The sequence below is a fragment of the Gymnodraco acuticeps genome, unplaced genomic scaffold (assembly GCF_902827175.1).
Source record: "Gymnodraco acuticeps unplaced genomic scaffold, fGymAcu1.1, whole genome shotgun sequence".
In the NCBI taxonomy this organism is placed as follows: Eukaryota; Metazoa; Chordata; class Actinopteri; order Perciformes; family Bathydraconidae; genus Gymnodraco; species Gymnodraco acuticeps.
In genome coordinates, this window is record NW_022989799.1 from 843,368 (window position 1) to 967,174 (window position 123,807).

Genomic DNA, 123,807 nt, shown 5'->3' on the forward strand with positions numbered 1-123,807 from the left:
TCAGTATAACAGGCCTACTCTCTTTATTTGCTTTAGTTTAGTAGATATCTACAAACAAAGAGTCGATATTTTTCTAAGACCATTGCTTCACATAATAAAATACACAACGGCTTATGCTTTAGGAGCTGTAGGTGTGTGTGGTACAGTGTGTAGGTGTGTGTTGTACAGTGCGTAAATGCGGCGGACAGACGTGTCTCAGTTGGTTTGGTGTCCTCTGCTTACTTTTAATAGGCCTACTTGTAAATACAACTTTTGGCCCGTAATTTCAATTCCCCATTTCAGCGACCAGAGAGAGGGGGGGATATATCCAGTCTCTGATTGTGTTACGTTATTATGAGAGTGCTCTCATACTTTAAATTGTATATATTTATATAAATATATTTGTGTGTGTGTGTCCGCATCTGGAGCCTGTTATTGTCTCATTATACCGCACTCTCAATGAATTCAAAGTAAATATGTGGGGGAACAATGTTCAGCTGATCTAACAGAGATACAGCGCTATGACAAAACACTCGACAGCTGATGCAGCTGTTGCCACGTAATAATGAACGGACGTCTCTTTAAAATGACCGCTCAGAGGAGAGGAGTTCTCATTTCTTTAAACGTCTGCTGCTTCCCCTCCTCTCTCCTCGGTCCTCCGCTCGCATCTCCTGTGGGCGGGTCTAAGTCTCGAGGAGGGGAACCGAGGAGGGGAGTCGAGGAGGGGAAATTTGAGTATTGAGAAGCCTCTAAGGGCTTTTTCATTTCCGACATTGTGCCTGAGGGTGTCATAGTGAACATTCCCCCTTTCCTAAATAAGGGCAAGTTCACAGAGAGTGAGGTGAAAGCAACCAGGGAAATTGCAAAGAACAGGATCCATGTGGAGAGGGCAAATGCCAGAATAAAGGAGTTCAGGATTCTGGACCTGATTCCTTCCCACCTCAGGAACACGGCAAATATGCTGGTACAGCTTTGCTGTGCCTTGGTCAACCTGCAAAATCCCCTGATAAAAGAAATAGCCAGCACCCTCACTGTTGACTAAGCCAGTGTCGAGTGGTGTGTGTGCGTGTGTGTGTGCTGTGCAGGAGTCCAGCGAGGCCTACCTGGTCGAGGACAGCAACCTGTGCGCCATCCACGCCAAGAGGGTCACTATCATGCCCAAGGACATCCAGCTGGCCCGCCGCATCCGCGGAGAGAGGGCTTAGACTAACCTGAGACCAGCACACCCAAACACAACGGCTCTTTTAAGAGCCACCTACATTTTCAAAGAGTTGCAATCCTACGTTATTATAATGATTAAACTGGTTCATGTATCACTTAGTTTACTGAACCGTGATGAATGAAAGAAATTAGTGAGGTAGTGGTTTACTGAAGTTACAAAGACATTAATATATGAGTAACAGGTCAGTGTAAACACAAGCTTCTGTCAATTATGGATCATTCAAACTATTTATATAAAAATATGTAATAAAGTTTAAAAAAAAGTATTCGGTATATTCCTTGATAGCTTTTGGAGAAGGTTGTTTTTAAGTTTACTAAAATCTATCGTTTCAACTGTTTCACTTTATAAAACGGGAACAGGCGAGTAGAGCATCATTGAGTTTCTTATTCTGTCAGTAAATTATCCAAATGAAATGTTTTTCATTATTTTAGTCAACCCTAAACAAATTGATTGTACCTTTTAATAATGACCTTACATGGTCAGCAAAGTTAAATTAACTTCAGAAAATCAAATCTGTTCTGAGAAAAAACTAATAAATGTTTAAAGATAGGAACTTGCCATCCCACTGAAAAACAGTCCGTAGAGATTTAAAGGCGTAGTTGTAGTTCAGCCCAACGTTTCATTTGGATTCATTTGACAACAGTCAACTATTTTCATAAAGAATATATATATTTTTCAAATTAAAAGTCAACTTTATTGTAAATCTTACTCAGTTTGTGTTTATGGACAGAGAGATCAAAAAGACGTTTCCAACAATCCCAAATACGAAAAATAAAATTATACAATTTACAGATACATTTTTGAAAAGATTTGCATAACACCCCATCACACATACGAAATACAACGCAGAATCCGAGGGTGTTAAGAGTATGTTTATTTAAATGTCCTCCTCTCTACTGGCCAACACAGGGAGCATATGCTGGGTGTAGAATTTTTCCAGGAGGAGATTGCCATGCAGGGTCTTTGGGGATGGGGATGATGATCGCCTCCTTCGTGGTCCACACAACAAAGTAGCAGAGACTCCGATCTGTGATGTGCAGCTGCCCTTGGACCTGGTGCCAGTATGGGTGATTCTCCTTGAGAACATAAGACCCACCCTCCTCACGAAGACAGAAGGATGGTAACTGGACTGCCTCCGCGATGGTCATGTTCCTCTGGCTGTGTGGACACTTCACCTCCAGCAGGGCAGATGGCTGCACAAGTCCATCGGGTGATGCTCCCAAAACACCCGACTCACTCACAAAGAGACCAGACTCGAACACTGTCACCCGATAGGCCTGCACAAAAGCCTTCACCCCTTCGGCCTCGTTTACAACCCCCCAGTTGACAGCCATGACTCCGTCCAAGTTGTACCCCCCAAGCACCCTCTTCATGAGGGACGCGCATGGAGTGGATGAAAGTCCCGACCGCAGCACAGCACCAAAATTGCTGGCTGTCAACCTGCCCTGTCTGTGTAACTGCCACTGAGGATTTGTCAGCTGTCCTACGGTGGCTGTCTGGATGGCAGCTTGCTGGTCTCTGCTCAGTCGCATTGAGGCAAGAATTGCCTCAAGCCCCCGACCCCCATGCTCCTTCACCAGCTCCAGCACAGTGACAATGGCCTGATGCTGCGGCTCTGGCTCAGGTGACAAAAGCCATGCCATGCCACACTGTGTGCCCCTCAGTGCAGACCTGAACCAGTCTACATCCTCAGTGGCGATGTCTCTGGCCAGTGGGTTGTATGTCTCCTCTCGCTGTTGGTACAGTTGAGACACCGGCTGGACTACTTTTGAAGTGCCAGGCTTCCTCCACTGGCACTCAACATCTGTGGAGCTGATCTGCCACATGGCAAATATTGCCAATGCTGCAGCGTGGCTGCATTTGTACATCCCCCGTGCACAATCACAGACAGCGCTCTGCATCGCGCCATCGTCTCCCATGCAGATCTGTAAAAATAAGTACCATTTGTTAGCATGCTATAATAGATTGAATGAGCAATAATACACGGATGGTCCGGATCTGGGGGTGGGAGGGTTTATTTTTCCATAGTTTTGTCCTCTTGTCTGATTGTTGTTATTGTTTGTTTTTTCTGTATTTTTTGTAATTTGTGCTGTATTGGTTGTGATTGTACATTGTATTTTTCTAAATGTGTATGAATACATTTTTGAAAAACATTTGATCAACAAAAAAAAAGGATTTGGTAACAAGATAACCAAAATCCTTGAATCTACACACAGAAAATAAACTCAAATGACACGAGATGTAAAAGGAGATCACACATACAGTATAGTCGATATAAAACTGGCCGCTTCAATCTGAAGAGCAACTAAAACAAAACACGGGAGTGTATCTTGTTCTTGTGAACACTAATGTTATCCACAGCATACACAGAGACCACGAAGTTCTTAAGGAGAAAACTAGTTGCTAAAACAAAACACGTTAGTGTACCTTGTTAGCTAATGTTAGCTAGCTGACATTAACGTTAAACATTGCACTCATATTACTCACCGAAACCTTGTAAAGCCGGTCCCGCGTGCTGGCTCTTACAGAACCGACTAACTCCCCTTTCGTGTATGTACAGCTCTCAACATGCCCAGACTTGTAGTGATTTTCACCTCGTTTTATACTTTTCGCCTCATTCTGAAAGAAACAGGTGAAATTTGCTAACGTGACGGACATTTTTGTGATGGTGACGCGTATTGTGCGAGACCAGAGACCTGTAGTTCACTGAGCGGTTTCACACAAAAAATGTGTAACTTCACAGTTTTACGACACATTTTTATTTTTTTGACTTGCAAAATGTTCTTTTAAATTGACAAACGTCATTCGTGGCACAATTCAAACGGGATCGAAAGATGACTTTTCTCTCTCCATTGACTTCAATATATAATTTTCCGCTTCCGGGGTCCCATGAGATCCCTCGGAAGGGGAGGGACTTCGCCTCTCTATCTGCAGTTTCCCTTTCCTCTTTTGTGTTTTTACAATGAAGAATCAGTCTACATGTGTAACTGTTTCTGGTTACAGTGTGCAGACTTTCCGGTTGTTAGTTCAACTATTCTGAAAGGGCCCATGTAATGGCCATTTCTACTGATCATAATTCCATTGTTGAGGTCTAGAATAGATTTATACTGTGCAATTTTCCAAATTCACATTGGTTTCTCATACAGCATCTCTGTATAGTATGTGTATTCACCGATATTCACTCTGTCCTAAACGGCTTGTTGGAGCTCCTGCCCCCCCAGACTGTTGCAAAAACTAAGAAGCTTATAAAAATCAGGTTTAAAACTAAAAGACCTTTACAAAAAAGCAACACAATTAAAAGGTGTTAAGAGTTTTATTTTAGTTCTTAATTTTTATTTTTTTCCCAAGAGATGCTGATTTGAAACCGTTGTTACATACAGTTACAGCATTTCCTGTTTCTGCCGGAGAGAGGGGAGGCCGTCCCAAAGCTTGCCGCTGTATTTACTCCCTCCATCTGACAGGAGGGAGCCTGGGGCTCCTGACTTGTTGGAGAAATACTGAGGCCCCAAAAAGGTGTTTATGCCATAGCCATAGAATATGTCTGTACCATAGGTCTGTACATGTCCAGTCTTGCACATCAGAGGCCATGCCCTTTTTCCACAAATATGGGCATGAAGGTGTGTCTTTGGTTTTCTGTCCCTGTGTGGATCATAAAAGCACTAGCTGAGAGGGAGCAAACTCGAGAGTGGGGGGTTTTTCCCCTGGTAAGCTCTCTCCCGGTAAGGGCTCTCAAACTTGGTAAGATCTCTCAAATTGATTTGTTGAATGCTGAGTGAATTGTTTGATGAATGTTCAAATTAGTTTTATAACCCTGCCACCTATGAGGAACTTCCCCCTGAATTCATGCTGGATAGCGGTGTATGTGAATTGATTTGTTGAATATTAGCACCCAGCCACCTATGAGGATGGTCCTCTGAATTCATGCTGGATATAGGTGTGTATGAGAATTGGTTTGTTGAATGAAAGTGTGAATGTGCTTTTTATTATCACCGGCCATTTATGAGGAGATGCCTCTGAATTCTGTCGGACGATTTTAAATGTCACAACTGAATTGGGCAGTTGAAGTTACAATTTAGGGTAATAAATGTAAAACTGTGAATTGAAGTTTCATATTACAAAATGATCACAGCATGATATGTTTTGTAGGATTGTCATATTGTAACGAGAGAAGGTAAAAACCCTGTACAAGTGTGGACCATTTTTCTTCAAATAAACTGATCCCACCTTTTGGATTGGGACAACTTAAAAGGAAATCTGCGCTCTCCTCTCCTGCTTAAGGTAAGATTGCACAACTGCCACACTCACACGTTGGTGGATCTGAGCCAAGCAGTAAACTTACAGGGACTCAATAACTTCTGTTAGGTCAATTAGCAGGTCTGAGTAATTTGCCGGAATAAGTTAACAGGCATCCCGGCTCCGACACATTCTAAAAAAAAAGAGAGGCTAAAGCGTGTTTTTACTGGGAGTAAACAAAGTTACAGTATAATTTCCGTCACAAAAAAGATGCAAGTAATGCAACCCAGTTCAGCCAACTGCATTACATTTACAATGGATGAGATCAGTACAATTATCAGATATTATCAGAATCAGACAGTTACAATCTGTTTTGAAATAAACACATTGAAACATTTTATATAATATCAAATGTCATTGAATAATAATACAAGTGTTACAATGCAATATTTACTTATGGAAGATAGTTAGGGAATGAAGGAAATCAGATGGAAGCTAAATCTCAGTCTCTGAACAAATGAAGAAAATATGATCCAGTGATGGTGCTATTCTTCTATTAAGGGTGGAGGAGAGAGTTTGAGTTGGAAACTCTCTGTCCCGGGTTGGGTCGGCATCAGTAGCCCTGTTTTTTCGTTGCTTTGGCATTGTGAGAGTTCTGCAAGGATCGACAACTGGAAGAAAGAGAGAGAAAAATATTTTAGAACATACTCATACACTGAAAAAATTACCTGTATAAGTGTTAAAGGTCACCTAATATGCAAAATGCACTTTTTGATGTCTTTTATACATACATATGTGTCCCTAGTGTGTAAGGAGACTCACAAAGTGTCAGAAAATAAAACCCTCTCTCTTTTCCTCCTTACCCACATCCCCAAAAAACGCGGGTACAACGGAGCTGATCCAGAGTTGCTGCCGATAAGACGACATTACTAAAATGTGGGCTGGCTTAACGTTGAACTCCTGGCAATGTCCCGCCCAACCTATTGTCCCCATATATAGTTGCTAGCTGAATCCCCTCCCCAGCTGTGTGTCTGTATATTCATCTACGGGAGGGACTTAGAGTAAAGTTGTTTTATGGCCTTTTATTGTGGCCAGCCTAAGGCACACCTGTGCAATAATCATGCTGTCTAATCAGCATCTTGATATGCCACACCTGTGAGGTGGGATGGATTATCTCGGCAAAGGAGAAGTGCTCACTATCACAGATTTTTTCAGATTTGTGAACAATATTTCAGAGAAATGGTTATTTTGTGTATATAGGAAATGTTTTAGATCTTTGAGTTCATCTCATGAAAAATGGGAGCAAAAACAAAAGTGTTGCATTTATATTTTTGTTCAGTGTATATTGTTCAAATATAGCATAATAGGTGACCTTTAAATAGTAATCGCAAGGTAGATATTACGTTTTTAAAAATTGCATTAATAAAAGATTCGATGGTTTTGGAGTTTCCAGTCCTGGTCATGGTTATAAAACTACCATTTATGTCTTCTATGATCCATTAGCACTAACACTAGCATTGGCTATTCTTCCTGGGTTCCACACACGAGAAAAGAGGAAAAAAAGGTAACACTTTATATTAAGGTACACAAATTCACCATTAACTAGTTGTTAATTAACATGCATATTAGCAGTATATTGGCTCTTTATTAGTTATTATAAAACACGTATTATTGCCTTATTCTACATGACCATATTCTAGAAGTAATAGGCCATTAGTTGAGAGTTTTTCCTCAATAACCCTCTAATTAGTGCTTATTTATTGCAAGTAAGGAAGTTGTTGTACATGAGTTTTGGTCTTAATATGCGCTGCTCAATATGGGCGTAATAAGGCAGTAGTACCACAAGAATAGTAATTATCCCTTAATAACACTTAACAAATATGATCTATTCTTCTGTAACAAGACATGAAACTATAAGTGTTAATTGTGTCTAAAATAACTATTGCTGGTGAAGCTGTATCACTGTATCACTGTACTTATATATGTACATTTCTTTTCAGTTTGCTTCAAGAAGTGGCTTCAACAGACAGAAATGTAGGCCAGATTGGGAAATAAACAAGAAAAGAAAAAAACATTTAAGAAAAAAATATTGTAATTTCTTTGTTGCATTTCTTATCATACATTTTCATATGTTACTGTTTTTGTTCCCATTTAAATATTAAACACTATTTATTATTTTTAATCAAATGCACCCGTTTTAGATAATATTTATTTTGATGTAGGTTAATTTGTAGGTTGGTTGTTTTTTGTATAATTATTGTATTGTTACTGTGTATTTTATTATATTAACTAGCTATTTATTACATTAAAATACTGTTATGAACACTAAACAATGTATTTATTGTGATAGTTACCAGAATACATGACACAATGAATCTTTGTATGTTTGTATGTTCTCTGGTTTAAGGGAGGCTGTGGCTCAGCAGTGGGAAAATGCACTGAACTTAGTGCGCTGAACTTTGAATCAGAGCAAGTTCGAGTCCCACTGCAGTCAGCATGTCGTTGTGTCCCTGAGACACTTCACCCCAAATTGCTCCTGTGGGGATTGTCCACAGTACTGAATGTATGTAAGTCGCTTTGGATAAAAGCGTCTAACATGTCACTTGTTAGACGCTTGCAGTGAGTATTTCAACGTGTGCCTACTTTGTTCATGTACTGTTGAGGTTAATTTCAGTAGTTGTGTGCTATAATGTATTTACAAAGTGTGAAGAGGAGGCAACTTCAGAATAGGGAACCTGTTCAGGTCAATTAGAGTCCAACTAATAGCTTATTGGTTATGAACAAGACTTCACTTTAAAATGGGGAACATATTCTTAGATAGAAATACAATTACAACACAATTAACACTTATAGTTTCATGTCTTGTTACAGAAGAATAGATCATATTTGTTAAGTGTTATTATGGGAGAATTACTATTCTTGTGGTACTACGCCTTATTAGGCCCATATTGAGCAGCGCATAAGTGTTTTATAATGACTAATAAAGAGCCAATATACTGCTAATATGCATGTTAATTAACAACTAGTTGATGGTGAATTTGTGTACCTTAATATAAAGTTACCGAAAAGAAAAAAAATATATTTAAAAAATAGTAAAAAACCATAAAACTCTGAAGAAGGAGGCTCTCTGGCATTTTTCTAAACCAATATCAATGTCCTATTAACAAGGTTGGCATAATGCATGCACAACACTACGCTGTATTATAGCAGATTACTGTATGTAATGCTGCTGTTAATCATGTTGTTCATATCTCTGTGTCAAATCTATTATATTATCACAATTCAACCTTTCTGTTTGTTGAAAATCATAAAAGAATACTTCAAAAGGTTCATGTGTTAACAGGGAGGTTCTTCCTGAGCTCACCCTGGACGGTCCTCTGTACAGACAGCGCAGCTGATCCCAGGACTGCTCCTGCTGAGAGTCCAGCGTTGCTTCAACAAACACCTGGCCCACGACGAAGAACAGAAGAAGGTTGTCAAAGAATAAGCAGAAGGACACTCTGAACTAAAACCAAGACTGAGAGGAGTTGCGCACCCCAGTCCTTAATCAGCATAGTAAAGCCAACCATGAAGAACAAAGTCATCCCAAATCCTATACTTCCAGCGGCGAGAGTCCGCAGGAACATCGCAGCGGATGGTGAACTGGGATGACTGGAAGTGACGATGGAGGGCTCGTCTGAGGACGACCTAGAGAGAGAGACCCCCTGATCCGAACAACTACGCACAACCCACTGCGTCACACGCCTCCCTACATACCTGACAGTAGACACATTAGAATGCTGCAATAAAGCTTTATGTACTGTGTTTATAGCACTGCTACAAATGATGTACATTATGTAAAAAAATAAGTCGCAGGACACGAGGCCCAGGTTGTTATAAGCAGGAATTGCCTTTTTAAATTGAACGACTGAAATTCAATCTGACTGTAAAACATAACAAGAGCCGAAGATGGCGGCCCACCAGCAGTAAATTATTTCTATATCCTGTCTGTGAGCTGTACCTTCTTCCCGTTAGCCTCTGCTCCTCCGTCATGATGCACCGACGTAACACGAGTCTGGGAGACGGAGAGAAGAACAGGCAGTCAGGATTGTGAGCTATTGGAAGAAAATTCACAACAGTGTATCTATTCAAATATTCTACAGAATCATCAAATCATTTTGTACAATGGTTGGTCTGAGATAATTTGTCAACACATTAGTTCAGCACCAGTAAATTACTGATGCTAAAGATACATTCTACTAAAGAAAAGTGCATAAAATCTGCTTGCACCCAAGTGCTTCTTTGCGTCTGCAGGAAAATAGAGCCCTATGCTTGTAAGCTTATATTTATACATGAATATGTTTAGTAGGAACCAAGGGGCCATAGACATGGTCCTGTCTAGACGATAACCGTCGATTTGCGACACCCTGAACAAAAGGTTTACAAATAAAAGGTTAGCATGTGAAAACATCTGAAACAATCTTTGTTAGGATCTTCTAAAGCCCACACACACCCCCCACACACACACCCCCACACACACACCCCCACACACACACCCCCACACACACACCCCCACACACACACACACACACACACACACACACACACACACACACACACACACACACACACACACACACACACACACACACACACACACACACACACACACACACACACACACACACACACACACACACACACACCTGTGCCAGGGACGTGATGCGGCCTCTCTTCAGTTCGGTGGTAGTCCCCCCCCTCCCCCCCTGGCTGGAGGAACACTTGTAGCAGCTCCAGCGCTGGTTGAGCTCTGAAGTGACGCCCCCCCCGCAGGCCTTCTGCTGCAGACACTGGTAGTGGTACAGGTGGCCGCAGCTGACAACACACACACACACAAAGCTTAGGGCAGGTACATATGTGATGCTTTCGTTTGACATAAACATGAGGAGACTTTGCAGAAGGCTTCCTTAGAGCACTCAATTGAAGAAACACACACTAATTTGAAGAAGAAGAAGATATACTTTATTAATCCCTTACAGGGAAATGTCTTTCCCCACTCTGTTGTGTTTACACACATTACACACACAGGGAGGATATACACTGAACAAAAATATAAACGCAACACTTTTATTTTTGCTCCCATTTTTCATGAGATGAACTCAAAGATCTAAAACATTTTCTATATACACAAAATAACCATTTCTCTCAAATATTGTTCACAAATCTGAAAAAATCTGTGATAGTGAGCACTTATCCTTTGCCGAGATAATCCATCCCACCTCACAGGTGTGGCATATCAAGATGCTGATTAGACAGCATGATTATTGCACAGGTGTGCCTTAGGCTGGCCACAATAAAAGGCCACTCTGAAACGTGCAGTTTTCCTTTATTTGGGGGGTCTGGGGGGGTCCGAAAACCAGTCAGTATCTGGTGTGAGGGGTAGGATTAGGGTTAGGGGTAGGGTTAGGGTTAGGGTAATGTTGTGAATTGAGTGATCTGTGTTCGTCATCCATAACATACGCCTGCCACCACCACCATGGGCCACTCAATTCACAACATTACCCTAACCCTAATCCTACCCCTCACACCAGATACTAGGCTGATAGAGCACACTCAGACACGCTTACCTCGTGAAGAGTGTGCATGGAAAAAAGTGAGGAAGGCTCCAGCCCTGTATGGGGCTCACTGCGCACCATGTTTCCCGGGTCCCTAAGGAGCATGGGAAACCATAAGTGCATTATGTCCAGGGGGGGGGGGGGGGGGTCAAGCACAGACGATGAGAAGGAGCCAGACATGTCCAAGGGATAAAACCTTATGAAGTGGCCTGGCGTGGACCAAGACACCGCCGTGCATATGTCCTCCACACTCACGCCGCTAAATAAGGCTGTTGACACAGCCATAGCTCGTTTAGAGTATGCACGGACCCCCGTGGGGAAGGCTCTCCCCGCCTGACCGTAGGCATGTGTAATGCACTCGCAGAGCCATTCTGCCAGGCGTTTCTTGGACAGAGCTTTACCGGCCACACCCCCCCTGAAGCACACAAACAGCTGTTCATTGCGCCTAATGACAGCCGTGCGCTCCACATAACATGCCAGCGCACGTACCGGGCAGAGGAGGTGCAGTTTAGCCTCCCTGTCCCCAATATGGGGTGGAAGACTAAAGCCGCCCAGCTGTATAGCACTTGACCTGAACGAACTCCTTAAGTTCTTGGGAACAAAGGAGGGGTTCGGCCTGAGTGTCGCCCTGCTACGGTCCCCCCCGATCCACAGGCAACTCGGGTGCACCGACAGAGCGGTCAGCTCGGACACTCTCTTGGCCGAAGTCAGGGCCAGCAGCAACGCTGTTTTTAATGACAGCGCCTTCAGGGAGGAGAGCTCCAGAGGCTCAAATGGTTCTGTGACCAGAGCCTCGAGCACCAACGGCAGATCCCATTGCGGGTCGGAGGCATACACCACTGGGCGCTGCCTCCTGACCCCCTGCAAAAACCGCGACATAAGCGGCTGACTGAAGGCTGACCTGCCGCCAAATCCCTCATGACAGGATGAAATGGCTGCTGCATACAGTTTAACAGCGGCATAAGCCAGTCCTCTGTCCACCAGTAACTGTAAGTAGGACAGAAGAGAGCCCAGTGTACAAGATAAGGGCTCTAGACCTCCCTCTTCACACCATCGCTGGAATGCCAACCACTTTGGCCTGTAACAGGCTGTGGTGGATCCTGCTCTTGCTGCCTGGATAGATAACTAGATAACTGGAGAGGTTGGCCCAGAGAGGGTAACGCCCCTATCGCACCAGTCTCCTGAGACATCGCCCCCCAGACCTGAGGAACTGCCCAGGGCTGGCCCACCATCATCTATTGGCGCGTTCCCACTGCAGCGGGTAGCTCGCTTTAAGCGTGCCGAGCCGTGCGGGGCCCGTTTTTGGTTGCGTTTCCACTTGGCCTAGTTTTGGCCCGGGGCTACTTTTTCACCTTTTTTCTGGCCCGACTAAATCGTGGTTCTAGGGCCAGGAACAACCAGGCTGAGTCGGGCTGAGTATGCTAAACTAGAGAGAGAATCGCTGGCAAGGGGGCTACAACTACAACAAGATGAACATATTTGACCGTGATTTAATTGTAATACACGTTTCAAAATGATGCCGAAGTAACAACATACTGATACCGGTTAGTAAAAACCATGAATTAATGCTTTGACAAGTCTGCAGACAGACGGCAGGCGAAAAACCCTTTTAAAATGCGTGTTTTCTAAATGTAGCTTAGCTAAGCTAACGTTATATATGCTCCGACCGTCCACACTCACAACAACGGCCTATACAGACATAAATAAAGCAGTGACTGTATTCGCCATGACACAGGCAGTCTGTGGTTTGTACTTGTTTAACTTTTGTCTAGTTTCTGAAAAAATATGAGGAGCTGTGAGCTCTGAGTGCTAAGAGCTAACGGCTGTGTTGTTTTTCTGGGGCTCTCATTGAAGATGACGTCACGGCTCCGCCTACACTGCGTTACTATAGTAACTGTCCCAGTTCCTAAACTGTCCTTCTGGAAGCGCAGCATTAAAGTGAGCCGGGCCTAATAAGGCCTAACCAAACCGAGCGAGGCCGAGCGAGGCCTGCAGTGGAAACGCGCCATGAGTCACCTCCGCGAACCACGGCGCCACGCGGCGGTCTGGGGCCACTAGTATGACTGACAGATGCAACCCCAGCGGCACCTCGGAGTGAGTGGCCGCCATGAGACCCAGAGTCTGCATGATGGTCAACGCCGTCACTGTTGCCCCCTGTCGCAGTCTGCGAACTGCCCACAGCAGGGACGCCTGTCTGCTTTCTGACAGAGTGGCGCGTAGCCTGCATTGAGCACCATCCCCAGATACTGCACCTGCTGGTGAGGTATGGGATTGCTCTTCTTCCAATTGACCGCAAAACCAAACTTGGTTAGGTGTAGGATCAATTGGGCTGTGTGAAACATTGTCCATTCCATGGACCTGGCCATGACTATGAGGTCGTCCAGATAAAAGAAGACCCAGCTCATGCCGTGGTCGCGAAGCGGCTGAAGTGCCATGGCCACACATTTGCTGAACGTGCGTGGGGATAGGGAGCCGAAACCTGCCGGGGTCGACCAGTCTGTACCCGCAATTGCCGGTTCTGAGCCGGGTCCGCGGGACGGGCCGCGGAGGTGGAGGGGGCAACGGGAGCCGAGGGGGCTCTATACCGTCGCCTCTCTCTGCTCCTCAAACTCCGTCCCTCTCTCACCCGCCCTGCAGCTGAGCGACTCATTCACGCCTTCATCTCCTCCCGCCTTGACTACTGCAACTCACTCCTTTACGGCATCAGCTCCACATCCCTCAGTAGACTCCAACGTGTCCAGACTCCTCACCCACACCAAATCATGGCATCACATCACCCCGGTCCTCAAATAACTCCACTGGCTCCCCGTTTCACACCGCATCCATTACAAACTCCTGGTCCTCACTTACAAAGCCCTCCACCATCTGCCCCCCCCCTACCTCACTGACCTCCTCATCCTCTACCAACCACCCCGGTCCCTCAGATCCACCTCAGCCGGTTTGCTTTCCATCCCCAAGGTCAAACTCCGGAGCTTCGGGGACAGAGCCTTCTCTGTGGCAGCCCCGAAGCTCTGGAACTCCCTCCCCCAATACCTCCGTGAGTCTGAGTCCCTCACCCTGTTCCAGTCCCGCCTCAAAACCCACCTCTTCAACTCTGTATCCATAAGCCCCCCCTCCTCTCAATCAACTTCCTCCTGACTGCTTTTCTGTTTTGTTTTGTTTCTTTTTGGCATTGTCTTTGTTTTGTTTGTCTACCCTCCCTCCCAAATGTAAAGCGTCTTTGGGTTCAAGAAAAGCGCTATAGAAATAAAATATATTATTATTATTATTATTGTAGTGCTGCGCTCTCTCCCCTGCGGAGGAGCTCGAGGAAGAGCCAGCGGCAGCATACGGCTGAGCTGCAACCTCTTTTCCTCCAGACAGCGGAAGCGCTGGGTGACCGAGGTGATCGACCCAAAGAGCCCCTCCGTGGATATGGGGGCCCCAAGGAGATCCTTGCGGTCCTTCCTGGACAGCGCAGTGAGTCCCAGCCACACGTGACGCCACCGTGGCCAGGGATATTCACACGGCCAGCTGCGGCAGCTACACCGTGGACCAGATTGTTCATCTGGCCAATACAGCGGTCCGAATAATCACTCCCGTCCTGAGGCGGGGGGTCAGGGGCGGCCTGCTGAGGGGAAATCAGAGACACGCCCAACACACCGAGATTATTGGCCACTGCTGCCATCTGCGTACCGAGCCGGAATATTCTGTCCAAATAATCCAGCATTTCTCGGTCACGCGGCAGCGGGGGCAGAGGCTTTTTCCCCTCCGCCCATCCAGCTGCCTGCGGAAGCAGATGGGCCGCCAGGCTCTCATCAAGGGGGGGCACGCCGGGACACACCGTGTCCAAGCGTCCCTGCACCCTCAAGATACCTGTCATACCTGCCACTGGAGCCCTCGTTCTCAGTGGCTGTCGCCACGTTGCCTCCACACACTGCCAGATGTCTGGCAACGGGGGCGAAACGAAGGCTGGCTGCGCCGGGGAAGCCGGGCCTTAAAACCCCTGACGGAGGCGGCTCACCGGCTTTGGCGGTAGTGGCGGGGGGAGCGGTAACCCTACACGCTCCGCCGCGATGGCCATCACCGCTGGGAAGTCCTGACGTGCGGACCTGTGAGGCGGCCCGTCCTGGGCGCCGGAACCGGCAGCACCCGACATCGAGGAACCCTCGTCGTCTTCCTCGTCGACGAATGGCGCCGGCTGGCCCGCCGGGATGGCGAAAACAAATGGCACTGCCTCCTGCTCCTCCATCTCTACGTGGTCGTTTGCTTCTTCCGGCGACGCATAGTAGGCCTGAAAGTGCTCCATGCGGTGGTAGCATCCGGCAGGCATTACAGGAGGGAGACTGCAAGCCGTCCCCTGCGTTTTCAGGCCCCAGACACTCGAAACACAGGCGGTGGGGATCGGCACCTGCGATTAGACCGTTGCACGTAGGGCAAGGTCGGTGCTCAAGGACTGGTGAGTTTTCCATTCTTCTCAATTTTCTTCTCTCTCCTTAGCTCTCTCAGTTGTTTATCCTGCTCGCTGAAGAGAATAGGATGACGGGCGGGAGGCGAGGCCGCCTTATATACTGTGGGCCTGCGCGCGCACTCAGGTAGGCCCGCCCCCGGGGGCCGGATACGTTTATAGATTTCTCAGTAGGTGAACGCTCGCATAGTGAGGTCGAGGGCAGTACCCATAGAGTCCAGTAGAGGGCGGAGCCTGTGAGATTTAACAGAAGCCACAGGTCATGTGACTTTGAGTCTGCTGCAGTGGTACCTGAACACAATGATCTCCTCCGCAGAGTCATGCCTCCTCTTGTACTGCTGCAGGCAGATGTTACAGTGGTCCTGTCGGGGGTGCAGCCCCCTGGTGACGGCGGCACGAAGGTGAGCGAGGGACCAGTGGAGGTCATGGTTCAACAGACTGGTGGTGGTTTCAAGAAGAGTCTAAAACAGAACAGACAGCATTATTATTCTCTTGTAGAAGTCGTGAGGAAATAGAGATTTTCATCATTACAGATAATTATGTTATATTATCTATTATCTATATATTATCATTGATTTCAATTAGTTATGTTCAATTACTTATACCTAACATTGTTAACATGATTGTTTATTGTTTTAACTGTGTATTTATTATCGTCATGCCAATAAAGCTAATTTGAATTAAATTGAATCATTTAATATTTCATGTCAATTACAGATATATTCACATATACAGTGGGGCAAAAAAAGTCAGCCACCAAATGTGCAAGTTCTCCCACTTAAAAAGATGAGAGAGGCCTGTAATTTTCATCCGAGGTACACTTCAACTATGAGAGACAGAATGGGGGGAAAGAATCCAGGAAATCACATTGTAGGATTTTTAATGAATTAATTGGTAAATTCCTCGGTAAAATAAGTATTTGGTCACCTACAAACAAACAAGATTTCTGGCTCTCACAGACCTGTAACTTCTTCTTTAAGAGCCTCCTCTGTCCTCCACTCGTTAACTGTATTAATGGCACCTGTTTGAACTCGTTATCAGTATAAAAGACACCTGTCCACAACCTCAAACAGTCACACTCCAAACTCCACTATGGCCAAGACCAAAGAGCTGTCAAAGGACACCAGAAACAAAATTGTAGACCTGCACCAGGCTGGGAAGACTGAATCTGCAATAGGTAAGCAGCTTGGTGTGAAGAAATCAACTGTGGGAGCAATTATTAGAAAATGGAAGACATACAAGACCACTGATAATCTCCCTCGATCTGGGGCTCCACGCAAGATCTCACCCCGTGGGGTCAAAATGATCACAAGAACGGTGAGCAAAAATCTCAGAACCCCACGGGGGGACCTAGTCAATGACCTGCAGAGAGCTGGGACCAAAGTAACAAAGGCTACCATCAGTAACACACTACGCCGCCAGGGACTCAAATCCTGCAGTGCCAGACGTGTCCCCCTGCTTAAGCCAGTACATGTCCAGGCTCGTCTGAAGTTTGCTAGAGCATTTAGATGATCCAGAAGAGGATTGGGAGAATGTCATATGGTCAGATGAAACCAAAATAGAACGTTTTGGTAAAAACTCAACTAGACGTGTTTGGAGGAGAAAGAATGCTGAGTTGCATCCAAAGAACACCATACCTACTGTGAAACATGGGGGTGGAAACATCATGCTTTGGGGCTGTTTTTCTGCAAAGGGACCAGGACGACTGATCCGTGTAAAGGAAAGAATGAATGGGGTCATGTATCGTGAGATTTTGAGTGACAACCTCCTTCCATCAGCAAGGGCATTGAATATGAAACGTGGCTGGGTCTTTCAGCATGACAATGATCCCAAACACACCGCCCGGGCAACGAAGGAGTGGCTTCGTAAGAAGCATTTCAAGGTCCTGGAGTGGCCTAGCCAGTCTCCAGATCTCAACCCCATAGAAAATCTTTGGAGGGAGTTGAAAGTCCGTGTTGCCCAGCGACAGCCCCAAAACATCACTGCTCTAGAGGAGATCTGCATGGAGGAATGGGCCAAAATACCAGCAACAGTGTGTGAAAACCTTGTGAAGACTTACAGAAAACGTTTGACCTCTGTCATTGCCAACAAAGGGTATATAACAAAGTATTGAGATGAACTTTTGTTATTGACCAACATTTTCCACCATAATTTGCAAATAAATTCTTTAAAAATCAGATTTTCTGGATTTTTTTTTCTCATTCTGTCTCTCATAGTTGAGGTATACCTAGGATGAAAATCACAGGCCTCTCTCATCTTTTTAAGTGGGAGAACTTCCACAATTGGTGGCTGACTTTTTTTGCCCCACTGTATATGTGAATATATCTGTAATTGACATGAAATATTAAATGATTCAATTTAATTCAAATTAGCTTTATTGGCATGACGATAATAAATACACAGTTAAAACAATAAACAATCATGTTAACAATGTTAGGTATAAGTAATTGAACATAACTAATTGAAATCAATGATAATATATAGATAATAGATAATATAACATAATTATCTGTAATGATGAAAATCTCAAAAAATACTTTTTTGCCCCACTGTATAATAGAAGTTTGAAATCTAAACAAGCAAAAGTTTTTCTTCACACAACCAGAGTAAAACATTTAGGTCTGTTTTATTTATTTGTTTACAGGCAGCATAGATGATCAGCTCTGATATGTGTTGTGTTCAGGTGCTGTGCTGCTGTTTACTTATGATACAAAGTGTTTACCTGTTCATAGTTAAAGGTATCCAGCATACCCAGGATGAGGCCTTGGATCTCTGCCAGCTTTCCTCTCCCGTAGACCGGGTCCTGACACACAAAGGCGTCACGTCATACACAGAAAACATCACCAAGGGACATATCTCGCTTTTATAAAATCACAAGTTACATCCCTTCAGCAACATCTGCTCTACAACAAGTCCCCTTGGATCATAAATATCTTGCATCATGGATTATTGCAAATTTGAATAATCTGTCAAATGTAACCCAGAGGAGTGCATTTCAACAGTTCTTATGCGCATGCTCTTGGGGCATGTACAGTATTAACCAACATTCTGAAATGCTGTATTGATTGGTGCATGTGGGCGTGGTCAATCACATTTTGGCTCAAACTGATCCTGATTTAACTCAGAGGACACTTCCTGCACTCCGGATTTATCTTTAATTGTATTTATCAAAAACATTGCTGTTATTTATATTAACATCATGCTGGACTAATCATAGTTTTGAGTGTTTCAAAACAGATCATTGACAATGTAGGTGTCTTCTTGAAAGTTGCAGTTGTGAAATAAGATTTTTACAAAAGTGCATCTATAAAAAACACTATTTTTAATAGCAGTAAACACACACCTGCAGTATCCGCTGGATGATAGTAGGCAGAGGAATAAAGCTGCTCATACAGTTGAGAACCTTCATGGTCAGCTCCTTCAGCACTGACACACACACACACACACACACACACACACACACACACACACACACACACACACACACACACACACACACACACACACACACACACCACGCACACACACACACACACACACACACACACACACACACACACACACACACACACACACACACACACACACACACACACACACACACACACACACCCACACACACACACACACACACACACACACACACACACCTCATTAATATCAAAATGATTATACACAAACGTCAGCAGCATTGTCTGAATAATCTTCACCATCATTATCACTGGCCAACTGTTTGAGCTGATGAATAATAAAAAATGGCTACATAAAACACAATCATACCAAATATAATCATAAAGATATGTTTCTATTCTTGATGTAATACTTGATTGAATATAATCTAATCTTAAATATCTGGATGAATTGTTTTGTTCCACATTAAAATAATGTGTGTGTGTGTGTGTGTGTGTGTGTGTGTGTGTGTGTGTGTGTGTGTGTGTGTGTGTGTGTGTGTGTGTGTGTGCGTGTTTACCCTCAAATGTGTGTTCGTCATTAAGCCCCTTCACTAGTTTTTGAGAGGCCATCATGGTCTCTAGAAGTGGAAACCACAAGACCTGTGAGACAAGAAAAGATGAATGTCGCAATTGTATGTAGAGACGTCAAGGAGAGAGGAGTGAGGAGGGAGGAGTGAGGAGGGAGGAGAGGGGAGTGAGGAAACACAAGTGCAGGCTATGAGAAAGTGTTATAACAACTCGCGTATCAATCATGGATGTATAAGAGAGCGGTTTCAATTATAAACAATGAATGTGCTTACTTTTTAGTAAGTAGTCGTTTGTGGTGCATGAGTGGATAAAGGACACTGTCAAACTGTTAAATGGTAAAGGAAATATTTAAATTCGGTAAATATGCCTTATAAATCTTCTAGTCACATTCTGTGGATAGATTCAATTACAACATCCAATACAGAAGTGCATAAAAACAAAACGAAGCTCTAATAACAAAATTACGGATTAATCCTCTAATTATTCATATTATATATTTTGTTGATATAAATGTAATACCGTTAAACACAAATGCAGGACTGAAAATAATACCTTGAATCCCATGCATGGAAGCAGCAGTACCTCTCTTTGTTGCTGGTCCAGGCTATCAGAGCTTCGGTGGCACAGCTCTATGATGTCATTCAGCGACTCCTTCACTCTGCTCAGTGTGTGATCCCTGTCTCTCTCCTCCCCCCCTGCATCTGCTCTCTCACTCTCAGCAGTGAGGACACTCAGTTTCTCCTTCAGAGTCTTCAAAGCAAACACATTTCAAATTGGTAAATGGTGACATTTTCGTTCATTAATACATCCAAGAAATGATTTATCTGTGCTAGTTTGTAGCTACCTCTAACAGGACAGCAAAAGCTCCATGAACATCTCCCTTCATCTCCAGCAAGTAGGCTGTGGCCTCGCTGTGGTGGTACTTCTGAGTTGTCTACAGAGGTGGAAAGAAAGACGCAGAAGAACAGTTTTTGTAGGAAGAATCTCAGACCTTGGTTACACAATACATTGAAAGTAAAATCATTTCTGAACTTTTATTTTATGTGCCTGTGTCTACAAGTTCAAAATGGAGAGAGACAGAACATCATTGGTTAAATGTGTGAAACAAAGAGACCTGAAATATTGATATTTTCTCTATTATCCTTCTAAAAGTCTTGCATTCATGAACGATTTAAGCCAGTTACCATTGAGAACATGCAGCCCAATCACTTGTAAAACCATCTACTGTTGCGAAATTGGAGGGTACTGAACTATAAAACCAAACAGGCATGCTAGCATCTCTGTGAGATAAATGCTAACAACAACATGATAACATGCTCACAATAACAATGCTAACATGCTAATGTTAAGCAGGTGAAATTAAGTATGTACCTATTTCTTTAACTTTAATCTCTGTGTTTTATACAGTAATTTAATAATGTTTTCCTTTGATGTTCGTCATAATGTTTTTTTCCACCACTTTGAATTACCCCGTGTTTAAAAGGTGCTATATTTAAAAACGTGCCTTGCTGTGGACTTGGAGTAAGTTTAACCCCTGTTCAAAAACACATGCAATGTGTATTAACAACAACAACAACAACAACAACAACAACAACAACAACAGTATAGTGGAAGGTACCTGTATGGCCTCCTCCAGTCTGTAGTGCTGGGAGGTCTGCAGGAAGCCCAGGAGCTGCCGGGGGCCGAAGCGGCACAGTAAGTCCAGCAGGAGCTCATGGAGGTCCCTCTGCAGAGGCAGCATGATCCCTGAGAGATGGCCCTCCCTGTGACACAGCACATCAATAAATGTGGAGGAAGAGAAGGAGGAGATGAGGAGGGAGGAGATGAGGAGGGAGGAGAGAGGAGAGGAGGAGATAATGTATATAAGGAGATAGGCAGCAGAGTTATCACTAGGACAGGAAGCCCCCCCTACCGTGGCTCCAGGAGGCAGCTGAGGAACCTGAAGAGTAACTGGTCATCCTGAAGGGACAGAGAGAGAGAGAGAGAGAGAGAGAGAGAGAGAGAGAGAGAGAGAGAGAGAGAGAGAGAGAGAGAGAGAGAGAGAGAGAGAGAGAGTTAGAGAGGGATACATTTGTACAGCAGGTGTGTATATATTGTGTTGCACAGATAAATATATTTTTATAAACCCATCATTTTCTTTATTATTTCCGCATTGAAAGACAAAGAAAACGGCAACAACGGCAACAATAACTACATCCACATTTTCCATAAAGGCTTCCTGTTTTCATGGATTGTTTCAATGGGGTCCAGGAAGACGTCTTCCTGGACCCCATTGGCCCCGCATTTGTATAAAATGAGTTGTTTTTTTGCAGAGATATTTACAAAAAACAGCTTGCCAATTGATTATCACCTATATGTCCTCTTATCACATAATGGATTAGCTGTGCAAATTTGATTGAGTTTTTTTAATAGATCCAAAAAACGAACAGGACGTCGTCAGGGTCACAGTAAACACAAAGATGTAACGTAAACTATGTTACATATTATTACTAAAACCTCTTATGATTATATATTTTTTAATTCAATTTTATTCAATATTTTATTTATTTCATCGTAAAATGGAGCAAGTGTTACAAAACCCAATTCCCCCAAGATAAATAAAGTATTCAGATTAATGGCAGGGAAGCTGTAAAGCTAGTTCATACACACTCACACAGGGCCGTATCCAGGATTTCCTAAATACCGAGGTCCAAACATGCTAGGGCGGTTCGGGGGATACCCCCTGAGATTTTTGGGATTTTCATGATCTAGTTAGGTGCTTTTTAAGTCCTGTGGGGGGTCACAAATTGGATAATATATTGATTTCAACCCATGTCAGTGGGCTGACAATGTCAGCATCAATTATTTTTAAAGTGTAATACATAAGAATCAGTTGTTACTATTAATGATCTGGACATGCAGAAGAGGCTAAAATGATCACAACACATTGTCAACATTCATTTTCCATGTCTCTCTCCTTTCCATAACCTGCAGTGCACCCTCTCTTCCATCGTCTTTAGTCTCTCTGTCTTCTTCCTGTTCATTACTCTCTCTGTCCTCTACTCTTTCTTTTTGTTCAATCTCTCCCTCGTTGTTCACTTTTTGCTCCTCCTCACTTGTCGCTCCTGCCAGTGAATTAAAAGCAATTCAGCTATTTAGTTCATTTCACTTGTTTGTTGGCATTCTTTTTTTTATTTAAATTTGTTTGATTCTCAAAAGAGAACAAAGATGTAAGCAAATTGTGTTTTATACAATTGTATGTTATTATGACATGATAACTGTAATATCTATTACAGTTATGTATGTTTTAAAATTATGCCTATTGTAAATGAAGACTATTGTTATAGATACATAGATAGATAAATACAGTGGCGACTGGTCATTAGGGGCAGGTGGGGCACAGCCCCACCTAGTGTCAGCAGAAAGTATTAAAATAATGATTACAACAAAATGCAAAATGCAAAAAAATATATATATATTTTAAGATCATATTTAATCATCTGATTCGTCTGTACATTGCTGTTTTAGTATGTGTTCTTCTAATTAGTGTGTGCCTATTGAGCTGTTTAGAGCCATGTGGGACAAAACCCGATCCTGCCCCTCCCTGTCACTGTCTAAGTGAACGGTGACTGTAAAAACGACACTGCGCATGCTCAGAGTATTTTCCTATTTAATGTGTGTGGCCAAAAATAATGACCATAGAGCTGCCATCCCCACCATACGTCATCTCACATAATTCAGAGCTGATTGGCTGTAAGTACGTGTGCCGCGAAAAGTGTGGTGTGTGAAGAGGAGGAGAGAGACGCGTCCTAAAACCAGGAAGTAAGCTGCGCATGGTTTCCCTCCACAAAAAAGCAATGAGATTTCTCCATAGGATTTTAGAAAATAGCTCAAAATAAGATCTGTGGGAAACGTAGCTGTTAGATAAATGTACGTTTTGTTCAGCCGGATAATATCCACATGTCTACCCAACTTTTATCATTTTCGAATCATAAATCCATCATTTAGAGTTATGATAGACTTTTGAAACTACAAGAAGATAAGGAGGACTTTTACAAAAAAGTAATAGAGATTTTTGTCCACAAGGATAGGCAAATGGACTTCATCTTCAAGTCAAGGTAAGACCACCATTTTATTGAAAATGGGATCTTACTAAGAGAGAACAATTCAATATTGAAATGATAAAATTACATTTTTTGGGTATCCTTCTGTTGAACTGTCTGTTTAAAATTAATTGAAGCATCAGACTAAAAAAGCTTTTGAAAATAATATTATATTTTGATTTAGGTCAAAATATAATATTTGTAAACCTGAAGAGTCCGTGCCAGTGCCTCACCAGCCATGAACCTCACTTATATATAGACATCTGAGTTTTTTGTGCCCCACCACTTTTGTACATATAGAAACGCCACTGGATAAATAGATAGATACATAGATGGGTTATTAAGCCTACATTATGTTGTGTGACTCCAGTTCCTCCCTGACTTCCATCACTTTCTCTCTCTCTCTTTCTCTCTGCCTGTCCTGTCTCTTCCTTACCAAAGCTGAGCTTCGACTGACGTAGTCTTTTCATTATATCTGAGTCAGTGTAAAAAGAAAACAATACAATGTTTGTTATATCTTCAATGTTTTACTCAAATTGAAATGAAAGAAAAGCATTACAATGTTTGTTAAAAGGTAATCCTTCTGACATTGGATGAACGTAATTAACTTTAGCTCTCAAGCTAGTTTATTCACGCAATGTAAACCAAAGTATAGCCTATAGCTGCAATATAAGTTAGTGTGCATGTTGTCGGACGTCCACTGACTAACGTACAGCGTTCACACAGGATCTGCTGGTCATATGATGTCCTGATGAACAGAAACACAAGCAGCCTCAGATCTCTAGATACTTCATCACTCCTTCGCTGCTCCGATACAAGTCCGACTCCGGGCTGCGGTGGTTTGTTGATACATGTTGTCTTCTTCTGTTTGCTTTAATCGAGGCTACGTAGTTATGCAGCGCCCCCATGGTCAGTAAATGGAAGTACTACAAAGAACCCCATTTAGTGCAATTATTTCACAAGTTTTGTTATACACAGCTCGGAAAATATTACCGAGGTCCGGACCTCGGTGACCTCAATGGTAGATACGGCCATGACTTACACACTGATGGAAATGCTTTTTGGAGCAATTTGGGGACCATCTGAGTGGTGGGCTGCTCTTCTCTTTATATAGCTGCTGACAGTAAATATACACTGAATGGATATTATAAGTAAAATGCCTCCATATACTTCTTTGGAGCAGGTGGCTAGGCTACAGTACATATTGCACCTTAAATACATATTTGCCAATCTCGATATGAGTTCCAGTGAAGTAAAACATTTTTTCATCAGTTTCAGTGCAGAAATGTATAGGTATCTAGACTGTGAGAAATATAATTAGCAGATAAAGAAGATATAATAACATCACTGTTTATTTTGACCTTACCTGAAGCTCAGAGATGATTTGCTGCACCTCTTCAGCGAAGTGAAACAGCACCATGTCAGCTGACTTGCTGGGGTCAAGGGTCACCAGCTCCTGTGAACAGATGTCAGAGGGTTTGTATGTTAATGCAAACACCATCACTTACAGACATAATGTAGGCCAGAGAGTCATCCGTCATTTCTGTTCTTTTAAATGTTCTTAAGATCTCTGCAGTGAGAGGAAAAAAAGACTAATATAGGCACATGAGTTTGTTCACTCAACTCGTGACCAACAAGCGTGCCCTTTTCTACTGCAACTACCTTAACCTTGAGAAACTGAGACCTTAAGTTGTGCTACGCTGCTATGAATAAAATACTATAATTCTCATTAAATGCAAAAAGAGTAAGCACAAAATCTTATATCATTCATGTCCCTCGTATCTCCATGTCTGCTGGGATGATCGATTTTGCTCTGTGGTTCATGCAAACGATAACAACAACAACAACAACAACAAAAAAAATATATATAGCTTCAAATATTAGTGTAGCGTTGGTGGTGTGAAGTAACATTAAGGCAGAACGGTAATTATCTGTCTGAATATGTTCTGACCTGTATGTGTTGCAGCACTTTGTCCTTCACTGTTTGTTTCTCCTCAGCGCTGTAGCCGGGCATGGACAGCAGATTGTGGATGTAGCTGAATATCTCCCCCTGATACACACACACACAAACATCTTAAAAGCTTTATTTCAACCTGTACAAGTTGAGAAAACACAGCTTGCACCATGCAATCATAACCAGCAAATGAAGGTCCCACACACCCACATGAATGAACAAACATGCAAATTCACACATTTTACACATATCAATCTCACACACCTTCCTGAGGGGGTCTCTCAGGTAGCAGTCGATGATCCGGTCGAACAGATGTTTCTTCTCATAGAGAAATTCACAGATTTGGTAGCTGAAGCGAGAGGAGACAGTGTGATACAAAATGACATTGAGGACCATGACATGTGATATTCACAAATGTTAATTCAATTCTAATAAGTTATTGTTGACCCTGGGTTTTTTTCACAGTTATTTGAGCGAACTTCTTGATGACATGAGGTTCCACAGAAAGCAGTATAGTAAGACTGAGCTCTTTTAGATAGTGTAGTGAATGTATAGGGTGGGTCTGTGAAATATCATAATTAAAAGTCAAAACTGCACTGTATTTTTTTTAAATACGGATTAAAGGAATACGTGTATTTCCAAAGGTGTCTCTCAGAGTGGCAGACCTGCAGGAAATCATCACCAACTCTGCACTTTAAGCTTTCACTCTATGGAGCTTTTCTTCCCTTTTAAAGATTTGGTTTGGTGAAATAGAAAAACATATCCAAATGTGCTGTTTAGTTCAGTCTCAGTGCCCCATCATCTTCCCTGATAGACCTGTTCATGTGCAAAAATGCTATAATTACTTTCTAATTCCACTTTACAATTATTCAATGTGAATGTCTTTGTTTACAGTGTTTGGTCAGCTACTCACAAATTGGCTTTCTCTGCCAAAGTCAGCAGCCTTTCTTCATTAAACTGGACCACCCCTCCGACCTGCAGCAGTTCCAGCAGAACCTGCAAACCACCATACACCCAGAGACATGAGATCACAGACTGCACACATGAGAGTAGAAGTACAACATACTGTATATACAGTATATATCCACTGAGATTTCACCTTTTTTATGCTTCCCATAATTGCAGGATCTCACACATCTTTCTTGTACTAAATATAAAAGTAGCAGGACAATCTGGTAGAATTGTGTTTGACCTGCGCTCCGCAGGTCAAACACAATTCTACCAGATTATGAGAGATGAGAGAGAGAAACTTCTTTGTGTTTCTTTCACCAACCTGCTGCCTCTCAGTGTGTCGAGAGTCATCGTCTGGGCAACACAGGAACTCCAGCACCTGCAGACACAGAGTCAAGATGAGGAGGAATAATACAACAGTGGAGGAGTCTGGTGAAACTTGTGAGGGAGGGCATGCATTGAATTAGGGGGTCCTTGATACTAAAAGTCCTTTATGCAAGCCTCAAAATCATAAGGTGGATTAAAAGCCCCTCCTGTAGATGGAGTTGTCAAGGTGGGGGTAGTAACATTAAAAGAACATGCAAGCAGTAAGGGGAAGCTTTTGCCTCCACTATCTAAACATTACTGCATTGTTTCTAAATTCATTTTAAAAGTAAACTGCCTCTCTGAGTGAAACCATTAGGGTCATATGATCAATGATCAAAGACTCAGGCTCTGATTGGTTACCTGATCAAAGAGCTTCCTGTTCACAAACAGTGTGTTGTCTGGCTTGGCCAACTGACGAGCCAAAAAGGTGAAGAGCCCGCCCACCTGGGAGGGAGTGAAGTCTGGGTTGTCCACCATCACCTGGGTAACCGGAGAGACAGAGACGATGATCAAACCAAAGAGAAAGATAGAGAGAAAAGACAGGGACAATAAAAACACGAATATGATATTAATAAAAGCCCTCTTAAACCCAACTAAATGCTGTCCTAGTGTGTTGTTGGATATGTTATATAAATAAAAATGTAATAATCTAGCTACATAAAATGACCCAGCTAGCGGGGAACGTTCTCACAACTTTGGCTAACGTTACCTATTGGTTCTAATAAGGTTTTAAAGAAACGTTTTAATCTGATGTTCAAAGAACCTTTTTAGGATGTTTATTTTTTCAAATAATGTTCCTATAAGGTTTAAGGTTAACTAAGACATAACGTTTTAACTGCAACATTCAGAGGATGTTTTCAGGATGTTATTGAGGCCTGAGGTGACAGAAAGTTTATTTATAAAACGTTCCTTTAATGTAATATGTTAACAAAGGTGGAACGTTTTCCTTGCAACATTCTAAGGATGTGTTTTGGACGTTGTTGGGTAACACATTAAAGATGTTCTTTATAAAACGTTCCCTCAATGTTACATGATAACAAATGAAGGACATTTTCAATGCAACATTCTGAAAATGTTTTCAGGATGTTATTGAGGCCTGAGATGACAGAAGGGTTTTATAAAATGTTCCTTTAATGTTACATGATAACAAATGAAGAACATTCTCCGAGCAACATTCTGCAAATGTTTTCAGGATGTTATTGAGGCCTGAGATGACAGAAAGTGTTTTATAAAATGTTCCTTTAATGTGATATGTTAACAAAGGTGGAACGTTTTGCCTGCAACATTCTAAGGATGTGTTTTGGACGTTGTTGGGTAACACATTAAAGATGTTCTTTATAAAACGTTCCCTCAATGTTACATGATAACCAATGAAGAACATTTTAAAAGCAACATTTGGATAATGTTTTCAGGAGGTTATTCTTTTTTTTATAAAATGTTCCTGTGATGCGAAATATTAACAGGGTCATGGTCAACGTCAGATTTATTTGTAGTGCGCTTTAAAAAACAAACTTGTTGCATTTGTTTGAAAAGGATGTTTAAAAGAAATCTGATGTCACCATATTTTCGTTTTGAGAAAAGAACAAGCACGTAATTCATGATATTGCATGTTTGCGTTCCCAGCTAGACATTGTTGGTTCTAAAAACATTCTGAGAATGTTACCATTCATTGTTCTAGGAATGGTTTCATCGAGAAGTTTTACTTTGGTTCCTAGAATGTTCTTCTGAAAGGTAGGATAACGTTCTCTAAAAACATTCTTAAAATGTTTGGTGATAACATTGTTCGAACATTATACCCCAAGTGTTTTTGTTGTTTATGCACATATCTCTATGGTCATATGGATCGAATAACACTTAGAAAACCAAAGACAGACATTTAGAAGAATGGACCGACTATCACTGCCTGTCCCTGAAACCCCTGTTAGTGGGGTTAGTGCCCCCCCCCCCCACCTGCCTGCTGGTCTGCTCTACACGGCTGGGAGCAATCTCCAATCAACCACACCTGCAACCTGCTCATCAGCCACACTATGAAAGCCTGCAGCCTGCACTCATTCCCTGCCGGATTGTTGCCGTGAACTGTTTGTTGCGTACCGCTCTACCTTTTTACCAGCATATTCTTTGACAACTTTGCCTGCTTTTGCCTCACACTCATTTTTGTGTCTCTCCCAGGAGGAACCCAAGGCCTGGCTGCCACACAATCAAGACCAGCCAGGTCTCTCCATCCTGGAACAACTGTTTCCCACTGCTGCCATAACCAACCTCCACTCCCAGCTCCCCTTTTCTAATAAACAAATGTTACTTTCACCAGCTGATTCCGAGTCATCCTTTTACATGTGTTAATAGTCAAATTCCAATAGTTAAGTAAACTATCATAATCATCCTAATGACCACAGTGGTCAGTCCACTTACCCAGGAATTTTGAGTTGAACAATTACAGGAATATTATGTCTTTATGTTCTAATAATGTAAAGATATTTTAGTAAATTGTTACCACAGAACATTTGCATAATGTTTTAAACATAAACCATGTTATCCTTCTCTAAAATAATAACATTCTGGCAACATAAACAAATCTAACTTGCAGCTGAAAATGTTTTAAGAACAGTAGGGCAAAATGTTCTAACAATGTCAGCAAAAACATTTTAAGAATGTTTTTAGAGAACGTTATCCTACCTTTCAGAAGAACGTTCTGGGAACCAAACAAAAACTTCCCGCTGAAAACCTTCCTAGAACAATGAACATTCTCAGAATGTTTTTAGAACCAAACATTTCTAGATGGGGACCATGTCACTGTGATTTATGTTCAGCCCTGGTCAATTGTGGAATTTCTGTGACAGAGAGTAACAACCAAGAGAAGGTCAGTGAATGCGGATGGATCTGTCAGATTACTGACAGATCCTCTCTTTACTATCAACAATCAGATCAAAGATACACACAGAACATGAATTATCTTTATATATTTTACCTGGAGTAGGATGTCCACTATCCTCTGCTGGTACTCGAGGGCTTGCTTATCATTCTTAAAGTCTTCAAATGTCTAGAATGAAGCAGGAAAACAAAGTTAAATAATTAAAAGAGCAAATATTAATTGTTTTTAATGTAACAGTTCAATTTTCTAAGAAAAAAAACAAACATCTGGACTGATTGCAGTTTCCTTTTTATTCAAACAATTCAAGATATAGGAAAATGATAGTTGGATACCAGAGATACTGTGTGTGGCAGTGAATCACACACTAACCATGGTGGACCCCCCCTCCCCTCTTGGAGCTCCCCAATCACTCAAGGCTGATCTAATGAAAACCGTAGTGGATTATTCTCTGGATAATGTGACGGTTAACAAAAAACAGTTCTAACATAGTCAATTACTTTTTGTTAATTAAAATCATTACTAATCTATTCCAAAAATGTATATTTATTGCAAGAATTATTTTTAACAAAGTGTAATGAAGTTTGCATTCCACTTATATATTGTTTAAACACCTGAAAGATAAACCTTTGAAACTTTAATTAAAAAAATTTGAGAGAGTTATTTATATCATTTGGGATTATATTCTACAATTGTTATCAAACATAAAAGTACTGATTTTATATGACATCGTCGTGTCAAATTAATTTAAAAAAAAAAAACAACAACCCTCAAGTCAGTTATGATATGTGTTGGGGAAATATTTTCCAAGGCCCATAACTTTGACCCAGTGTATCAGTTCAAACTGTCCTGACTGAGCACAGGCACCTGTAACCTTGGCTGCTGTGCTCTCAGTGTTTTGTCTCCCTGTTCCTGCCTGTTGGTGTCAGCTGATAGAGGTGTTATGATTCTATCTTGTTATGCACAATGTTAATTATTCTCTCTGAACTAGCTAAATACATGGGTCTGGGGTAGAGTTCTTCAGAATTGACGTGGCAACTCTACCGTGAAGTCAGAACCTCTGACTCTTTGACTTGTTTTGTGAATTCTTCTCCGGCCGAAGCTCCAAATAAACCCATCCAGTGTTTGCCATCAAAGCTCCAGCTCTCCCTGTGTCTCATTTGAGTCGGTGACTCCTCCTGCATTGCTACACAGAAGTTTCCCCCACAATATGTCTCTTCTCTTGTACCAGGTCATGGTCATTTTCAAATTTGGTTCAATCAATTGGAAAGTCACTCCAGCAGAGTACAAAGTATGATTTCTATGAGACAAAGGACTAATGCAAACACAAAATACTTATGACTGGAATATTATAGTAGCAAATGTTCAGGCCAATGCATCCAGATGGAGGAATTACAAATCTATTTATCTGACTTTTAAAGAGAAATAAAAAGGCAAGTTAACTGACCTTTCTACTTAATGTGAGGGGTAATTATGATTCATTGAGCACTATAAGTTATCAAGGATACAGTTCCCAATCAACATGCTAAACATACATTTATCAGCATGACAAGGGTTAATACGATGTGAAGGAACCTCACCATGGCGAGGACATTGAGGAACTCCCGGGTATCAAAGTGGAGGAGAGTACGTATAATAGGAAAGAGCTCCTCCTTTTCTAACGAGTCGCCTGAATGTCGACGGATAAGAAACTCAAACACCTGACACAGAAAACACACAAACACACAAAACATCATTAGCACACAAGAATATAAAAAAGGTGTGTTTGTGTTGACAATAGTAACCTGCAGAGGTGGGGACTCGAGTCACATGACTTGACTCGAGTCAGACTCGAGTCGCATATTTTTTGACTTGAGACTTGCTTGACTAACATTGATAAAAGACTTGACTTGACTTTGACTTGGTATTCATGACTTGAGACTTGACTTAAGCTCGAGATAGATGACTTGAAAGGACTTGACTGTTTAAAATTAAATATTTGCATTTGTTTTTGTAGTGAGATATTACGTTTAGTTTTTTCGAAAAACGTGATTATAGCGCTGTGCGCGAAAACCTGGCAACCCACTAGAACTCAGGAGCTAGCTTTACTCCACAAATAGTGAAGTTTGGATTCAAGGATTATTTTGTCGATGACGGTAATAAGAAGAGAACAGCGATATGCAGGGTCTGCAGCATAAAGATCAGTGACACGACCACCACAACATCCAACTTCATTCGTCACTACAAAAAACCCCACAGTGAAAGGTGCGTGCATGTGTGTGTTAGCTAGAAAGCTAACGTTAAGTTAAAGCTACGTTAGACTTGGTTTCAAATCGATTAAGCAAAGAGAAGACAAAACGGTAAATGAACACTAGAACCGCCAAGAGAGAGAGAGAGAGAGAGAGAGAAAAAGAGATGCCTCATTTATTTCCCCTGTGTTATTATCAGAAGTTACTGTAAACTTTTGAATAATGTAGTTCATCTACTTTTAGTAGTTTGTTTAAATGTTTTAATTGTGTTGTTTTTGTTTGTAGAAGTGCATCATTCCTTGATTTATTGTAAAATGAATCTGAACTTTTTGATCTGCAATGATGATAAACTGAAGCAATTTCTAAATTAACCCAATTAAGTGAGTTTTAAATCGTCCTACTTAGTTTATAAGGTAATTATTAAGAGGAACAAATTAAATGATTTGAAAATGATATCTATGTAGGCGCTGACGCTGTTGGCGGTTCTAGTGTTAACAGAAATTTAAATTAAATATGTGTAATGGAAAATGCAAATTAGTCGCTTTTCGGCGCCTCCCGCTTTTTTAACGCTGCTTTGGGTGACTCGTGTAATTCGTGGAGAACCGAAGAGTTTTCGTTTGGGGGGGGGCGGGGGGGTCCGTCAGTCCGACTGACGGACGGACAACTTCTCACTTCAAAAAAGAAGAAGAAATCTAGACCGCAAAATAATTAAACAAGCGAGTGCCTGTTTTTCCTGGCCAATGACAGGTTCATTGAACACAACACGAGCGTAACGTCTCTTCACGTTAAGTTCCCCACCCCTGCTGTAAATAATAATAAAAACCCTTGATTTATAACTTAACGTCTCTGTCTCCTATTGATCTGAGTATATTATAAAGAATAGCTAGTTAATTGAAGCATTATAGCACAGGCCTTTGTCAGATGGTATATTTGACACTGTTTTTTTTCTGCTTCGAATAGTTCTCTCTTTTTTCACCATACCTGTGTTTGCATCCCTGTGTATGATTTTCTTACCTGGAGTTCTGCCTTTTTGAACAGACTTTTTGAGTCCTAGCTATATTGTCTGCAGTTCTAGGGTTAATATTTATCTAATATGATTGTCATCGGTCTAAATTAGATTTCAAATGATTAACTGTGTATGTAATGAAGATCAGAGTGTGGGTTGAATCAATTTTCATAACCACTGTTTTTTAACTGATTTAAATGCGGAAACTGGGCTTATTCATCAGAATTTTGTATGACTTGACTTGACTTGCTTGATCTGAGCAATGACTTGACTTGCTTGACTCTCACCACAGTGACTTGGGACTTGCTTGATACTTGTAGGTCAAGACTTGAGACTTGCTCATGACTTGCACATGTAGGACTTACTCCCACCTCTGGTAACCTGATCAGCAGTCTATAAACACCAGGATAGCTCATCGACTTAACAACAGAGACACATGGAGCCAATTAATGAATAAAAAGTACATTTAAATGTGCCTTTCTAAACGTGACGAGCCATCTAAAAGTATGTGGAAATCAAGTAAAATCATACACACACAAACAACATACCTGGTTCTTGACTTGAACCACCAGGTCTTCAGGGATGTCTCCTAGTGGATACGCCCTGCCTGCAAGACAGCAGCTACAAACACACACACTTTTATATACAGTGTGTATTAACAGTGTTTAGGATTTTAACACAGTGCATGCTTCATGAGATATGTGTGCAGTACATACATTGTATTGTGTTTATAAAGGTGTAGAACCCCTGTATACTGTACACTCTTCCCCTTTTATGTCTTTCATGATCACCCTATAATTAGAGCATTAACCTCCGGTTCACAAGCCAAATCCCTACAGTATTGCCCATAATATGCATTAAATGTGTGACTCCTCTTGACAGTGACCATGTGGTAGCAGCTGTAGGCAAATCTTGGCTATAATGTATAGCAGAATCTGATAAACGGAGGCATTAACATACCTGATATACACCAACAGTTTGTTTCCCATCACCACTTCCTCATCTGTGCAAAAAGAAAAAATGCAAAGAAGTATAATCAAAACTATGGAGATTCTTCAAATAATTGGTGCTATGAACTCTGGGATGTGTGGTTTACAGCCTTACCTGTGAGGCCCCTCCCCTCTGTAAGTGGTGGGCCAATCACTGCAAAAAGTCTCTGAAACACAAACAAGAAGTCGACAACATAGAGGGGTATTTGAAGATATAATATTTAATCAGTAATTGCTCAAGACCTGATTTAAAGTTACAATAAAAAGATTCATTTGCTGACAAAAAAAATGGAAGTAGGAATACAGATGACCATAAACTGATTTCTTCTTTACAAATAAACTGAATATTTAAATACTCTTTTCCACCAATCAAACAGAAACAGAGGAGCTGTGATTGTGTACCTATTGTTTTCAAAGACACACTCACGGGGTATATTTATCTGTATTGACCTCTATATATTTTGTATCAACAGCAGCCCATCTAACCCTGACCTCTATATTTCAAACATTCAACTAGTTTTGAAATGTCTTGATATGACCAATACTTTACAAATCTAATATTGGAGCCTGGACTAAGGGCCCCAAACAGCTTACCTCAGCAAGAATAGGTCGAGAAGAGAAACTAGATTATACTTTGTTTACAAATTGCCATTTAAGTCCAACTGAAATCAGACTCATCCTATGGATTCAGAGACATCCTTTGAAAACATTTGCATTAACTGTGACCTCAGGCTTCTGGTGGAGCACTTACCTCCATAGGGGTGATGTAGTCATTCATTCCGCTGTTGAAGACGTAGAGCATTGCATCATAGAGCTGGTTCTCCCAACACACTTGAACCACCTACAAACACACACAAACACAAACCCAGAAGACGTATTGAAAATAATACGAGTGGAAATAAAATAATAAACCAGCAGTTTTTTAATTTAAGGTTTAGGTTTAATTGCAGCTGCTGATGGCTGTGTAGGGCATTTGTTATTCCCCATTATGTCCTTACTGAATATATATACACAAACACACACCTGCTGTATGTCCAGGCTGGTCACATCCAGATGGACAATGCATCTCTCCAGGCTGTCCATCATACCGTTGCCATGGTAATGGGCCAGGAGGTCCCTCATGATGGGTGTGGTGAGGTGACCCAGGCGGTCGGCAACGATGTACGACTCGAGGGCCTCCAGGAAGACTCCCTTAGCAACAGAGTTTTCCAGCAGCCGGTCGTACAGCTGGTTGAACATCAGGTCTCTGCACACGGGAAACACTTTTACTTCTGCTCTGTTTTAAATCACACCGGCATGTTGTATGCACTCACTAAGAGCTCAGGGATCCAGTTATATTTAATAGTCCAGTTACTTGATTTGATTCAATTTGATTGAAGAGCTTCATAAATGTGTTCACAGCTTAAGGTGCCACTGCTTTAAAGGGGACCTCTTCTGCTCATCTTCAGGGTCATATCAGTATTTAGTGTCTCTACTGGGACATGTCTCCATGCTTTAAATGTTCAAAAAGCTCTTTATTTTTCTCATAATGTAATGCAGCACCTCTTTTCACCCTCTGTTTGACACCGTCGACCATGACATTCTACTCCATCGTCTTCGCTCTACAATTGGACTCTCTGACTCTGCCCTAAACTGGTTTGCCTCCTATCTCACCGGGAGGACTGAGCACGTCACCTTGGGAGCGGCAAAATCACAAACACACTCTGTGACCTGTGGTGTCCCCCAAGGATCAGTCCTCGGCCCCACCCTTTTCACCATATACATGTACCCCCTTGGTCGTGTCATGAGCCGGCATGGAATATCGTTCCATTGCTATGCTGATGACACAAAGCTCTACATCAGAGCAAACCCAACCCCCTCTGCACCTCTGCCATCATCCACAATAACAACATGCCTGGAGGAGATAAAGGTGCCGATGAAGCACAACTTCCTTCAGTTAAACAGCTCCAAGACTGAAGCCATTCTAGTTGGCACTCCACATCAGGTCCGTTCATCCTCCATCACCAGCATCACCTTCTCTGGTCAGAACATTCCACTCTCATCAACTGTTACCAATCTGGGTGTTAAAATGGACCCTCACCTGACCTTTGAGGCCCACATCAAACAAACATGCAAGACCTCCTTCTACCACCTCAGAAATATTGCTAAACTCCGCCACACACTCAAGTCTCCCAGATGCTGAAAAGCTTGTCCACGCCTTTGTCTCCTCCAGGCTGGACTACTGTAACGCACTTCTCATTGGGATTCCTAGCAAGAACCTCAAGAAGCTGCAATACATCCAGAACAGCGCTGCTAGGATCCTGATGAGAGTACAGAAGTATGAGCACATCACACCCATCCTCAAATCACTGCACCGGCTCCCGGTCTCACTCAGGATTGACTACAAAATCACCCTCTTCACTTATCAGTGTATACATGGAAATGCTCCCTCCTACATGAAAGAATTGCTCACCCAGGGCCGTCCCTCCCTACACACAGATCACGCAGACTGTGTGGGGACTCACCTCGTGGAGGGGGCCTCATCTTGCGGAGGGAGCCTCATCTTGCGGAGGGAGCCTCAACTGAGCCTCAAATGCGGCGCACCTATACGCTTATGCGGCGCAATTAGTGTGGCGCGGCACGGTTTCGCCGCTGCGAGGCTCCATTAGCACCCCGTCGATGCTCGCGAAACAGAGGGCCTCATCATCTAACTTTGCGTAGGGCCTCAAGTTAGCCAGGGCCCTGTGCTCACCCCACAAACATCCACAAGGCACCTACGATCTGAAAAGGCAAACCTCCTCCTTCCCCCCAGGACCAAACTAAAGTCAAGACCATGGGAGACCGAGCCTTCTGCTCCGCTGCTCCGAGACTGTGGAATACCCTCCCAAACCAGCTGAGGACACCACAGACTGTGGATGCTTTTAAGAAAGGCCTCAAAACGCATCTTTTTAGAATAGCCTTTTACTAGATTTTTAAAACCCCCACATAAATGTCACTGCTTTTATTCTGTTGTTTTAATTGTTTTAAATTGTTTTGTTTCACCCTTTTTACTCTGTAGCACTTAGAGTTTCGTTTACGCGAATGAAAAGTGCGCTTACAAATCAAATTGATTATAATTATCAAAACCAGTCTGAAACCAGAGCCCAGTCTGCTCTGATGGCCAGCTCTGTTGTGATTGGTCAACAACTTAGAAATACGGTGGAAATAATGTGGTTGAGCTCCCAACCACCATTATTCCTAAAATTAGGTTGAGTTATAGTCTTTAATAATAATGCTTGTTATCAGGTGTTGATTGGTGAGCTCTTTGTGACACCAGGGAAGATAAATAACCAGATCAGGTTCAATAAAGTGCTGCATGACTTCATATCAGTAGACATGATTGGATTGTACCATTTGGCCCTGACAATACAGGGTAAAATCATCACAACTGCCAAATGAATGAGTAACCACAAAGCCTGTTTACTCCTCTTGGTTCATTTATAGTCAGTTTGACCTTGAAATGGAGTGCAGATAAAATAAACAAAGGTGTGGGGTTTATTAACCAAACTAAAATACAGATTCAAATGTTAGCTTACACTCTTACAGGCTGAACATCTTCAATTTTGAATAAATTACAATGTATACCAGATCCTGCCATTCACTGGGAAACTCTTTTAGAAGCCCAGGGATATATAAAATAAAAGGCTATTATATCAACCATGAACCATTTAGGCTAAGACGTAAACAGCAAATCAGTTTTATTCTGGAATATATTCCATTGCATCTGTCATCAGCGCTACAATATGTAATTCCCATGAGTCTATGATTTCATTTGTGTTTATAAACCTGAATAGAATGAGTACTCACGCCCTCTTCAGCAGCAGGCAGTAATCCACCAGGACTGGAACCACATCCTACACACACACACACACACACACACACACACACACACACACACACACACACACACACACACACACACACACACACACACACACACACACACACACACACCACACACACACACACACACACACACACACACACACACACACACACACACACACACACATCACACACACACACACACACACCACACACACACACACACACACACACACACACACACACACACACACACAACACACACAATGTTGGGAGCAGAAATACACTTTCTATCAGAATACCAAACTACAGAAATAATAGTGAGGAATTATTGTAACTTGTTGTCACAATAAAAGAAACATTTTTGTATCTCCATTGTTTGCAAGGGGATATATCTGAAATATCTTTCTCTGCTCTGTAAGCACTGACCCTGAATTCTATTTTACAGCCTTCATGACTTCACTTTTATCTCTAGTATCCCAGCTAGCAAGGAACGTTCTCACAACTTTGGCTAACGTTACCTACAGGTTCTAATAATGTTTAACATTTTAATCTGATGTTCAAAGAACCTTTTGAGGATGTTTATTATTTTAAATAATGGTCCTATAAGGTTTAAGGTTAACTAAGACATAACGTTTTCACTGCAACATTCAGAGGATGTTTTGAGGATGTTATTAAGGCCTGATATGACAGAACGTTTTTTATAAAACGTTCCTTTAATGTGATATGTTAACAAAGGTGGAACGTTTTGCCTGCAACATTCTGAAGATGTTTTTTGGACGTTGTTGGGGTAACACATTACAGATGTTCTTTTATAAAACATTCCCTCAATGTTATATGATAACAAAAGAAGAACATTTTCAAAGTAACATTCAGAAAATGTTTTAAGAATCTTATTGAGGCCTGAGATGACGGAAAGTTTTTTATAAAACGTCCCTTTAATGTGATATGTTAACAAAGGTGGAACGTTTTGTCAGCAACATTCTGAGGATGTTTTTTGGACGTTGTTGGGGTAACATATTATAAATGTTCTTTTATTTCCAGCACCAATGACAGTTCCCATTGCGGGGTGGAGACATGCACCACTGGTTGGCTAAAGACTGGTCCCTGGACCTGGCCATGACTATGAGGTCGTTGAGATAAAATAAAACCCTCATACCATGGTTGCGAAGCGGCTGAAGCGCTGTGGTCACACATTTGCTGAATGTGCGTGGGGACAGGGAGTAGCTGAACGGTATTCTCTTGTACTTGTAGGCTAAGCCCTGGAAGGCAAAACGTAAATACTTCCTGTGTTTTGGCTTTCTAGCAATTTCGACATGAAAGTAAGCGTCCCTCATGTCGATGGTCTGTGAACCAATCGCCCGGCTGTACCAGTGACTGTAGGAATCCCAACCACTTCGTCCTGTAACAGGCTGTGGTGGATCCCGTTCTTGCTGCCTGGAGTGGATAGTCTGTATAACTTTGTCAGACAGTCCACCCCTTCTCAGCCTGTCCCTCTTAGGAGCCAAGCCTGGAGAGGTTGTCCCAGAGTGGGTAACGCCCCTAATGCACCCGCTTCCTGAGACAGCGCCCCCGGAACTGAGGAACTGTCCAGGGCTGGCCCACCATCATCTGTGTCACTTCTGTGTACCATGGCGCCGAGCGGCGACCTGGGGCTACCAGAATGACCGACAACTGTTCTCGTCTCACCCCCTCCAGGAGTGGGGCATGAGACGCAACGGTGGAAAGGCGTAGAGCATGTAAATAGGATAGCCGGAATGTGGGGGGGCTTTAGAGATAAAAACATTCTCTGAGGCCCACAACCACAGGTTCTCCGCTGCGCTCAACAACACTGTGGTGGTGCGGATGGTGCTCCTTACCAGCACATGTTTGCCCTGTAGTAAAGGATTGAAGTGCTGTAGGACCAGTACCACTGCCCGTAGCTCTAGAAGGTTGATGTGCCGAGTTTCTGTCAGAGGCCAGCCACCACCTATAGCTCTCTCTAGGCAGGTCCCCCCCCCATCCTGTCACGGATGCATCTGTGGAGTTCCCCTCCGCAGATGCTTTGGGGACCCCTAGTCTCGGAGGTTGCCCTCCACTGAGGGGGGGGGGAGAAGGTCACCAGACGTTGTTTGTGCCTCTTGGGATCTAAACGAAGGCCGGCAAACCACCTCTGCAGGCAACGCATATGCAGTAACCCCAGCAGTACCACGAGGTGAGCAGCCGCCATGAGACCCAGAGTCTGCATGATGGTCAAAGCTGTCACCGTTGCCCCCTGTCGTAGTCTGCAAACTGCCTGAAGCAGGGATGCCTGTCTGCTCTCTGACAGGGTGGCACGTAGTCTGCCGGCATCGAGTAAAATATGCTGAAGACTGGCAGATCTAAATCTCTCCGGTCAAAAATAATTTCCCCTTAGCACAATACTGCACCAGTTGCGCCACTTATGTGACAGACAAGAATAGTATCTGACAGACAAAAGAGTATGTGACAGACAAGAATAGTCAATTATAATGTCTAACACTTAATGTGGAGAAAGAGATGTCCTGTATGGGTTGATTGTGCGTTGATCTGTTGGTAATGACTCGGGGTTCCGGTGGGCATGTAAACAAATGCATAATGCTGCACTATACTTTGCGGCCTCACCCGGTTGCATAGCGACACTTATTGTTAAGCAGGTAGTCATATCATTAGCTAGAACTAGCTAGATCTGATCGATATGGACATAAAAACGTGACAGTGTTCCAGTTAGAATATTTTTTTGCCGGTCAGAATGTCCGTTAAAGTTGAAATCTTCCAGACAAAATTAGAAAGAAGTGCCGGTCAAAGGTCTTCTTTGTTATTTATTGAGCTTTAAAACAAATTGATATGATTTGATATTAAACTCTCTCTCTCCTGATAGCCCGTCATTATCGATCAGCCGCGGCGTTATGGGTGGGCCTACTGGGCCTACTGGGCTTAGGCCCACCCACTCTGGCACTGGGCCCACCCATTCATTGATCAAAAATGACTGGGTGAAAATGTAGTTTCCAACATTTTGATCAAAATTAACAATTAAATAATAAAATAAAAGCAAACATGTGTTTCCCTTTCAAAAAATAATAAAATTAAAAGCAACATTAATTAACGTAATCAGGCTGAACTCATAGTCGAAGCGCGGGAGCAAACACATCGTAGAATGTTTCGCAGCCACGCGCAGGGGAAGGAGGACAGTGGACTGGACAGACACAAAAAATATACCGCGCTCACTAACGATGTCACAACAATCGATGTTCAGTTTAAAAAAAAAAGTAAGAACAGAGTCGCCGCCGCCGCCGGAACCACCATCATCCTCACAGCAGGTGCCACCTCAGAGAGATGAGAGTGTGTTTAATGTTGTGCCCCCGCTGAGCTCAGTCCCTCTGCGGGACGTAGCACCCGTTGCAGGATAACAGAAAATAGCATCCCAGTGCCGGACCTATCAGCCATAGATGACCCGGCGGGGCCGGCGGAGAAGATACATTCAGTCGCCATGGTTACAGGGACTGGAAATACATCAACTATGCTCTCGGTAAACACGAATGTCATTCTAGGCATAGCCTTTTTTTATTAGATTATTAACAAAAATCGCGAGAAAATATTTTAACAGGCCCAGCCAAAATTACATTGGCCCACCCAAAATTGAAATCCTGGCGCCGCGGCTGTTGCGGATCCAGTAATGAGTGACCCGACAGTAAAAATAAACATATCTATAGGCAGTTTGAGAGGTAATTAAAATAGCTACGTGTGATATTCTAACCTGAAGTGTGTGTTTTGCTCCGCTCACCGCCTGCAGGTGATCATGCAGAGCTGCGTGTCGACTCGTCAGCAGCAGCTGATCTCTCTCTCCCTCAGATTAGACTTTACCCGCGTGTCCATCGATTAGATCTAGCTAGTTCTAGCTAATGATATGACTACCTGCTTATCCAGACACCTAAACAATAAGCATTGCTATGCAACCGGGTGAGGCCGCAAAGTATAGCGCAAAGTATCCCACCGGAACCCTGAGGCATTACCAACAGATCAACGCACAATCTACCCATACAAGAAATATCTTTCTCCACATTAAGTGTTAGACATTAGAATTGACTATTTTTGTCTGTCATATACTCTTTTGTCTGTCACATACTATTCTTGTCTGTCACATAAGTGGCGCAACTGAGGCGGTATTGTGCTAAGGGGAAATTATCTTGACCGGACATTTAGGCCGGAGAGATTTGCCGGTCTTCAGCATATTTTACCGGTCAAAGTCCGGTAATTACTGGCTAACAGAAACTCTGAAACGCGAGTAAAGTCTAATCTGACGGGAGAGAGAGATCAGCTGCTGCTGACGAGTCGACACGCAGCTCTGCATCATCACCTGCAGCGGTGAGCGGAGCAAAACACACACTTCAGGTTAGAATATCACACGTAGCTATTTTAATGACCTCTCAAACTACCTAAACTAGTTATAGATATGTTTAGTTTTACTGTCGGGTCACTTCATTACTGGATCCGCGAGCTGCATGATACTGACGGGGTGTCAGGAGAGAGAGAGCGCTCCGTTTATTATTCCTGTGTTATTGTAAATTACCGTACACTTTTGAATAATGTAGTTAATCTACTATAATTTTAACGGAAGATTTAAACTTTAACGGACATTCTGACCGGCAAAAAAACATTCTAGGTTAGGGTTTAACCCCACACACCCACCGGTGCTGGCGGACGAGCCGTGGGAGCACCCGGCAGGCAGTGCAGGATGGAGAAGGCTTCACGCTATTAAGCCAGGGCACGAAGGTACGATAACTTCTTTCTTCTTCTTTCAAACGTTTTACTTTTCTCTGTCAGGTGTTGTCCTGCTCGCTGAGGAGAAAAGGATGACAGTCAGGAGGAGTAGCCGCCTTATATACTGTGAGCTGCGCGCGCATTCAGGTAGGCTCGCCCTGATTGGCCGGCTACGTTTATACAACTTAAGTGTGTGAACGCTCGCGTATCATTGATGAGAGTAGTACCCATAGAGTCCAGTAGAGGGCGGAGCCTGTGTGAGATAGAACGTTTTTTATAGGTTTTCAGGAGGTTATTCTTTTTTTATAAAACGTTCCTGTGATGTGAAATATTAACATGGTCATCGTCAACGTCAGATTTATTTGTAGAGCGCTTTAAAAAACAAACCAGGTTTGTGCCAAAGTGCTTTACAACAAACAGAATTGAGCAGAAGTTGTCATAAAACACAAGTTGTTGCATTTGTTTGAAAAGGATGTTTTAAAAAATCTGATGTCACCACATTTTCCAAACAAGCACGTAATTCATGACAAGCTGTAAGCAGATATTGCATGTTTGCGGTGGAATGTGTGAGTTCCCAGCTAGCTATTTTTGGTTCTAAAAACATTCATTGTTCTAGGAATGTTTTCAGCGCAACGTTTTATTTTGGTTCCCAGAATGTTCTTCTGAAAGGTAGGATAATGTTCGCTAAAAACATTCTTAAATGTTTGGTGATAACTTTAAGATGTTTTTGATAACCTTCTTAAGATGTTTTTGATAACATTGTTAGAACAATGTTCCCTACTATTCTTAAAACGTTTTCAGCCCAACGTTTTATTTTGGTTTCCAGAATGTTCTTCTGAAAGGTAGGATAACGTTTGCTAAAAACATTCTTAAAATGTTTGTTGATAACCTTAAAATGTTTTTGATAACATTCTTTGAACATTATGCCCTACTATTCATAAAATGTGCTTTTGTTGTTTATGCACATGTCTCTATTGTCATATTGAAAGAATAACATTTAGAAAACCAAACAAAAGCCACTTTTAGTCGCCAGGAGTATCGCCGATTAACGTTACTCTCCTCCGGCAGCCGAGTTGGTGCATTTGCATAATGGCCGTATGAGTGCATTGAGAAAATGAATAGGACGTATAAAAAAAAACGAATTTGCATGCCAATATTCACTCACATGCACTTATAATCATACTAAGGTATGTAGGCCCACAGTATTTATAATATCATATGTGTTAAATATCAGAAAATAATCACACTTTTTTTCTGACTATAAAGGTTGTGTTTCGTATGTAGGTTCTAACTGTTAGATAAGCTATCTGGCCGTGTGTGGTTTGTGAGGGCTGCGTATTAGGGGTGTAACGGTATCCGTATTCGTCCCGTACCGTCACGGTTCGGACGTCACAGTTCGGACGTCACGGTTCGGCACATGCAGTCACACGGCGAATACGCCTTTTTTTACGAGTGGGAAAAAAGTCTGTCACTCAGGGCAGTATTACACTATATATAATCCAGGGGGCGGTATTGCGCCTAAAAGCCAGCCGCCCGTAAATAACAAATGAAGAACAAGAACAAAACACAACAAAACGAACACAATACATGAAGAAGAAAAGTTAGTAGCTATGGCGAGTTGACTCAACACACAGGAGCTAGAAGACCCACCTGCTTCTTTTAAATCAGGTGTGTGGGAACATTTCGGGTTCCCTGTGGACTACAACAATGATGGGGTGCGAGTTGTGGATCGGACGAGGACGGTGTGTCGGCGTTGTTCGACAGTGATGCGGTATGCTAGTGGTAACACGTCAAACATGCTCAATCACATCCGAGTCAGTCTCAGTCCCCAGCGAGAGGGTTTTCTCGACGGCATGTGACATAGTTACCGCCAACAGATCTGCCCTCACTACTGACAACGCAGACAAACTCATCTTTTTGAAGAAAAACTTAAAAATAGAGTAAAGCTTGAGTACCTTTATTTAGGCATAATGGCCTCACACACTCACAAGTTAATTACACATGTTAGACATTGCTCATAAAGGTACAGATTTTATTTTGTTATATATTTATCATTGTATTTATTTTATATTTTGACATCAGGAGATGTTATACAGTTCTGTATTGCCTTTTATTGATTGTGATTGAAACACTTTCTTATTATTTATTTTAATATTTTCAAGACATTCTTTGTAGTTGTACAGCTTATTTAACCTTTTTGTTTGACATCAGCCATTATAAATAATATGGCCATCTGTGTGTTACTGTTTGTGGTTTGTTTTTAACTGTGTAATACAGTTAATGATTCCAAATGTTAGAGTTCCTTATTTTCATACCAAAACTTGCACTACTGTTGAAAATAAATAACAGCAAAACAATTATGCATTTGGGACTTTTTTTTGCTTTTCCTTGTTGTACCGAACCCGTACCGAACCGTGACCCCCAAACCGAGGTATGAACCGAACCGTGACTTCTGTGAACCCTGCTAGTGGTAAATGCTGTTTATGCAAAGAGGATAACAATTGTTATTGCACCCTTTAGATTTGCGACCAACAGACATATAGAAGAACAGACCAACAGAAGAACGGACCGACTGTCACTGCCCGTCCCTGAAACCCCTGTTAGTGTTTGTATGTGTTGGTTTACACAAACACATACAAATCTCCAATCAACCACACCTGCAACCTGCTCATCAGCCAAACTATGAAAGCCTGCAGCCTGCACTAATTTCCTGCCGGATTGTTGCCGTGAACGGTTTGTTGCGGACTGCTCTAGCTTTTTGACAGCAGATTTTTTGACAACTTTGCCTGCTTTTGCCTCACACTCATTTGTATGTCTCTCCCAGGAGGAATCCAAGGCCTTCCACACTCCCAAGACCAGCCAGGCCTCTCTACCCACCCTGGAACAACTGTTTCCCACTGCCGCCATAACCAACCTCCACTCCCAGCTCCCCTTTTCTAATAAACAAATGTTACGCTCACCAGCTGATTCCGAGTCTGATTATGGGTCCCCTCCAGTATATGTGACACCGACAGTGACTTGTACTAGCTGCTGGTCGCAGCTTTAAAAAAAAAGAAGACTTCTGATGAATCAGAACGATAAAGCACGTTATCCTACTCTAAAATAATAACATTCTGGCAACATAAAAAAATCTAAATTGCAGCTGAAAACGTTTTAAGAATAGTATGGCATAATGTTATCAAAAACATTTAAAAAAGGTTATTACCAAGCTTTTTAAGAATGTTTTAGAGAACTTTATCCTACCTTTCAGAAGAACATTCTGGGAACAACAAAAACACTTGCACCTGAAAACGTGTTAAGAATAGTAGGGCATCATGTTCGAACAATGTTATCAAAAACATCTTAAGAAGGTTATCAAAAACATCTTAAAAAGGTTATCACCAAACATTTTAACAATGTTTTTAGAGAACGTTATCCTACCTTTCAGAAGAACATTCTGGGAACCAAACTTCCCGCTGAAAACATTCCTAGAACAATGAATGGTAACATTCTCAGAATATTTTTAAAGCCAAACATTTCTAGCTGGGATCTCTGTATCTTTAGTTTTACTGTGCGTCTTTACTCTCTTCCGTTTGATAACTTTGATCTGTCAAGTGAAGGGACTACATATATGAATGAGTTAAAAGCTATAATCTGGAATGCAGTCCATTGGATTGTTACAATAATGTTTTAAACTGTTCAAGGTTCCTCTTAAATGAAGGTAAATAAACATCCAAATATGGATATGTCTTCCCTGTATTGGCCCCGCTGTGCAGACACTGTGAGTTGTGCTGTAAGGAGGCTAGCTTACGTGGAAGTGTTGCTCCATCACTTGTATCTTGCCATGTTCTGGACACTTCTTCAGAGCATGCTCTGCAAACTGGAAGAGGATCTCCACCATCTGCACACACAGAGTCAACATGAGCACAGGAAAGTTGTGGTGCACTGTCCATGGCAGACAATATTAAAATGAATGCTAATAATTGTAGTGTTCCTGATCTTACCTTGTCCCCTACAACTCCCTTCTTTTTCATTTGATCTCCAACAAGACCTGGATTAAACACATGTAACACATCGTTCACATCAAAACAACAATTTTCTTATTTTAATCATTTTCTATTGAAAATATCTGACTCATCGAACGTTATCTTCATACAAAAACAGGCATATTGTCATTTCATGAAAAACATGTAGTACTTTAATTTTCCTTCAGTGAATTGTATGAAAAGACTCAACAAAAAAAATCAAAACGTACTACCAACAGAGGTTTTCTGAATTGAAGCAACACCTCCAGTACAGTATCTGTCAGCAACATTGACTGCACTGTGTACCCACAATGCACCACTATCTCAATAGATCGAAATGTACAAACATTATGAACATGAACATGGCTGAGTTATAAACTGGGCAAGGTTTGCATCTGCTCCTGGGTCCTAAACCTCCAGGGGCAAAATACCAAGTTCAATGTTTGTTAAATGGATTGTGATCATCTGATAATTGACATATGTGACCTGCTCCATCGAAATCAGTGGCATTGACCCGAAGACACATTTTGAGTTGTATACACTGTTGGAAAGAGGAGATTCCTAGCTTTCTAATGATATCAGGATTGTTTTTGCACTCCAAATATTAAGCAAAATATGTCACATTATATAACGACTGTCACCGAGTCATCATTTTGAGAAAAAGGCCTTCAAAGTTTCCTCCTCTCTGGAATCCATCGATCTGATTGATTATTAGCGGAGCAAATTATCAAAATACCACGGAGGTAAGATATTTTCGTTTGGATTACTGGTCTGGGGGAAGCTCGCGAGTGTGTGTGTGTATACGTGTGTGTGTGTTTGTGTAATTTTGCGTTTGTGTGTATTGTTTGTTTCCCGGGGAAAACACTTACGAGAAACACCGACGTGAAGTTACTCCGTGCTCCATTTGTAATTATGCCGTTACAAGCTTCAAAGTTCTATTTATCATCTGAATTTGCTGAAACAAGTTTAATATTCTGAAAGCCAAGACTTTGTTTAATTGAAATCAGATGAAAACAAACTGTAACGGACCCTGCGGTGTTATCTATGATTACTATACTCTTACATTCATAATTTCAGCCGGAGGGAGGGCAAGCAGCGCTGAGGAACGGCAGAGTGGCGAGTAAGAGCTGTCATCTTCCCTTTACAAGCTTCAAAAATGTATTTATCGTGTGATTTTGGAAATAAAAGTTTCATATTCTGAAAGCCAAGACTTTGTTTATATAAAATCAAACAAAACACCCGAACCCCGAAAAACTATTTTTTTTACGCATATCCACGTTTATTTTGAAATGAGCCGTTGCGACTTTCCACTGATTTCGATAGAGCGGGTCACATATTTGACCCAAAAATCTATATTGAAAATGAATCACCAGCTTTTTACCATGGAGAGAACGGGGGGTTACTTATTGTAACCCTAGTTGTATAAGCACAGGTGGAGCCCTCTACTGGACTCTATGGGTACTACTCTCACACACTGAAGTTGTATAAACGTAGCCGGCCAGTCAAGGCGAGCCTACCTGAATGCGCGCGCATATAAGGCAGCTACACCTCCTGACTGTCATCCTACACCCTCTTCAGCGAGCGGCATAGGAAAGACAGGGCCCCTAGGTAGAGGGCTCCGTCTGTGCTTATAGAACTAGGGCTACAATACGTAACCCCCCGTTCTATCTCACACAGGCTCCGCCCTCTACTGGACTCTATGGGTACAGTGGGTGGAGCCCCAATGGATAAACGCCCTGTCGTCCTACAACATCGACCCACCACACCCACCTGACGGTTAACAGCCACCGCACCCCAACTTCCTATCATCCGGTTGTGACCGTGGAGAAGTCAGGGCCGCAGTTTACTTGGCTGGGTACAGCCTAATTGGTCTGAATAAGCCCATAGCTCCACCCTGCAGGTGCCAGCGCAAGTGACTATACACTGCGCACTACGTTTCTCAGGTCCCTAAGGAGCATCAGGAGAACGTAAGTGCACCATGTGTCCCCCACACTCACACACGCTTACCTCGTGTAGAGTGTGCATGGACCGTACTGGGGAAGGCTGGGCAGGCGAGGAGAGTCTTCCAGCTCTGTATGGGGCTTACTGCGCACCATGTTTCCCGGGTCCCTAAGGAGCATGGCGTAGCAGACCAAGACGCCAGAGGAAATCGATCCAAAGAGCCCTTCCGTAGACACGGGGGCTCCCAGAAGATCATCATGGTCTTTTTTTGGAAAGTGCCACGCGGCGTGATCCCACTGTGGCCTGGGACATCACACGGCAAGAAGCTGCGGCCACACCGTGGACCAGGATATTCATTTGGCCGATGCTGTGGCCAAATAATCGCTCTGATCCGGTGAGGTGGGGGCATCTTGCGGAAGAGAGGGGGGGCACGCCGGGACACGCTGTGTCCGTGCGGCCCTGGACCGTGAGGATCCCCACCATACCAGCCACTGGAGCCTTCGCCTTCAGTGGCTGTCGCCACAACACCTCCACACACTGCCAGATATCTGGCAACGGGGGCGAAGCGAAGGCTGGCTGCGCCAGGCGGACCGGGCTGTAGAACTCCTGGCGGAGGCGGCTCATCGATTTCGGTGGCAGTGGTGGGGGGGGGCGGTAGCCCTACTACACACTCCGCCGCCATGGTCATCACCAGGGGGAAGTCGTGGCGGACAGACCTGGGCGGTGGACTTCCATGGACGCCGGACCCGGAAGTGTCCGCCAACGAGAAGTCCTCGCCATCCTCCTCCCCGGCAAACGGCCACCCCGCTGGAATGGCACCGCCTCGGCCATATCCTGGTCCCACAAACACTCGAAGCAGAGGTGGTGGGGATCGGCGCCCGCTATTAAGCCAGAGCACGAAGGACAGGCCTGGGTCTCTAGAAGTGGCGACTCCATGAATGTATGATAACTTCTTTCTTCTTCTTTCAAAGTTTTACTTTTCTCTGTCAGGTGTTGTCCTGCTCACTGAAGAGAAAAGGATAACAGTCAGGAGGTGTAGTTGCCTTATATGCGCGCGCATTCAGGTAGGCTCGCCCTGATTGGCCGACTACTTTTATACAACTTCAGTGTGCGAACGCTTGCGTATCATTGATGAGAGTAGTACCCATAGAGTCCAGTAGAGGGCGGAGCCTGTGTGAGATAGAACCTAATTATGGGACTGCGGTCCCTGGAGAACAGACTGTAGTATCAACCTTATGCCTTGCAGATACAACAGGAACAAGAATCGTTTTTTTACTTTCTGATTACAAATTAGAATGTGTTGCATCTTCAAAGTAAAAAACATACATTTTCAGTTGTAAATGTGTGAAAATCTTGTTTTTCTATTGTGTTTTCAGTGCGCTTATATGGTGCATTGTTCAAAACATAGCACAGTCTCTATTCATAGGACCACAGATTCATCAATACAAAGTCATGTGTGGTACAGTAAATGCTGTACCCACCAACCACAGCTTTAGCAGTTCCCTCATGGAAGGACCAGGCCAGAGAGAGAGCCTCCACGAAATGCTCCTGCTTCAGCAGGCAATCGATGCGCTGCACACACAGAGACGCAGTTAGAGGTAGCAATTTGTTTTCAAGATTCAAAGCTTGTATTGTCATTCGTACATAACTACAGTGTAGTTATGTCGATTAAAATCTTAGGTCACAGGCTCCTCCAACAGTGCAACACAATAAAACAGATAAAATAGTGCAAGTAGTGCCATAAGAGTTACAAGTGATAAATAATTTGTGAGTTGCAATCAGATGAATTTTATGGATGTTCTTAGTTCAGGTGTTTAACATTCTTATGGCCTGTGGGATGAAACTGTCTCTGAGTCTGGTGGTTTTAGTCCTGATGCTGCGGTACCGCCTGCCAGACAGAACAGTTTGTGGCTGGGGTGATGGGGTCTTTGATAATCCTGAGGGAACATGGAACAACTGCACCGCCAGCAGTGGATGGTCTACTGATGTACAGGAAATCATGTGCAGGTAAAAGGAGGTCAAGAGGAAACATATCTTCTATCAAAACCTTGTACTCAGGGATTTGTACCAAAAAGGCAGTGTATTCACAGTGATTCAAATTGAAGATTTATTAAGAAAACATTAAGATTTGAAAATGCAGACACTAAAAAATATTGATTCTTGGTGAAAATACAATTTATTTTACTTTGATACTGTACTTCAGCCAAGTTTTGAAGATAAATATTTACTATTAACTTACTAACTTTTTCAGATGTATCCGACAAAGATATATAATTATACATAACTATTAACATCATTATTAACTGTTTATCCAGGGGGGGGATAATAAAACTATATATATTTTATATAGACATATGCAATTTTTTATTTTGAGTGGAACTATAGTTAGATCGAAGTCTTCACTAATACTAAGTTAAAATAATATCATACATACCTCTCTCCAATTCCTCAGAGCCATGATGTGAGCCGACTGCAACACAAGAGAATATCACAGTTTTAAGAAAAATAAAACCAACCACCGACTCAAACAACATTATCAGACGATCAATAAATACAATACAAAGAGTTTTTGAACAAATGTAACACAATAATCAAGTCTACTAAGATGCAACCCCTAATTTAGTCAAAATGTTTTAACTTAAAATATAAAAACTTGGCATATGTTGCTGTTGTGCACAAACAAACAAAAGGAAAAAACACACACACACACACACACACACACACACACACAGTACCTTGGTACCCAAATAGACTATCTGTCCTGCGTAGCTGGAGACGGACTGGTAGCAGGCCTTCTCTCCCACTAAAGCCTAGAACACAGACACACACAGCTCCAGTCAATATGTGGGTAAAATTCATTCGGACTAACAAAGCCTCTTATTAGCTTCAGCTGAACTTTAGAATGCTTTGGTTTAAGTTCTGAGGACTCTGGGTTTAGTCCTCCGTCATTAACAGTGTAGTTACATCAGGAAGGGAAGGGCAGTGTGAAGAGGAAGAACATATGAGAGTGTTACTCCAAACCTGGTGCTCTAGTGGTTCTATCATGGTGTGAGAATGTCAGGCTGAGGATTTGTAAATCTTCGCTGGTGATTATAACAGTCAGTGGAGAGAGATCAGGATGTGTTATGTAAACAGACTATCCAGAGACTATGTAGGGACTAGATGACTATAAAATGTTGAACTCTCTGCATCTGATCCTGTCCCCCGGCAGCTAACCCCTCACCAGAGCCTGGGAGACATTCCCTCCAGTGGCCAGCGATTTGAAATGTCGGCTGTTATAGACCAGTTGCACCTGCTCCAGGTCCAGAGTTTCGAGAACCTCCTGACTGGCCCGGTCCACAACTTGCAGCTTCTCATGGCTGTCCACCAGGACCAGGGTACGGCTGTTAATCCACTGCAGAGACACAGAGATAGGGAAACCAGTAAGGCATTAAACGTCTCTATCACACATGAGCAGCAGTTAGGTCACACCTGTGGTAGGAAACATATCTGGTCAAATAAATAGAGGCATATACCTGTCGGACAAGAACATGTATACCTATGTAGAGCTCTCCATGCCACGTGTTGCTAAATGAAGACAGCCAGCATTTCATACAAATCCAATCCAATCCATTTGATTTCTATAGCACATTTAAAAACAACAGAGTTGAACAAAGTGCTGTACATCAACAACTATATAAAAAACATAGCATAAATACATGAAAAACAGACAGGACATGAAACAAATGTAAAACACGAGACAATGAAACCAGATCAGAAGCCACAGACTGAAAAACTCTCCTATATGACGTAAAAACAATACAAAACACTAGTAAGATAAAACCCCAAATTTAAAAGCACAAGTGTCACCTGGCCTCTAAAAGCCACGGAAAAGAAGTGGGTTTTTAAACGAGATTTAAAAACAGGCAGAGTTGGAGCAAGTCTAACCTGGAGGGGCAATTCGTTCCATAACTTTGGAGCTGCAACAGCAAAGGCTGTCTCCTCGCTGCTTTAACCTCGATTTAGGGACGACCAGAAGGAGTCTGTCAGCAGACCTCAGTGACCGTGTGGTTGTGTATGGTTTTAAAAGATCTGCCAAGTACGGTGGGGCTAAACCGTTCAGGGCCTTCTATGCGAACAGTAACATTTTAAATTGGATTCTAAAGCAGACTAGTAGCCAGTGTAACGAGGCGAGTAATATGTTCGTAATATGTTCACGCCTGCCTGTTCTTGTAAGGAGGCGTGCAGCAGCATTCTGGACCAGCTGTAGGTGTGACAAGGAAGCCTTGGTTACTCCAATATACAGAGCATTGCAGTAATCCAGTTTAGTGGATATAAAACAATCTATTACTTTCTCAAAGTCATTAAAAGAAAGGAAAGGCTTGACCTTTGCTAAAACTCTTAGCTGAAAGAAGCTGGATTTTACCACAGAATTGATCTGTTTGTCTAGTTTAAAATCACGATCAATCCATACACCCAGGTTTGTGACAATGGGTTTCACATATGGGACAAGAGAATCCAGCCCAGGCGGGGCATTGGGGCCACCACTGGGTCCAAATATTATCACCTCGGTCTGTTTTTCATTGAATTTTAAAAGGTTCAAGGCCATCCAGGCTCTGATGTCCTGCAGACAGTCAGACAGGCGTTGCTGAGGGTTTGGGTCATTTATTTTCAGGGGAATGTAGATTTGCGAGTCATCTGCATAAAAATGAAATGAGACACTATATTTTTTAATGATAGCGCCCAGGGGGAGCAGGTACAGGGAAAATAAAATCGGCCCAAGAATGGAGCCTTGGGGTACCCCGTATGGGAGAGGAGCAGAGGAGGAAGTAAATTCATTAAGATTTACATTAAAACTTCTTTCAGACAGATACGACTTAAACCAGTCTAGAGCAGTACCACTGATTCCCACAAAATGTTGCAGGCGAGAAATGAGAATACTGTGATCTACAGTGTCAAAGGCAGCTGTCGGGTCTAAAAGTATAAGAACAGCACTGTTCCCAGAGTCAGTAGCTAAAAACAGGTCATTAAACACTTTTAAAAGAGCAGATTCAGTGCTGTGGAGGGGTTTAAACCCAGACTGGAATACCTCAAGAATGCCATGCACATTTAAGAAGGACTTCAACTGCTTCAGGACCACTTTTTCTAAAATGTTGGACATAAAAGGAAGTTTAGAGATAGGTCGAAAATTGTCAAAAACAGAGGTGTCCAGGTTTGGTTTTTTAATCAAAGGCTGGACCACAGCATGTTTTAGGCACTTTGGTACTATTCCTGTAGTCAGGCTGCTGTTAATTATATTAAGAACGTTAAGTCCAACAATGTCCCAGATTTCTTTGAAAAATCGCGTAGGGACAACATCGCTTGGAGAACCCGAGGGTTTCAATTGAGCAACAATTTCTATTAGAGCAGGAAGTGACACAAGCTCAAACTGACCCATAGCAGCTGAGCAAGTATCCATGACAGATGGATCATGGGAAGGAAGTGAGATGTTTGCTCTGATGGCAATAAAAAACTGTAGAAACGCCTCACAGGTTTCCGTGGAGGTTACTAAGTTGATGGATTGTGGGATATTTAGTATACAGTTTATAGTGCTAAAAAGAACACAGGGTTTATGACAGTTATTACGTATAACATCTGAAAAATACTGCGTTTTTTCCGCTTTAACAACTTTCTGATATCTACACCGGAGCCCTTTAAAATATCATAAGACACATGCAGCCTGTCCTTTTTCCATTTGCGATCAGCCCTTCTGCACTCCTGTCTGGCAGTACGAGTGGACTCATTTAACCATGGTTCAGACTTAACTTTAGGGCGAACAGCTTTTAGTGGAGCAATAGTATCTAGGATGTCTTGACAAGAGGAGTTAAAGAAAGAAAGTAACTCCTCTGTATCACCAGTAATAGGATATGCTCTGTCATCCACAAAATGTTTGAAGGCAGCAGAAAACTGAACAGCGGTGGAGGGTTTAAGCATGCGACGAAAATAAGCAGACTGTGGACACTGTTTACCAACAAAACAAGGGATAGTGACGTCAAATAGAACAGGCATGTGATCGGAGAAAATTGGGTTGCATATCTCAACATTACATATTGATAGACCATAAGACAGGACAAGATCAAGAGTATGCCCGTGTTCGTGTGTGGGGCCAGAAATCGATTGAACAAGATTAAAGGCATCAATAAGATTTAAAAAGTCTCGAGCCAACGGTTTGTTAGGACAGCAAACATGTATGTTTAAATCCCCCAAGATAAGAACCCGGTCATATGTATGCATAATGCCGGTCAGAAAAATCGTTAATAAAGTCCTTGTTGTACTTTGGGGGACGGTAAATCACTGCACACAGGACCGGATCAGAGCGGCCCAACTCAAATGAGTTCAGTTCAAAACTAGGGAACGAGGCCGGCAACTGTTTACAATAAAAGTTTGACTCATAAACAATCGCTATTCCTCCTCCTCGACCAGTTGTCCTCGGGGAATTCAGGTAGCTACAGCCAGACGGTAACAGTTCAGAGAAGGCGCTGGACTCACCGACGTTCAGCCAAGTTTCCGTCACGCAAAGAAAATCCAATCCACGGGAGATGAAGAAGTCGTTAAGAATAAAAGTTTTATTTGCTATCGACCTAGCATTAACCAGTGCCATCTTGGTGGGAGCCGGAGCAATAGCCGCACGGGGGGCCCGATCCAGCGGCCGCAGGTTCAGAGGATTCACTCCGCGTCTGCCTAGACGGGAATGACAGCGGCGGGGGGGCTGGGTTTCCGCAGCAGAGCCGACGACAGGTACCAGCCAAGGGTCGATAGGATCCTTAGCTGGTACACGCCAGTAACATTTATTTTGTCCGTTCTTAGGGTAAGACTTTGTTGCATTGTGTGTTTGTTTTTTACCAATTACTATCTGACAAAACTGTGCATTATCGTGCATGGAGAACATGCAGCAGGACCTTAAAGTCCATTATGAATTATTGTGCACTAGGACAAATTGACATTTCCCAGGCCCCTAACACTCAATGCCAAAGCTTTTGAAATACTATAATCACAGGGGGCAGAGCACGTTGTGTGGTGTACGGTGATGGAACTTTCACTGTTATACAGTAGGAAGGAAAGGCCTGTCTTTGTTTCAGGGGGCTAGCCTGTCACAGCCTCAGGAGCATGGCCTGATGCTGTCCATGTACATGTCATTACAGCGACTCCTTTTATGTTTTGGTGTTTTTTTTCCAATTGCACATTATCACAGCTTTTAGACAACACCTAACATTGAGGGCTATTAAAAACAGTTGCAATTAGATGAGAGCTCAAGGGCTTACACTCAGGCTGATGATGTCACAGCTGAGCTGGAGTTGTTTCTGTTTGATGACATGGATGGTGCCCGTGTCCTCCTTCTTTACCTGAACAAACAGAGAAGAACATTCAAACACTACCAACTGTTGCTTGCTGATTTTATCGCAATATAGAACACAATACATCTAGGACATATGACATTACAATCTAGTTTATTTATTTATAATGTGGGTATGTATTGGGAAACACTGTCTTGTAACTAACTGACTAAAACAATGTTGTACATTACTGTATCTCTCCAACATGCACAGAGATTTCAATGTGTCCGTATTCTGAGGTAGGACAACATTCGATAATATATGACATTAATACTGTGTATTGAAATATTTAAAGTAATTTCTATTTGGTCTTCTTCAGAACTAATGCTGTAAACAAAATGTCTTTCTAATGTGTATTTGGCTTTTTGGAAGTAAAGAGGGAGTTGAGCAGATACCAGCAGGAAGTGGACTGTGTCTCCTTTACAGAAAGCCAGGACGGGGTTGAGCGTCTTCTGAACAGGAACAAACTGCCAGGCCAGCTGAGGAACACTGGACGGGTCAGACTGGGGAAAGAAAAACACATCAATAATGATCCTCTAAAAGTAATGTTCACAAAGCACATCACCCATGTGAACATAAAAAAGTTTACTATGGTAGACACAAACATGAATGTGAATAATGGTATAATTCAAAATGTATATAAAACATTTGGAAAACCCATGCACTAGAGGAGGTTGTATGGTGTAGAGTGGTTTACATTTTATGACTGTTTCTGTGCACCTTTTTGAGGGTGAGGGAAATTTGGCCAAAGATATTAACTAATTCACAATGAATTGGCGTGTTCTCTGATGCAATTGCTGCTGCCCGTCACTGTCAATGAGGGACCTCCACTGACCTCCTTAGACATCAGCTGGAAGTAGTATCATTTTCATTTTATGGCCAAACTCACCCGGAAGTACTGTGTCTACATTACATTTCATTGAGCTGACGCTTTCATCCTAAGCCACCAACAATGAGTGCGAACAACCCTGAAGATACAAACTCAGAACAGCAATATTGGACCTTTTGTATATTACAGTTTTTCTGATTACATACGGCGCAGATAAAGCATTTGAGGTTTGGTGCAACTAGCTTCACCTAAGATAAGAGTTGGATGATAAGAAAATGAAGATACTGGAGACAAACGTACAGTATGGACAGTGTAGCTCTTAGTTTCTATGGACTTTTTATTAAAAAAATAATAAATTAACCTTGTTTTAAAAAAAACGCTTTTCAGTCAAACTTGTCGGGCATTTTTGCCTCAGCTGCATTGCTGGCGTGTAACGACACTAGGCACAGTCTTTCATAAGGGGTGAGGATAAGGCTAAGTAAGATGGTAGCGGCTAAGTAAGATGGTAGCGGATGAATAATCCACAACCCTTAGTGTGCAGTCAAGAACTATATGATAACTTCAGCACAGAATCAGTCAGTTATTCATGTCATTGTATTGATGAATATGGACCAGCATGCACTCATTAATAACAAAACAAGCACACAGTTATACAGACCTTGCTGTAGGGGAAAGTCATCCAGACTTTCAGCGAGGGCTTCAGTCCAATGACCAGAATCTGGGGAAAGAAAACCAAGAGGCAATAAACCATGAGGAACTTTACACACAGCTGGGTGGATGAGCAGAGGAAGGAGGATGCAGTGTGGACCTTAGTGAGGGAGGCCATGGCCAGCAGAGAGTAGTGTGTGATGGGATGGTCTCTGAAGTCTGGAGGGGCACGCAGCGGCTCGATACAGCACACCTCCCCTTTAGATCCACTGAAGAGACAGCGTGAGTCACAGGACCGCATCCCCATCACCCTCCTGCAGGTAAACACAGTCAGATGCAGTTGTCTTATTAAAGAAACATCACTTCAAGTCAGGAGCTGATGAGTTAAAAGCATTAGTGTTGCGTTCACTGATGTGCGTGCATTTGTTTATCTAAGCTTAGGAGAACAAATATATTTTCAACCCCAATGGACACACGGTGCCTCTTCAACCTCGCAAAAGAGAACAACACCTGTAACCATGGCAACTCTACAAAAGGCTATTCGAGTGAATGCTCTCTTTAACCGTGAGGGAGCGATACACAGTGCTACACACTGCCCAACGGTCAGTGGACCAAAACTTTGATGATCTTATGGGAGAAAACAAAGGTTATTTTATTTTATTTATCTAAAGAAATGTACCTGAAAGCCAGCTCAAACACTGATCCTCCACTGTCATTGCACACTGCAAGAGTCGGGTCATCTGTGAACTAGAGACACAACAACAGGGACATAATAACCATTCATATTAGAATATATATCGGCGTGTGTGTGTGTGTGTGTGTGTGTGTGTGTGTGTGTGTGTGTGTGTGTGTGTGTGTGTGTGTGTGTGTGTGTGTGTGTGTGTGTGTGTGTGTGTGTGTGTGTGTGTGTGTGTACCTTCACATGCAGTACTGCTGTTCCTGGAGGGTGGGCATCAGTGATTGTTCTCAGGAGCTTCCCACTGGCTAGATCCCACATTGTGATCTAAACAAACAAACGATCAGACAGACATTCAGATGTTCAAGTGCAAGTGTTAAACACAATTCTCTGTTCTATCAATTACAATCAATCAATCCCAGTCACTAAAATAAATACTGCTAATAACTTGGACAGAAAACCATTTAGAGGGGCTGCATCATTTTCACCTGTTTGAAAATTAAAACGAGTTCATTCAGATATTTAGTTCATGACATCTGGCTTAAGCAACATGTACATAACTATGCTATGTTTAAACCAGAGAAACTCCACATATAGAAAAGGGTGTTCTGGAGAAGGGTGTGCCTCTACAAACTGCAACTGCGTAGACTGATCAGGACCAGAGTGGATAGCAGCGTTGTACCATATCTGCTTTTGTTCTTGAACACAACAGACTAGGCAAACACTGGCACCTGACGAGCACAGCAAATCAAGCCAGAGACCGTGGTGTGTGTGTGTGTGTGTGTGTGTGTGTGTGTGTGTGTGTGTGTGTGTGTGTGTGTGTGTGTGTATGTGAATGTAAGTTTCCTTAAGCAGGTGGCACCTTGTATGTGAGTTAGTTACTGTGTATATTACTGACAGAGGGGAAAACTGAATTTTATCAAGGGGACAAATAAAGTTGATTCTTCTTATTCCTCTTCTTCTTCCTGTATGAATATGTGTAAACGGGTAAATCTGACACGAAATGTAAAAGTGCTTTGAGGGGTCATGAATACTGGAAAAGGGCTGTATAAATCCAGTCCATACTATATCACTTGTATTCCAACTATACAGTAATAGAGTGTATTCCATTTATTAGCAGTATTACACTCTTGGTTTAGTGACATATACCACTATCAAGCTTTATCAGGCTTTAAGGAGGATCATTACTGTCTCCAATGAACCCCTAGTCAACCTGGGATTGTATGTCATGTGTCCGAGGTATACCTGTCCTTTGGCGAAGCCGCAGAGAAGTCGTGAGCAGTCGTGGTTGACGCTCAGAGCAGAGACAGCTCCAAACTCCGCCCCCGTTGCCTTGGTACCCAGACACAGCCGCAGAGCCTGATTGGTATCTGCAGAGGAGGGAGAAGAAACCTTTAACTTCAGGAAAAAGGGTGCATATTAAGAGAGTTGTACGGTAAAATTAATTTTTTTTAAAAGACAATGAGACCAAAACACAAAACAATGGCACCAAATAAAGAGAGCAGAATGTTATAAAAAAAGAAACGGCATTTGCAACCAAACTAAGCAACAATGCATGCAGCAAAGAAGCTCAGCCAAACCAAAATAGACATGAGCAGAGCAAGTCAGGCTTAATACAAAATGAACATTTAGCATGATGTTCGTACCTTTTCCTGACCAGGCATCATTATGTCAGCAATATAAAGAGACATGGGTCAAACCCCAGTCACAACCCAAACAACATCACAGTATCAACTTAAAGGGGCCCTATTCTGCTCATTGCCTCTACTGTGACATGGTTTCATAATTTAATGTTCAGAAAGCTCTTTACTTTTCTCATCCTGCCTGTGCTGCATCACCTCTTTTCACCCTCTGTCTGAAACCAGAGCCCAGTCTGCTCTGATTGGTTCGCTGGCCAGCTCTGTTGTGATTGGTCAACTGCTTAGATGTTCCGGCCCTTAGTCTTTCACAAGCTGCATATGAGCACTAGGGATGGGAACGATTAATCGAATATTCGAAATTATTCAGGTATTCGAATAATTATTCATGTATTCGAATATGAGTTATGAATATTTGTATACATTTTTTTTTTTTTTGGGAGATGCCTAAGTTGATTACATATTATCAAATTGAATAATTCAATGTATATATATATATATATATTAGGGCTGTCAAGTTAACGCGTTAATAAAAAAAAATTAACGCCACTAATTATTTTAACGCGATTAACGCATGTGTATTTTTTTTCCTTGGCCGCCCCGTAGTTTCAGAGCGCATCGAGTTTAAAATATCATCTACAAGCTGATGCTGACAGCCCCGCTCCTGCCGCCCGCTTGTGGCAGACCACACTTCCACGCTCATCGGCAGGCACCGACCGGGAGGGTGTGTGTATGTGTGGCCTGAGCGAGCGAGAGAGAGACCTTACGTGCATTGTTGTTGTTAGCATCTGGTGCTAGCTAGCTGCACTAACGGATATGGAGCTGTTTAAATGAAAACAGAGGAGCGACATTTCGCCACAACTGCGCCGAGCACTTGACTTTATGCAGGAAGCCAGACAGTGGGACATTGTACGATAAGTCAGCACACTCAGTACGGATAGTGCGCAATATGATTGCAGCTCCCGTTCGAGCATATGCCTTGAAGTTGCACATAGCCTCCAACGATCCATCACACACACACACACACACACACACACACACACACACATCACACACACACACCACACACACACACACACACACACACACACACACACACACCACACACACCCACACAACACACACACACACACACACACACACACACAACACACACACACACACACACACACACACACACACACACACACACACACACACACACCACACACACACACACACACACACACACACACACACACACACACACACATTTGTATTGTATTATTGAATGAGAGAGGTTCCAGGTTGACTTGAGGCGAATATTTTTAATGTTCAGAGGTTGTTGTGTTTAATATTCATGAGAATATTTGTCATTGTTCAAATGATAAAAAACATTAGCATAAAGCATATTTGTCCACTCATATGTTGATAAGAGTATTAAAAACTTGAAAAATATTCCTCTAAGGTACATTTAGAACAGATAAAAAATGTGCGATTAATTTGCGATTAACTATGGACAATCATGCGATTAATCGCGATTAAATATTTTAATCGACTGACAGCCCTAATATATATATACGACTGTGCCATAGCTAAATGTGTTAGGTGACGTATAAAGGTGTGTTTTGCTCCCTCACAGCGGGCAGAGCTGCAGGTGCTGATCTCTCTCTCTCGTGTCCGGTTATACTTCACTCGTGTTTATGTCCAAATCCATCAGATCTAGCTGCTGCCCCTCCCTACACACAGATCACGCAGACTCAAACCTCATTTTAGGCCCAAATGTGGCACAAATGAGCTCCGCAGCCGTTGCGAGGTTTCATGAGCGTGCTCCCCCGCCCCCTGTCAACACTCGCGACACATGAGTGGCCAGCCTAAACAACAATAAGCGCTGCTTGGCAACCGTGTGTGGCGGCAAAGTACATAGACATTTTGACAGGAGAGATTTAGTTTTGCCGGTATTCAACATATTTTACCAGTCATAGTCCGGTAATTATTTACACTCTAAGAAGAGTCCTACACAACAGACATGGCGTCAAAAAGGAGTAATGTGTGGAAATATTTAGACCAGGTTAGTGAGTGCGCTGTAGAGGTCAAACTATGCCAAATTAAACTTATATATACATGCTATACCTTGCTATACCCGCAACCTCCGTTCCAGCTGAGGGTCTTCTCTACAGCTGGCCTGATTGTGAATCGCTTCCACACATGAAAGCTGTAGGCCTATAGCTGTCAAACTGTGATCACCAGTTCAATACATTTGACAAATTCGACTTGGTTTCTACACTTATTTGAACATGTATGTATTTTTTTCCAAAAATTGTTGGAAAAAAATTGGGTACAATTTTTTTTTTTTTTATTAAAACAAAATTTTTACCCAACTTTTTTTTGTATAGGATATGTACATTTCGGTTAACCGTTTTTTGGGGGATCGAATATTCGAATATACATTTGCTTTCAAATTCCCATCCCTAATGAGCACTAACCAATAGAAGCACGAGTGTTATATAGTGATGACGCCATGTTCCTGAAGTAAATAAGGGAGTCCAACGGAGGATTGTGTTGTAGAGCAACTCCCTCTGGAGTGAACACAGGGATTTTAGCCTTTGCAGACCATTTACATGCACAAAAACCTATAGAACTCACTACAGGAAAGGGAAGACCCTAAAAAGCAGAATTGGGACTCTTTAATACTCATTTGTTTTCTACCTGTGTATTTAAACACTGTATATGAGTCTACAGAGGGACATTTTGTATTAGTCCTTTAGGAGGAGATACCTGGAGCAGAGGTTGGGCTAGACTTTTTCGCTGCCCGTCATTTTGACGGACAGGATCGTAAAACTTCTGTCAAAATCCAGAATTACCCGTCGGCCTTTACACAACTCTGACGCTATGTGATCATCTCCTCTCACACATCCCTGAAACTGGTCCTCCCGCTGTACTTCTCGGAGACTTCAACCTCCAGACAGGGAAGATAGACGAACTAACATCTCTGTTAACCGCCTTTGCTTTCTCACTTCTCTCCGTCCCCACCAACTCATAAAGCTGGCAATGTCCTTGATCTCATATTCTCAAGGAACTGCACTACTTCTAACCTCTCTGTAAACCCGCTCCACACATCCGATCACTTCTTAATTTCATTCTCTCTACCCCTTTCCAAACATAACAAACTAATCTCTTCCCATCCTGCACCTGTCCGCCGTAACCTTCGTTCCCTCTCCCCCTCTACCTTTGCCTCATCGGTTCTCTCAGCCCTCCCTTCCTCTGACTCGTTCCAACTCCTATACCTCCAAACTCTGCTGCAGAAACTCTCCTCTCTACTCTCTCATCCTCTCTGGACTCTCTCTGTCCTCTCACATCTCGGCAGGCTCGTCAGTCCCCTCCTGCTCCCTGGCTAAATGATGAACTGCGTGCTAATAGAACCGTCCTTCGGGCAGCAGAGCGGAAATGGTGGAAATCCAAACACCGTGACGACCTACTAACCTATCAGGCTCTCCTCTCCTCTTTCTCTGCTTCGATCTCTCAGGCAAAAAGCACTTTCTTTCAAGATAAGATCCAATCTTCCTATTCCAATCCCAAAAAACTATTTTCCATCTTCTCCTCCCTCCTGGACCCTCCAAAAGCTCCTTCCCCCTCCTCCCTTCTGTCAAGCGACTTTGTTACCCACTTTGAAAAAAAGGTTGATGATATTCACTCTTCTTTTTCTGACTCACCTCTACTCACCGCTGGGTCACCAGACCCTCCTTTCACCCACACACTGACCTCCTTTTTCCCTCTCTCTCCAAGTGAGGTTCTTATCCTCATTACCTCTGCCCGCCCTACCACCTGTCCTCTGGACCCTATCCCTTCAAACCTCCTTCAGACTATCGCTCCTGATATTCTACCGTTTCTCACCCATTTCATCAACACTTCTCTAACTTCTGGTCACTTTCCAAACAGTCTCAAGGAGGCAAGAGTAAACCCTCTCCTAAAGAAACCCACTCTCAACCCGTCAGATGTTATAAACTACAGGCCTGTCTCTCTCCTCCCGTTCCTGTCTAAAACACTTGAACGCGCTGTCTTTAGACAACTCTCCTGCTATCTCCATCAGAACAACCTTCTGGATCCGCACCAGTCTGGTTTCAAGGCAGGTCACTCCACAGAAACTGCCCTCCTTGCTGTCACTGAGGAACTGCACACTGCTAAAGCATCCTCCCTCTCCTCTGTCATCATCCTTTTGGACCTGTCTGCTGCATTCGACACGGTGAATCATCAGATCCTCCTTCGCACTCTCCAAGCACTTGGAGTTTCAGGCTCTGCACTTTCCCTCCTCACCTCATACCTCAAAGACCGCACCTACAGGGTTACTTGGAGAGGGTCCGAGTCCGACCCTTGTCAATTAACTACAGGGGTCCCTCAGGGCTCTGTTCTTGGTCCCCTCCTCTTCTCCTTGTACACAAACTCGCTCGGATCAGTCATTAGCCCGCATGGTTTTTCATACCACTTCTACGCTGACGACACCCAATTAATTCTGTCCTTTCCCCGCTCAGAGACCCAGGTCGTCGCACGCATCTCTGCTTGTCTAGCTGACATCTCTCAGTGGATGTCTGATCATCACCTCAAGCTCAACCTTGACAAGACTGAACTGCTTTTCCTTCCGGGAAAAGATTGTCCCACTCTTGACCTAACAATCAACATTGGCACCTCTGTTGTTTCCCCGACTCAGACTGCAAGGAATCTGGGTGTGACCCTAGATAACAACCTGTCCTTCACTGCAAACATAGCTGCTACAACCCGTTGCTGCAGATACACGCTTTACAACATCAGGAAGATACGTCCCCAGCTGACCCAGAAAGCGACGCAGGTTCTGGTCCAGGCTCTCGTCATCTCACGCCTAGACTACTGTAACTCCCTCCTGGCTGGTCTACCTGCATGTGCCATCCGACCTCTGCAGCTCATCCAGAATGCAGCTGCTCGTCTGGTCTTCAACCTTCCTAAATTCTCCCACACCACGCCGCTCCTCCGCTGCCTTCACTGGCTTCCGATAACTGCTAGAATCCACTTCAAGACAATGGTACTTGTGTACCATGCTGCGAATGGATCTGGCCCTTCCTACATCCAGGACATGGTTAAACCGTACACCCCAGCATGTGCACTCCGCTCTGCATCAACCAAACGGCTCGCTGCACCCTCGCTGCGAAGGGGACCCAAGTTCCCATCAGCAAAAAACACGTGGGTTTGCTATCCTGGCTCCTAAATGGTGGAATGAGCTCCCCATTGACATCAGGACAGCAGATAGCTTACACACCTTCCGGCGCAGACTGAAAACTCATCTCTTTCGACTCCACTTCGAGCGATAGAACTATTAACAAAGTACTTACAGATGGAGCGCTCCATTTCAGACGCCTACCCGTGCGGGTCCGTGATCAGCACGGGGTGGGCCCCTGCTGAAAAGGAAAACCCCCCCGCAGGACTTGAAACGCCCCCTTGATAAATACATTTAATTATAATGAAACCAGCTGCAATGGATAATGGATCCACCAGGGGGAGCCGTGAAAAGCTGCCACACTGGAACTCATAAATGAAATAAACAGCTGATCTACAGGTATCTGATATAGCGGATATTTGTTAAGATCCATATGTCACGGATAGGATCATATTCTGTGCTAAATAAGAGACATGTAATCATTTACTAAACATCCCCATGTTTTTATTTAACAAAATAATGTTTATTCATGTTGGCGTAAGTACAAAACCATCGCTATGTTTTTAGATCAGGAAATGCATCCAGGCTCAAACAAACGATTTTCAATCATCATCCTCACGATCATTTAATGTATCATATGTTCGCGAGTTGAAATGAATGCACTAAATTTAATCCACGTGAGTTTACAACAACAAAAATAATCGCTTTGTTTTTATATCACATCCGTCCGGAGGAAAATGCAGCACGGGTCTCACTACCGATCATCCTAATCCCACGGGCAAACAATAATATGTACAGTGTTAATAGTTTACTGTATTATTAGTGTCTAATATTACTGGGGATTTCGGAATGGTAGCCTACTGGATTTTGATTTATTGTATCGGCTTCATATCGCAATATATTCCCAAAGTCTGAAATGCAAAAATGTCCCACATTAGGGCAATTCACCCTACATTTAATCATTCATACAAAATCATATTTCGTTTCTTTTTAACGAAATAAATGTGGTTTAATCCACATAATTTACTGTGTTAATTGTTTACTGTAGTATTGTGCACATTACTTTTCGCTGCTTGTTGCACCCCTGGTTAGAAGCTAAACTGCATTTCGTTGTCTCAGTACCTGCAATATGTGCAATAACAATAAAGTTGAATCTAATCTTGAGCAGGAACAAATGTATTTAGGCTACTTAGTACATATCTGACATAAACAATTAAACACATTTGTGCATTCTTTAAACCGAGTCAAGCCGAGTCCGGAGGTGGCGGCACATTAAAGTGTGCACCTGATTGTTTAACTTGAAGGTGCCTGATGACATTTAATCATTCAAACAAAATCATATTTCGTCTATTTTTAACGAAATCAATGTGGTTTAATCCACATAATTTAGGCCTACTGTGTTAATTGTGTAGTATTGTTTAACTTGAAGGTGCCTGATGTGAACATTTCCAGAAGAACTCTAGCTTGAATGGCCTTTGTATGTATACAGTAGGCCTACACATAGGCGGCGCGTGAGGCTCAGGTTTGGGAAGGCTAAATAACTTTTTTTTTCATCTTACGCTGCCCGCCTCCGGCGTCTATAGAAAAGAGATCAACTCAGTGAAAGCACCGCCTGCTGACCGATCAGAGCTCAGTGTGCGGAGTTTAAATCTATCAAGTCATATTACAGGAAAAAGGAAATGCAGTTTAAACTGCCGTATGCAGAGAAGACGCCGACGTGTCGCACTTATCATTCATATCACACTGACATCACATCATCAATCAGATCATCGATCTCACATCGATATCACAATATTTCCTTATCTGAGTCAGCTTCTCGAGCCGTATCTGGCCGTGCAACACTTAGTTACATTGTCACATATACTGTATGCAGACGTATTATTTTAAGCAACACATTAAGTTGACGAAACACTCAACTCAAATGTAATAAAGTCAGATCCCCTCGTGTTTTAGATGGGGCAGTATCATAAAACTGTTGTACGCTTTCAAACACTCGGTAGTTTATTTTTTAACGAGTTGTTCTGTATTCTCCTTGCAGGTGCAACTATGTGGCTTGTATCCTGGATTATATGTTTAAGTCATCATGGATGTTTAAAGTTCAGATTTGCCTAATATTAGTTTACTTTTCATTAATGAAGTATGATGTTGCGCTGTCAGTACACTTGTCCCTGTTTGGTCAAATGTAGCTAACCCCGCCCCTTTCACATGAACGCGTTCTCAGCTGGAGAGAGAAACCCTGGCTTGATTTACCGAGTTGATAACCAGCGCCGTAGGACCGTTTAGCGAGATCGCGTTTGTTAGGGTTAGTTAAGATAACTCAAGCATATCCAGGGTATGTTGAACTGGCTTCGTGGTACAGGGCACAGGTTGGCACCCCGGCACATAGCAGCGCTAATGTCAAAGACATTATATTTTTATTTTACCAGGATGCAGTTACACAAATATTTGGGAAGGCTTAGCCTTCCCTAGCCTACAGCACCCGCCGCCCCTGGGCCTACAGTATAGCCCAACCATGTACACCTTCCTTTTTTCCCATCCAAAGTTTGAATTGGATAAAGGTAATGGTTATCGATGGTGCTTTTATAGCCTATTGTATAATAACTGTGTGATTTATATTGCTTTTCAAATGCATATGGCCACCCATTTACACTGCTCTTCCCGTCAAGAATATGAATAGAACTTAGTTAGATCACTTTACATTTCTGCAAATTAATTTGTAATCACACACGTCTCCCCGTCTCGAAAATGATAAATAAAATAAAAAGAGGAAACCATTTTCAAGTTCAGTTTTCAACGTTTTATTTAAAATAACTGACACCATACTGTAGGTCTATCTGCTGCGGAAACCAGGACGAGCTATTTCGGGATCTGTTTTTTCGGGGGCTCCTCAGTCTCTCATTTACCCGGCTCCTGATCTTATGCCACTGGTCAATGTTCAGATTTGGGAACCAATTGGAAACATAGGACTCAATCTTTTTCAACCTCGGGACGGGAAAAAAGGAAGGTGTAAATGGTTGAATGATGAATAAACAGTGAGGAGGGGTACAGTATGAATACACTAGATATACACAGCAGCCCAGCCTGTGAGCAGTATGAACACCAATGAGCGCTCAGCTCGAGATACCAGCGAGTCGAGAGAGAGAATGATATCTGCATTTTCTCTTTTGGTTTGATTAGGACACATCCTGGGGATTGTGTTTACAAACATTGACCATACCGTTCACCAGCCCCCACCCCCCATGTTGCCTATGCTGTCCTGTGTTGCGAACTCTTTGTTTAAAACGAATTAGCCATCGGAATGTGTGGAGGAATTCTCCCAAGGGTCACATTCCACAGCTCTCCCCCCCCCCCCCCCCCACTCCTGTGATCTCCCATCCCCCAGTCTGTAGGTTTGTGTTTGCATATTTCTATGCCGTAATTCATACTGGTCCTCTCACGCACATACATTCTCCTTACAGTATACATACATAGGCTATATGAGTCCGTGTATCTACGGACCATTTGTTTTTCTTTATTAAAAAAGTAAACGGAAGAGCGTCTGAGAGGCGTTTTTGCCCTTTTGCTTGTTACCTTACTAAATGGTCTAATGGTCAGTGGAGCGAGGGGGGAGGCCCGCGAAACTCGCGGAAGTGATTTCAAAACAAAAAAGCACTCGTTTGCTTGGAACAAAGAAAACGGCCAAGACACACATTGAGTCCAGAAAATGAATGTTATTAAGGGCTGTAAATATAATAAGCGTGTGTCTAAAATTGACAACAGGCTTATTATATTTACAGCCCTTAAGATACACTTTTGTGTTTAACAGCTGACCACTACCATGACATACTTTGTTTTAGTAGATTTCACATGAGAGCAAAATGTATAAATATGAGCATTACATTATATGAATATGAGAACAAAATGCATGAATGTGTGAGTGACAATATATGAATGTGTGCATTGAAATATGATAATATGAGAGCAAAATGTATGAATGTGTGAGTGTAAATATATACGTGTGTGAGAGTGAAAATGTATGTATGTAAAAGGAGAATATATGTGTGTAAGAGTGAAAATGTATGTATGTAAAAGGAGAATATATGTGTGTAAGAGTGAAGATGTATGTATGTAAAAGGAGAATATATGTGTGTAAGAGTGAAAATATGCTGCATTTTGAATGTCCGATAGTCCACCATTTCCACCGGAAATATCAAACATTTAATAAAAGTGAAAAACAATGAACAAGACTTAACATATTCATCATAATTAATTATATTTATTTCGTTTGGATGTAGGATTTTTGACTTTGTTTAGAGCAGTGATCTTCTACTATATGAACATTTTGGACCCAAAATCACAAAAAAAAACAGATTATGAAAATGATATTATTTTTCATATGTAACACAAACATACACAACGAAACCATTTAAAAGCTAGAAATATATACATGGGATGTCACTATGATAATGTGAAAGTTTGATTGAGGTAGCATGGGATTTCATTCTGATAAGGCAAAAGTGTTATTATAAATATAATACAAATATATATATACACATTATGTACAAAAATCAGTTTTTTCTGTCTTTATCTGTGCCACGCTTCAAAGCGGTTTCTGTCAATACGACACAGAGGGCAACATCACAGATTCCTCCTCCTCCATGTCAAAAAACAAGCTTAAAGCTTGACTCACGTTCAGAGTTCTCTTCATCATAGTTGAATCTTCAAAACTCTAAATCTATCTAACTATATCTAAATTCTCAATGTTTGTCTGTCACTTTACTTCAATCGCAGTCTCCCGCCGTCTCTCTTCGTCTCTCTTCGTCTCTTTTCGTCTCGTTTCGTATCACTCCGTTTACCTGATTACCTCACCCCTCCCTGGTAAATACATCCTGTTGAGCAGAATCTACAGTTTCCAGTATTTTCCGTTTCGTAAAATGATAAAATACGGCGAAGATATTAAAATATGTGCTTCCATTATTCATACTTCTGAAATATATCTGTATTAACTTTATATCATCGTATGTCCGTGTTTATTGGGTCTTTTTTGCATGAAACAAAGACTGGCATATAGTTTCAAGCCAGTACTTTCGACAGAAATACACATATACATCCTGTTGAGCAGGATCTACAGTTTCCAGTATTTTCCGTTTCGTAAAATGATCAAATGCGGCGAAGATATTCAAATATGTGCTTCCATTTTTCATACTTTTGAAATGTATTAACTTTATATAATCGTCTCTCCGTGTTTACTGGGTCTTTTTGCATGAAACAAAGACTGGGATATAGTTTCAAGCCAGTACTTTCGACAGAAACACACGGCAATGTTGTCCGGACTGTTGTTTTTATGCAGCACCGGCTTGAACAGGTCATGTGATCTGATCACGCCGGCGTGACGGTCGACTCCAAAGGGTTAATATTAAATACATATAAGTATTTTTACAACTTGTATTTAGAAATACTCTGTTGTAATTATTGATGCATAAATGTGTTCATCCATTCAATGTGGCATCTGCTATAATGGGGTTAATGTATGATATTACTTAATAATACAATACATTATAATATATGATAATTATATTTTAGTTTTATTCATTTCTTATTTCATAGTTTCTCATTATTATTATTTTTATCACTCATCTTATTTTTGATTTTATTAATCTGTCTGAATCTGTGCAGTCCTGTTTTTCACTCTCACCCTGTTGCTGTTTGAACTACTGAATTTCCCCACGGGATTAATAAAGGTCCATTTTATCTTATCTTAATGTATAAATTGATTTACTTCAATCTACTGTACTGTGTAAAAACACCCCAACAATATTACAAGAAATATACTGCATAAAGCAAACTATATACTTTATTTGATCTAAAATATTTATGTTTTTTCATTATAGTAGCTTGTGAAAACCATACAGTAACAAATAAGTGATTAAATGCTACAGTATTCAGCAAACACAACTGCAGAGCTGCAAACATTGCAAACAGACTAAGTTCAACAACACCCAGTTGTCTTTGTGTATTTTGTGAATGAAGCGCCATCTCATGGTTAAATCCTGTAATTGAACAAATGGGGAAATTGGGCAACGCCCTCTAGCAATTTGGCAACACCCCCAGCCACTGGCATCTGCTGGGCTTTTGACTGGGACACACCCATCTGAGTCTGATCTGGAGTGCTTCATCTGTATATGCTAATAAAGGGCTGGCTTATCTAAAGCCAGTTGAGTAGCACTTGAAATGTTTTTGCTCTATGAAGCCTGATGTACTTATATGATTCTGTTTTCTTCAAGTTTGTATTTTGTTGGTCGAACGCACTTATTGTAAGTCGCTTTGGATAAAGCGTCAGCTAAATGCAATGTAATGTAATGTAATGTGTACACAGCGTAAAGCGAAAACTCACAGACATTTCAATGATTTGTAGGGCACAGTTAGGTTTGGAAACGGCATGATTTCCTTTTTGGAGGGCATGCATAACACGGCATAACACCGGAGCCTCGCTGCGAGGAAACTTTGGCGCTGTTCCGAGTTTGTTCTAATCTGTTAAGATGACGGACTGCTTTCAGATTTGTCCGTCATTGTTAAAAAAAATCCGTCATAGACGGAAAATATTCGGTTAACGCGACCTCTGACCTGGAGTAAGTACTTGTGTGTGTGTGTGTGTGTGTGTGTGTGTGTGTGTGTGTGTGTGGTGTGTGTGTGTGTGTGTGTGCGTGTGTGTGTGTGTGTGTAAACATGAGCAGTCACTGGTACCTGTCTCTTGTACCTGCACAGGTTACATGTACACAGTGCAGGCTGCAGGAGCTCTGACGCACCCATAACTGCAAGTGCAAATACTACACATATTTCTGATATGACACAGTGCATGAAAGTGTTTCTTAAAGACGCTTGATCTGAGGAACACCCATTTCTATGTATTTTAGGTGAATTCATAAAAATAATTTGGGATTTGTTCATGTCTGTAGTCAGTTGATGGGGATGTGGGGCTGGAATGGAGAGCAGGGTGAACATGTTTTAACTGTTTTTCACTGTACAATTTGATGTGATTTGCAAAGTGTGTAAACAGTGTGAACAGTATTTTTAAATTTGTTTTTTTATTGGCATGTTCTGTTTTGTGAGCCTCTATGTTTCATGTATTTAATCATTTATTGTTTTTGAAATAATATAATTTTGATTTTAGGGTGACTTTGAAACATCTGTCCAGGGACTAAAGATGAAAAATAGCCTCTTGGCTATTTACAGCAATGTTTATTAATGTGCACTGTCCCATTAAATGAACTAATACATACATTAAACATATTGCAAACCCTGCTGCTATAACTACTAGAATTATGGTTACCACTATACTGTTAACACTAATACCATCACAAATTATGTTTTACCTGAATTTAACCGTATGCATGTGACATTATTTTGACTGGCATTGGACTAATTACTGTTATTCGTGCTACTGCTCTTTTTTCCAGTTAATCAGCATCATTACTGGAAACTGGGACGGCTTTGGCCCAGGAGATAGCCGACTTATCAGAAGATCAGCGTTTAGATCCCCGCTCCTCCAGTCCGCATGTCAAAGTGTTCTTCAGCCAGATACTGAACATTACAATGGCACAGCCCCTGGGGTGTGCGTGTGAGTGAATGAGCATTAGTTCATGTTCAATGGCAGCACCACCCAACCAAATGTTGGCGTGTAGAAGTAGACTAGGAAGGCGCTAAATGATGACTTACTGCTATCACCATCACTTCATTAATATATTTGAACTTTTATCTGTCCTCTACCAATTTTTGTTTTATTCCTTAGACTATGCAACACAATTTAAGAGTAAATAAAATCACAAATGCACCGTATACCAAGGAATTATGTTATATTTTCTTGCTTTTTATTGATTTTTGCTTTCCAATAAATAAGTTATTTTACATCCACTACTGTTCACCTAGCTGTCCATCTAATGGTCAGACACTATATCTAAGTTTTGCTGTTCTGTAGTGTTTCCTGTGAACAGGCCTGCAGGTCCTCACCATCCCTGCTACGCCCAACACAAATAATGGGTACTGGTTTTAAAAGGTTCAAACAAAAGGAGATCCAAATAAAAGCAGCATTGATTTAATCACTGTGAACCAATCACACCATAGTACCTTATTACCATGGTGATAAGGTGGTGGCGAGGTCCGGGAACAGAGGGGGCTGATACTGACCCGCAGATAAGGAGGGAGGCAACTGGATTAACCGAGTCAATAAAAGCCTGAGTGTGCCTCCACCTCCACATCCTGCCTAAACCTGCACCACCCACCTGAATGCTCCAACAGCTGCTTTGGCTATTTATTTTTTTCAGATCATAAAACGGTAAGAACTAATTTAATCAGATGTATTTCCTTATGGAAGCGTTTTGTTTCATTACAGGTGTATATATATTTTCCACACCACTTCTCACCAGTTTTTTGGGTGATTTTGTCAACTATTCATCGATAAAGTTGTAGTTTTAGACCAGAGATCAAACGTCTATGCGCTTTCGTCTATTATCATTTTAGTCTTGGTTGTATATTCCTTGATTTTATTTGTGGACCTAATCTTTGAGAGGGGGAACGACTGTGACTACAACCTTTATGATATGATGTATAATGGAAGTGAAAATAATTTCGTAAGGGCAAAGGCTGACGGCTCGGGCATTTCTTATGAGGGGGATTATGTGATTGTCAGCGCCTCCATGTCAGACTCAGGAGAGGCGGTCCTGAGGGTGGACCTCAGTGACACAGGCATGTATTAGGACAAGGAGAAACCCTTCTGCTATGTGTGCTATATACCATGATCATTTCGGTCAAATATGTGAATATGTGTGAAATTCAATCAACTGACGTGCTAATTATTCACTATACTTAAAATATAAGTACACATAATTGCACACTATATTTTGGATATTTTAGTTGATGCCTAATTACAAATAAAAATACTTTGTCCATCAAACCCTGTCCTCTTTAAAAGAAAATGCTAATAAAACATCTAGTGTGTTCTCTGTGACACAGAGGTCTATCATTAGCCTTATTTATAAAGGTTAATATGGTCATTTCCAATTTGACATATACAATTCACACCATTCATACAGAGGCAGAGGCTGCCATACAAGCTGCCATCTGCTCAGGGAAACTAACATTCACACACACTCATCAGGAGCAATTCAGAGTTAAGTATCTTGCCCAAGGATACATCAGCATGAATGCAGGAAAGGGGGATCAAACCGTCTGATTGGTGGACAACTACTCTACTTCCTGAGCCACAGCCACCCATCAGAGAATACTCAACATTGTCAAAATACAAAAGCTTTAACTATATATATTGCCACATGATTGGCATGCATTATGCATGGTGGCGGAGCACATGGAGGGGAAGCTCTCTCCGATCTATGGACCAGGACGGTCTTAGAAGAGTTCTTTGAATGTCATGACATGAAGGGAGTGATACAGTAAGCCAGGGGTCGGCAACCTTTTTGATATGAAGTGCCATGACAACAAAAATTGTTATCAGCGTGCCGACGATCGTGAATTATCACGGGGGGGGTTGAGGAGCTCGACGCTCGTGAACTATCAGCAGGAGGGCAGGGGGAGCCTCGCTGCGGGGAAGCAGTGTGTGGACCTGTCAGCGCAACTTACATGATGCTGAATTCAACAAACACATTTAAATAATTGGTTTAAACGGCATAATAATAAGGACGATCGTCAGTTCTGTGATTCTCCAGAGCACACATGTTATGATATTAGGGTCATGCAGAGTGAGATGAGATCGATGTCCCTTTAAGAGAGAGAGAGGGGTGTGGCGTGTGCATGTGTGTGTGTGTGGATGGTAGAGCGAGAGTGAGCGAGCGTGTGTATGTTTCTGGAAGTGAAACGAGGAAGCAGAAAAACAGAGGTCTGTGATGTATTTTGTGAAACAGAAGAACAGCTAAATAAATGCAACGGCCTCCCAAGAAGAGCTCGCCTCTCTCCAGTCATTTAAGCTAAAGTGGGTTATTGAACCTGACGCTTGTTGCTTCTGCCCTGGGAGACGACAGAGAGTCACCCCCCTGTTTCCTCGACTACGGTCTGGGAGCCGACAGGAAAGTTCAACACACAGATGGCCAGTCCGCCCCTTTGTAGCATGTTATTTCGATGAGAGATGAGCAGATCGCCACTGGGCTTTCAACTAAAGACACAGCCACGCAAAAACTGTGGCATTTGTACAGCTCCTTATGGGTACTGCAATTTGTGAAGTGTTTTCCTCCGTGGTGAAACGATCAGCACTGCACCACGGAGGAAAGCGGCAGAAAGTCACCTGGAGTTAAAGAGAGCGGGGCTGCGTTGCGTGCATGGCTTCCTTCTGCAGGTAACGGGGAGACGCGCCCTGGCGGCAGGCTCGTTCATGATCCGAATTTAAAACAAAAATATTTTGCACACTTATTCCACTTATTCCTAGTGTGCCACTGGTTACGGTGCCGTGCCAGGGGTTGCCGACCCCTGCAGTAACAGGCCGTCCACACAGCAGCTTTGACCAAATCTTGAAAATCCTGGAGCTGGGCGTGTCTGACAGCTTGGGGATTTCGCGACCAACAACCAATCACATGAATATCCCGCCCCCGACATACAAAGCAAAAAAACCCGGTTCTTCTACACTATTGTCAAATAGGAAGGGCTATGATGAACATTTATTTTTTTAACATTTTGAACATTTATGAGATTAATGTTTATGGTGCTATTTTATGCTACATTCCATGCTGGCTAATGATACTGTCTATGCTTGCTAGCAACGAAGTAAACTAGCAACGAAATAAACTGGATATAAAATCCCCAAACAAGCGAAAACCTACCAGTTTCACCCACTGCCTCTGCCACCTCCCTCCATGCCTGGTTCCTCCGGTTTGTATCCCGGTAAGTAAATAGGGACTGGTCATAAAGAACCGGGTGATTTGCTACCGCAATAACTAACTTCTCCTCCATTTTTGTGGAATATAGAAATGAACTGCGGGTCTCGTTCTCCCAGCTTGCACGCGGTTTGATTGGCTAGCGCTTGAACTGTCAGATTTGCATAAACGGGATTTGATTGGCTGACGCTTCCAGCTCAGCTTCAAAAGTTGAACATTGCTCAACTTTGAAATCCTGGAAATCCTGGAAATCTTCGCCTCGCCCCCCCACAATGCAGTTCGGCGACAAGGGAGGGAAAGTGACGTCATCCCCATTCAAAGTCAATGGGCGGAGACGCGCTGGAAGCGGTGGACAAATCGCCAAAAGCTGCTGTGTGGACGGGCCGTAAGCCTATGTTAAGGGATGTATAGAAAGGATGGACACTAGAGGGCAGCAGAGCGTTCAGCAGGCTACAGTCAGTATGAGTGTGTGGATGCATGTTTGAATTATTTTTGGTTATGTACATAAACCTTTTACACTTACACCTAACCATTTGTATAGCAGGTTTCAACAAGTCAAAGAACACGTGGTAAATGGCACAAGTCTCCAAGTCACACACTGCACTCTAACCAAGTCTCACAAACAGCTGTATTGATCGCTGAATATCTGAATTAGCTAAGCTGACTCCGTCTTGTCTCTCATTCACAGCCACCCCCCCACACCTCATCACAATGCCTCACCGCCTCTGCTCTGTTGAGATCAACAACAACTCTGGCTGCTACACGCTCTCCAACCCAAGGTCAGACACTGCTTTCCTACTTTTGGCCATGTTGTGTTTCAAATTGTCATGTGACCTGTAACCTCAGAAACAGCTTTGAAGGTGTATTCACATGCTTGTACAGTAGGGACACTATCCCCGCTCATGAATATTATGGCGCGTTTCCACTGCAGGCCTCGCTCGGCCTTGCTCGGTTTGGTTAGGCCTTATTAGGCCCGGCTCACTTTAATGCTGCGTTTCCATTACAGTTTAGGAACTGGGGTAGTAACTATAGTAACGCAGTGTAGGCGGAGCCGTGACGTCATCTTCAATGAGAGCCCCAGAAAAACAACACAGCTGTTAGCTCTTAGCACTCAGAGCTCACAGCTCTTCATATCTGTTCAGAAACTAGACAAAAGTTAAACAAGTACAAACCACAGACTGCCTGTGTCATGGAGAATACAGTCGCCGGTTTATTTATGTCTGTATAGGCCGTTGTTGTGAGTGTGGACGGTCGGTGCATATATAACGTTAGCTTAGCCAAGCTATATTTAGAAAACACGCATTTTAAAAAGGGTTTTCCGCCTGCCGTCTGTCTGCAGACTTGTCAAAGCATTAATTCATGGTTTTTACTAACCGGTATCAGTATGTTGTTACTTCGGCATCATTTTGAAACGTGTACTACAATTAAATCACGGTCAAATATGTTCATCTTGTTGTAGTTGTAGCCCCCTTGCCAGCGATTCTCTCTCTAGTTTAGCATACTCAGCCCGACTCAGCCTGGTTGTTCCTGGCCCTAGAACCACGATTTAGTCGGGCCATAAAAAAGGTGAAAAAGTAGCCCCGGGCCAAAACTAGGCCAAGTGGAAACGCAACCAAAAATGGGCCCCGCACGGCTCGGCACGCTTAAAGCGAGCTACCCGCTGCAGTGGAAACGCGCCCTTAGATATATGGTATGATTTGGAAAAATGTACATACCTCAAGTATGTCTGATTTTGGTGTTTCTGTGTTTCTTTGTTTAGGGTGTTCACAGAGAGCGGCTGCTGTGAAGTCCCTATGCCCCCCATGGTGGGCCCCTGCTCTGCTTCCAGTGGCTTGTTCAACAAGAGCACCGGCGCTGCGACGGGGGCCGTGGGGGTCTTCACCTACGACCTCTACAACCCCGACCTGAACGACTACAGCCACGTCATGGCCGTCATGTTCTCCGTGCCCTACGACCGCATGATGTACTCCAACTGGTTCGCCGTGGGGATCTTTGAGAGGGGGAACGACTGTGACTACAACCTTTATGATATGATGTATAATGGAAGTGAAAATAATTTCGTAAGGGCAAAGGCTGACGGCTCGGGCATTTCTTATCAGGGGGATTATGTGATTGTCAGCGCCTCCATGTCAGACTCAGGAGAGGCGGTCCTGAGGGTGGACCTCAGTGACACAGGCATGTATTAGGACAAGGAGAAACCCTTCTGCTATGTGTGCTATATACCATGATCATTTCGGTCAAATATGTGAATATGTGTGAAATTCAATCAACTGACAAAGACGTGCTAATTATTCACTATACTTAAAATATAAGTACACATGATTGTACACTATATTTTGGATATTTTAGTTGATGCCTAATTACAAATAAAAATACTTTGTCCATCAAACCTTGTCCTCTTTAAAAGAAAATGCTAATAAAACATCTAGTGTGTTCTCTGTGACACAGAGGTCTATCATTAGCCTTATTTATAAAGGTTAATATGGTCAATTCCAATTTGACATATACAATTCACACCATTCATACAGAGGCAGAGGCTGCCATACAAGCTGCCATCTGCTCAGGGAAACTAAGGCCCCGGCCACACGAGGACGAAAACGGCTAAACACATAGGATTAACGCAAACGCAATCGCAAAAAAGCTTCCGTCCACACGCAATATTCACCGGATAGTGTCTGTCCACATGAGACAGCTCCGTTTAGCTCCAACCGCTGGAGAAGCTGCAGTACATGCAGGAGCCTGTACGTGGCGCTGTAACTTCCTCCACAAAAGCAGCGAAGAAGCATGGTTGTCATGGTTGCCCTTCTATTTATTCTCCGCGGTGGGGGCCGAGGGAACCGGGCAGTTTTTCGCCAGTCAACGTGTATTAAAGTTTAAATCTTCCGGACAAAATTATAAAAGTGCCGGTCAAAGGTCTTCTTTGTTATTTATTGAGCTTTAAAACAAATGAATAACGAATCTATATATTATAATAATAAAATACACGGAGCCTCTCTTTTTCCTCCCTCTCTTCAGACAGCGTCAGTGTCTGTCTCATGCAGCAGCTGATCCAGTAATGAGTGACCCGGCCGACAGTGAAAATAAACATATTTATAACTAGTTTAGGTAGTTTGAGAGGTGTCTCCGTCCTGTCAGATTAGACTTCACATAAATAATCTGAATTCAGTGTGCCGTTTACTTTGACGCGGGGGTGAGCAGCAGAGGCGGGGCTATTGCCTCATCATTATCAGAAAATTATCGTATAGGGCGTACACACGGAGCCGTTGGACCCCCCAGAGCGTTGCGTATGCCGTTCTATCCACCTTGGGACCCGTTATCGTTTTCGCAGTCGTTTAGTGCCGTATTCGGTCGTCCTCGTGTGGCCGAACGGTCTATATGACACTAAACAGTAACGCAAATGACCGTTTTCGTCCTTGTGTGGCCGGGCCTAACATTCACACACACTCTCACACCGTGGGCCATCAGGAGCAATTCAGAGTTAAGTATCTTGCCCAAGGATACATCAGCATGAATGCAGGGAATGGGGATCAAACCATCTGATTGGTGGACAACTACTCTACTTCCTGAGCCACAGCCACCCATCAGAGTACTCAGTATGAGTGTGTGGATGCATGTTTGAATTATTTTTGGTTATGTACATAAACCTTTTCCACTTACACCTAACCATTTGTACAGCAGGTTTCAACAAGTCAAAGAACACGTGGTAAACCAAGAGAAGTTACTGGTTTGTCCCAAAATGAACTTAATTGTTTTGTACCTTTACACACATGGATCATTTTAAACATCTACTGCAAGCTTTTTATAGAAGAAGCTCATTGTTTTGGGTTTGTTATGTATTTATAATGCATACATTATTATGGGATGAAGAGCTTCTAAATAAGAGCTATAAGTTAGGTAGGCAACTTCCATGATTCACACTTTTAAAATAAAAAACACAACACTAAGAGGATCTACATTAAGAAATTGTAGCAGCTAGCCAAATCCAGTTGTTTAATTCTGGTAGTATGATTTAGCTTTCAGTGACTGACAGTATCAAAATAAGAGTATAAATACATACTGTTGGTTATCATCTTAGATATAATATAATAGTGGCACTAGGACATACTTCACCATCAGCAGCCAAACTCTTATAAACTATGCAATTCAGCAATAATATCGTATTCATACAAATACACCAAAGCATTTTGTAATATAAATGTTACATATTGTCATACAATGTGAACATTTTTACTTTAACTTCTTGTGTTTGTTTATCATTTTATCTTTCTATTGCACATTTTTACTTTCTTTGAACTATATGAATATATGTTTTTTCTATTTTGTGTGGAGGGAGGGGGGGGGGGCCTCTCGCGTCACTGCTGGTGCTAAACTCATGGCTTCTGAAACTTAGTGCACAAACCAAAGGGGGGACGAGAGGGGAGAAATAAATAAATAAGACCCTGTTGCAACTCAAGCACAGAACTACAAAACCACTACACATGCAACAGGTGGGATCACAGCAAAAACATGTGTTAGTGAAATGTAAAGTAAATGTTCACTTAGTAAATGATTACTACACTTAATTAAATACATCTACTGTCTTTGTGTTATACTTGCATACTAAAAAGTTTTGTATTTAAGGAGCGAAATCAAGGTTAGACTCACCGAAGACCAGAGCCAGACCATGAGACGTTCCTACCACAATCACACCCGCCACTGTCTGGACACAAAACAAGACCAAAGATCATTATGATATAAGCAAACTTTATGCATCCACCAGTGTCGATACAATGAAGGACCACAACAAGGATCCCTTGTGCACACACACACATTCGCTTTAAGCTTTTCCCCGACATCTCTCTAACAATTTCCACTTAAAGTTCTGTATGAAGGGTGTGACTGCTTCTGTGTAATTATGAATAAAACCTTCTGGAACGGTGTATAGTTATTAGTTAATAGAAATAACCATTGTGATTAAAACAATAATAACCTAGATGTTGTGCATCATATCATTATCATCAAAAGTATTTTCCTTTAAACTAAAACCATGTCCCTCTGTTCAGTTGGTTTATTGGTAAATAAATGAATACTCACTATAGCCGTCGGCAGGCCGGCATCCACTTTGTCCTGAAGAAAATAAACACATGTTATATTGGTTACAAAAAATGCATTAGTCCCGAGTAACACAAGTACAATGCTGTAGCTAGTACTGAGGTAGAGACTACAGTTACAACAAGTCCTCCAAGTAAAATCCCATCAGCAACACAATCTACGAAAGAGCTAAAGCTGGACTACCGAATCATTGTAATGTGAGTTGTATTTTTTAAACTTTGACTTTTATCTTTGTAAAGCATCTTTAAGCACTTGTAAAATTAGCTAAAAAAAATAAAAAACATACCTGTGTGTGTGTGTGTGTGTGTGTGTGTGTGTGTGTGTGTGTGTGTGTGTGTGTGTGTGTGTGTGTGTGTGTGTGTGTGTGTGTGTGTGTGTGTGTGTGTGTGTCTTACAGCAGCAGAGACGATCTGTGCAGAGATGCCCTTCAGCAGGCTGTGTCGGAGAACAGACCCGTGCACCGTGGCGTTCAGGTCCACCGTCCTCCTCTTCCTGCACACAGGTACACGTTCACACACAGAAACAAGTACACACAGGTACACACATTTGTGTGTTGTGTTCGTGTTGTTCGTTTGGTGATAGAAGAGGTTTGTATTGGCTGATGCTGGTGCTGCTTTGACTGCTGTAGCAGTGTGTGTGTGTGTGTGTGTGTGTGTATGTGTGTGTGTCTCATCTTGCCGTTTGAGGTGTGCTGGGTCTCCACTGTCAGAGCTGGCCAGAGAGGAGGTGTCACAGGAGTGAGCGTCCATGTTGTCTGTGTTGAGCACGCAGGTGTCCTCCAACACAAAGGGCTCCTCCTCATCCTCCAGCTGCAGACACCACACAGGAGAACAACAACACACACATCAGCTAGGCACCCAAAAGAAAACAACATAAATACACATCAGATAGGGGGCTCTACTACATCTATAGTGGAGTTGATCAAAATTAAAGTGGCCCTATAATGCTTTTGGGGGGTTTTCCCTTTCCCTTTAGTGTGTTATATAGGTTTTTGAGTATGTAAATGGTCTGCAGAGGCTAACAATACCTGTGTTCCTCTCCCACACACTCCCAGCTAACCAATCAGAGCAGAGTGGGCTCTGGTTTCAGACAGAGGGTGAAAAGAGGTGCTGCAGCACAGGCAGTATGAGAGAAATAAAGAGCTTTTTGAACATTAAAGCATGGAGACATGTCCCAGTAGAGACACTACATACTGATATGACGCTGATAAGCTACTTTCCCAATACTAATATACATTTTATCCTGTTGAGGGAATTTCCCCTTATGCATCTATTACTACTGTTTTGTACAGTGTAGTCATTCCTAAATTGAGGTTTAATATGCTGCCAATATTATATTCTCAGAAACAAGTTCAGTCTCTTTGTCTCTTCTTTCTCAGTCTTGTTCAAGCTTAATCCTGGTTGTTTTTTAAGAACTGCAAAAAGCAGCTAAGCGGTTGTTATCACTTTTCCCACTCACAGCATTGGACTGAAATCAAAGGAGGCAAACATGTTACATTTAATAGAAAATATAGCTTGAATTTACCTTGTTTTTTTTATTTCAAATTTAAAAACAGTCTCATCCAATTTTATGAATATAATATGAACACATCATAACGGCTGAACAGCTTTCAAGTCTATATCCCACTCCCCACTTTCTCTTGTTCATTCAGAGCAGTCCTGTCAGGATTGGATGTGATGTAGTGTTCACAGTCACAGTGTGTCATGAACTCACCTCATTAAGGATGCTCTCCAGGGTGGGAGGTGTGTCAACTTGGGGAATGTCAAACTCTTTATCATCGATCTGAGAACAGAAGTTTTACAAGAAAGGATTATAAAAATGGTATACTTTGTGCTGTCGTTGTTTATATTTAAATCACCTGTGTCTGTCGAACTGGCAGTATTAGCTTTGAGCTGTCGGACAAAATCTCATCATAAAGCTCAGAGCCCTTGAGTCAACCTCCCATGTGACTGGATCCTGAACTTCCTGACGGGCAGACCCCGGGCACACCACTGACCCTTCACAACGGAACCCCTCCAAGCCCTTCCTGTAATCGCTGTTCACCCACCATTGCACTACCCACCACTCCAACATGATCATCAACTTTCCTGATGACAGCACCGGCATCCAACTGATCAAAGACAGCAACAAGACAGAGCGCAGACAGGTGGTCAGAGCATTGACATCTTTGTGCCACAACCACCTCCATGTTAGTGTCAGCTAAACTAAAAAACTGAATAGAGGAAGCGACACAGAGAAGAAGGTGGCTCCATCTACGGGACTAAGGTGGAGAGAGTCAGCCACTTCAGGTTCCTCACACCAACACAGACAGGGAGAGTCTCCTGACCAGCTGCATTAAGCCTTATGCAGCTCCCACAATTTTACACATCCAGTGTTTCCCCTAGCATTGTCTTGGAGGGAAGCCAGAGGAGCCCCGCGCCCCCCCTGAACTTCAAGGTGTTTAAAAAAAAATGTTTATATATGTATATACACCCATTTTTCATGAGATGAACTCAAAGATCTAAAACATTTTCTATATACACAAAATAACAATTTCTCTCAAATATTGTTCACAAATCTGAAAAAATCTGTGATAGTGAGCACTTCTCCTTTGCCGAGATAATCCATCCCACCTCACAGGTGTGGCATATCAAGATGCTGATTAGACAGCATGATTATTACACAGGTGTCCCTTACCCCCTAATCGCACCAGGAGCGTCTGCGCTGCGGCTGCGCCGCGCTGCGACCTCCTCCTGCGTCCTAACCCACTAGGCGCGTTTCAAAACGTTGCGGAAGCGGAGCGTCTTGTGTGCAGCCTCGCAGTTGTTGGATGAACATTCCACTTCCTGCCTGCCCCGCGCTGCGCCGCGTCAAAAATAGGATTCATCCTATATTTTAGAAATTCCTTGCGGCGAGGAGCTTCTGGGACGCTTCGAGCCGCGGCGCAGCGCGGCGCAGCGTGTCTGGTGGAATGGCACCCATTGACTAGAGTGGCCGCGATCGCTAAAAACGCCGCAGCCGCAGCGCAACGCAGCGCAACGCAGACGCTCCTGGTGGGATTAGGGGGTTAGGCTGGCCACAATAAAAGGCCACTCTGAAACGTGCAGTTTTGCTTTATTGGGGGGGTATGGGGGGGTCCAAAAACCAGTCAGTATCTGGTGTGAGGGGTAGGGGTAGGGTTAGGGTTAGGGTTAGGGTAATGTTGTGAATCGAGTGGCCCATGGTGGTGGTGGGGTTATGGTATGGGCAGGCGTATGTTATGGACGACGAACACAGGCCACTTTTACGGACCGCACATCTGGAACAAACTTCCAGAAAACCTGAGATCCTCACCAACCCGAGTTCTTTTAAGTCGAGGTTAAAAACATTTATTTTCACTGCTGCTTACCCAGAAGTCCTTTAACTTTGTTTTATCATTACACTTCTTGCAGCATCATCTGTATTCACAATGTTGATTTAAAAAAACGGTGTATCTCTTTTATGAATGGTCGTAATGAATCTGTTATTCCATCGTGTTACTTTTATTTAATTTTCTCTCTTAACTATTGTGTATTAATGTTGATGTAAAGCACTTTGAATTACCTTTGGGTCTGAAAATGTGCTATATAAATAAAGTAACCTAAACCTTAACATTAACCATGACAAATGGAAAAAATGATATGCTGGCCTTTGATGCAAAATATAATATGGTTGACAAGTATGACGCTTTTGATGCAGTTTATAAACCAACCCAAATACTGTATATCTATCAAATTCATCTACTTTAGACAAAGCAAGACAAGTAAGCTCATTCATGAGAATCAGAGCAGAGGCTTCTGGGAAATACTGCCCTGGTCAGTCGGGCGTCTTTTAGGTTAACTCAGGCTACGGACCTTATTTTCAGAGAGCATGTGCATACATCAGCAATTACCATATGCTATGAATCATATTCCATGTATACCATATCATAATCTTGTAATGTCTACCAAATAACAAGTGCTCAATCGGTCTGCTCCTGTTTGTTGGGCGTGTAAAACACAACGGGAAGTGACGGGGCTTGAACGCAGCACGGACAGCAAAGATTTAAACCATTAAACCTGCACAAAATTGTGAAAATTACGTCATGAGAAGATTTTTTTAAATGTACTTTATTTAGCACAGTTAGTGTCAATATGTATTGTATTAATACATGTTTGACATAAGAGGGAGCTGCATAGTAAACAATAACGCTACATGATCACGTGATGGTGTTCAAGGCCGTATTATTGATATATCTGGTAAGAAATGTGTTGATACAGAACACAAACTTAACCTTAAAGAAACAACATTAGTGGTTTCAACTGAATACAGGGTAGATCATTTTGGTTATGTTAATTTAATGTGACAAAGAAATGTCCTACTATACAATTCCAGGAGCTTTCCTCACAAAGGCTATCTACAGGAGAATCCCGCGTGCGTAGCTGGGCTTCAGTTGTACCTGTCACGAGCTAGGGTCATTTTGTTATTAACACAAACGTGTTTTTCTCTAGCCAGAGAGGAGATGATGGTGTAGGACCCACAGGTCAGACCCAAGCCCGCCATGGTGTCTCTGTGACGGGACAACAACACTGCTGCGGCTGGTCCTTCTCCCTCCATTCCTCCCTCGCCATGACATTACAGTAGTTTGAACAGAAGTATAAAGTGTCTCACCGCGTCTATCTCCATCAGGTTGAGCTGTGAGGAGGCCGAGAGGAGGCTGCGGGCGTCCGGAGACTCCGACATCTCAGTGTTTACAGAGAGGCTCCACTGCTGCTACTGCTCCTCTGTCAGGAAGTAGAAGAATGACCACTTCCGGTTTGACTTATCAGAATAAAGTCTGTCTGGAAAATACGTAATTTTAATACACAAATAAAAAAATAAAAAATGTGTTGTTGTTAATGGATGATAATAGTAAGTAAAGACTCTTAATAAGCCCTAAATATTCAAAGATTCAAAGGCTTTATTGTTACATTCACAGTAGCTACAGTGTAGTTATAACAATGAAAATCTTCCCAGGCTCCTCCAACAATGCAACATAATAGTCCTGTTGTGAACCCAGACATTTTTGAGTACCCCAAAGCGGAGAGATACCGAAGGTCCTTCCTTCCTGCAGCGGTCAGACAACCACAGTGGGCCCTTGACCCCCACACACATAGCCTACTATAACACTCCTGCTGTGCAATACTACTTAGGCTATGTGCAGTATATTTACTATTATTGTAAATAGCTGTGCAATTTATACTACCACATGTTATACTTTCACCTGGCTGGCTGCTATATCGCTAAACTGTACAGGCCTACTCAGGGACGTGCGTCGTGCACAGGTACGGGCTAATGTTGCCCGGGCAACGGCCCGTTTGGCCTTTTTGGCTGACCTGCCCCTCTGGAGAGAGCGAGAGTTTGTTTTTATTTTTTCTGTTGTGGCCGAATCAACATGATGAGCCCACAATTAGTATTGTAGCGTCTCGCTGCGGGAAACACACTTTGTCAGCGCTGTCATCTGCCGGTGCGTTTTTTGGAAACTTGATTTTGAGTTGTCTCATGGCAGTTAGGGTATAAGGGACAAACCAGGGGACTGTACTTCCTCTTGATACCGTCGGTTATTTACAAAAAAAACACCTAAATATAGCCTACTTATTGAGCTTCTGTCTTTCTGTGTCTTTTCATCTGTAAATTCCCTCAACGGGGCCGCTCGCTCTCTTTTCTTGATCGCCCTCTCACGGGTGAACAGTTCAATGTCCCACTTCATTGTAGGATTTCTGCCATGTCTCTACCACATTAGTTTGACCATCTATGTTACTAAGTTATGATAAGAATAAGAATAACGCGTATTGAACTGGTTTAATTCATTAGTGAGTTTATTTAAGGTAATTATAGAGGCCCTATTTTATCAGTAGCCTATGTCTGTACTGCACAGCCGTTACAATGGTCAAACTACATTAGAACAGAATTGTCCCCATTTTGTCTTTAATAGTTACTAACATTAGACATTTTTGATAAGATATGGACCGCAAAACTAAAAATGTCCCTGATTTTCATTTTTAAAATCAAGTTACCGAATGCAAGTAGTCACCTTAGCTTATTTTGTTATGAGATGTGAATTACTGTTCAATTTAGTTGATGTAATAATCGTTTGGTTTCTTTTACATTAAAAAAAAAGTTGTTTTTTATCGGGGGGAGGCCCTTTTTCCAGTTTAGAGCAATAGCCCCTCCAAATATCTGTGCACGTCCCTGGGCCTACTGCTATGTATATTTTGTAAATTGTGTAATTTCTAGTTTTTCATCCTTAATATTATATTTATGCATGCTTCTTGAGAGATATTAAGCTATCTTTGGCTCTTTGCTGTAACAATTGTAAATGTTCCGTCTGTGGGACGAAGGTATTCTGATTCTGATTCTGATTGTTTTATGTTAGAACTGCCGGATGCTAACTTGCATATGTTGGGCAATTTGCATAACTAGCATAATAATATATTAACTTATATCATAAAAATACAAATAACGAAAATATACCAAATACAATATGAGAAAGACATGAAATAAAGCTTTATAACATAGGCAGCTGTATTCATTTAACTATGCAGCTGATACTGCACATAGATAAGGCAGTTTCTGAGAATCAGAGATATGTATAAACTAATGCTAATACTATTGTTTTTCTTATCTCTCTCTCAACTATACATTTTTCTTAATATAATAAGGAGTTGTTGTCTCAATTTCTCTTCAATGACGAATTAAATAAGTTAAAACCTATGGTTAAAACATAAGTTTAGCACCCTGATTACATTCTCACAACGCTCCTGAATTAATCTTTGTCTGGGATGTGGTTTAAAGCTCAAATAAAGGAAATTAAGTTGCATTTCACTGTATTTTTTATTAAATATTCATATAAAAGAAAAGATCCAAATAACTGTGTTCTAGAATACATGGCACTATTTCAACAAAGTGGCAACCTGCAACACAGATTGAAATACATTGTTACGAACTCAGGCACTTAGGAGGTAGGACCCAATTGCAAGACCCGGGAGACAGAGGTAATGTATTTGTAAGATACTTTATTTTCCAAAACAGCATTGAACAACGAAAAAAAAGGTAACTATCAAATCTCTAGCCGAGAGGACAAAAATAGAGAACAAAAAATGAAAGCGCTCACGTAGTGAGGAATCAAACTTTTCAAAAGCACAAGGAGCATAGACCTGACCATAGCAAGAGACAAGAGCACATAGACCTGAACATGACAAGAGACGAAAACGAACTGACACTGCACACTGGGAGACAGGGGAATTTAAACACAGGGTAACAAGACACAGATGGGAACAATCAGGAAATTAGACACACCAGGGAAACTAATGACAGACAGGAAAACACGGGGAGAAAGACCAGATAATACACAGCGAGGAAAACATGACAAGGAGAACAGAAAAACACCCACTACCAGACACACAAACTTAAAACCGTGACATACATCCCTGAAGTAAGGCTTAGTGGATCTTATCTTTAAATATTTCAGATTTTGTGTTTTCATATACGTATACATACATGTTATTTTAGCATTGTAGTTTGAGGAGTTTAATGTTTTTATATTTGAATATTAGGCTTAACACAGTGTTAGCTTTATCACAATGCTTTCTATGCTGATTTACAGACTTAACCAAGTCCACCATGGACCTTTGGTACAACCAGTACCTAAAAAAGGCTTGGACAATGGTAAGTTTCTCTTCTCTGTCTCTGCTTTTTAAAACACAACATTATATGCATGACTATGTGAGCAAATTAAACCATTATTACTAAACATATTAACTAACAAAAATGTATATTTTCTTAGGCTTATGTCCTGTAATACAGTCCAGTACTCCATCTGTGCATGACAGAGGAGACACTGATAAGAAGAGGTATCCAGAACTAAAGAACATTGGGTTTCCTTCTCTGGATAATGAAGTGGCCGGTCTGATGATCCAGCCTCTAGTGTAAGGACTTGTGATGTCCCACTGCCTCCAAGTCCTCCACATGCTGAGACTGACAGGGCGCTCGTCTCTGAAAATTCTGAAAGGCATGCAGCACCTTTCTCTGGATGACGACACAGGTCCAAAACTCTTTGAGGACACTGATCCAAAGAGTCCCACGCTGTGGCCTCGTGCAGATCCACAGCCTCGAGATCCTCTGCAGGCTGAGGCTTTTCTGCACCTTTGTGGGAAGATTTTGAAAGGCATGCAGTTTCAAAATGCTGCCTCCATGTGTCGAAGATGTGCTACGAATGGGAGACGCTTGTGTGAAACATCCAGACTTGACCAACATCAGGCTTCCTGCTCCAGCTTTGGACCGCTTGATGTCCATCACCTGCAGCATCAGGTTCTTCTGCCTCAACAACCTGGAGTTCCACACTTCACGAGGCAGAAAGATGAAATGACTTGTTGGTCTTTATAAATAAAAAGGGAGCAAAGTCATGTCATGTTAATGGTAAAACATTTCAAACAGTCACTACAAGTATCGCTAAACAACACCATGCCGTATTTACATTGAATTCAAGTCAATGTTTCAGTTTTTTCAATACTCAAGCACAGAGGGTTGGTGACCAATTGTCAGGTATGGGGAAAATCAGGATCCAAATGCAGAATGAGGAGGAGCGGGTTTCAAACAAAGCGCAAGCTTTATTTAACAAAAAAAGCTGTTGACTATGAACAAACAAGAAAAAACCTGCATCCAGACAAAAACCGACAGGAACAAACATAGAGGTGCAAGGAGGACATGAAAGACGGGCAGGTAACATGGACAAGAATGACGGGCAGGTAACGTGGACAAAAATAGACGACGATCCAACATGGAGCACAGGGGAAGACAAAAGGAGACTAGGAGCCAAAAGGGTGGGTGGAGGGGGTCTGGAGGACAGGGTTTGGGCTGACAGCCCGGGGGCATGGCAGAGGACCAGTAGGGGGTCTCGGGCGGACGGCCCGGGGGCAAGGCAGAGTTCAAGGAGGAGGTCTCCGGCCCGGGGGCAAGGCAGAGCAGGGCCGAAGGCCGCAACGGGCAAAGTCATTGGGCCGGGCTTGAGGGCGAAAGCCGCGGCGGCGAAAGTCAGGGGGCCGGGGACAAGAGCGAAGGCCGCGTCTGGGGAACTCAGGGGGCCGGGCACAAGGACGGGCAAGAAGGCGGCGACAGGACAGCTCCGGAGGACAGGCAGGATGGAGGCGGGACAGCTCCGGAGGCCGGGCAGGACCCGGTGTCGGCCGGGCAGGACCCGGTCTCGGCCGGGCAGGACCCGGTCTCGGCCGGGCAGGACCCGGTGTCGGCCGGGCAGGAACTGGCGGGACAGGCGTAGACGGGACCCTGGACGGAACATGGGCTGGTGTCAGTGGGACCCCCGACGGAAAAGGACACAGTGTCAGCGGGACCACCAACAGGACAGGACACAGAGTTGGCAGGACCCCCGGCGGAACAGGTGTCGGCGGGATAGTCACCGGTGTTGCCGGGACAGGTGTTCCTGACGAAACAAGGGCTGGTGTCGGCAGGACCCTCGGCGGAACAGGTGTCGGCGGGACCCCGAACAGGACAGGACATGGTGTTGACAGGAACCCCAGCGGAACAGGTGTTGACGGGACCTCCAACAGGACAGGACATGGAGTTGGCAGGACCCCCGACAAAACAGGTGTCGGCTGGACCCTCAACGGAACAGGACATGGCATTGGCAGGACCCCCGACGAAACAGGTGTCGGCTGGACCACCAACAGCACAGGACATGGAGTCGGCGGGACCACCGACGGTGAAGGGACTTGAGTAGTTTTTCAAATGTAACGCGAGCTGAATACAGTTACTTGATTTTTGTATTCTGATTACGTAACACCGTTACATGTATTCCGTTACAACCCAACCCTGGCCACACCCCACTGGGCTGGGCTGGGCCTTAAACTTTTTTTTTTTTTTTTTTTTTGGCCCTCGGCCCACACACAGCATCGGCCCACCGGGGAAACTCCCGGTATTCCCAATGGCCAGTCCGCCCCTGGTCACAGATGCTGAAACCCTTGCCCTAATTAGCGCAAGGGGTAAGATGGAGCACATGTTCAGTGGGAAACGAAATGCTGCCAAATCAGGCTGGGAGTAAGTACATCTATATTTGTCTGATAAAATGTTTTAATAAATGTGCATGCAGGTGAATTAAGATAATTTGTAACTAAAGGCAGGTTGTTAAAGAGATGGGTCTGGAGGGCCAGGTGACTGGTCCACAGACAGCAAAGAAATGGGACAACCTGAAAACAAAATACAAGGTAAAGCAAATCACATGGCTGGGCACTGTGGTGGGTTAGTGTTTGTAGATATTATGCTACAGACTTAAACTGGCGACCCCAGCCTCCTATATTATAATGTGAATTTGCTTAGTTGTTTACATGTTTTAACATTTAAGGCGTAAGCAATTACACATTTCGAATTAGTCAATTTTTTCGTTTGCTGTGCATTTATATACTAACTAAGCACTCGTATACTAACAAAGCACTTATATACTAACAAAACACTTATATACTAATAAAGGACTAGCTTATCTAAAGCCAGTTGAGTAGCACTTGAAATGTTTTAGCTCTAGGAAACCTGATGTACTTATATGATTCTGTTTTCTTCAAGTGTGTATCTTCTTGGTCGAATGCACTTATTGTAAGTCGCTTTGGATAAAAGCGTCAGCTAAATGCAATGTAATGTAATATAATTTTCCCCTCACTGCCCTTTAACTAACAGTCTGTTATCTGTGTTGTCAATAGGAGTTCAAGAATCCCCCAACTGGGACAGGAACAGACAGGGGAGAGGCCTCAGCAGCTACCTGGCCATGGTTTGAGGCTATGCATGAGGCAATTGGGGGAAGGCCATCAATTCAGCCTCCCACCCTAGTTGCCTCATGCCCGTTGGCAAGCCATGGCCAGACTGCTGCTGAGGCCTCCACCTTTCCCTCAGCAGTGAGGAGGAGCCCGTGCCCTCCACCAGCTCCCAACCACCAACTAAAAGGCCAAGGCGAAGAAGCAGCGTGTTGGCCTTCCTGAAAAAGCAGGCAGAGAAGGACGAGGCCCGTGATGCAGCGCTCTATGAGCAGAATGAGCGACTTGTTAAAGCGCTCAATGAGCAGAATGAGCGACTTGTTCATATAATATCAGAGCTTGTGAAAAATACAAAGAAATAACTGTTTAAGTTGTTAAAAACACTAAAGTGGAGTTCTTCAATTGATGATTTGGATAACACTCAGAAACAGTGCTTCAATAAACAAGCACTTTACATAAAAGGGAAAATTGCCCAAAAGCACCACATGTCATAGCAGCTTTTTCAACAGTTACTTTCAACAATATTGCTTTAAATGCAAAATAATGACTGTTGTGTAATGACAAACACTACATGCAAAATGACAGACCCACTCCAGTGAAATATATCAGCCAAATTGTTACGATTATTGTGTTATGTCACGTTTTGTATGTCTTGTTTTGGGTGTTTTGCTGTTCTCCGTCATGTTTTCCTCTTGGTATATTGTCTGGTCCTTTTCCCTGTGTTTTTCCTCCTGTCGTTAGTTTCCCTGGTGTGTCTGATTGTGTTCACCTGTGGCCCTTGTGTTTCTCCTCCCCTGCCCGGCTGTTTCTCGTCTTGTGATTACCCCTCCCTGTATTTAGTCTTGTCTCTTCCTGTGTTCAGTGTTGGTTCGTCGTTTGTCTGTGACTGTGTTCACCGGGGAGTGTTCTGATTGTCCGTGTGCCATATCCTTGAAATAAAGGTATTTTCAGTTTTTTCTGCATTTGTGTCCTGCCTGCTTCACTCACCGTAACAGAACCAACCAACCAAAAGATGGACCCAGCAGACAGCCTGTACGAGGTGACGTACAACCTAATGTGCTTTAAAAACGACTGTCGATATGCCTCCAGTAGTGAAGAGAGGCAGTCAATTATCTCAACGGCACGCCAAGAAGTAACCTCAAGAACCTGGTTAAAGGAGTTACTTCCCGAGTGGGTGGAGGACTTTTTCGGTAGCTTTGAGGTCAAACCTGTTTCCCGGCCTGCTAGCCCCTGGCATGCTAGCCCCCTGCCGGCCACAGTTCCTAACAAGGCTCCTTTCAAGGACCCTTTCGCTGGGTCTCGTCTGGCTTTTGGAGGACCTCTTAGCCTCCACAAGGCTTCAAGGCAGCATGGAAGGAAACGCAAGGCCAGGATTCCAGCACCGGCAGCCATGGTTCCGGCTCCGGTCCTAGCCCCAGCAGCCATGTTTCCGGCTTCAGAACCGGACCTTACAGCCATGATTCTGGCTTCAATTCCGGCTCCAGAGCCGGCCCATTCAGCCATGTTTCCGGCTCCAGAACCGGACCTTACAGCCATGTTTCCGGCTCCAGAACCGGACCTTACAGCCATGATTCTGGCTTCAATTCCGGCCCCAGCAGCCATGGTTCCAGACCCAGCTCTGGCCCCAGCTGCCATAGTCCCATCTCTTGTCCCATCTCTGGTCCCTTCTCTAGTCTTTTCTCGAGTCCTAACTCAAGTCCCTTCTCTAGTCCCTTCTCTGGTCCCCTCTCTAGTCTCTTCTCGAGTTCCCCCTCTAGTCCCATCCCAAGTGCTTTCCCAAGTCCCTTCTCTAGTACCTTCCCTAGTCCCTCCTCAGGTCACTTCTCTAGTCCCTTCTCTAGTCCCTTCTCCAGTCCCACCTCTAGTCACTTCTCAGGTACCAACTCTAGTCCCATCTCAAGTCCCTTCTCTGGTCCCCTCTTTAGTCTCTTCTCGAGTTCCCCCTCTAGTCCCTTCCCTAGTCCCTCCTCAGGTCACTTCTCTAGTCCATTCTCTAGTCCCTTCTCTAGTCCCTACTCAATTCCTTTCTCAAGTCCTTTCTCAAGTCTCTCCTCTCTCCTCTAGTCCCATCTCTAGTCCCATCTCCAGTCCCATCTCCAGTCCCTCCTTTAGTCACTTCTCTAGTCCCTTCTCAAATCCCAACTCTAGTCCCATCTCAAGTTCCCTCTCGAGTCCCCTCTCCAGTTTCCTCTCAAGTCCCCTCTCAAGTCACCTCTCGAGTTCCCTCTCAAATCCCCTCTCAAGCACCCTCTCGAGTCCCCTCTCGAGTTCCCTCTCCAGTCCCAACTCAAGTCCCAATTCAAGTCCCTACTGAAGTGCCGTTGGAGGTTCCGCTGGGGGTCCTGCCGGCTCCATGTTCTGTCCCGTTGGGGGTCCCGCCGACTACTCTCCTGCCGGGGGTCCTGCCAATCCTATGTCCAGTCCCGTTGGAGGTCCCGCCGACTACTCTCCTGCCGGGGGTCCTGCCAATCCTATGCCCTGTCCCGTCGGGGGTCCCGCCGACTACTCTCCTACCGGGGGTCCTGCCAACCCTACGTCCTGTGCCGATGGAGGTTCCGCTGGGGGTCCTGCCGGCTCCATGTCCAGTCCCGTTGGAGGTCCCGTCAACTACTCTCCTGCCGGGGGTCCTGCCAACCCTATGTCCTGTCCCGTTGGAGCTCCCGCCGACTGCTCTCCTGCCGGGGGTCCTGCCAATCCCGTGTCCTGGTCCTCTTCCGTGGGGGATCCTGCCGAGGCCTGTCCCACCAGCTCCGGGTCCTGCCCGGCCTCCGGCGCTGTCCCGTCAGCGCCTTCCTGCCCGGCCTCCGGAGCTGTCTGGTCTTCGCCCTCGAGCCCGGCCCCCTGAGAGTCGTGGTCTTCGCCCTCGAGCCCGGCCCTCTGAGAGCCGCAGTCTTTAACCTCGATCCCGGCCCCCTGAGAGCCGCGGTCTTCGCCCTCGAGCCCGGCCTCCTGTGAGCCGCATTCTTCGCCCTCGAGCCCGGCCCCCGGAGGGCCACGGCCTTCGCCCTCGAGCCCGGCCCCCTGACTTTCCCGGCCGCGGCCCTCGCCCTCATGCTCGGCCCCCTGAGTTCGCCAGCGGTGGCCTTCGCCCCTCCATAACCCCCACCTTGAACTCTGTCTTGCCCCCGGGCTGTCCGCCCAAGTCCCCCTTCTCGGCTTCTGCCTTGCCCCCAGGCCGTCCGCCCGAGATCCCTTCCTGGTCCTCTGCTGTGCCCCTGGGCGGTCAGCTCAGTCTCGTCCTCCTGACCCCCTCCACCCACCCTGGTGGCCCTAGTTTTGTGAAGTATTATTTTAAGCAACACATTAAGTTGACGAAACACTCAACACTGTGTAATTAAAGTCAGATCCACTCGTGTCTTAGATGGGGCAGTATCATAAAACTGTTGTATGCTTTCAAACACTCTGTTGTTTATTTATTTTTTAACCAGTTGTTATATATTCACCTCGCAGGTGGCTATGTGGTTTCCTGGATTATATGTTTAAATCATGGATGTTTAAAGTTCATATTTGTCTAATATTAGTTTACTTTTCATTAATGAAGTATGACGCTGCGCCGTCAGTACACTTGTCCCTGTTTGTGATTGGTCAAATGTAGCTAACCCCTCCCCTTTCACGTGAACGCGCTCTCAGCTGGAGAGAGAAACCCTGGCTTGATTTACCGAGTTGATAACCAGCGTCGTAGGACCGCTCGTTTGTTACGGCCCGTCCACACAGCGGCGTGCGTTGAAGCTTCCAACGCTTCTGCCCATTCACTTTGAATGGGGTGACGTCACTTTTAGCCGAACTGCATCGTGGGAAGCGACGCGGAGCGTTGCTGGCGTGGCTCGCTGCAAAAGTTGAGCAATGTTCAACTTTTGACGCCTCGGCAGAAGCGTCAGCCAATCGAATCATATGCCAGTACAAGCTCTAGCCAATCAAACCGCTGCTTGTGTGTCAGGGGCGGGAGATTCATGTGATTGGTTGTTGGTCGAGTGTCAGACACGCCCGCCGGCAAGCGTCAACGCACGCCGCTGTGTGGACGGGCCGTTAGGGTTACGGCCCGTCTACACTACAGGCAACAACAAATCTTGAAGCTGGGCGTGTCTGAAGCTTGGCGATTTTTTGCGAGCAATGCGACCAACAACCAATCACATGAATCTCCCGCCCCCGACATACAAAGCAATAGCAATGTTAAAACGAAATAAACTGGATATAAACTCCCCAAACAGGCGAAAACCTACTGTCTCTGCCACCTCCCTCCATGCCTGGTTCCTCCGGTTTGTATCCCGGTAAATAGTTCTGGTCGGAAAGAACCGGGTGATTTGCTACCGTAATTTCTCGTTTGGAATATGAGGAAATGAACTGCGGTCTGGCTCTCCCAGCTTGCACGCGGTTTGATTGGCTAGCGCTTGTACTGGCGGAATTTGCATAAACGGGATTTGATTGGCTGATGCCAGCTTCGAAAGCATCGGGAGCATCAACAGTTGAACATTGCTCAACTTTTGATGCTCACATGCTTGCAAAGCCATGCTCCGCTCCCCACAATGCAGTTCGGCGAAGATTCAAAATCTTCTACGTCACCCCATTCAAGTGAATGGGCGAAGCGTTGAAAGCATTTTTCGATGCCTTTAGTGTAGACGGCCCGTAAGTTAAGATAACTCAAACATATCCAGGGTCTGTTGAACTGACTTCGTAGTACAGTTTACTGGTGGCTGCATAGCAGCGCTAATGTCAAAGACACAAATATTATTATATTTTTATTTTACCAGGATGCAGTGACACAAATATTTGGGAAGGCTTAGCCTTCCCTAGCCTACAGTACCCACCGCCCCTGACGCTGAGCCTCTGAATTAGCAACGTGCGAAACTTGCTAACAGATGACTGCACCGAAATTCACTCACAAAACCTTATTATTTATCTTTGCTGCACATCCAACCCATCGTTTCACATCGTGAGGTGACACAGAATCGAGGGGTACCCTTCATTATCACTCAATTATACGAACTCTCTGAGATAATAACAAGAACAGACATCGAAACATATGGCGCTAGGTAGCTAAAAACGCTAACATGGCTCACCTGTGTCGTAGTCTGGTCAATAGTGGTCTTCAATGGCATTAAAACGGTAAAAACGCTGCTGAAGTTAATCCATAGGTTAATCCAATGTGTCTGTCACTTTGAATGATTTCTGATAATCCATCAGCAATAAACCTGCTTTTCGGTTTTCAGATGTCAGAGCGAGAGATAGGTTCACTCTCATGCAAAACTCTGTACACGAAGCCCCACCTTTTAGTTTTACCGTGTGTGTGAGTGGGGAGATTCCCCTTCCATTCTATTGGCTCTAACGGTCAGAAAGAGATGTCAATCACCAAAATCGACCAATGGGTTCCAGAGAAACGGTAAAACCCTCATTTCCACCCAAATCACCTCAGAGGTGGAGTTTTGTTGTTGTTGCTAAACCTCTCTAAAAAGGTCAAATGTCACTTGTTTTGCATCAATCTTGATACAGGGTACTTATTATATGTTGTACTTTGGATTCCTAAAGCTTTTAGTCTACCTTACCATCATCCAAGGTTAGTTTCCACTATAAGTAAAAAATAATTTTTGGACGGACACTATAATTTACAGTTTTTTACTATGTTCAATCTGAATTTTCTTTAAAATAAAAAAACATCTATATTGATTCTGACTTTTCTACATCCAACTCACAGGTTTATCATTACTTTGAGGAAAAGGATGATATGGTCATTTGTTCTGGGAATGTCATTTTCGATCCTGAGACCTGAAAAACAGGCTCAGGGCTAAACTGGTTAAAAAAAAAAATATATACTACTAAGTATATAAAATATCTAGTATAGCCAAACTAGTAATTACACTGCATCAAGATTATGAAAAAAAAAGATGTTGGTTTATTTAAGATATATTAGCTATTCTAGAAATGGGGTTTTTCGGTTGGTTCTTTCTTTTTTGGTTACTGTGATCTTCTACAGTACATTGTTGGTTACTGTGATTTTCTACACGTTACTACTGATATTTTTAAAGTAACTCCAGAGTTGCTGTAATTTTTGGTTGGAAACACGGTATTATACTCTAAAATAGTATACAGTAATTTACTGTGCACAAACACAATAAATAACTGTGGATTTAACAGCCATTTTTTACAGTGTAGTCAGCAAAAATATCACAACAGAACTTTGCTTGATTGATGGATTTTATTTATGAATATAGAAGAAAGTGTAAATAGTTATTTCCATCATGGTCCTTGATGTTATAGATAAAGAGGACAGACAATCACACCTAACATGCACAAAATCCCTAATACAAAATCAACCAAAAAACAAGAACATCCTATAAATGAATAACAACATCAGGATGCAATATTATCACTCCTGTCTCTCTATCTGTAATATGTAATAATTTAATGGCATTGTGACAGGGATAAGCAGCACGAGCAGATGGTTTTAGTGGGACAGGACACTGCTCAGCAGCTTGGTGACAAAGTTCAAATCCAAGCAGACCACCACCTGTAAAAAAGTTGGTTAATGGTTGTGTGACAAACCTTGTGAGTAGCAGGTGGAACAAATGGCAATGGGTCAAGGAGGATGTTAGGTGAAAAGGGTCAAAGTTGGTCATAAATAACATGTAATAGAAAAAGATATTGCAACAGTGGTGTATAAATAATAAAGGTCATGTTAAAGTGACATGGATGAGAAAACTGTGTTGTGTAAATCATAGGGAAGTGAAGATCGGTTTACAGCAGCTGATAAGAGTTAAACGCCTAGTGGTGCAGGGGGAACCATCACTTTCCTTTAGTTTGGAATGTGAACCTCTAAAGAAAAACACACATATACCCAGTGTGTATAACAGGTGTTACAAATCAGAATCCACATGGCATCAATGTGAACATTTACCTAGAGGTCAATTGAGGTCATTGGTGGTGGTGGAGGGAGTATTAAAATCCTTTACTTCTGCAAAAGTACACCACAGTAATACTCCATTAAAAGTAGAAGTGCATTAGAAATGTAAACTTAAGTTCAAGTATAAAACTAATGCACCAAAATTAACATATAGTATCACAGATAAAATATTTCACAATTGGCCACAAGAGACGCTTCTCTTGGTAAACTATATTACTGGATGATTTTTGGATCATATTGAAGTATAATTATGTAACCTGTATTCATGTTAGCGATTCTTAAGGTGGACCTAATTTCAACTACTTCATACACTCTTGGTAGTCAAATCTGGGACAAAAGATCATATTTTGTAAACTGCTCGTATGGTTTGTATTTTAATTGAAATTGTAATTGAAAAAGTAACTACACGTTAATAAATGTAGTGTAGAGGTGTAATATTTAACTGTTGAATGTAGGGAAGACAAAGTAAAAAGGAGGTACCTCAGAAATGCACCTAATACTTTATTAATTGCAGTACTTAGGACTTAGTACTTGGCAGTAAATGGCAACCCGACTCCGGATAAGCGGTAGAAGATGGATGGAATATAATGTTAATAACAATGTTTTCATTATTGTCACCTGAAAGCAAGAATAGATGTGTTTTTGTTACCTTAGAATGGGCCCTTTTTATCTAAGGATATAGGGTAACAGGCTACGCATTGAACTGGAAGAGCAGGTAAAGGTTGGAAAACTAAGGGATTTTATTTACCAAAATAATGTACATTGTTTTAGGATGGGTAACAAAATCATTAAATGTGAAACAAAAGGTTAATATATAAGATATAAAGAAATAGACCTTAGTTATTTTTTAAGTGAGTAGTTATTTAAGTAATGTTTAATTTTGTATTTCAGAGATTTATTTAATATTTCACTTGTATGAGTTTATTTCCTCCTGTTTACACCCTGTTCCATAGCCACATAGTTCTGTGACACAGTATCAGAGTGTTATCAAAATATTTGGTGCAAATAACAACCATTTTTGTCTGAAATACAATTGTTTTATTCTATAATGACTTTTGACTCACACATTAATTAACTCAAGCAATTACTATTTTTCCTTACCATTACAAATGTGTTTTCTTTATATTATGATATAATGAATACATTGTTATGCATTATCTAGGAATGATGATTCTCAAAATCAGGAAATGAAATCCTAAATTGTCCTACAAAACATTGAATGGTAGCTAAATACACTAGGGTGTCATCTTAAATTCACGTTACACAAATAGGCCTAGTGTATAGATTTTATAGCATCATTTTTATTTATTCACACACAACACAAATATCCATGAGATGTTGGATTGACAAATGAGTGTATCCCCATGATGAAGCCTGTGACAGGGAGTCATCATTGGGAGTGAATTTCTCTAATCAGACCTCTGTGGGTCTGTTGGATGTAAATAGGAAAGGGAATGTGAGAGGACCAAACAAGGAAAGGAGACAAGGACGCCTCCCGACAGTGTTGGTTCGCGGCCCGCTGTATTTCTTCGACTCCATTCACCTCCATTCACACAGTAAATAAAAGCATGGAGGCTCTGACTCTCGGGATCTAATACCGAACAGCGGGGGGTAAGACACTGCCGCATGCGCTCTCCCTTTCACCAAAACACACAGGAAGGAAGCAGGAAAGCGACGAACGCTTTGCCACTTGGATTTAACCTGTTTTCCGTGGAAGAGAGGACTGTAGTCGGACACAGGAGCGGGGCAGCCCGCCGCGCTGAGCATGAAGCGGGCGGCTGTAGTGGCCAGGCACAATGGCCTCGTCTCTCCGCTGGGGAACAACAACTCCTCGAGCATCGTCTCCCCGCATCAGCAGAGAGCCGCTAATATCTCCGCTTCTGCCGACAGTTGTGCCGGCGTTGGGATGGACGGCCTGCTGGATTTCTCCAAAGGCCCCACCGTGAAAACGGAGCTGGTGTGTAAATGGATTGACCGAACTTCTTCGAGACAGAGGCTGGGGCGGACGGCGACATCCGTCTGCGAGCAAACTTTCAGCTCCATGCACGAGCTGGTGGACCACGTCACCACCGAGCATGTAGCAGCAGGGCTCGAGACCCTCAGTCATGTCTGCATGTGGGACGAGTGTCTGCGCGGCGGGAAGGCGTTCAAAGCCAAATACAAACTCATCAACCACATTCGCGTGCACACCGGGGAGAAGCCTTTTTCATGCGCATTTCCCAACTGCGGCAAGATGTTCGCACGCTCAGAGAACCTCAAGATCCACACGCGCACGCACACTGGTAGGGGTTCATGTTTGTGTGACTGCAAACAGCGCTGTGATTCATAAAGTCATTATGGTCTGTACATCCGTGACACCCGTTCAGACAGCAGCCCCCCGACACACACAGAGGCGAACAGAGACTGTTCCCAGTCTGATAGGAATCCCCTCCATGTTTACGTAGGCACAGTTCAGTACCATTTCCACATCCGGCCTTCACTGCTTCCTTATCTCCTTAAGGAATCACTGCAGCTCAGGAGTCATGCAAGGTGACAGGAAGCAGGACAAAGCAGCTGGATTTTAAACCAGGGGGGTGTGCAGAGTGAAATTGATTCCATGCACACTGCAGAATTGTGGCTATATTTATCATTTTAATTCCAAGTCTGCATAGAAACAGTTTACAGGAGTTTAATTTATTTTTTACAAATGCCCATAATCATACCCTATTTTGGACAATTTGTGCAGAATTATGTAAACTTAGGCAGTTTCAAAAGAGAATCACAGTTTTTGTCAGAGCGTGCACATCCTCTGTGCACGGGTTATACGCTGCAAGGTTGTGGTTTTAGAAAAAATAGAGGAATCACATGTTTTTTTGATAGAGTGTTCATTTCCAGCAATGAACAGTCTAGACACAGTGATCATATTCTCAGGGTGTAAAACTCTCAGGCAACCAGGACACCTCAACAGAATAAATGTATTAACAATCTAATAACTGCAACTTAACACTTTATTAATTATTTCAAGAACCCAACAGATCAATCATATTTGCAGATGCCTTTCTCACTGGAGATGAATAATACATGCTAGACACGATGTGAACCATCTACCCTCATGTTAGTAAGGTATAAACAGCACAAGTTAAATCAACACCTTTATGAAACGCCACACATGAACTGATATTAAAACGGTCAGTGAGGTAGGATGCATGCAGAGCTGTTACCTTAGACAGCAATAGCTTTATTTAGGTGGATCCAATGAACAGCCAATAAAGCGTGTGTTTAGGTAAATGTATTTTTTCAATGTCAATTTGGTAATGAAACAATGCAGTGTTTAAATTGCTTAAAAAAACGCTTATTATTCAATTATATTTTCCAAAAACAACCCCAACCATACAAACTAAATACTGTACAATACTGGCATAGTGTGTATTACATAACTGAACATGCACATATGTGGTGTGAGGCTATACATGAAACATTACATGGGAATATAGAAACACTACTGAGACAGTCGACAGCTAAACAGAAAAAGGGACCACCTAGACAAAGAGAAGTACAAATAATAAGTATTCTAATAAATCAAATATATCCCAAAGATTTAAAGGCCTGGACCCACAAATATAATTATTAAAATATGTGTTACTCTTGGACTTTTTTAATGATTGATGTAAACCTTTTATTGGCTAGCTTGTATGCAGTTCAATGTTTGTGCTTCTGGCAACTGTAAAAATGATGAAATATAATATCATCATTTTGCAATCCCCAAGCAAACCTATTTATCAAAACCTTTTTTCAAAGAAAGATGCAAGTAGCGTGTGTCAGGGTTTCTTGTATCCTTAAAAACATATTGCAAGTTCTTTTGGCCGTTTGTCAAACCCTAACGTCATTTGTAGGAAGATACTTTAGGGAACAGCACAGCTATTGTGCATTTTTTAATGACTCGAAACCTGTTAGTCATAATGCATCCATTCAATGGTGTCACTAATTAACAGCAAGTATTTTTTTAATAAATAAATATGATTAACAAAAACGAACTACAATAAGTTTGCTTCTCGATAATGGAGGAACCAGAGGAGAACAATCCTATCTGTCTAAAGAGAAGTCTGTGCACTGAAATGCAACCTGTGAAACACGTGGCACACACGCATGCACTGTTACAGCCAATGCTGTTTCTAAAAGCCAAAACACATTGCACTGCTGAAAGCCTGGAGGCTGAAAAAAGAAGCTATATGCGGTGTTACTGCTTAGTTTTAACCCTGATTATTATTAATATGGTTATTATAAGACTGGGTCAAACTATCTGTTGGCAGTAGAAAGCAGAGATTTGATAAATAATGTATTTTATGTATTGTTCAGAACTTTAAAATAACAGTGTCCCTATTGGTACTGTAAATGTCTAATAGACGATGCATCCCTATTACATAACAACAAAGTGCATATGAACAGCAACATAAAACCTTTTCATTTCCTCCCTCCTTTAAGATCATGAATACACTCGCCTCTCACCTCTTTGAAGACATACCATTGCATTTATATTTGAACATGAGCCAGCTTTTTATGCATGAGAATATTCTCTAAACACTCAGTATAACATAAACACTCAGTTTGCCTGTTAAAGTCTATGGTATTTTCTGTCAATGTCATCCAGTACAAGGCCTACACACATACGTCAAGACTGCACCACTTTATACCATGGGTACTGAAGTAATTCAACAGTCAAATGAAAATACACTCAGGGTCATAAACTAGGTGGTTGAGGTGTCGCTTCAGCTGTAAACAAACAGCCCCCCCCCCCCTTAGTGGTGTGATAATGGTCTGTGTGATGTTTGTGTTGCAGGTGAGAAGCCATTCCAGTGTGAGTTTTGCGAGCGACGATTCGCCAACAGCAGCGACAGGAAGAAGCACTCCCAGGTCCACACGGCCTCCAAGCCCTACGACTGCAAGGCCCTGGGCTGCACCAAGTCCTACACCCACCCCAGCTCCCTGCGCAAACACATGAAGGTCCACGTCAAGTCGTCCCCTACCTCTGACCCCCAGGACATGTACGACTCCATCTCTCATCACCTCCAACAACCTCATCAGGCTCTCCTGGAGCCCCTCGACCTTAAAATCAACCGCCACTCCCCCTCCCATGCCAATTTTCACACTCATTTCCCTCTTGTGGCCAAACACGAGTTGGATCTCAGCCCTGCCAGCGACGTTGACAGTAAGCTGCTGCTGCGGAGCTCGTCTCCCATGGCGATGCCTCTGGATCTGTCTCTGTCGGGCCTGAAGAGTCAGCTGGCCCAGAGGCAGCAGAGTGGGAGGACCCCCCGCAGGAGCCAGCGCTCCGTGAACCCCGCCTTACCTCAGCTTTCTAACATTAAGGAGTGGTACGTGTGTACCAGGAGTTCAGTACCTCACTTCCCTCTACTCCACCCTGACCACATCAAATCAGAACCTATTGATGACGAGGAGTATGTCACGTAGGGTAGAGGGGCCGGTGAGTTTGGACTTGAAGAACATGTACTGTCAGGCCCAGGTCAGGCCAGAGGAAGCTCTGTGGGATCAAAGGTTCTGTACATTTCAGGACCAGCAGCTGTATGGTTCAACATGAGGGCCCAGAGTAAGCTGTGATCAGAGGGAGTACTTTTTAACTGTCTCTAAAACAAAACTCAGCTCGGCCATCATCACTATCTGTGGACCAAAATCAATGGCGGCTCTAATGTTGCCAGAAGGGACAAGAGTAAATCCATCGTCATGGTTATCAAACTAAATTTTCGACAAAAACTGCGAGTTGTCCATCAGTGTTAGCTAGCTAACCTGAACTAACTAAATGGGAGGACTGTGTACAAATGGACCAGGGGACGCTGGGTACTACTCTGCTGGCTGTTGAAGGATAGGTGTGTGTACATGATGAGGGAGACAGATCATTGACCAATTTATCTGAGAGCTTCACCTGGATAAATAACTGTCAAGGGCTACATCGACACTGATGGAAAGCGCTTATTGTTAGCTTACGATAGCTCTGTACACATGGTAACACAGCAGGTCCCAAACAGCAGGCTTACAGGGTGGAGCTGAGTGTTAGGCATCAGTGTGTTTGGAACAAACTAGTCCGTCAGATAGTTACACAAATTGATGAAAGCAGCTTTTATCTTCTGTCAGAAACAGGTTTCATATGCTATTGTGTGATCCAGAAAGCTCTTTGTTTGAAGCAAACAGGCCTTAACTTACCAAACATTGGTAATAACAAAAGTATTTCATGTGATGACTAACCCGACCCAGTAGCCAGCAGCAGTGAAGCTGCAGCTTGAAGACAATAGAAGTGAACCTCAGTGGACCACTCTGTTGGTTAGGCCCCTGCCCTGTTTACACTCCATGTACCATTTAGTCAAGACCCCAAGGTTTGCAAAATTACCATGTACACATATTCCTTTAACATGTGTCTTAAGTGAAAAACATGTAGTATTTCCCTGTGATGCAGCCATAAAAGGTGGATCTTGGGTTTGAAAGCAGAGCATCAATGAATCTGGGAACCAAGCAGAATGTAATGTATGAGACTGTGGTACAGCTTGGGAAAAAAACGTCATCCATTTGAAGCAACTGCATTAAGATCACTTTAAATGGTTGATAAGTGACTTTTACTAATGTACATTATCCATCCACTAGTAAGTCATTTCAGGCTGGATTTGGACCTGGGATAGGAGAGCTACCTGACACAGATAGTTTAAGTTAGTTTGGAAAAATGTTTTTAACGTTCATCTTTGGCTTCTATTCCAAGTCAGTTTGGATAACGTTGGGGTTTGTTTAAATCCTTATACTCACCCTTTTCCCAAGTTAGTAACTTGATGTGTACATTATTATTACTGATAGGACTGATGGACAAAACTGCAAATAACACCCAAGTTGAATAAAACAGAATTTCCCTTTAAACAATTTAAATGATTTGAGAATGTAATTTTCAGTTTGACTACTGACAAAACTATTGAGCTAATCAGAAATGCACGACAGAATTGTGTAATTGAAGTTTCAGCAATAATCTGTAGATATGAGCAACCAACTACCCAGTTAGGGCGTTATTCACATGATCTTCAGAGTGGTTTGCACCGTTACCTCACAGGCAGGACTTCTTGGATCTGAGTGGAGTGTTCTCCCACAATCCACACACACAAGTCAAATTCATTTGAAACTCTGAATTACCTGAAGATTTAGTTGGAAATGAAGGTGATATGAAATTACTACTGCCTCTTCCGTTGTGATTATTAACAAGGCTCGTCAGATTTGAAGAGAACAAAGGCTAAAGTTACGTTTTAGGTCAAGAGATTAACATGGAATGCCATTTTAATACATAACATAAACTCAGTTCAGTCTAACCCGCCCTTCACTGCTTCCTTGTTCCCTTGAGGAATCACTGCAGCTCAGGGGTCATGCAAGGTGACAGGAAGCAGGACAAAGCAGCTGGATTTTGAACCTGGGTGTCCAGAATTAAATTGATTCCATGTACACAATCAAATTATCATTTGATTTCCCATTCTGCATAGTACTCCATTTACCCTAATCTGCATGTCAGTACACTGTGGGAGGAAGTTGGATACAAAGCCACACTGATGGGAGAACACGCAAACTCCTAACAGAACCTGACGCTGTGAGTGCTAACCACTGCACCTCTGGAAATATTACTTCTGACAATGACAAAAGCCCACTTACTGGCTCAGATTTAATCTATGACCATGAGATGTTCTGAAAAAAGCTATTAATGGCCCAGGGAATAAGATGTGTTCACCACTAGCTGAACTTCTGAGGTGATGTTTGTGCTCACGAGACAAATGCTTTCTTCTAACCACAAGCCAACTAAATAAATCCTGGTGCTAAGTCTAATTATTAATTGACTTCAGGGATGAATCTGAAATCTACTGCCCAACAAGCTAATTGTAAGTTAGCATAGGCCAGTACCCATATAAGGACCCATCTCCACTCTGCTAACAGTACTGATGCAGGCAGAGAGAGTCAGCAGTGAGTCACAGAAACGAGCAGTCAAGAGATACAAGACGAGTATAATGGATTCGAGGACTCTGTCACAAACAAACTGAACGTGTAGTACATAAGTTAACAAGTATATTTATTTGTCTGTTTTTTTAAATTATTATTAAACGTTGCCTGCGTTACTGGTTGGAGGCACTAGCAAGTTTCTGGTTACTTACTAACGGTGAGTAAAGTTGCATTTTTCATGCTGGCCCACTGGTTTACAGCAAGAGTCACAGTCCTCACAAAGCAATACAAAAAAATCTATAATGACTTTCTCATTGAGTTGTTTTTCTCATGCACATGAAAAAATGTAATTTGTTAAATAAAACATTTAAATCTTGATACCTTCGCAGTCTTTTTTCAAACACACATGTAGCAGGTAACAATTAATTTTACAAATGGGGTTGTGACAATAGAGATAACAATTTTTTGTTTGACTACACAATGTGTTTGTCATTTATAACTCAACAACAAAACGCTAGAAAACGTTACGCTCAACACTACATGTTTCCATAGTAACACATTGACACTGACTGGCTGTTTCTGTGTTAAGTTTAAAGGTAAAACATTAGAGAAAAGGCTAGTGTTTAACCAAACCTAATGGTGAAACATGTCCTTAGAGTTCGCTAAAATTGCCTGTTTTGGTAGTATTGTTATCTTTGTGGCTTATCTTAGGTGTATAGAGTAGCAAACATATACGCCACATTAATCGGGCCATATTCTGCTCCTTTTCAGGTTCATATCAGAATGTAGTGTCTCTACTGGGACATGTCTCCATGCTTTAATGTTCAGAATGCTCTTTATTTTTCTCATACTGCCTGTGCTGCAGCACCTCTTTTCACCCTCTGTCTGAAACCAGAGCCCACTCTGCTCTGATTGGTTAGCTGGCCGGCTCTGTTGTGATTGGTTAGCTGGCCGGCTCTGTTAGCTGGGGTTCCTTGAGGGAGTTCAAGGGGGTCCTTGGAAAACAGGACACATTTTATTCTCAATGTTTAATTCAATATTAAGTGAGCCTAATGTGATTAAGAGTCATGATGAGAGTATCTATTTTTTTTATCACAGGTTTCACTTTATCAACGGTTATCTCCTAGACTGCAGATGACAAACTACAATTCTGGTCTTAATCATTTATAAGAACAATCTTTATTTTATTTTAGTCTGTGATTGAAAAATATGTCCTTGACACAGACATGTTTAGAACAACTGCTCTAAAAGATAAGCAAGTTAAGCTATTCAGGAGGAAATACAGTTGGAATTGACCAGTTACAGACCTTGACCATTGGAGGACAATTTAGACATCAACACTTTTTAAAAAATGAACCTTTTATTTTATTCTTTTTTGTTATGTTTTTAGGAAAAACAGATAATAAACCATCAAAAAAAGTGATTTGCCCAGCTAAGGCATCAAATGTACACTTTTTATTAGATGTTTTATTTGTTGTGTGCCGTGCTTTTTGCAACCCTGTTACAAATACTCATTAAGCATTATACTCATACTCAAAATACTCATTTTCAAAAATATTCTTCAATACAATTGAAGTAAAGAAAGTCACATTTACATTAAATACTGATGTAGTTTTTGGATAAAACTGGTTTAATTTAATTATTTTAATAGAAAATGATAGTAACAGGGTTGAAATTAGACAGGGTTGCGTAAAGTAACAGGGTTGAATGGCTACATTACTTTTGATTGTGTAGATCATGACAGAAATGAGACAAATAAATACTCAGGACCACAGAAATGTTGTTTGATAATATTTTATATATATTTTCCAATGAAGAATCAACCCTGGGTTACAAGTAACAGGGTTGCAAATCAATGCTAATTTTAGCTTTTATCTCAGGAATTAATGCTAACTGCACAATGTAATGCTATTGTCAAGGAATGGACACACTTAGATATGTAACTAAAGAAAGATACATTTTTAATTAATTTGTTTTAGTCTCATAATTTGAGCAAGAGGATTGCGTTTGTATGAGTGCCACACTCCTTCAAGAGAGATTGGAAATATAAAAAATAAAAGAGAGGACTTACTTTTGGTCTACCCATGTTTGGTCTACCCAGTTTAGCACATGGCTTGCTGATGTCCTTTCCACTGTGTCATGTGACAAACTGTTTTTTCCCTTCCTCTGCCAAGCTAAAAAGGTGTCGGTAACAGGGATGCGCGCATGTTGTGGGACACACTTTCATTGTAAAATTACTGTTATTTCAAATATATTTATGATTTAACAAATTGATTACAACAGAAATATATCAATAGAATAATACCAAAGAAAGTAAATAAAAACCCTATTTTAAACGTTATATTTGACATGCAACTGGTCACCAAGAAGCGGGGACAAGAGAAAAAGGCCATTTTAGGGGATGTTCGAGAGCTATTTGATATTTTAAATAATATTTTGAAACCACTTTTTTTACAACTTTATATACATCTTGTCTCAAGACAAGTATATTTAACACAACAAGTGCATGTTTTAATTATTTGGGCATGGATTATTTGATTTTTTATATGGGGGACATGAAATGTCCTCCAATTCTGGAATGACCACTCCACTGCATCTTGACAAGGAACAATTGTGTGGCAAAGAGAATTGGCCCTAAAACTATCTAAATGTCCTCTTGATTTGCTCAGTCGGACGAAATAAAATGCATTTTCTCCCCAAACAAGGAATGTGGACTTTGTTCCATAGTGTAAATGCATTAAGAATAAATACTTTCTCTGCCAGAATAGACAGAAGGAACAATACTCTACCAAAAACTGTTGCAGTGTAGGTCACATGGGAATGTGAGTCTTTCTTATAATATGGACATGGGTGCAAACAAAATAAACCCATAAAATCATTTATAATCATAATTAGTTTTGATTCCCATTTAACACGCTTTAAGTCTCTAAAGTCCATTGTTATTATACTAACATTATGAGTTACCAAATCCTTCTAACATTGCCCCTCATTAAATGTAAGGAATCTTGTTTCTTCACGAAAAATGAAATAACCCTAGATTAAAGAAACACTTTGGGATTATGACTGGCACGACTAATTTCAAGGTAGCTCATTTATTATTATTTTTGTAATTACGTCTATGATACCAGGGGCGGTTCTAGGGGGGGGGGGGCAGTGCCCCCCTAACACTGACGTTGGACCCTCCCTGTGGCCCCCCTGAAAATGAAAAAAACAGCAGACCCATGCAGGGGTCTCCAACACGGTATTCCGGTATTCGCAAGCCCTCAATAAGTAGCTCGCCAAGGAAATCCAAAATGTCAGAAATACACAAAAAGGAAATTTAATTAAAAGAATCTACCCTATGCATAAACGAAACCTCAATCATAGCGAACTCTATCTACTTACCACAACTCTATATCTATCTTTGGATTATTGAAAAGCATACAGCTCTCTTTCATAGGAGTGTTGAGAGCTGTATCCATAAATTCCTTTTGTGCTCAAAGTGCACCAGATTGATGCTTTTAACTTCAACATTTAAAAAAATATTATTTTATTAACTGCTTTCGTCGACGTGATGTTTAAACTTTACAGTGAGAACAGCTGTGAGGTCCGTTCAGAAAGCAGAGCAGTGTGTATATCACTCAGTATAACAGGCAGACATTACTTTCTTTATTTGTATGCTTTAGTTTAGTAGATATCTACAAACAAAGAGTCAATATTTTTCTAAAACCATTTAGTGCTTCACATAATAAAATACACAACGGCTGTATCCCGATATTATATGCTTTAGGAGCTGTAGGTGCGTGTTGTACAGTGTGTAGGTGCGTGTGGTACAGGGTGTGTATGTGTGTGCGTAGATGCGGCTAGGGCGCCAGATCTGGGGGGGGCGCTGCGCTGGTAGTTCTGGGAGGGAAAAAAACTTTTTTGATTGTTTGGCTCGTCCTAATTTTCAGCCTTAACAACATTAATAATTAAGTAAATGTAACACCCTTTTCACCTCGGTTACACTTTTCATTTGCCCTGTACGATGGGTGCTGCCTGTAAGTGATGAAAGTGGGGGATGTTGACTTATCAGGCGCCCGCAGCTCACAGCCAAAGTGCGAGCGAGCCTCCGAGCGAGCAAGAGAGAGAGAGAGAGGGCTTGCATCGGTACCGCAGATTGTTGTTGGATTGAGGCTGATAACTACAGCTCAGTGAGGTAAAGGACTCTGAGTGTTTAGATAGTTCACTTTAGTCTAAGTTATCTCAGTGGGTCTCAAACGGTTTGGTCACAATTTATGTAAACAAATATTTCCAAGGCACACCTTTATAATTATTTGGATAAATAAAAACAGGTTTGAAATCATCCCAATACTATAGGACAGTAAACCAAAACTAGAGAATGCAATTCCTGAAGAAATTGCTAGTGGGAATGCTTTGTGCTGAAAAGCTGACGCTAAACTGCTATGCTGAAATGTAATGTGTAAGAGAAAGTGAATAATTTTGATTGAAATGATACATGAACACTGGGGGCTTGAATGTGTGACGAGAGAAGAAAAGAAAGTAAAAAGCCTTGGAAAAGCAGCAGAATATTTGAACTGCAAACTTTTGAACTAACTTGATGGTGAATGATCTGTCGCCATGCCAACGGCATTTGATGACATTCCATAATACGCTTAGATGCGTTGATGGCTGCATCGTTACCAAACTTGTGAAGTTTTGGGCCATTTGGAGCATTTTCACTGAAGTTATGAGAAAACCATGTTTCATGGTGAGCATTGTGTTGCCATGGCAAAGGCATTTGAAGAAATCTCAAAACGGTCCCGTAGATGTCTTCACGGCTGAGTTTGAGCACTTTTTGAACATTTTCATAGGAGTTATTGCGACATCGTCTTTTATGGCGAGGGATGCGTTTCCATGGAAACAGCATATGGTGAGATGTCAGATTTGACATAGAGCTGTTGAGGCATGGAGAAGTGATATACAGGTGAAGATTGTGGGACGACCGGACCGTGTCCATTGGAGCTACATCATCATCATGTTTTATGGCGAGGGATGCGTTTCTATGGCAACAGCCTATGGTGAGATCTCACATTTGGCGTAAAGCTGTTGAGGCATGGACCGGTGATATACAGGCGAAGTTTAGGGGACGATCGGACCGTGTCCATTGGAGTTACAGCGACATCGTGTTTTATGGCGAGGGATGCGTTTCCATGGAAACGGCATATGATGACACCCCATAATTGACGTAGAGCTGTTGAGGGCAGGACCATTATCTGAAGTCTGCTGCTCTGAGCATGTCAGTTGGAGTTATGACATCATCGTGTTCCATGACACAGGTGTTTATATTGAAGCTAACAACGTGTCCAGAGATCAAAGGTTTCCATGGTGATCAAATAAATGTGGCAAAGGCTCAAATTTGTTGAACAACACATTTGTACCAGGTTTTTTAAAGGTGGGGTAGGTAAGTTTGAGAAACCGGCTCGAGATATGGTCTTAACATCCCGATAGCAATGAATATATTAAGTGCTTTGACAAAAAATCCATAAAAAAATGTCATCTGTGGAAGCCGTAGTACTGTAAAAAGCACGACCAATCATTTTAGCCGGCCCGGCTAAAGTAACTGGATGGCCTACCGTACCTGCTTGTCAGCCTTCCATCTGTGCACAAACTTATCTCGTGCCCTCATTGGTCATGTGCGCGTTCGTGTGTGTTGGAGGAGGGGCTCTGTAAGGAAGTGGCAGATTTTTTCTGGCTGTGTATTTTCAAATTCTAGCTCACTCGCGCTGGTTTCTCCAAAATTACTCCAGAGATCAAAGGTTTCCATGGTGATCAGTGAGAGGAGAGCATTTTCATTGTTCTGAATGAGAGATAAACCTGTTACTTGTGAACGTTTTGTTGAAGAACCGTAACAGATATCTGTGAAATTTCAAAGCATGAAGCATGTCAAGGAACTTGAGCATCTGAAGTGTACTTTTTGTGTACTTTCGGGTTAATAATGTGGCCTTTTTGGCAGATTAACTAAAGGTATGCGGCTGCTGTGGTGGGGAAAGGTGAGGCTGAATTTACAATGGGCTTTAATGGAGACATGTTGAAAGTTTTTGTCACTTCATGCCCTCAAGAGGCATTTTGTTTAATTTTTTTTGCTTAATTTTTTTTATCTTTCAAGCTACGAGATGTTTTCCTACGTTGGTCATGAAAAATTATGTCTCAGGAATGTAGGGTTTGGGAATTATGGCAGGTTTAAAAGAAAATATGAAGGCAAAATTAAATCTGTCCTCCACTCTAGCTGTGACATCACGCACTCTAAAATCTGAAGAAGGCCTCTTTACCAAGGTCTGAACAATGTTTAATATCTGTAAAAGTAAGAATCAGATTTAAAATGTGTTTTACACGAATAATGTCAGAAAGATGTGTAACATTTTAAAGTTGGAATGAGGATTCTGAGTGAAAGTATGAAGGAGCAGTTAGCAGTTGAAGAAGGAGCAGTTAGCAGTTGAAGTTGCATGAACATTGTTGAAGTCTGAAGAGTTCTCCATTGACTTCCATGTTAAAAATGGGATGTATTATGGGATGTATCTCTGGAATTATGAAAGATATGAATGATAAAAGTAATAGCTATTGATTGCCGACCGAGCTGAACGTTTTGATGTTTGAACGGAGTTTCTGCGATGTTCAATGTGGGAGAAGAAGCAGCGGAATAATAAATAATTTTGTGCGTAGCATAACAGATAGTTGGAATGCTTTGTCAGCATTCCCACTAAAATATCGTTTAAAACTGGAGATGTAAAAAAAATGCATGAATAAATAAATGTTAACTAGTTAAAATAAGATATAAATGAACAAAACGAAAAAAATACGTTACATTTATTTGTTATTGGCTATGGTAGGTTATTGGTTATGTTCACATACTTATTTGGTTATTAAAATGTAAACCGATCTTTTTCATATGGGCGTTTAGAGTTGTACCCCCTAGATCTAGTCTCTAGTAATTCTTCTCAAAGTGCACCAGATTGAAGCATTTTACTTTAAAATGTTAAAACAAATCTTTCCCCCCCGGACCCCACTAGAGGGTGTGACGTCCACCCCCCAATTAAAACAAGTTCATACAATAATGAATACATTTGAAACCTTCTTTATGTATAACCAACATGTCAATACGTTTCAGTTTTTGTAGTGTATTGATCTTTTGTAGAGATGTATTCTTTATATATTCTATTGTGTATTTACTTGGAGGGGGGGGGGGGGCACCAAATCATAATCCCGCCTGGGCACCAACATGTCTAGGACCGGCCCTGGGCGGACAGACAGGTCTCAGTTGGTTTGGTGTCTATATGGAAGCAAACAAGAGACAAGCAAACAAGAGACAGAAGTATTTGAATTGTATTAGACACCGAATTTATAGCATTGAAAATAATTACTTTGAAAATCATGTATCTGAATTTTTTTTGCTCCGAATTTACCTATGTGAAATATAAATGTAAAAATTCAAGTTAAAAAAATTCGAATGTTCAAATTCAGATCCCAAAAATTCAAGTGAAAAAAATTCGACGTTAAATATTTCTGTGTTTAAAATTCGAAGTAAAAAAATTCGGTGTATACAATTCGACGTCAAAAATTGCGATGCAGCATCATCCGGGCTACTCAGACAGGATAAGCAATCGAGCCCGAATGCAATCAAACCGACTTCTGGCCTATCAGAGCCAAGCGGCGAACTCCGGGACAGTGCGGTGAAGCCCAATGCTGCAAACTGTAGGCGATGGATGCAGATGGGAGCAATTCCCGTAGACCCTATTAAAATGTCCAACTTAACATCAGAAAATGAACATGTTTCTAGCCTGGATCCACAAAAAAATATTCTGTATATAGTTAGATTCCCCCTTCATGACAACGGGACTGCTACCCCTAGCTCCTCTGTCTCACTGCTAGCTCCGTTAGCTCCATTGGCTCCGTGATGCTACAGCGGCTCAGCTCATGAGGAGAACACTACTTGAACTCGACCGTGTTTGTTGTGTTGGTTCCTGGTGGACTATTCGTTATGCAAATATAGGATTTATCTGCGGTTAAAACAGACCGTCCATGAATGCAGTTTCTTTGGTAAGTCAACCCTGCGTACTTTATGTTATGTTACTGGTGTTTTTATTAAGCTAACGTTAATAAATGTTTAGAGTTGGGTTAGCATTTGAGCAATCGTAGCTCCATTTGTGCTAACGATGCTATGCATAGCATCCAAGTTAAACGTAATAGAGAAGTATAAATCATTTAGTGGGATGTTACTGTATACCAAAAGCCTTCTGTGCGAGGTTGCTAAAATAAGGTCATCCTTGTACGTTAGATAGTTAGTTTGCTAGTTAGGTTACTGTATGCATAGTTACGGTTCATTTCAATTTGCTATGCTCTACTATAGCATAAAATAGACTAACGTATTGTTGAAGAGAGGCACGGCCCGTCTACACTACAGGCGTCAAAAAATGCTTTCAACGCTTCGCCCATTCATTTGAATGGGGTGACGTAGGATATTTTAAACTTCGCCGAACTGCATTGTGGGTAGCATGGCAAGGCGTTGCAAGCATCGCGAGCGTCTATCGGCGTCAAAAGTTGAACAATTCAACTTTTGAGGCTCGATGCTTGCTCGAAGCTGGCGTCAGCCAATCACATCCCGTTTTTGCAATTCCCGCCAGTACAAGCGCTAGCCAATCAAACCGCGTGCAAGCTGGGAGAGCCAGACCGCAGTTCATTTCCTCATATTCCAAACGAGAAATTACGGGAGCAAATCACCCGGTTCTTTCCGACCAGAACTATTTACCGGGATACAAACCGGAGGAACCAGGCCTGGAGGGAGGTGGCAGAGACAGTGGGTGAAACTGGTAGGGTTTCGCCTGTTTGGGGATTTTATATCCAGTTTACTTCGTTTTAACATTGCTATTGCTTTGTATGTCGGGGGCGGGAGATTCATGTGATTGGTTGTTGGTCGCCTTGGGCGCGAGAAATCGCCAAGCCTCAGACACGCCCAGCTTCAAGCTTTTTCGATGCCTGTAGTGTAGACGGGCTGTTACGGCCCGTCTACACTACAGGCGTAAACAAATGCTTTCAACGCTTCGCCCATTCATTTGAATGGGGTGACGTAGGATATTTTCAAACTTCGCCGAACTGCATTGTGGGTAGCATGGCAAGGCGTTGCAAGCATCGCGAGCGTCTATCGGCGTCAAAAGTTGAACAATGTTCAACTTTTGAGGCTCGATGCTTGCTCGAAGCTGGCGTCAGCCAATCAAATCCCGTTTTTGCAATTCCCGCCAGTACAAGCGCTAGCCAATCAAACCGCGTGCAAGCTGGGAGAGCCAGACCGCAGTTCATTTCCTCATATTCCAAACGAGAAATTACGGTAGCAAATCACCCGGTTCTTTCTGACCAGAACTATTTACCGGGATACAAACCGGAGGAACCAGGCATGGAGGGAGGTGGCAGAGACAGTGGGTGAAACTGGTAGGTTTTCGCCTGTTTGGGGATTTTATATCCAGTTTACTTCGTTTTAACATTGCTATTCAGGGTGTCCGCGGGGTCTTAAAAAGTATTAAATGTTGATAAATAAATTTAGCGAAAATTAAGGCTATTAAAAAGTATTAAACGGCATTTTCCAAGGTATTAAGAAGGTCCACAGCAACGACAACATGAAACACCCTTTAATTTACTGAAACAACATGTCGGGAAACCCCCTCAAGTTTTGTTGCCTTGCTCCGCTCTGTGGGGTGGGGGGGGGGGGGGGGGACTACCTGAGAGATATACAGCAGGAGAACACGCCGTCCACCGCGGAGAATAAACAGAAGGGCAACCATGACAACCATGCTCCGGGGTCTTCTTCGCTGCTTTTGGTGTATTTTGTGGCGGCAGCAGCGCCACTTACAGGCCTGGCATATGCACTACAGCGTTTCCAGCATTTCCAGCGGTCTAATGTGAACGGACACGTTAATGAATCGAATGCGTGTGAACGGAAGACTTTTTTGCGTTTGCGTATGCGTTTTACTGTATGCGTCCTCGTGGGGCCGGGGTCTAAGCCAAACTATATCCGGTCACAGAGATCTGCTATTTTAAAGTAAGGTCGACCCTAAATATAGTCTATATTAAGAACGAGAAAAGTCTTAACATATATATCGTTTTTTGTAAACATATGACAAATGTGTGAGGGTGATGACGTCAGAGCATCGTCCTATGTGCCGGGCTTAGCCCCGACAGCCCCAGCCCAATTGAACCCCTGGGTATTTGTGAGGGAGCTCCTATATGGCATTACCCCGCTGAAGCTCACCAAAGTTTAATATATTTCATAGTTCAATGTTTTGTCAATAGTTTTGTTTATTGGTCAAATACTGGTTTCTAATGGTTTCTGAGGAGTTTTACTGGAATGAAAGAGCACAGAGTACAGAAGCAACAAAGCAGCATACTGCATTAAACCTGACCTTCACAGAGAGGTTGAAGTTCATGTGGAGAGGAGGCTTCAGTAGTCTGTCTGCACTCTGTTTAGTTGTGCTATCTTACAATCAATATAGTCAATGTGAGGTAAAGTGTGTCGCCAATGTAACCGGTTAGAACTCGAAGTTCCGATGAGGTCTTAAAATGTCTGGAAAGGGTCTTAAAAAAGGTCTTCAAAGGTATTACATTTGACTTCAGGATTCCTGCATATACCCTGCTATTGCTTTGTATGTCGGGGGCGGGAGATTCATGTGATTGGTTGTTGGTCGCCTTGGGCGCGAGAAATCGCCAAGCCTCAGACACGCCCAGCTTCAAGCTTTTTCGATGCCTGTAGTGTAGATGGGCCGTTAGTGTATATCAGGGGCGGATCTAGAAAATTATCCATGGGGTGGCAAGAGGGTGGCAGGAGAATTTGAGGGGTGGCATCCCCTGGCAGAAGTATATGCTGATTTAATCGCAGTCATATCAATTAATGTTAACTTGGAAAGCCACAATATTAATATTTTAACTCAATAACATTAGGTGACATTATTGTGGCACATCAGTAAAGCCATAAATATAAATATATATAACGGCCCGTCTACACTACAGGCATAAAAAAATGCTTTCAACGCTTCGCCCATTCATTTGAATGGGGTGACGTAGAAGATATTGAATCTTCGCCGAACTGCATTGTGGGGAGCGGAGCATGGCTTTGCAAGCATCGTGAGCATCAAAAGTTGAGCAAAGTTCAACTTTTGATGCTCCCGATGCTTTCGAAGCTGGCATCAGCCAATCAAATCCGCAGTTAATTTCCTCATATTCCAAACGAGAAATTACGGTAGCAAATCACCCGGTTCTTTACGACCAGAACTATTAACGGGATACAAACCGGAGGAACCAGGCATGGAGGGAGGTGGCAGAGACAGTGGGTGAAACTGTTAAATTTTCGCCTGTTTGGGGAGTTTATATATATATATATATATATTGCTCGCATAAAATCCCCGGGGTTTTTTGCTTTGTATGTCGGGGGCGGGAGATTCATGTGATTGGTTGTTGGTCGCGTTGCTCGCAAAAAATCCCCAAGCTTTCAGACACGCCCAGCTCCAAGATTTTCAAAATGTTTGAAAAGCTGCTGTGTGGACGTACCGTAAGAGTTAGACCTAACACACTTAGCCTAGCTATTTTATCTACCTCTGGAACAAGCTAAACTAGTTATTATAAATATATGTATTCTTCATTGTCGGGTCACTCATTACTGGATCAGTGAGCTGCATGAGATACTGACAGGCTGTCAGGAGAGGGAGAGAGGGGGGAGAGAGAGAGAGGAAAATCGAGCGCTTCCGCTAATTTCTCCCGTGTTATTATCCAAAGTGAATGTAAACTTGAATAATGTACATCATTTGAATGTAATAATTAAGTTGATTGTTGTTTGTGGAAGCTCCAGTGAATGAGCCCCATTAACTGAGTTTTAAACATCATTTTAAATGGAAGATTTAAAGTGATGTTTAAATCTTCCATTTAGGCCCCGCCCACTCGATCGGATCGGCGATCGGTATCGGCCGATACTGATTCCGGCGATCGGTGATCGGCGATCGGCCCCGAAATTGGCGATCGGAGCATCCCTAGTTTGTTCAAAGTGTCCTTAAGGTGATCCAGACAGGCTGGACCAGAGGAGGAGAGACATATCTGGACTCCTAACAGTAGAGAACTTCAGCACGGATTCCAAGGTACACCTTTTTCATACTTTACAAAGAATGCATAAAGTAGTGACTCTAATACACTGATATACATGCCATTAAACATGACTAAATACTAGATCACCTACACATCAGTGATGTTGAGTCTATTTTCTTAGCAAAAGGTTACATTTACATTTTACCAAGCAACATCACTCTTTTGTTCAACTTTCACATTTCAATGTATTTAAGGCAAATTTTATTGAACATAGTGAGAACTGCGACCCTTTGTCTCTGCATATTGACTGTAAAAAAACATGTTAAAAGCAGTGTTGGGACTAACGCATTACAAAGTAACGTGTTACTGTAACGCAACTACTTTTTGTAGTAACTAATAGCGTTACTAGTTACCTATTCCCATTAAATAACGCCGTTATAGTTACTGTGATTTAAATGGGTGCGTTACTGCGTTACATTGTGATCCAACTGAACCGAATCTCCCTACGGATGTAACTTACAGGCGAATACAGCGATGTCCTCTCACAGCACCATGGAAAAGTGAAAGTAACCAGAGAGGAGTGATGATTGGTTAACGCGGGGTAACATTTCAGGGTAAGCCAATCAGAGACAGAGTTGGGCGGGTCACACACACACTAACCTCCTTTTCCCCTCTCTCTCCAAGTGAGGTTCTTACCCTCATTACCTCTGCCGCCCTACCACCTGTCCTCTGGACCCTATCCCCTCAAACCTCCTTCAGACTATCGCTCCTGATATTCTACCGTTTCTCACCCATTTCATCAACACTTCTCTAACTTCTGGTCACTTTCCAAACAGTCTCAAGGAGGCAAGAGTAAACCCTCTCCTAAAGAAACCCACTCTCAACCCGTCAGATGTTATAAACTACAGGCCTGTCTCTCTCCTCCCGTTCCTGTCTAAAACACTTGAACGCGCCGTCTTTAAACAACTCTCCTGTTATCTCCATCAGAACAACCTTCTGGATCCGCACCAGTCTGGTTTCAAGGCAGGTCACTCCACAGAAACTGCTCTCCTTGCTGTCTCTGAGGAACTGCACACTGCCAAAGCAGCATCCCTCTCCTCTGTCATCATCCTGTTGGACCTGTCTGCTGCATTCGACACGGTGAATCATCAGATCCTCCTTCGCACTCTTCAAAAACTTGGAGTTTCAGGCTCTGCACTTTCCCTCCTCACCTCATACCTCAAAGACCGTACCTACAGGGTAACTTGGAGAGGGTCCGAGTCCGACCCTTGTCAATTAACTACAGGGGTCCCTCAGGGCTCTGTTCTTGGTCCCCTCCTCTTCTCCCTGTACACAAACTCGCTCGGATCAGTCATTAGCCTGCATGGTTTTTCATACCACTGCTACGCTGACGACACCCAATTAATTCTGTCCTTTCCCCGCTCAGAGACCCAGGTCGTCGCACGCATCTCTGCTTGTCGAGCTGACATATCTCAGTGGATGTCTGCTCATCACCTCAAGCTCAACCTTGACAAGACTGAACTGCTTTTCCTTCCGGGAAAAGATTGTCCCACTCTTAACCTAACAATCAACATCGGCACCTCTATTGTTTCCCCGACTCAGACTGCAAGGAATCTGGGTGTGACCCTAGATAACAACCTGTCCTTCATTGCAAACATAGCTGCTACAACCCACTGCTGCAGATACACGCTTTACAACATCAGGAGGATACGTCCCCAGCTGACCCAGAAAGCGACGCAGGTTCTGGTCCAGGCTCTCGTCATCTCACGCCTAGACTACTGCAACTCCCTCCTGGCTGGTCTACCTGCATGTGCCATCCGACCTCTGCAGCTCATCCAGGCTCGTCTGGTCTTCAACCTTCCAAAATGTTCCCACACCACTCCGCTCCCTTCACTGGCTTCCGGTAACTGCTAGAATCCACTTCAAGACACTGGTACTTGCATACCATGCTGCGAATGGATCTGGCCCTTCCTACATCCAGGACATGGTTAAACTGTACACCCCAGCATGTGCACTCCGCTCTGCATCAGCCAAACGACTCGCTGCACCCTCGCTGCGAGGGGGACCCAAGTTCCCATCAGCAAAAACATGTGGGTTTGCTATCCTGGCTCCAAAATGGTGGAATAAGCTCCCCATTGACATCAGGACAGCAGAAAGCCTGCACATCTTCCGGCGCAGACTGAAAACTCATCTCTTTAGACTCCACTTCGAGCGATAGAATTACTAACAAAGAACTGCTAACAGAGCACTTACATACTAATAAAGGACTGGCTTGAGTGGCACTTGAAATGTTCGGCTCTATGAAACCTGATGTACTTATATGATTCTGTTTTCTTCAAGGTTGTGTCTTCCTGGTCGAATGTACTTATTGTAAGTCGCTTTGGATAAAAGCGTCAGCTAAATGCAATGTAATGTATTGTTATTATTTTTAAAGTAAAGTAACTTGTTACAAGTTACTTTTATAATTTAGTAACTAATAAAGTAACTAGCAGTAACTATAACTATTACTAGTTACTTTTTAAAAGTAACTTGCCCAACACTGGTTAAAAGTGATTCTTTCAGTGAGACAACCGAACAGAGCAAGCTTCTACAGTTGCACTAAGTTTTGATAACAGTTAAATATTATTTTAATAATACATTTATTTCAATGTTGATGAATTTAGAACGGTTTATTCATAATCTGATTATCTTTGTAGTATACTGTTGGATTTAATAAACACATTCAAATAAAAAAATCATTATATTTATAGCCCCTGAACAAACACACCTCTTTCTTAAATAACACACTTGCTCTGCAATAATATGTTTTTTGATATTTCTGTTAGGAAAGGACATGCCTGAGAGACAGGACTGCTTCACCATGTTCTCTTTCTCTGAGGGTCCAGAAGAACATCCAAGAGGGAAAGGAAAAGCTGATGTTATGAGATTTAAGAGCAGTACAGGACATTCACTAAGAGACACTTATATTGTAACACAAAGACCTGCACACTGACTAGTTTTGTAGTCTAACAGGAACTTCATTTGTGTGTTGTTTTGTGTTTTACGTTGCACCTCAGAGACAGTGTGATTATTGTCAGGCCTATAAAGTTTGGCAAAAAAAAAGTCAGCTTATCAAATGCATTTGCCTCACTTTATGAGCTTCACAATACTTGTGCCTTGTACCGCCGAGTTTGCAACGTCATAAATAAATGGTGTCAATCTTCAGTCAGTTGTGAATGTGTAATTTAACATTTTCAGTAAGAATAACGGACAAAAGGAATACAAACACAATTTATTGAAATGTGAACTAAAAGTTATCAAGCACGAACCATCACCATTTTTTTTTTAAAATAAAAACGAAATAATATACATAAGTTACACTAAATGTTAATCTGTTAATTGACAGGCTAGGCCTGTGCAGGTGGTAACAGCTATGCCCAGCATGGGTCTGGTCTGGTCCTCCTCCCTCAGGCCTGGTCCTCCTCTTAGGGAAAGACCCTCAGCCCTCTCTGGCCAAACCAACAGACAGGACGTTCATAAAGCTGAGGTTTCCCCCAAAGTCTCTAATCATCCTTCCTGTGAATATGAGAGGGGAAAAATAGTGTAATAGATGCTTTGGACAATAAGAAATATAAAGTTAACTGTTGAGTTGCTCAGTTTTTTAGATTGAAAGGGTTTAATAATACAAACAAAAGGAGAGGCACCATAAAATAAAGATTGGTCTTTCAATAAATTGTGTTTTTTTAAATATTTGTCTAAAGTCAAGTAGCTAGAACTGTTACTTATAGTTTGAATGATACAGTCTGGTTATAATGTTTGGAGGAGGCATCACAGGTAAGAGCACAATTTGTTGTGTTCCATCCACAACAAATGCACACAGATTGATGTGTGTATTTATTTATCTACTATTTCTTGAATCATTACTGTCAGTCCAAAACAAGAGATTTTGTTTTAGTAACATTTATAAAAAAAAAACATTATCTCTTTTCCACTACACTATCTTGAATACTTTAGTTTTTACGTCACTACATTTATCTAACAGCTTTAACATTGTAAAGGTGTCACTTCGGACTCTGGGTAATTATGACAGCATGTCCTACTATTTTGAGAGTTTGAACAAACCAGACCTTCATCTATTAATGTAGAAAATAGTCAGCACATTACACCATTATGAAAGCAATAATTATCTCATTGTTCAAAATGAGCTCCAACTACAACAGTTAAGTCAACTCGTGCATCGGTAATAACAATAAAACTAATTATATAATATAATAGTATAACTTGTGTCTACTATAAATACTAAACAACACTTTCCTAATTATACTAGCATACTTTTACTAAAGTAACATTAACATGTTAAAATGCAGGGCTTTTGTAAGAGAGTATTTCGTATAGTGTAGCATGGTCTACTTGACTTATCTAACCGAAGTGATCGTTACGTTACTTTGCAAACCGTCAAACCCCCCCCCCCCCCCCCCCCCCCCCGCCCACACACACACACAAAAGGACACGGTAACGTTGTGATTCACTTCAATTAATGATAACTACGGAGCTTGCTAACAGCAAGGCACAAGGCTACTTCACTCATTTAGCTAGCTAATGTAAGATACAAATGCTGTCGAGCCCTCACTGCTTGTAAAATAAAGAGCACAAACTGACTACTTACCCGAGCGGCGAGCCCCACTGTTCTCCGTCATTTTTCTCCCGGGTTGTTGTGATCACATGACTGACAAAGCCTTGCTCTGATAGGCCAGAAGTCGGTTTAATTGCATTAGGGCTCGATTGCTTATCCTGTCTGAGTAGCCCGGATGATGCTGCATCGCAATTTTGGACATATCTATGATTTTGGACATCGAATTTTATACACCGAATTTTTTTATTTAAATTTTTGGGATCTGAATTTGAATATTCAAATTTGTTTCACTTGCATGTTTACATTTCTATTTCACATAGGTAAGTTTGGAGGAAACACATTCAGATGCATGATTTTCAAAGTAATTATTTTCAATGCTATAAATTCGGTGTCTAAGAAAATTCAAATACTTCTGTCTCTTGTTTGCTTCCATAGTCCTATGCTTAGTATTAATACTTTTGGCCCGTAATTTATTTTCCTCATTGTAGCGACCAGAGAGGGGGGGGGATATATCCAGTCTCTGATAGTGTTACGATATTATGAGAGTGCTCTCATACTTGTTTGAATCTGAAATTGTATATATATATAGGCCTAAATGTGTGTGTGTGTGTGTGTGTGTGTGTGTGTGTGTGTGTGTGTGTGTGTGTGTGTGTGTGTAGCCTGTTATTGTCTCATTATACCGCACTGTGAATGAATCAAAGTAAATATATAAGTGGTCATGAACACATCTGTCCATCAGACATCAGAGGGCTGCTGTGCCTCCTGTCATCATTAACGGACGTCTCTTTAAAATGACCGCTCAGA

General features: G+C 42.5%; 3 protein-coding genes across 10 annotated transcripts; 2 read left to right on the forward strand and 1 right to left on the reverse strand.

Moving 5' to 3' along the window:
* Positions 1–5,640: 5,640 nt before the first annotated feature.
* Positions 5,641–85,472, reverse strand: vps8 (VPS8 subunit of CORVET complex). 8 transcript variants are annotated; one of them, XM_034223210.1, is made up of 46 exons: positions 85,344–85,472; positions 82,410–82,478; positions 81,375–81,505; positions 81,092–81,188; positions 80,679–80,711; positions 80,250–80,304; positions 59,595–59,600; positions 59,194–59,318; positions 58,189–58,275; positions 57,952–58,019; positions 57,433–57,586; positions 57,283–57,342; positions 56,191–56,298; positions 55,724–55,804; positions 51,736–51,837; positions 51,179–51,253; positions 50,878–50,913; positions 49,925–50,015; positions 46,482–46,528; positions 46,289–46,378; positions 37,723–37,769; positions 34,921–35,143; positions 34,649–34,738; positions 34,013–34,064; positions 33,869–33,911; positions 33,457–33,529; positions 31,255–31,374; positions 29,774–29,845; positions 27,169–27,288; positions 26,765–26,821; positions 26,405–26,487; positions 25,756–25,840; positions 25,489–25,587; positions 24,904–24,993; positions 21,368–21,414; positions 21,074–21,218; positions 20,300–20,389; positions 20,008–20,205; positions 19,446–19,527; positions 18,819–18,901; positions 18,198–18,278; positions 15,767–15,936; positions 10,120–10,288; positions 9,435–9,488; positions 8,799–8,879; positions 5,641–6,105 (listed from the first exon to the last, which is right to left on the reverse strand). In XM_034223210.1, the coding sequence occupies exons 1-46, from the start codon at positions 85,413–85,415 to the stop codon at positions 5,980–5,982; spliced, it is 4,167 nt and encodes a 1,388-aa protein (XP_034079101.1). In that variant the 5' UTR covers positions 85,416–85,472; the 3' UTR covers positions 5,641–5,979. The 8 variants fall into 8 exon arrangements, 6 of the variants coding, with proteins under 6 accessions (XP_034079101.1, XP_034079087.1, XP_034079071.1 ...); XM_034223196.1 differs by having other exon boundaries at positions 20,038–20,205; positions 51,667–51,837; XM_034223180.1 differs by having other exon boundaries at positions 51,667–51,837.
* LOC117550765 (DELTA-stichotoxin-Hmg2b-like) lies at positions 72,914–77,994 on the forward strand. The gene is made up of 3 exons (XM_034223291.1): positions 72,914–73,060; positions 76,294–76,384; positions 77,365–77,994. Exons 2-3 carry the CDS (start codon positions 76,317–76,319, stop codon positions 77,789–77,791), a joined length of 495 nt encoding a protein of 164 aa, XP_034079182.1. The 5' UTR covers positions 72,914–73,060; positions 76,294–76,316; the 3' UTR covers positions 77,792–77,994.
* A 14,416-nt stretch (positions 85,473–99,888) lies between the features above and the next one.
* LOC117550757 (zinc finger protein ZIC 5-like) lies at positions 99,889–106,693 on the forward strand. The gene is made up of 2 exons (XM_034223283.1): positions 99,889–100,645; positions 103,180–106,693. The coding sequence occupies exons 1-2, from the start codon at positions 100,129–100,131 to the stop codon at positions 103,809–103,811; spliced, it is 1,149 nt and encodes a 382-aa protein (XP_034079174.1). The 5' UTR covers positions 99,889–100,128; the 3' UTR covers positions 103,812–106,693.
* The last annotated feature ends 17,114 nt before the right edge of the window (positions 106,694–123,807 follow it).

Excerpts from the sequence above, each read along its gene's own strand:
- LOC117550765 (XM_034223291.1), top strand. The coding sequence starts at position 76,317 with ATGCCTCACCGCCTCTGCTCTGTTGAGATCAACAACAACTCTGGCTGC. Across the intron at positions 76,385-77,364 it reads TACACGCTCTCCAACCCAAG|GGTGTTCACAGAGAGCGGCT; the intron begins GTCAGACACTGC and ends TTCTTTGTTTAG.
- vps8 (XM_034223180.1), bottom strand. The coding sequence starts at position 85,415 with ATGTCGGAGTCTCCGGACGCCCGCAGCCTCCTCTCGGCCTCCTCACAG. Across the intron at positions 29,846-31,254 it reads TCCTCAATGTCCTCGCCATG|ACATTTGAAGACTTTAAGAA; the intron begins GTGAGGTTCCTT and ends GCTTCATTCTAG. Across the intron at positions 25,588-25,755 it reads TGAGAGACCCCCTCAGGAAG|GGGGAGATATTCAGCTACAT; the intron begins GTGTGTGAGATT and ends TGTGTGTATCAG.
- LOC117550757 (XM_034223283.1), top strand. The coding sequence starts at position 100,129 with ATGAAGCGGGCGGCTGTAGTGGCCAGGCACAATGGCCTCGTCTCTCCG. Across the intron at positions 100,646-103,179 it reads CCACACGCGCACGCACACTG|GTGAGAAGCCATTCCAGTGT; the intron begins GTAGGGGTTCAT and ends TTTGTGTTGCAG.